Raw genomic sequence first — 115,600 nt, forward strand, 5'->3', positions numbered from 1 at the left:
AAACGACCATGTGTAGTAAGGCGTTTTTCGATGAAAAAAACCAATCATGCATAGTAAGGCATTTTTAGCCGAAAAAAAAGACCATGAATAGTAAGGCGTTTAAAAAAAAAAAAGACCATGTACAGTATAGTAAGGCGTTTATAGACGAAAAAAACGACCATGTGTAGTAAGGCGTTTTTCGACGAAAAAAAACAACCATGTATAGTAAGGCGTTTTTAGCGGAAAAAAACGACCATGAATAGTAAGGTGTTTTTAGCCCAAAAAACCCACCATGTATAGGAAGGTATTTTTAGCAAAAAAAACCTACCATGTATAGTATGGCGCTTTGAGCCGAAAAAAATGACCATGTGTCATAAGGCGTTTTTAGCCGAAAAAACGACCATGTGTCATAAGGCGTTTTTAGCCGAACAAAAACGACCATGTCGAGTAAGGCGTTTTAAACCAAAAAAAACGACCATGTATAGTAAGGCTTTTTCACCCGAAAAAAACGACAATGTAGAGTGAGTCGTTTTTAGCCGAAAAAAAACGACCATGGAGAGTAAGGTGTTTTAACCCCAAAAAATTATGTATAGGAAGACGTTTTTCGACGAAAATAACGACCATGTATAATAAGGCGTTTTTAGCCGAAAAAAACCACCGTGTGCAGTTAGGCGTTTTTAGCCGAAAAAAACGACCATGTATAGTAAGGCGTTTTTAGACGAAAAAACGACCATGTAGAGTAAGGTGTTTTTAGCCGAAAAAAACCCAACCATGTATAGTAAGGTGTTTTAACCCAAAAAAACGACCATGTATAGTAAGGCATTTTTCGCCGAAAATAACGACCATGTATAATAAGGCGTTTTTAGCCGAAAAAAAACAACCGTGTGCAGTAAGGCGTTTTTAGCCGAAAAAAGGACCATGTATAGTAAGGTGTTTTTAGCCGAAAAAAACGACCATGTATAGTAAGGCGTTTTTAGACGAAAAAAACGACCATTGTATAGTAAGGCGTTTTGAGCCGAAAAAAACGACCATGTATAGTAAGGCGTTTTTAGCCGAAAAAAACGACCATGTATAGTAAGGCGTTTTGAGCCGAAAAAAAACGACCATGTATAGTAAGGCGTTTTGAGCCGAAAAAAAACGACCATTTATTGTAAGGCGTTTTTAGCCGAAAAAAACGACCATGTATAGTAAGGCGTTTTGAGCCGAAAAAAACGACCATGTATAGTAAGGCGTTTTTAGACGAAAAAAACGACCATGTATAGTAAGGCGTTTTTAGACGAAAAAAGCGACCATGTATTGTAAGGCGTTTTTAGCCGAAAAAAACGACCATGTATAGTAAGGCGTTTTTAGCCGAAAAAAACGACCATGTATAGTAAGGCGTTTTTAGCCGAAAAAAACGACCATGTATTGTAAGGCGTTTTCAGCCGAAAAAAACGACCATGTATAGTAAGGCGTTTTTAGACGAAAAAAACGACCATGTGTCATAAGGCGTTTTTAGCCGAACAAAAACGACCATGTCGAGTAAGGCGTTTTAAACCAAAAAAAACGACCATGTATAGTAAGGCTTTTTCACCCGAAAAAAACGACAATGTAGAGTGAGGCGTTTTTAGCCGAAAAAAAACGACCATGGAGAGTAAGGTGTTTTAACCCCAAAAAATTATGTATAGGAAGACGTTTTTCGACGAAAATAACGACCATGTATAATAAGGCGTTTTTAGCCGAAAAAAACCACCGTGTGCAGTTAGGCGTTTTTAGCCGAAAAAAACGACCATGTATAGTAAGGCGTTTTTAGACGAAAAAACGACCATGTAGAGTAAGGTGTTTTTAGCCGAAAAAACCCCAACCATGTATAGTAAGGTGTTTTAACCCAAAAAAACGACCATGTATAGTAAGGCATTTTTCGCCGAAAATAACGACCATGTATAATAAGGCGTTTTTAGCCGAAAAAAAACAACCGTGTGCAGTAAGGCGTTTTTAGCCGAAAAAAGGACCATGTATAGTAAGGTGTTTTTAGCCGAAAAAAACGACCATGTATAGTAAGGCGTTTTTAGACGAAAAAAACGACCATTGTATAGTAAGGCGTTTTGAGCCGAAAAAAACGACCATGTATAGTAAGGCGTTTTTAGCCGAAAAAAACGACCATGTATAGTAAGGCGTTTTGAGCCGAAAAAAAACGACCATGTATAGTAAGGCGTTTTGAGCCGAAAAAAAACGACCATTTATTGTAAGGCGTTTTTAGCCGAAAAAAACGACCATGTATAGTAAGGCGTTTTTAGCCGAAAAAAACGACCATGTATAGTAAGGCGTTTTGAGCCGAAAAAAACGACCATGTATAGTAAGGCGTTTTTAGACGAAAAAAACGACCATGTATAGTAAGGCGTTTTTAGACGAAAAAAGCGACCATGTATTGTAAGGCGTTTTTAGCCGAAAAAAACGACCATGTATAGTAAGGCGTTTTTAGCCGAAAAAAACGACCATGTATAGTAAGGCGTTTTTAGCCGAAAAAAACGACCATGTATTGTAAGGCGTTTTCAGCCGAAAAAAACGACCATGTATAGTAAGGCGTTTTTAGACGAAAAAAACGACCATGTGTCATAAGGCGTTTTTAGACGAAAAAAACGCCTTACTATACATGGTCGTTTTTTTCGGCTCAAAACGCATTACTATACATGGTCGTTTTTTTCGTCTAAAAACGCATTACTATACATGGTCGTTTTTTTTGGCTCAAAACGCCTTACTATACATGGTCGTTTTTTTTTTCGGCTCAAAACGCATTACTATACATGGTGGTTTTTTTCGACTAAAAACGCCTTACTATACATGGTCTTTTTTTTCGGCTAAAAACGCCTTACTATACATGGTCGTTTTTTTCGGCTAAAACGCATAACTATACATGGTCGTTTTTTTCGGCTCAAAACGCCTTACTATACATGGTCGTTTTTTTCGGCTCAAAACGCATTACTATACATGGTCGTTTTTTTCGTCTAAAAACGCATTACTATACATGGTCGTTTTTTTTGGCTCAAAACGCCTTACTATACATGGTCGGTTTTTTTTCGGCTCAAAACGCATTACTATACATGGTGGTTTTTTTCGACTAAAAACGCCTTACTATACATGGTCGTTTTTTTTCCCGCTAAAAACGCATTACTATACATGGTCTTTTTTTTCGGCTAAAAACGCCTTACTATACATGGTCGTTTTTTTCGGCTAAAACGCCTTACTATACATGGTCGTTTTTTTCGGCTCAAAACGCATAACTATACATGGTCGTTTTTTTCGGCTAAAAACCTCTTACTATACATGGTCGTTTTTTTCGGCTGAAAACGCCTTACTATACATGGTCGTTTTTCTCGGCTGAAAACGCCTTACAATACATGGTCGTTTTTTTTCGTCCAAAAACGCCTTACTATACATGGTCATTTTTTTCGGCTAAAAACGCCTTACTATACATGGTCGTTTTTTTGGGGCTAAAAGCGCCTTACTCTACATGGTCGGGGGTTTTTCCCGCTAAAAACGCATTGTATACATGGTCGTTTTTTTCGGCTAAAAACGCCTTTCTGTACATGGTTGTTTTTTTCGGCTTAAAAACGCCTTACTATACATCACTGGTGTCAAACTCATTTCACATGGTGGGCCACATACGGCCTCGGTAGATGCCAAGTGGGCTGGACCATTAAAATGATCCCATACTTTGCTATAAACAACCAAAACAACATGTCTTTCCTTTGTTTTGGTATAAAGAAGCACAAGAACATTTGGAAAATTTTGAAATTTAATGAACGTATCTTTTACAAAACATTTCATGAAGAAAAAAAGATTATTGCGACTTTGAATGAATTACTGGCAACTTGTGCTATGGTTGTTCATTAAGTTGGAGCGAGTACCTCAGCGTGTCTCTAAAGTGCTTCAAAGTGGGGCTTTTTGTTTCCCCATCAAACGGTACGTTTTTGCGTGGCTAGTGAGCGTGCTAGAGTCGCGTGTCGAGTGCGTCGTCCTCGGCTTCCTCGGGCAGTGAGGCGATGTTGGCGCAGGGCGGCGCCGCCCTCTTGGTGGAATTGAGCCTGTGCAGCGTGGGGCCCAGGCGCAGGCGGTCCGACGGGCTCATGGCTTGCTTCAGCTGGCTCGTCTCGTTCAGCAGCTTGTGGAGGTTCTCGTACGTCTTGATCGAGCTGCCCGACATCATCTGACAACATGCAAAAAAATGTGGTTCTTTATAAATAAGACTTTATAGTTATCAAGTATATGATATGACTTTCGTAAAAAAGAAAGACTAAAAACGCCTTACTATACATGGTCGTTTTTTTTCGGCTCAAAACGCCTTACTATCCATGGTCATTTATTTCGGCTAAAAACGCCTTCCTATACATGGTCGTTTTTTTCGTCTAAAAATGCCTTCCTATACATGGTCGTTTTTTTCGACTCAAAACGCCTTACTATACATGGTCGTTTTTTTGGGGGGCTAAAGGCGCCTTACTATACATGGCTGTTTTTTGGGGTTAGAAACGCCTATACATGGTCGTTTTCCGGCTAAAAACGCCTTCCTATACATGGTCGTTTTTTCCGGCTAAAAACGCCTTACTATACATGGTCGTTTTTTTGGGGGGCTAAAGGCGCCTTACTATACATGGCCGTTTTTTGGGGTTAGAAACGCCTATACATGGTCGTTTTTCGGCTAAAAACGCCTTACTATACATGGTCGTTTTTTTGGGGGGCTAAAGGCGCCTTACTATACATGGCCGTTTTTTGAGGTTAGAAACGCCTATACATGGTCGTTTTTCGGCTAAAAACGCCTTACTATACAAGGTCGTTTTTTTCGGCTAAAAATGCCTTACTATACAAGGTCGTTTTTTTTGGGGCTAAAAGCGCCTTACTATATATACATGGTCGGGTTTGTTTTGGGCTAAAAACGGCTTACTATACATGGTCGTTTTTTTCGGCTAAAAACGCCTTACTATACAAAAAAAATCCAAAATAATACTCGTTCTCTCTCAAAATAATACTTTTAAAGACTTTTTCAATCAAAAACCTAATTTTGATTCTTGTAAATATTAAAGGTTTTGTTAAAACATACATTGACCCTTGAAGAATGCACTTGTTGTTCTCGAATATGTCAAAAATTGGTCAAAAATATACTTTTGGCAATGCCCCCCAAAAACACAAGTGCTGATTGAGGGGATCGTCTCTCACCAGGAAGGACTGACACTCGAGCAGAGGTTCGAGTCGGTGCTCGGAGAGAATGACGGTGCAGTCGGAGAACGACTGCTTCAGCGTCTTGCGAAGCACCTGCAGCGTTCTGAGAACACACCAAAACAAAACATGACAACTACTTTCTGTCAGGCGTCATGTTCCGACTAAAACCTGAGCTGCCGGTCGTGGGGGGTGGGCGACTTACATGGGGTCGAGGTACGACGAGGGTTCGTCCAGCAGCAGGATGCGCGCCTTGCTGAGGATGGAGCGAGCCAGACACATCAGCTGCTTGTGTCCGTTGCTCAGCACGTTGCCGCCGTCCTCCAGCTGGAAGTCCAACTTGTCGGGGAACTGCTCGATCACCGACTTCAGGCCCACCTGATAATCACCCGCCCCGACCACCAAGACGCTAAGCTGGTGCTAAGGTGGCCATGAGAGGGCGGGCACGCGTGTACGAGTACCTCATCGGCCACCCGCCATAGCTCGTCGTCACTGTAGCGGCCGTGAGGATCCAAGTTCATCCGAAAAGTTCCGGTTAGGATGAAAACTTTCTGGAGATGACAAACATCGGAAGGGCATAAACATCATCACAAATCTAGTATTGCTTTCTCGCCTTGCTATGTACTGCGACCTGCCGCCATCTGATGACTAGTCTTGCTAGCTAACCATTCTGACTACTCTTCCTGCCTCCACTTGCCATCTACAATTAGCTGCCTAGCTTTGATTAATATTCTCGCGATCCATTTTTGCCGCCTAACCATGACAACTCGCTTTGCTGCCTCATCTCACAATCGACGTAGAGCTGCTCACATTTGATGCCTAGTCTTGGCTAACTAGTTTTCCTGCCGACTACATTTGCTATCTACTATTGGCTGCCTTCCTTTACTAGTCTACTAAACTATTCAAGCTGCTGCCCTTGCTATGGGTGCTATTGGTAGGTGCTCTTGCCCTCCAAATCTAGCAGTTAACTAGTCCAGTAGTTAAATAACAGCAGTAACATAGTTAGATAACTAGTACTGTATTTTCCACCCTAAAAGGCGCACTGGATTATGAGGCCCGCCTTCAATGAATGGCCTATTTCGTAATTTTTTTCATAGATTAGGCGCAATCTGCAATGCATCCACTAGATGGAGCTATGCTCAAGGAAACGTCAACAGAACGATCAGATGTCAGTAAAACTTTAATGAAGCAGCGACACTGTTCACTTCACCAACAGCACGTTCTAACATTGACTCGTTCACGTTAAACTCTTGCTGCTGCTCTATTTCCGTGTTCAACTGCGAAACCGATCGCCGAAGTTGAAACTCTGCGTTATCAGCGTGTCTCGAGCAAGGAGCCATTTTAGGGTGGACATATTACCGTAATGACCGTACACAAGGCGCATCGGCTTTTAAGACGCGCTGTGAGCTTTTAAGAAAAACTTTTAGGTGCGCCTTCTAGTGCGGAAAATACGGAAGACTAGTCTTGCCATCGCTCCAATAAAGACGATTTGATACGCATCTCAATATAGTTCAAAGTGGAACGATTCGGTTCGGTTTGATTCGATGCATGCGCATCTTTTAAATTTAGAAAAACAAAAATTCCGTTTTTTTTGTTGTTTTTTTGCTCCTCTGCTGCCTACGCGCGCAATCTATTATCGCTGACTACCAACCACTTGTATTGCTGCCTACAATCAATGCCTGTGCTCGATGACCGGTCTTGCCGACAAGTCCCGCCGCCTCCCTTCTGCTTACTGCCTTCCCTTGACAACTCGCAATCCTGGCTCGGTCTTGCCCTCGTATTCTTTCTGCCTCATCCTCGCTGCCGACGCTTAGAATCCACGACCGCCGCGTACTCCGGGTACCTGCGGCACAACGCCAAAGGCCTTCCTCCAGGTGTGAAGTGACACGGAGTTCCAGGAGATGCCGTCAACGGAGATTTCGCCGTCTGTGGATGCCAGACGCAGAAGAGCCGACAGCAAGGTGCTTTTTCCTGAGCCGGTACGACCGAGCAGACCGACCTAGAGGAGAGCACCGACCCCGTTACGATGACTGAACATCGGACCGTTTGCGATTCGTAAGACACATAATACAGCTTCCCGGCAGCGGAGGTTTTTCTTTTTTTTTCATCGCGAGTCATGATCAAATCCAAACTGACGCTGTGTCCGCCGTCCACCGAGAAGCTGACGTCGCTGAGGATCGCCCGTCCGGCCTCCGTGTACTTGACGGTGAGGCCCTTCACGTCCATCTGTCCTCGGTTGGGCCAATAGTCCTGAGCGTGCGGGTTGTCAATGACCAGGTCGCTTCCCGTCTTGCCTCCCCTGCCCGCCGAAACTTCCTCCGACGGCAGGTCGATGAACTTGAACACTCGATCGACCGAGCGCATCTGAGGAGCAGGTGGAGTATGATTACGAGCAAATCAAAACGAAGCCACCGACGACTACCGACGACCGTTCCTGCTGCTGTGAGACAGCTGTGCTCCGCTTTTTATTTTGGCTTGCTCATTTTGCCGCCTCCTTTTGCAATTTTCACAAATATCTCCCGCTGACTCATTTTACCAACGACCGCGGCTACCCAAACTCTTGCTGCCTTCCCTTTTCGGACTATTTTTGCCGCCTGCTCTTGCCATCAACTCGTACTTCCTGACTCCTCTCGCAACCTACTTTGCATTGTTCGCCGGACAGTGATGATGTCGTCGCGCGTGTGTGTGTGTGTGTGTGTGTGTGTGTGAGGGCATACCAGGCTGTCCACGGTGATGCTGGTGATGACGGCCCACTGGAACGTTCCCAGGATGAGCATGGCCAGCGCCACGATGATGCCGATCTCACCCGGCTTGTCCTCTGTGGAAAAACACACACACACACACACACACACACGTCCTCACAAGAATAGTCATACAACCGCACACACACACACACACACACACACACGGTAAGAAAGGCGTGGCCCCGTTGGACACTATTAACGGGCCGTTAAACTGTTCTTTCGGGTACATTGACCAAATCCCCGTCTCCTGAAGCATGTGTGTCCAACACTCATGCTCTCAAGCACACACACACACACGCACGCACACACACACCAGAGCGCACACATTTCCTGTGCTCCGACATTGTATCCAATTGAACTGCGGCAGTGGACACACTGCAGAGTTCAGATAAGACTCAAATAAGAGTCATCACGCCCTGTGGAAAGATTCGGTTAGGACATTCAAAAAACATCATCGGTATTATCGATGTTCACAGACCCACACATTGTTCCCCCATTGTTCACAAATGATTCGGAGAGGCTTTATTCATCCCAGCAGAGAGGCTACGGAAGTTCACGGAATCTGATGAGCTCCAATACAAAAAAAAAAAAAAAAAAAAGTCCTTATGTAACAAGAAGTCTCTTATTTTGCTCGTGCCACCGTATGGCATCAGAGGCAGACAAAGCAGGGAATATACGGACTGTAGCGGGCCTACAAAGTCTGCTAAAGGCCCGACGATCATCTGGAAGTATGATCCTGGGTGATTTGGGAGTGAACATGCCGTGGTGTTGGGCGTGGCACAGTGGATTATCCTGCGGTGTGGGGGTGTGTTGCGAGTCACTGGGTTATTTGTACGGTGTTAAGAGTTATTCTCTTTACCATGTGGCGTGTTCAGAGTTATTGTCCTGCCATGTGCAATAAATGATAATCAAATGATCTGGGGGAAATGATCATAAAATTCAGAATGATTATCATGTAGGCTGATTATCCGGTGGTGTGGGGTGTGTCATAAGCCTGCGGTGTGGGTTCCCTCGAGGGTGATCATCCTGTGGTATGGAGTGTGTGAAGAGTGATTATCCGGTGGTGTGGGGTGTGTCAGGCGATTATCCCAGGTTGTGGGGTGTGTCAAAAGCCTGCGGTGTGGGTTCCCTCGAGGGTGATCATCCTGTGGTATGGAGTGTGTGAAGAGTGATTATCCAGTGGTGTGGGGGTGAGCGATGACATTGTGGCGTTAAGAGTGATTATTCTCTTGGTGTGGTTTGCATTGAGAGGGATTATCCTGTGGTGTGGGTTATATCGAGTGTGACCAACCTGTAGCGTGGGGTTGTGGTGAGTGATTATCCCGTGGTGTTCTCATTTTGCGCTTCCCCCCACTTTAGTAGTACCGTATGTACTCACGGTTGGTTCCCACGGCGATGAAGGCAGCGGCGGTGAAGAAGAGCACAAAGATGACATCGCAGCGGAATAGGAACCAGCGTAGCGTGGCCAGGTAGTGGAACCAGGTGGCCGTGTGGGTGTTGAGCGCCTTGTGGAAGAGCATCTCGAAGTACGTCTGACGCCCGAACGCCCGGATGGTCCACAGGCCCTTCAGCGAGATGATGACGTGCGAGAAGATTGTACTGCGAGCTGCCGTGGGAAGGAATCCAGGAAGTAAAAAATATATATATATATTTGTGACTACGATTTTGAAACTGCTAGCTAATCTTGCTAAAACCCTCAACAGCAGGGGGGTGAGAGCGCAATCCCAGCAAAGAATGAGTTAACTAACATGGAGGGAGTGGGAGGAGACATGAGTGATTGATGTTCTTCTGGGCGGGTACGCTGCTGCCGGTACCAGGATGGGGATGAAGGAAATCCCACTCCATCCCAACCCGGGCCAGCCCGGTGCCTCCTCATCAGACTGTCAGCTCTTCAAAACTCTTGTGGCAGATAAGTTGGAAGGCCAACAAGCACCAGGCAGGTATCTGTGTCAGCAGCACTGACCCATTTTCTCATCCTGCGCCACACTATAAGCAGTCAGCGCCACACTTCTCTGTTGATTACCCACCTCTGATTTGGACTGTCATCGACACAAAGTTATCGTACGCTGTGCCAGACTTCTTAAAAAAAAAATCAATGCTTTGATGTCACTCGTTTCTGTTTCGGTGGCACTCCTCACTCCAGCAGGACCAGCCTGTTTCTCAGGTCGGCTTCACTTTCGTCTTGCCTTCGGGGAGGAACCCACAAAATGTATCCCCCCCCCCCCCCCCAACAATGCAGTCTTGGAACTGGGTCAGTGCGAAGCCTCGTGTCACACGCTGATCCAAATCCAAACCCCGAAAACCCAATTTCCACCCTATCCCCTAAATCCGAAACATAAAGCCTCGATTCAAACCTCACATCCTGAATCCTGACCCCAACCCACAATTGGAACCCGAACCGACGACTCTTCTGGCCATCTGCAGATGCAGATTCATCACAAGACTTTGATGAAAGCATCCAAACACAAACCAGGACGATGAAAGCTTCACATTGAAACTTAAATTAGCGCAACAATTCCATTAAAACAAGCACCGGCAGGGACGAACGCTAAACTGCCAAAACGAGCGCCCATCACAAATGCGTCAGACCTGGATTGGACGTGAACTGGCGTCAGGGAGTATCGTGTCACCGCCCATCAATGTTATTGTGCCGTGACGGAGTGCCCTGGATGATTTCCTCTTCCATCGTTTCCCCCTCCGCTCATCTCTGCTCTTCCTCCGTCATGTTTTTCTCCTTCGGATCGACCAAACACGATCGCCCAGCAGACAAGCCAAAGCGCATTCCTTCCCGTTCGCTGCTTGACTGACCCAAATACAATCGCGTTCTTATACAGCAAACCCCCCCCCCCCCCCCCGCTTATCACGGCAATAGATTTACTGGGAATTGTTGCGTTTGTGTACATGCGTGTGCCTTTAAGAGGCGTGGCCAGGTGGGGTGGTTTGTGATGCGTGTGAGTGTCACAGGGCTTCGAGCTGTGGCCGACAGCGGCGCGATCGCGCTCATTGTTTTGATGAGTTTTTCCTGTTCTGCCAGAGTTCAATAAACAGCTCAAAAGTGCATTGGCACCCGTGGCTCTCCTTTCCCATATGCAAGGCATCACGGCCCTCTTAATCTGTTATGTTCGGTCAACAAGGAGCCGAAAAAGGTTTTGTTTGATGCTATCGTAGCTAAATATCCGTCTTCACCTTCAGCCTCCAGCAGCTTGAGTTGCTGCCCCGTCCTGAGGAAGTACTTCCTGAGGATGACAAAGATGACAGCCAGTGGGATGGCGGCGATGAAGATGTACGGACGTATGATGGACACGGTGAAGATGGCGCCCAAGACGATCACTGACAGCTAGGATGGGGGGGAGGGGGAGGAGTAAAAATATAAGTTAAGAATGAATTTTTGTGGCGCATTTATAAACACGATGCCTTTAAAACGGCATTTTTGTTGATGCCACACCGCATACGCTCCACTTTCTCATATGTTACCTGAATGAGGTCAAAGAGCACCAGAGGCAGCATATCGTCGATGGTGGCCATGTCCTTGGTGAATCTGTTCATGATGCGGCCTGGCGCGGAACAAAAGGGATGATCGGCATCCGGGCAGAGGATGCGGAGCTCGCCGTCACTAACCCGTCTTCATGGTGTTGAGCAGCGCCATGGGAGCGCGCAGCACGGAGCTGAGCATCTGATCGTGCAGCCTCTTGGAGACGGTAAGCAGCGTGTGCACCAGCGGCAGCCCTCGGAAGAAGCCCAGCGCCAGCACGCTCTCCGAAGTGGCCACGTAGATGTAGATGATGTAGTAGGCGCTGGTGGGCGTCACGATGACGGCCAGGTGGGTGGGTGGCGACGAGGTGTTGGGGTGCTGCTCGTCGATGTAGTTGGGAGAGGACGGGTTGGCGCCGTCCCTCCAGATTGTGCTGATGGCAGAGGAAAAGACAACTTGTGGGGTGTGCTCCATTTCTCAGTCAAAAAAACAAAACAAAACTTTTTTTCCCAGCGACGATCGCAGTTTGACAATCGCCGCCATTGTTGTTTTGATCTCGCGTTAAGTAATCTCGCGTGACGAGATTTCCGCTCTCGCGAGACGAGATCGGCGAGATCGGCCTTCACCTCGCGGAAAGCAGACGATTGCCAAGTCGTGTAACAGGTGTTAAAACAAATCTTGTATGCCTGAATTATTTTTGCAGCATTTGTTTATAAGAAATAATTCAATGTATATTGTTGTCGTTTATGTTATTCTCATATGCAAATGAAGAAGTAGACCATTTCCAAATTCGAAATTTGGGACTCTCTAAATGCATAATGGGACTCATACTTTTCTGATCAGCGAGTCCCTGGGACTCGTAAGGCTCAAACGGTAAAATTATCACCGCTATGGTACACACTGTTGCGGTGTTTTGAAGAAGGTGACACTTACTCAGTAATGAGATAGATGCCGATGACCGAACCCGCAACCTGAAGTCAGGAATCAGGGCGAGAAATGTTTGATTTTTATAAATGCTTCAAGAAGAATGTGTCGATTGGATCACGCGTGAGATTTACCTCAATGACAAAGACCAGGAAGATGAAAATGAGGACGTAGACTAAGCTCCTGTTGGTGGTGACGTAGCGCAGGTAGGTGCTCCACGACGTTGTCTCGAACGCGTTCTCGCGCTCGTCCGCAAAGCATTGCTGTGGGAACACCGCACCGGTAAGCCGGTCACACAGAAAGCGAGAGAGACAGATGCATCCGAATGGCAGTGTCGCGAGGTGCACTGGCTTTCTCCAACAAGTTGGATGCGAATGTGAGTATAAATGCTTCTTTGACCATCCGTGCCCTGTGACTGGACAATAACCAGTCCAGGATGTACCACGCCGCTTGCCCAAAGTCAGCCGTGATTCGCTTCGAGTCAGCCACGACTCTAACGATACAGTGGTAACTCTACTTACGAAATTAATTGGTTCTGGAAGAAATTTCTGAACTAAAAAAATGTTGTAAGTAGAGACGCGTTTTCCATGTAAAAGCCCTAATCCGTTCCAAGCCCCCCCCAAAATTCAGACATAAATGTTTCCGAAAGCAAATGCATCAGAATGTGAAACAAATACATGTTACAATTCGATTATTGCACAATCAATGAGAGTTGTGCATAACGTAAAAAACAAAGAATAGAGTAAAGAATAAAAATGATGGTCATTTAACTTTTAACTGCGTCCTCATCGTCTTTTGCCCTCTTTAGTTCATGTTCTCCCTCAGAAGAGGTTTCTGCCTGACGTTTTATAACAAGGGTGTCAAACTCATTTTGCTCGCGGGCCACTTTGGCGTTAACATCAACAATGAAACCGAATTAATGTTTCATCATCACATCGTATTATTTACTTGTACAGAAAAAAAAAAAGATGGATGACTAGTTTTGAAATTAGTCAACTATATTTGTTTGTTAAATGCTTGTTCAAGTGAATGTAAACAGGGGAACAAAATTATTGCAAAATCTCAAGAGTTGGTTACACATGACAATTTGACATTTTGCTACAGATTTTAGCAAGGATCATGGAAGTTGACACACATGATTTGCTTTCATAGGCGACATAAAATGGCGTGGCGGGCCGAATCTGGCCCCCGGGCCTTGAGTTTGACACCACTGTTTTCTAACGAACTGATCCAAGGACGTCAGCTTTGGTCGGCTTTTAACAATCCTTCGAAAATGTCCAAGGCAAACATCGTCATAGCGAGCGATCGCCCGACTGGTGAACACTTTTTGTGGGCGATTCGCATTCGAAACACCTCGTGGCCCGAGGGGTGAATGACGTGGACGCTGCATAAACACATCTCTATCTATTTATCGATCCATACACAGAGACAAATATGGTAGAGGTCCCTCTTAGCCAATGCGATGCCAGGATGATGCTCGGTAATAGCCAATGGCAGAGCAGCTAGGAAGATGTCGCGTTCAGCAAACTCGGAGCTGCGAGTCGCAGCCCATACTGTATTCTTGCCTTTCGTATCTTGAAATTTCTTTCGTAACAAGAGGCGATATTGTCGAGGCTTTTCGTAACTTGAAAATTTCGTATGACGTGACGTTCGTAATTAGAGGCACTATTGTACCCGCTACAGAAAATGAATGGATAAAAGAAACACCTAAGGTGTTACCTCCATGTCTTCTTCGTCCACCTCCTCGCTTATGTCGTAGACGCTGTCCTTGGACAGGCGTCGGGAGTAGATGTCCATGTCGGACGGCAAGTCGCAGTGGGACGGCGCGATGGAGAGCTTCTTCCGGAAGGACGTCTGCATCTGCTCGTGCCGCTCGTGGCCTTGCGTGGCGGTGATGAACGCCAGCACGGACTGCCGGCGCTGCCCGCTCAGGTGGGGCAGGCCATGGTGGTACAAGTTCCCCCGAGGGAGAACCTCCTCGACCTGGTCGTCTTCAGGCACCATGGAGAACTTCCTTTCGGAGAGCTCCCGCACGGCGTCTTCCATGGATGCGGGCGGCGCCCCGGTGGCGTTCTGCTGACCGATGAAGGAGAACTTGCGGGCGGCAGCCAGAGGGTTGAGGATGAGCGAATGCTTGCGCTTTTCCGGGTAGCCGTCGCAAACGCCTTGGGGCCCGGTGATGATCGGAGGGGGCGGCGGGTGGCGGAAAGAATGCCGCCTGGTCTCGGGGCCTCGGAAGCCGGCGCTCTCGTCCACGGAGACCCTGCGTAGGGTCTCGGTGAGGATGGAGCCGCGGCGCTCGGCGTTGACGTTGTCGTACGCCTCCATGCCCAGCAGCAGCGAGCTGAAGTCGGGCCGCTGCGCTTGGAGCTCCGAAAAGCTGCCGTAGAAGTAGCAGTCGCCGTTGTGCAGGAGCAAGATCTGGTCAGCGCGCTTCAAGTGCTCCAGCTTGCTGGTCACCACGATGCGAGTCTTGGAGGACATCAGATTGCAGACGCACCTGGACGACAGATGCTTACATGAGCACTTGATGTGACGTACTGTACAGTGCTGTCTTCATATGGAAGTTTAATTCGTTCCATGAAGATGCGCTGAGCGAAAAACACTTCAAATAATCTTCCCTAATTGAAATGAATGGAAATGCCATTAATCCGTTCCAGATACCGGACCAAAAAGCAAAAAAATCTGTAATTGTTTTTAAATAAGGAAAATAGAACTCTCTAATATTGTACTTTTTTGAAGAGCTTTTCACCAAACTGCTACTTGTTGTGAATTAAGCCAGTTTGAATTTTTCCAATATATAATATAATATAATCCAGTAATATTTTATTATTTTTGTTTTTACAAAGCCAACAATTCTTCTGAATAATCTGATAAACATTCGATATACATTTACCATGAAAAACAGGGATAAATTTGAGAAAGGAAAAAAAATCCCACAAAAAATAAAGCAAAATATTTTTTACATCTTGACAAAAAAAAAAAAATCTGCGAATATTAGTATCCATGAGTGCTGAACTGCAAGTATGCGGTGTTCAACTGTACTAAAGATGACATTTATCTTGACGAGAAAATGTAGAACAACGTCTTGTCCCCAGATGAGAAAACGTGTATCGCCAATTAACTCCTGTCTGTGCTTTATCAGTATTTTATCAAGAAGCCGTTATTTTCATCTTATCATTTAATGCACATCGTATCATTTTTCGGCTCATTTTATGAGTAGCAATTTTTCCCGAACTGATTTGTAATACTTTACTTCTCAAAAATCTCTTTCTCAGTCACAATATCCAAGTGTGTGAAAGGCGCGTCCAGCAGGTACAGGTCTGCATCTTTGTACACCGCCCTGCAGCCACACACACGCACACAGAGACACAACAAGGGGGTTATTTGTCATGCGAGAAAACGGTGAATAAAATGACAGGTGGGCTGTTTGCTGGAGTCAATGTATGAATATCATCGTCAGTGACGTGGCTTTAAACCGAGGCCAGGGAGGACCACTTTACGCAGCAAATAAAGGCCATAAATAATGTATGACAACGTGAGTGTCGTCATCCACACACGCACACACACACGAACAGACACCAGCACAGACGCATACACACACGTTAGCCGGCGTCCATAAAATCCTAATTAGACTTTTGAGAGCAGCAGAGTGGAGACCGTAAAACACTTTCGGCGAACACGTTTCCTGTAAGTGAAGCCCTTCGCCGCCAACGCGCCCATTTATCACGGCGGATATGTTCCAGACTCATCCACAATGGATACAAATCTGCCACATAGAGACACCACCTCTTGCGAATTTTGCCGTCATTGTTGGAGAACTTTTAGCAGCCAATGTCAGGGCACATACAGACAAATAAGTGAATTTAAGGAACCCGTATAACACCCGAGCTCATCGTTTGTATTCAACAACTGGAATAAATGAACGACTTTCTCTCATGTACTGAAATCCACCCTTGCGCGATGAACGACGAACGGGAAGTTAGTCCGAAATGGGAAGTACCTGGCCAAGCCCAGACGGGCCCTTTGACCGCCGCTGAGTGTCACGCCTCCTTCGCCGAGCAGCGTCTTGTCCTTGTCAGGCAACAAGGCAAAGTCCTACGGCGGGCACAGCACATCATTTGATAGTGAAAATCATCACATCGCAGTGCTCGGCAACACAGAACAGAGTGTTTGACTTTTTGTGTGATATTTTGTTCGGTGAATCAGCGCGTTGCGATAGCGCCGGAATGAAAACAACACTTGCGTGCGTGGGAGCATCAAACGCTATATATGAAGCAGTGTTTATGGAAAAAGAAAAGCACAACAATGTGGGATGACACCAAGTAAAATTCCCAAAGTGAATTTTTTGTAACATGTCTGGAGGGGCTTCTTTCAAAAAAAATTAAAATAAAATAAAAATAATACACAATGGGCAGTGTGCAAAACATGAATGCCAGCTGGGTACATGCAGGGCAGTCTCCCTGTTGGATTCCAGATTGTCCTGATTTTCGTGGGGTGTGAGTTGTGTCACATGTCTGTACCGGTTGTTTTGATTTTTTTTTTTTTTTAACATGCATACAAGCTTGAGTTCCAAGTCCCCCAAATATGAATTTTTCAAGTTACATGCTGTTGCTTGGCCAATGTTTTATTTTTTTGCTTTTGTGTTGCGAGCCAAAATTTGAGGTCTGAGCAAAATTCTCTCAAGCCCAAGTTAAAAAAAAGAAACGAAAAGGAGACTACTTTCTGCCTTTACTTGAGCCACATTATTCTAAAGCAGCAGCACTCCTACTTGAGTACAATCAGTGGCTACTTAATCCAACTCTGATCAGGCTTCTTTCTTGCTGTCGTATTTTACCCTCCTGTCAGATTGACACGTAACGAATGTTTAAAAACAAAAACAAAAAAGAAAGATATCGCTTTCTCTTTTGGCATGATTTTATGAATTGTACTTTTTATTAGGGGTTGACTGGTTAGCATGTCCGCATCACAGTGCAGAGGTGGATTTAGGCTCCGGCCTTCCGGTGTGGATTTTGCATATTCTCCCCGTGCCTGTGTCGCTTTTATCCGGGTATTTCAGTGTCCTCCCACATTCCAAAAACATGCACAGTTGGTTAATTGATCACTCCAAATGGTCTGCACTGATGACTGTGTGCCCTGCGATTGGCTGGCAACCGGTTCAGGTTGTCCCCCGCCTGCTGCCCGAAGACGGCTGGGACAGGCACCAGCACGCCTCGCGACCCTTGTGAGAATAAACGGATCCAAAAATGGATGGTTGGATGTTTTTAAAAAATGACGTTTTCAATTTTTACCAGCTAGTATTCATGATCACCAGCCCACAAAAGATCACCAGGAAGCACCGCTGGGATGGGGACAAGTGGTGTCGACATCGCCGATAACGTACGGATGATGACGTGAAAGTTGCGATCACGGCTGAAACTTCCTACCTCTTGCGATGCGGGACTTTCGCACTCCTGACGTCACCGCATGAGGAACCACAGGTAACGGCGAGTTGAACGGCTCGATATCACACTGGTCTCGTATAATAAACAAGCAACATAAAGCAGCTGTGCAGAGAGGATGGCTTTCGGAGACCACCCACGGGGGTCTGTCTGCTGCCTTTGGGGGCCGAATAATAGGCAGGTGGCTAACGTGAATAATGTGGAAAATAGTGAAAGCTCAAAAGTTGAGTTCTTTGAAAACATCATCGGGGTGACGTCGGCTGGCCGTCGCGTGCGTTGTGTCTTGTTTTCTTTTCGTTATCATGTGAGCGCCACGCCACAGGGAACAAGATGGCCGGCGGTGGTTGCCAAGCCATGTGGACAGTGCACACTGTGCTTGTTTGCTGTGGCAACAGCACATGTTTGGGAGCAAAACACCTGAAAGTGCACTCAGCGCCGACGCCGACGCGGGGTTGGCCGTGAAACGCTGATCTTCTCTGCACACGGCCAAAACAACTATCCAATGTGCGGATTTAATAGCCTCATACAAAAAAAAAAAAAAACTAAAACAATGAGATTAAAAAGGTTGTTCGCCAGGCATTTTACAAAGTATGTTCAGGCAGAAAAATGAATCATTCTGACAATTCGATTGCATCTATTCCTCTGGCTGTCCTTTTTTTTTTTTGACCGACAATTGTAGCATACATCTATATTTGAATGTGTTGTTTTTTTTTGGTGTGTATGTGTGTGTGTCTCCTATCATGACAAAACGACTACCACTCCAATAATTGCAAATTGATTTCCAGACTGTCACGCATTGATGAATAAGGCGTTTTTATGGACATCCTCATCGAAGTGACTCCAGCGGACACTGCTAGTTTGTGTCTCCCGGCGTTGTCCTGTCCATTATGGAAGAGCAACCAGCTCACATTACATCGCAGTGACAGAGCTGCACGTTTCCGTGGTAACAGAGTGGCCCTTATTCCACCGAGGGGTCTTCACTCAACAATCGGGCTTATGAGAGTGTGTGTGTGCGTGTGTGTGTGTGTGTGTGATTGTGCGCGTGATCATATGATGTGTGTAAATGCGGTCTGGGAGAGCAGAATATTTTTGAAGCCTTCCGGAGGCTCAGACCAAAACATGTAGAATGTCCCGCCTCTGTTATGGTTCTGTTAGTACCTCCGAAGCTGAATAATTGTTGGAGCAATGCCACTTTGGGGGGGGGGGGGGGGGGGGGGGGGGCAATAAGACCCTGTTTTACGCAGAGATCCTGCCAAATGGAATTTTACGCACCTTTACCTTTAAACACAGAAGCCAACATGTCAAAGCTCACACCCCTTACGCACAGTTTTGTGCTTTTCTTCCAGATCTGATCAACCCCTTCCTGTTCGTCTCAGGTGATCGAAACGTACGCACCTCCTCCAGCTGGCAGGCTTTGATGACGGAGGTGTATCGGTACTCGTCGTAGGTGAGGCCAAACAGGATGTTGTCGCGGATGGTGCCCGGCATGATCCACGAGGTCTGCGAGGAGAAGGACACGCGGCCGCTGTGCCGGATTTTACCCTCGGATGGCATGAGTTCTCCCAGGATCAACATGAGGAGTGAACTCTGTGGGAAGGAGCAGAGTGGTCCTCTGAAGCGCTCATTTTGCAAAATGGGTCGCGATCCCAATGAAGGTCGATTATGTTCGACATTGCAAGACAGAGGCTGAAATCGGATCAAATCCCCCCCCACCCGAAAAAACAAACAAACAAAAAAAAAATCGAAGCTCCACGTAGGAAAATGCAGGCCCCAAGGTGACAACGGTTAAGAAACGCAGCTCGGGCGTGAAGGCTGACCTTTCCGGAGCCTGTCGATCCGGCTACTGCCAACATCTTTCCCTTTTCCAGGTACAGGCTGATGTTCTTCAGAACCGGCGTCACATAGAGGTTGGTGAAGAAGAGGCCGCCGTTGGCATGGCCGCTCGCTTTGCTCTCCTGCTTGATCTTCTCGAAGAGCTCGACGATGCCCTACACAGCCACACAAAACACGACTTTGCTCTAGAGAAGAATTTGGCCGGGCGGCGTGGCGCGACAGTGGTTTGCGCATCCGCTTCACAGTTTTGAGGCTCTGGATTCGAATATGGGCTGCGGCCTTACTGTGTGAAGTCGGGCTGTTCTCCTCGTGGCTGTGGGGTTTTTGTGTGCTGCTGATTTGGTTAGCAATGGAGTTCAAATGGGTTCAGCATTTACATTTACAATCAGCAGCTTCTGTGAAAACGGATTACCAGCTTTTTTTCATGCTGGGGAAAAGTGCACACGCAGGTGTTAATTTTTTTTTTTTTTTTTAAGGGAGGCGTTTACATTTCTGTAATATTGGAGGAGGGTTTTTTTTGTATTATTTGAGGGATGTGTCTATTTTATTGGTTTTTTTTGTGGAGTGATTATGTTTGTATTATGTTTTGGAGGAAGGTGTTTATTATATTATTATTTGCAGGAAGTCTTGAATTTCTTTTTTTTTTTTTTTAAATCTAACCATTTCATTCACCCTGTAACCTGCTAACATGCTAAGCTGTCCACTGTAGTAACCACTTTCCCTGAAAGGGTTAAGGGAGGCATTTAAAATGACTTGAGGCATCAATGAGTCTATCAATTGTGGGGGGGGGGGGGGGTTCCAGAAAGATGTTTGTTTATTCTTTTCAGAATAGGATGACGGAGTCCGCTGTCTCACCTCGTCCCAGGAAGCAGAAACATTGATGAGCTCTAGCTCAGTGGTGGTCAGGTTGTACTCCAGAACGCGGTACTCCTCTTTCATCAAGAAATCCTAAATCAGCCCCCCCCCCAAAAAAAAAAAAAAAAAAAAAAAACCCACGCGCACAAATTAGTACACCATTTTTCATATTCTTTTTTCAACAAGGGATCACTTCCATCCGGACAAGCGCGAGGGCGGGCCCACCTCGATATTGTTGACCAGCGCCAGCGTGTCGTACCACATCTGGATGGAGCCGGGCAGCTGGCGAGTGAGCGTCATGCGCAGCACCATGCAGTAGGACGCCGTGGTGAAGATGCGGCGCAGGATGATGCCTTTGCCCAGCGCGTGCGGCACGATGGCGGACACGATCACCAGGATGGCGGAGAAGAAGTAGGCGGCACTGTAGAAGTAGCGCAGCGAGCCGATCTTCCTCGTCAGTGTCACCTCATCCCTGAAGAGGAAGATGACGAGTGAGGAATTAGCCAGTTCATTTTGTCCAGATGCTAAAAATGGATCATTATGAATAAAATAAGTCACATTTCACATGATGCTAATTATCGCTGCGGCATTGTTAGCATACTTCAGTTGACATCTTGCGGTGACGGTTTAGGACAGGGGTGCCAAACTCATTTTTGTCGCGGGCCACATTGTAGTTACGGTTGCCCTTGGAGGGCCGTTATGAATTTTGGGAAACCATCTAAATGTCTAATCACCTCCACATATTACATATACAGCGCACAACAAATTGATGGATAACCAGTTTTAAAATCAGAAGTCAAGAATTACGACCGTTATTGTGGATTACATATGACAATTAGAAATGGTGGTTCAGACTTTAGCAAGCATCATGGAACTTGACATGCTTGATTTGCTTTCGCGGGCCACATAAAATAATATGGCGGGCCAGATGTGGCCCCCGGGCCTTGACTTTGACACCTGTGGTTTAGGACAATCGATGCACGCAAGAGGAAATTCTTGGAGAAACTTTTGTGATCATGAATTTTGCTAGGCGAAAATGACAAATTGTTTTGTTTTTTTACAGTGTGCAATGGTCTTGTTGTTTTTGCCATTAAAAAATAGTTTTTGTATAATGTATAAATAATTATATGACACGAGGCAAATGATGGTGTCATAAACATAATCGTGTCGAGTTTTCATCTCGTGATGGTAAGTGTTTTTTGCGATGAGGCCATCGTGATCATTTAAGACGATTGATGCACACCGGATGCGATTTCACATTTTGATATAATCAGCTTTTAAAATGTATTACTTATATTTACATCGCAAGACAACCCCGCCTTCAGGAATTGCCAATCAAACGTGATCATTTTTTTACAGCGTCATGTACCCTGCGAAAGTTATTTTTTTCATGCTTTGTTTTTTTTTGTTTTACATTTATATGAAATAAAATAAAACAAAATGAAATACAAAACGATTTTTAGTATAGAAGGTATAGTATAATATAAAACTTGCCATAACCATATGATAGTATTATGACGGCACATGCAAAAAATAGAAAAGTAAACTCCACCTATTACAATAAAACCTCTCCTCTCACATGAACACTTTGAGATGGTAATTCATGCCTTTGTCACATCCCGGCTCGATTACTGCAATGCCCTTTACTTTGGAGTCAGCCAGTCCTCCATTAAGCGCCTTCAGCTGGTCCAGAATGCCGCCGCTCGCCTCTTGACTGGTACTCGTAAGAGGGAGCACATAACTCCTACTCTGGCATCCCTTCACTGGCTCCCCATTCATTTTAGAGTTATTTTCAAGATCCTCTTATTTGTTTTCAAATCTCTGAATAATCTCGCGCCACCTTACCTCTCTGAGCTCATCCGCCCCTACACACCTGCCCGGCGCCTCAGGTCTGTGGACCAGACTTTATTAGAAGTACCAAGAACTAAACTGAGGCTCAGAGGGGATCGAGCCTTTTCTGTTGCTGGTCCCTCTCTCTGGAATGACCTCCCACTAAACATTCGGCAAGCCTCCTCGCTGCCCATCTTCAAAACCCTCCTCAAAACTCACTTGTATTCTTTGGCATTCGACTCAGCATGACTTAGATTTGTTCTTGGTTTTACTGTTTGGTGCTTTCTACCGCCTTTATTACCGATTTGTCTTACTGTTTATTGTGCATGTTAAATTGCTCCATGTACAGCACTTTGTATGCAGCGATGGCTGTTTGAAAGTGCTCTATAAATACTGTTGACTTGACTTGACTTGACTTGACTATTAATGCTGTCTGGTGTGTGAGGAGTAACTTGGAACAAATGAAATCTTAATGCATCGGTGGTTTGCTTGCTTACTGTCGGATATTCTTGATAATGGTCTCCATCACCTCCTCCCAGCCGTACGCCTTCACTGAGTGAATGTTCTCCACGATCTCCGAAATGAGCGCCAGACGACGGTTGGTCATCCCCGCTCGCTTCACCCTTTCAAACAAATCGAGCGCACACACATAAACAGGAATCGTGACAGGCAGGATCGCAAAACGACAATACGGTCCAATAGTTCAAAGGAAGTGTTCATGATATTCATTGTGCATGTAGCATTTCTTTATATTGGAAAAAAAAGCGTCACACGAGCTGTCTGCTCAACCAAAACCGCCGCGGTGGAAGGCAGAGGGTTGCTGCGTGTGGAGCCGGACGTTGCATCGGCACCCACTCGATCATTCGATTCAAATCTCACAACAGGCCATGTTCGATTTTTGAGTGTCAGTCAGCGGGAGAAAATTTGAACCGTCCGCGGCAGGCCTCCTGGCGCATGGTAGGCTCGCCAAACTCGGACTAAACATGCCGTTAAAACAAGTGGAATGCATAACAACCGCTCAATAAAAAATAAATAAATAAATAAAGGTTTTCCATTTCAGAGCAAGCAAAAGAGAGATGGATGACGAGATAGGATGTCCTAAGTGGACATCCTATCTTCACCGGGGGGCCATAAAAACAGGAACCAAGACAAAGACGACTTGTGCTATGTGATCCTGCGGTGTTGTTTTGTCCTACCGGTGAGGTCCCATCTTCTGCGCGAGGCAGGCCTGGACGATGCCGAGCAGCGTGAGAGCTGCCAGAGCGCAGAAGCCGTTCACCTCGATCAGTTCCCAGATCAAACCCACGCACAGGATGCACTGAAGGGGCGTGATCCACACAAAGTGCGCCAGGCCAAGGCTCTACAAACACACACACACACACACACACACACACACACACACACACACACACATCAATGATGTCATTTCTGAAATGAATTCATTCTTTAAAAATAATCTCCTATTCAACGGCAAAAATGGTTGATGAACTCAAGTGATGCAAAACAGCTGACTGAATGCCATATCCACAATTCAGTACTATGTAATGCTCATCACGCGTTTTTCAGGAATTATCCTCAAATATCTATCATATATTGAGAAACAAATCGGCAATTTCACTTTGTAGAGTCTTGAACCTGAAATGCATTCATGATGATTTGATATTCTGTCAAGGTAGATATTTGATGAGAACCCAGATGATAAAAAATAATAATAATAAATAAAAAATCTATGCAGGGTCAAAACATATAAATCAATGACAAATGTTCTGAAAAAATGAATACTTTGGCATTTGTTGTTTTCGTTATTATTGATCAGTACCAGTTTCACTTTCAGCATCGGTACCGTCGACTGTGTAAGAGTCAAACAAGCAAACATACAAAGAAATTCATGAACCCGTACCTTCCTCGAAGTCCCAAGAGCAGGATTGGTGTGAAAAATTATAAATAACCCTGGTCTTTCCCATAGGAGCATGACCAGGTTTGTAACCCCCCCCCCCATCCCCCCCCCACACACAAAATCTCTCAAAAAGCCACATTGTAGGCAGGTGCTAATTGTATGTCAGCGAGTATCAGAGTGCTTCCACATTCAACGTGTGGCCGAGACATCTCTGCCTTCAACCCTGCAGCTATGTTGTCGCATCATCGGCAGATGTGGGCTTTGACATCTTTGACGCACAATAGCTGCGCCATTGCGCTTGTTTATTATCAAATGTTTGCAGAGCACTGACGGACCCATGCCAAGAGTCGCCCACATGAGCCCTCCTTAGTAACTTGTTGCTAAGCCGAACAAACTTGTCTACCTGAACTCCTTCAATACTGGGTTGGTCCACCACGCGCCCCAAAAAAAGACAACAACATAAAAACCGCCCACAACTTTTGGGATGTGTAGCATAAAATATTCCCAGTAAAAGTCATTAAGTGTGTTTTGATGCTTTGTGTCTTCACAGCGGTGTGCTCACCTCGTCCAACTTGTTGAGGTGGGCCGACATCAGACTCACCAACTGACTTGTGCTAATTTTATCCAAGACCCGACTGGACAGCTTCAGTGTCTGCACAAAATAAAACGCGAGAAAAAGATTCAAATTAGGAGACACCCTTGTCAAAGGGCCTCCGACCAAACGCGCCGGCCTCACCTTCTTGTAGATGAGGCTGAAGAGGGCGATGCGAATCTGCATGCCCAGGTGATGCAGGCCAAAGATGGCCGGCTGCAGAAGCAGGAAGCGTGCAGTGAAGAGCAGGCAGAGGCCAAGCGCCAGGAAGTAGCCCTGGCTGCGCTCCGGCGCGTGGAAGGGGTCGAAAGAGGCGATGATGCGGCCCAGGAGCTGAGGCTGAACAGTCTTCGAGGCCTCCTATGAGGGGGGCGGGAAAAAAAAAAACGACGTTGAGAGGAGAACAAATGGATTCAAGCGCCATTCATTACATTCGCCACATGCTTGACATTTTTCTTGTGTCGTGTTGGCCTTGACGTGTACGCACGTGCGCGGGCCAGGCTGACTGGACGTCATGTTGACGAATTCGTTGAAGGTGTCAAAGGTTTTATTTCAACATTGTTCTTCTACTGTTATTCAGAAACCCTAAAATGATCATTTATTGGGTGTTGATGCCAAATGAGAACGTTTTTACTTTATTTTGTTCAATTTGAGGCCATTGTTTCCCCAACCAAAAATTTCCTCTCCAAGCGCTTGCATGCTAATTGACAAAGTGCAATTCTACAGCTTGTTGATGAAGTGCTGCCTCTGTGAGATGAAATGCTATAGTGGTCAAGTTTATACGCTTTTATTGCCTTTACGGGCGCATGTTCTTTTTCCCCACACTGTGGCTTCTGCTACGCCAAGTGGAAGCCGTATGCGCCGTGTTATACCGCCCCGAGCTCCAAGCCCGGTTGTCACGGGAATGAAAACCTTACTTGTCATTGGCCCAGCAGTATCTCAAAATAGACGGACTTCCGTCAGGATAAAAAAAAAAAAGCAAAATAGGTTGAAAAGTTGGCGATAAATCTTGAGCACTGGTGTAGTTTGAGTGAAGAATGTCACAGCCACCTGTAAGTGGTTTCCAATTTTAGAGAGAGAAAAAAAGGATATTATACAATGTGTATCTCTATGGGACATGTGGTCCGATAACTGCTTTAAAGAAGGCAAATTGCGGGTCTACTTTTTTCCCCCCAACAATTTTTGAGAGTCCCCAGGTGTCTGTGACATTCTTTGGTCAAATACACAAAGGGCAAAGATTTAAACGTGTTTTGAGGGGCCACTCTGCTATCCCTGTCCCCCTCTACTGCAAGGCGAATGCTGAATACGGTTACCATGATGACTGGCGATGAGCTGAGGGGTTGCATCGAGGTGGGAGGCGACAACTAGCCCGGAGTGCGAAGTCAAGCCAACTCAATGTATAATTTTTATTGCTTTCACTCGTATGGGCAGCCCTTCGATTGGTAAATTAGTGGTTTGTCAATGAGTGTAGCAGATCAGTGCATGTGGCGCATGCAGTATACACTACAGGCAAACGCAAATACTGCCCAAAACCACACCGTGACACCTTCGCAGAACATTCAAGTATGTGCCACTATTTGGTAACACTGCAGCTCTGCTTAGCTTTTGACTTTGACACGATTACGTTACCGAGTCGTCTGAAATTGACGCAGCCAAGCTTCCAAGTCAGGCGCGGAGAAACTTGGAGTGGGGATTGTTATTGAAAAATGAAACCCTCTTTGCGGCGGCACGGTGGGCGACTGGTTAGCACGTCTGCCTCACAGTACAGAGGGGCGGGGTTTGATTCCAGCACGGGCCTTCCTATGTGGAATTTGCATGTTCTCCCCGGGCCCACGTGGGTTTTCTCCGGGCACTCCGGTTTCCTCCCACATTCCAAAAACATGAATGGCAGGGCTGATTGAACACTCAAAATTGTCCCGAGGTGTGCGTGTGAGCGCGGATGGTTGTTCCTCTCTGTGTGCCCTGCGATTAGCTGGCAACCGGTTCAGGGTGTCCCCCGCCTAATACCCGAAGACAGCTGGATCAGGCTCCAGCACGCCCCGCGACCCTCGTCAGTATAAGCGGATGAGAAAATGGATGGATGGAAACCTTCCAGACACATAACAATTTGTGAACAAGCACACTCCTTTAAGCATTGTATGTCAACGTATGCATGTACAGAGAAAAGAGAAGAAGGCTCACCCCGAGGTAGAGGAGAACCCCAAAAAAGGCAAAGGGGCAGAGGAAGCATCGTGCCAATGCTCGCATCAGACTGGGCTTTTTCTTGGCCGAGACCACCTCTCTGTCCCATTCTCTGCATGGGCCAAAACAACAACAACACATGTGATCACACATTATCACGACCCCAGTTGACAATTATTTACATGATTCAATCAGATGAGGAAGCTTGCCCAAATATTTTTGGATGTCAGAAAATGTCAGACGACAAAAGAACACACTTGGTTTCTGACCCTTGGAACTTTGCTCGAACGTGACATAAATCCCTGCCTTCGTTAGCGCTAGCTGTGTTATTCTTGTGACATCACACTTGTATTAGCTTCCCACAAGCAGACAGAGCCCGGAAAAAAAAAAAAGTCCAAGAAGCATCTTTGTTCTGCGGACCTCATTTTGCAGCAGACTGACATGCTGAGTGACAGCATGAAAAGACGACTGAAGGACGTCAGCGTGGACAACAAGAGCGATTAAAAGGAGGAGCACAAAAGGGTTCGGATGGATTTATACTGGCAGGAAGAAGGACGACTACAGTGGAGCGCTACAAAAGTGCAACAATGAGGAGTTGGAGCGAGATGTCCCAAACTGACCTCTTGAGTCAAAGTCTGGCGAGACTTCACCTCAGTGAGAAGCTCAAGGATAAACTCGGCATATAAACGTCTTCCAGCAATGCTAACGTTGCCACAAAATTGTACATTTCGCGAAAGAAGCATATGGTTTGCGCACACGGTTGACTACATAAATGCTAGACTTGCTAACCCGAGAATGCTATATATTGTCTCAAAATGATCTACTTGGCCAGAAAAGTGGTAGTGTCAAACATGTGCCATGAAAACACAATATTTGCGCTCTCTCTCTCAAAAAAAAAAAGAGGCTATATCAGGCTGGGGAAATGTGAGATTGTATGTACGCATTAAATATGTATACATATTTGTGCCACATTCACCATTAAAATTATTTTTGCCAACTTATCGAACACCAATGTTAACACATTTATCTGTTAAAGCACCTGCCTTGCAAACAAAAAGACTACGTTCGGCCAAAAAAAACAAGTACACACACACACACACATTTTTATATATTTAGTTATGTTTTCAGTCATTGCAGAAGAACAGGCAGGCATCGCTCCAAACCAACTCCACATTTTCTTGCCTTTTCATTTCCTGTCCGACTTACGATTTGTCCCTGCCTTGCAGCTCTTTCATCAAGTGTTTTTCTCGACCTGAGCAAGTGATGTGCAGCTTTTATTAGAAGATAAAGTTCACGTTCCCAGAAGTCTTTTTACTGCGTTCCTGGCTCAAAATAATGAAGCCAATCACTCAGCGGTTGCACTTTTTTATTTTATTTTAAAGGTCGACTCTTTAGCACTTGTTGGCACGAGGCCACTTGATGTGTCAGGGAGTCAAGGACACACTGTGGTCCTTTTATGCAAGCGCCCTTCTCCGCAATGTTAAAACTCATCCAAATGCTTTTGATGCAGTCGTGATTTGACCTTGAGGAGCTGACCTGCGAGTTTGGGTTTCAGTGGCAAGTCAGCAAATTTTGTCACAATTTGGTGTTATTCAAGTCAAGTATCAAGCACAACTTTTTGTCAAATTCATGTGTCCACTCTGCGGTCCCTCAGAAAACGTTTTCCTACCGCGTGAACTTTTTCATGTTTTGCATTTTCACATCGGGGATAGGTTGTGCATTTAGGCCCCCCCCCCCCCAAAAAAGGAACCAATGAGGACTTCAAACTAAAATGTTAGACTTCCTGTGTCTTTTCGAGTAGGGATTCTTGAGACTTTTTTCCATGGGTCTACTGATAATTGACCTTTCTAGTGGAATCTTATCATACTAATTGAAAGTGGCTGGTTGAATTTTCCAAATATCCTAATTGGTACTCTTGAGCCGACGACCAGTTTGTTTTTGAAGGATCCCTGAAAATGACGCCTAGCATAGCCACTTGAATTAGAGCATTAGAAAGCAAAGTATATTGCACTTAAAAAAGACCACAAAAAAAAAAAAAGTGTGTTTGTTTGGCACACACAGCTTCAGCTTATATCCGGGCACATTCAAATGCCAACCCGTATTTGAAGTGACCGCCGAGTGAAGCAGGCAAGACGTCCTGCCACTGGAAAAGACAGGGGGAAAGGACGCAACGTGGGAACAAAAATCAAAACTCAAAATGATACTTTGGCCTTTAAGTTCACAAGGGGGGGGGGGGTGAATCAAAAAAGGCTTTGTTTTTGAATTAAAATGAGGGGCACAATTGTGGCCGTAAATTGTCAAAAAGGCCGTTCGGGTGTCCTCATACCTTTCAAGCCGCTCTGAGAGGTTCCCAGCGAGATCGTATGAAGGGGCTTTATAAACATCAGTGAGGTCCAACTTCTTCTTGAAGCCCTTCCTGAGCAGCGGAGACGTCCACCTGAGTCAAAACAAAAAAAAAAAAAACATACCCCAAGGAAAGCCACATCAGGGAATGTCACGACATCAGAAAATGACAGCCACAACAATATTTAAGGCTGTTTGCTGTTGTTGCCCAAAAGTCAAAGGACCTGCGAGTGTGCCAGGGTGGCATTGAGGAGGCATCCTGATCAAATGCTTCAGCCACCTCATTTGACTCCTCTCAACCCAGAGGAGCAGCTGCTCGACTCTGATGAGCGAGTATGTCGCCCGATCTCTGAGGGAAAGGATCTCATCTTTGACCTGCAGTGGACACTCCAGTTTTCCAGTTGAGGACCGTGGTCTTAGTCCCATGGTCCCCGTCTCAGGCGGCCGCCGCCCACCTACCATTGCACTCGACCTCGATGGCCTCTTGACTTTGGCTTTAACATGCAATGGCTCAAATTGACCCATACAAATATACATTTTGCTTCTGTACAAAACTTATTGTGTTGGTCTTACTGCTTGCTATTTTATGAATGTCCCAACAGTATAATATGTGCTTGTTGGGCAAGCAGAGGGTCACATTGATCCATGAAACAAACGTAACAGGACAGTGAAGAGAAGAAGCTTTAGGATTAATATATTTATTGTAAATAATAAAATGGAAAAAGATTAGCTAAGCTAATAATTAAATAAAAATATATTTTAGATGGAGCATATTTTTTAAACTAATTTTACTCATACATTTTTATTGTGAATCTATTTTTTTAATAATTGGTAATTTATAACAAATATTTTTATGAATGCTACAATTAAAAATAAGGGATTTTTAAAAATTCTAATATGGCATTTAATTATTGTATTCATTTACTTGTAACTCATTCAAAATGGTGAATTTTGAGTAATTACATCAAAACGATTAATAAACTATTCTAATGAGAATGAATGTATCTATTCGACATAGACATTTTATTAATTTTTAACCTAATCTAAGAATGACCTGGCCCAGCAGTCCAATTGAAACATCGAATATGTTTAGAAACATCTCATGTCTGTTGACAGCAAATGTTACAAGATGTCCTCCAGCCTAAAAAATATATATATATATATATATATATATATATATATATTTTTTTTAAAAAGGATCCCTTAAAAAAAATATATATATATTTATTTATTTTTTCCAATCAAAAAATACAGAGGTGGGAAGTAAGCGGGTACAAATTCTTTATTAGTTTACTTAGATTTTTTTAGGTTTCCATACATTTGAAAAAAGATGGGTATTGTTTTTACTTTGTCAAAATACAGCTGTTTACTTTTGACATAAAAAGACAAATAGGTGAACTCAACCACGGTTGAGCTCTTGATTGATTGATGAAGTGAGCTCTTGGGATTTTATAAGGCATTAAAAAACATGGACAGATGATATGGAGGACCATGAAACAGAGAGCATAAATGATGACTAGGAGAAGCAAGATATTCCCCATTCACAACCATATTTAAGCCTGTTTGCTGCTGTTAGCTCCAAGAATGATACGTGGCAAAAAACGGCTTGCCCGAAAAACTACCAACTTGTGGCATTCAAGAAAATGTGTGTAACCAGAGAAAAACCACACATGCAGGTGTATTTTTTCAGTTGGTGGCATTCGCTTTTTTGTTGGTCAGTTTAGGTGTGCGGAAAAAAAAAGTTGGTTCAGAAGCATAAAAGTTAAACCACTCTTATCATTTATTTTTTTACATTCTTAGTACAACGAAACCAGCTAATGATGGAGGGAAACTATTTTGTGTGTCGGGAAAAGTTTCAGTTATCAAAATCAAAATGTTTGTATAGAACTGACAGTAAACATTTATTTCCCCTTTTGGGGGTTACTTACCCGTAACTACATTTCAAAGTCTGCCATTTTTAACTTTTTCCTTAATAAGTACAGGCGTTTAACCAGTAATTCTACTGTTAGCAGAACACAAGTATTTGTACTTTTACACAAGTACAGTATTTGAGTACGTGCACCAACTCTAATCCAGCAAGAACAACTTGACAGGAGCGAGTCAACGCGCACGCACGCGAATCGTGGAACATACCAGAAGAAGAACCTGGAGAGGAAATTGGCATCTTCCACGGGTGACTTCTGCATCCTCAGCTGCGTCGTGTGCACCTGAGAGCGAGGCGAGCGCGCCCCCGACTTTCATTTGTGAACCCCCACTTTTCGGCGTCCGCCACGCGCACGCGCACGCGCTGACCAAAGACCTGACCCCCTCACCCTCGCCCCCAACCCCGAAAACCAGTTTCCAGCGTCCAGGATCACCAAGAAAATATGTCGCGGCTCGGCGTGACGACCCACCGCAAAGAGTCCGATGAGAGTGCAGCCTCCGCGGGATGACCGATTGACTGTCTAGAGGCGTGTGAGCGCGCGTGGAAGCTCGGGTCATCTTTTATGCGCGCGCGCAAGGCGCACACGCTCACGTCATCTTCAAGAGCCAACCACGGACAACACACCACCACTACCACCACGCACACACACGCACACACACACACACGCACACACACACACGCACACACACGCACACACACACACTATTAGTGATAAAAAAAAACTGCATTCAAAATTAAATGTATTTGAACTTTTAGTGTAATTAATTTGTCTATTTGGAACTCCCAGTAAATACAAAAATAAAAATACACAAAACAAGGCTAAAACAATCAAAACGCTATATTTTACCGATGTAACTCAAATATGAAAGTAAATTAAGAAATTATGTGGGGAAAAAAGTAAATACTGTACATCCAATGACAAATTTTGGACTTTTTCGTTCAATTGATTTGAACTATTTGAAAGAGAGAAAACTGCATTAAAACTATACCAATATTAATTAACGCAGTGGTTGTGAAACCTAAAGGAGTGTTACAGTTTGACCCAGAAACTCATTATTAAAGCATAACTTTTTATTTTTAAATCGTGTGTATATATATATATATATATATATACAGTATATATATATAAAAAAACGTTGTTCATATATACTGTATATACAGTATATATATATACTGTATATACAGTATATATGAACAACGTTTTTTTTTTAATCCACTGCTTTCAGCCTCGAAAAAGGACTCCACATGTGCGGTCTATCCATTTCAACACACCCACTCATTCTATCATTCTCGAAACAGTTCCACGATGTGCAAGTAATCTTTGGGAACTTCTTTAAAAAAAAAAAAACTCAGTTTCATGTCACGCACAGTTTCAGGTGAGGGAGGATAAAAAGCATTCCACAGGGGAACACGGATAAAGTGGGGACGGTGCGGTGAAGTCGTCTTATCAGTGCTTTAGGTGTGTTCAGGTTGTTTTGGTTAAATTCTTTTGCAAAGCAGTGGGGAACTCACGCTGACATGCATCGCTGTCTATTTGTGACACGGAGTTGTGGCCGTTTAAAATCAAAACTAACATTGGCTACAAACAGCAAGTTGGAAGAAATTTGGTTTGAGTAGCATGCTGCCGGCGGGGCTTGTCCTTTGCTTTAAAGTTCGGAGGAAACAGTGACCTCTACTGGACATTTTGTGCTCAAACAGGATTGTACTGTACTAGAGTGAGTGTATTGTACAGTTCTCATTGTGTGTGAATGCCTCTCAAAAAGGGACAAGTAATGGAAATTGTACTTTTTAATGTTTGTATGGCTACTTTCTGTACATTTTTCCCATTGGGTCAATATTTACTTTTGTGCGAATAGTCAGTACATTTTTAGTTTTACCTAAGTAGGTTTGTACTACTTATCAGTCTTTTAGGGCGGGTCTGTATTTCTATTTGAAGAGTATGAGAACTTTTGATTCTCAGTAAGAAGCACTCAATAAAGTAAATACCACTGTCAAGAAATGTATATTAACGTTGTAAATAGTAATATACATGGAAAACGTAAATACATTTATATTATTTATATAAATACCTGTACGTTGTTGGCGCCACCTACCCTGTGAATTGCCACTCTAACTTGGTCAGCATTGCAGAGAGTCGACATGGACGACTTGAAAGATCTCTCCTTCGCAGCTGGATACGAGAGCGACACCAGCAGCGGCGAATGGTTCATGGATCGCCCCCCTGACAAAAAGTCTTTCAATATCCAGGTAAGTTCGATTTGCGAACAGGAGAAATGCAAGTCTGGCTGATCTTAGCAGCGTTAGCTCTCGCTACCGGAAGTAGCTAGTTTGCCGCCATTAGCAATACGAAGAAATTGTTGCTGCCTAGCTAGTGCAGCTCGACAGCTGGCGTTGCTCGTTCGGTGTTGCAGAAAATTAATTGAGTGAAATGCTTTCACGTTATTCAAAACAAAATAAAGGACTTCGTGGAGTGTCTAACAACTGAATGAATGAAACTATTCGAATATCATAAACTATTTTATAGCTGTCGTCTGAGGGGGACAGAGTATCCAATAATTGTACTCAAGTAAAAGTACTGTTGCCTCAGTTTAGAAAATGACTCGAGTCTCCAAATAATAACAAGTATTGTGTAAATGTATTTTTTGCCTAACTTTTTAAAGTTGTTTATTTTAATTAGAGCTTGAATTTCAGACAAAAATAGAAAACAGGAATGCACAAATTCACATGTAAGACATGGCTAACTAAAACAAATTATGGTTTGGATCATTTTACCTGATAGAAAGCTGATTTGTAAAAAAAAAAAAATCGATTTTAAACATGCGCATTCTGTAACGTTTTATACTCAGTACACCACCCAACCTCTGCTGGTAGACAGTTTGAGACAGTTGAAATTAGTTAAGCGCTTATTGACATTTTGCCGTTCACTGTCCCCGGGACTGTGGAGTGACACCAGGATGTGATTAAAGACAGGTAGGATGGGAGCTCAAAATGACCGGCTGACATTTAAATTTCTTGTGTGCTGTATATAACTGGTGAAACTGTTATTGTGACAGAAAGCCGATAACGCCGTGGCTAACACTGGCGGTAAAGTCTATTTGCTAAAAACAGCCATCAGAGAAGGCAACGTTGCTGCCATTGAACAGCTGCTGGACGATGGTAAGAACCTTTTCATTCCCAAAACACCAATTAAATATGTTTGTGTACAGTACAGTAAGTAGGAGGAGGAAATATATTGATGTTATGCACAGGGATGAATGTGGACAGCAGTCTGACCTTTGACCACACCCCACTGATGTGTGCTGTCAGTCTGGCGGACCACGATGTTGCCAAAGTGCTTCTGGACCGAGGAGCCAATGCAAACTTCAAAAAAGGTACCCCATGTGAACAATTACTTCTGGATCATGTAGAATCTTTTCGCTTCCACTAAGAAATAAAGCAAGCAGTGTGTCTTTACAGTCCATAATAATAAATAATCAAATGTTGCTTTCATTTATTTTCTGACCTCTACTTGAGCACAAGATGCGATGCCTTCTTTCAGTTTACGACAAGAACAACACAGCAGCGCAGTCAAGTCGCTCCATCAACATCGTTCATCTGACATTACTTAACAGCGATGACGCCAAAGAGGAAATGTTGCAGAAACACCACACCTCTGATCCTTGCGAGTTGTTTTTCGTTCAGGCACCACCTCATCATCCAATGCATGTGATGTGTCAAGGTCTGCCTGCTGGAAAAAAAAAAAAAAAGCACACCGGAACAATTCTTCCATGTCGGGAAGGCCTACATCTTTACTCAGTGCTCCTTCACGTCAAACATCACAAGCAGATTCAACACTCCGATCACACGAGATCTAAATCAAAGTCCTTTAGTCGTAAAAAGTTGGTCCATTCAAGTCAGAGGGAATGAGAGCAAAATCAGGGAGCAGCTCAGTGGTAGATTTCAAAATAAAAGCAATAGTGTTGTGAAAGCGTGTTGATACAGGGTGGAGTCAGACGGAAATGTTTCAAACTATGGAAGGCCCATTTTGCTGTATCATTTCCAAAACAAAGCAAAATGGATTGAGCTACACTTTTGTCTGCGGAGTCCTTTTATTCCTTCATTTTCCAAACCAAACTTTAAAAAATGAACTGGCACACCTTTTTTGTGTGTTGCTAGGTAAGCAATAAAACTGCGCTATGCTTCTGTTAGCCAAAATGCTAACCACGCTACTATCATGAGACCCAGTTACATTCTCGAGCTTGTACTGGAATTCCATCAAAAGTTCAATTGAGTCCAGGAGAATATCACGACGTTGGCGTTGGGGGGGAAGGTGAAGTAAACAATTAAATGGCCCAGTGGGCTTATTTATTTTTCCTTTCAAGGAAGTCCACGAATGAACGCATGAACGACATATCCCGGTCACCATACTGCTGCCATTCCCGCTCAGCAAAATCTCTGGATCAGCATTTATTTATGTACACAAAAGCTGGGCTCGTCTGGTGTGCGCCCACGCAAAGAATATATAAACAACAAAGACACAGTAACACACATGCAGATGGAGAAGCCCAAACACAAATACACACACACACACACACACACACCTACAACCACATTGCCAGGACAAAATTGGAATTGACCTCAGTGATGGGCTCTCGGCTCGCTCTTATCAACGTATGAACAACTCCAGGTGTCGTTTAGTGTAAAAAGATGCTCATCTAGTGAAATCCAATCTGACATAAGATCGGAGGTCTGCGATTTTGTTTTGAAGCGGCCATTTTATGGTCACTTTGGGCTCCTTTAAGGGGTTCTTCAAAAATGAGAACTCTCCCAACTTCCCAAGTGAGTTTATCCGATTGCTATTTGATAGCAATTGGAATTGACCTCAGTGCTGGGGCTCTCTATTGAAGCATGTATATTAGACGGATAGGCTAAAATGTGTCGACCTGCAAGGTGTCAGGTGTCAATGTTCATCGAGGTAGGAAGCCTCTAGTCGTCGTCGTTAATTTGGATGTGAGCAAATGTGATTTTTCTTTTTGTAGATGGCTGGACGGTGCTGATGGCCAGCTGCACGGCGTCGGCAAAGGAGGACAAAATCGCTCGCTGCGTGGAGCTTCTGCTATCCAGGAACGCCGATCCCAACCTGGCGGACAGGTGAGTCGGACATCTACAAGGAAGTTGAATTCCTCCTATTGGTTGTCTGCAGAGTGTTAACGTCTGTGTTTGTGTGGTGGTTTTATTCATGCGAGCTCAAGTCCAACAGCTGTGTAGTTATCCGTCGGAAGCAGATGGGGATCATCAGACGCCGTGTGCAGTCATCTAATGCCAATATGAAAAAAACAACAACTTGTTTTTCTGTTAAACGAGTTTGATATTTAAGATTACGCCGTGTGTAAATCAAACAGTGTCCGTGGAAATTGTGTCAAAGTGACCACGCATCTCCTGTTTAGCTTACAAGCTAACAACACTGTTGCTTTACCAGTGCCAGCGAAGTGATCAGTTCTGTCTGAAAGCAAATATTTGAGTGCCGACAAACCCCCCCCTCACGGTGCAAAGAAGAGCGTACGTTGATGTGGTCGGATGCCATCAAACGGCCTCCCGCCCTCCGCTTACGTCGGAGCGTCAAACCAAAAATGAGTACCAGCTGCCTTTGCCTCCCCTTCAGTGTAAACAAACGCACTCTCAACAAACACGATGTGGACTCCCAATTGTTCACATGCGCTCACATTTACTCAACCGTCGAGCGGACGTGGCTTTGAGCTGCTACGCACATGTGAACATGCAGGGCGGCCCCAATGGAGCCCCCCCCCCCCAGGGTCCAAGACTGCTATTTTGCTCTGATTGAGGATATTGCTGGTTTTAAAACACACACGCCTTTTCCTGGCAATGCCGAATACACAACCGAAAACAGCGGTCTCATTTCACAATGATGTAAAAAAAAAATATATATATATATATATATATATAATAATTTGTAAATGTTATTTATTCATTTATTTGGTGACGTCTACGCTGCGAATCGCGATTTAGACCGTAAATCTCATCTGACCTTTTTTTTCTTTTTTTTAATGGTTGGACAGCTGCGCAGATAAGAGTGATGTACGGTCCCGGTGATTGGAACGCTCACACAGAAGCGGTATGAGAAAGACCTTGCCAGGGCTGTCACGCCGACAGTAGAAATGAACGATGCCGCCCGTCCCGTTCCCACTACTCAAAGAGGAAGTGCACCGTGGTGAAGTGGCGTGGAATGCGCGTGGATTGACATAAAACATTAACTTTTGTCCACTTGGCGGTGATTAATACGACTGTTTGCCGTCACGCTGTTTGACCAGCGCCGATTCTTTCCCAGACCGCTCACTAAATCACCGCCGCAAGTCAACAGTAAGCTCGCCTCGGACGTGCGACAGGTTAAAAAAAAAAAAGTGATTGATGTACAGTGTTTCTCTCCACCCGCACCAAGGCCAATCACAGTTATTGAATCGGGAATTGTCTTGACTTGATCCTCATTGTCGCCCAGGGGCCTCTCGATGTGCCAAAAATAAAAGGTTTGTGATGACTGACATTGTCAGTCTGACTTGGCAGGATAACAAAAGTAAAGATTGTGAAACAAGTGAGTTTTCGTCATTGTGAACGGATCCAGATGACCCATTTTGATGACGTGCCAGAAAAGTAGCAACGTGACAACAGTTCCCAAAAATGACAGTCGGTCAAATTGTCTGACAGTCGTGAGTACAACGAAACAAGAATTTAGAAACTCTGATGATTGGGTTCTGGAGAAATTAGGTATTATGTGTCAGGGGGGAAAAAAAAAACATTGTGTGATGCCGCCAATAGAAAATCGGTCCAAAAATGCAGTCAAATAAGAGTAAAACAATATCATGTCATTATTTCTTCACCTATGTCCGAACCCTTTTGTTTCCTCCGCAACCTGAGAGGCCGAAATACCGAGGGGTTCTCCATGTTGATGCATCAAAGTTACAGAGATTTTTCCCGAGCGTCAATTATGCTACAAACTCCATTTAAATAGAATATTGTATAAATATTATTCATGAGAAAGCAGCAGAAGTGGTCATGTGCTTTGGTCATCGGCTGTTTTTTTTCTTCTAGAATTTGTTCTGGGGGATTTTAGCGGGCTTTGAAGTTTTCATTTCATGTTTTGAACAAAATTCCACAGATGGCGGCCACTTGCCACGTTGCCATCAAAACGTGTCTTATTTTTGAAGGGTGTGTTGGTGGGGGATAGGCCGTGCGCCGACTTTGTTTGGGATTGTGAAGGTGTTGCAAGTTAAAAAAAAAAATAGTCGTATGGGAGCATCAAACCTCAGTCTCAAATTTTTTTTATTTTTTTAAGGTCTCAAGTGACATGCCTGATGTTGGCCGCCAGAGACAATTACTGCACAGTGGTGAACCTGCTGGCGTCCCACGGAGCCGACCTCGATATGCAGGACGCCAACGGCTACACCGTATGTGACGTTGTCGCGGCGACACCTCTACGCGCGTGCGCGCATGAATAACCGAGGGGCATTATTTCAGGCCCTGTCGCTGGCCGTTCACCACGGCCGAGAGAAGGCCGTGCTGAAGCTCCTCCAGCTGGGAGCCGACAGCAGCATCGCCACCAAGGCGGGAAAGAGCCCCGCCCAGCTGGCTCTGCTTCTCCAGCACGCACAGGTACCTTCAACTTTGACTGTCCATAAAGCGGATATGACTAATACCCCCACTAGCTAGCTTCCCTCACTACCTTCTGTTCTGCATTCAATAAATGGCCGAAAAGAGCATCCGCTCTCCTTTCACACGCGCAAGGACTATAAAAACACATCGAAAATGGAGGGGGGAAAAAATTCTAAATTGCATATATGCAACAGAAAATTCAACATATATGCGCTTTCAAATATGTCAGCGCTGTTCTACATCTATATATGCATCTATTCAGTCAATACTTTGCATATCGCTGTAAAGTGGGTACATTTAAAAACCCAGCTGTCTGTACGTGCACATTGTGGGTTCTTCTTACCGTGCAGATTTCCAGAATCCTGTCCTCCACATTGAACAGCGATCCTGTGCTCGCTTTCAACTCCACGGAGGAAACTCTTCCCACGATCGTCAAGGCCAGCCCGCAGCCCGCATCTTTTGAAGAAAGGTAAAAGATGTGGAACACAACCTTGACATGAAAATATACAGACAGCTGGAAAAGGTGAAGAAATGTCTTGAACGTTACCCCTGAGGTAACTTGTAAAACTTTGCGTCTGCTGCCCTCTGCTGAATTCTTTGAACAACTGCAGGGATCAATGTTTTGGACTGTTCAAAATGAAATGAATCAGTGCATGTCACAGTGTCTCTTTTTTTCCTCCCTGGCACAAGTGTACCCAAGTTGGATGACCTGGAGCTCCTGCTTCGCGGCTTGGATCTGGACTACAACAGTGACGTCATGCATGTACGTCAAGGCGATGTTATTTGTCCATTTCCTTCCTAGCATTGGGGTAAAAAAAAAATTTTTTTTAAATCATCCCTTTGATGCACATTGGGTTTATAGTCAATCATTTACATCCTCCCAAAATGGTGTTTGAGCTATTGTGTCCATTCTTTTTTTTTTTATTATTTTAAGATCATAATAATTCTAACACGCATATGTTTAAAATCGTCCCAACACAGGCTTTATGTTCAAAATCAGTCAAACATGGAAAGTTTATTTTTAAAGGCGTTACTCTGTGAACTACTTCAAAATCATTACAAAAGGTACTTGGACATGCTTTGAAATTATTACACACGTGCAGTAAATTTTTTTAAAAATCATTCTCCGACATACGCTGTGTAACATCAGCTCCACGTTTGCACCGTGCTTGGTTTAAGATCTACTTGTACATTGTTGAACCCTTTGAGGGACAGCGGTGACGACAGCGGGCAGCTTATCATGTCACCAGGTTACAGGGTGCGTGAAAGGGTTCAAATCTTTACGACACACATCATGTTTAAAATCATTTTTACGTGTGTAGCGTGTTTGTTATCATTCCAACATGTATGATGGTGGCAAAAAAAAAAGTTTGTGAGCCCCCTCCCCATCCCAAAAAAAAGATGTTCACCTAGATTACCTGAACCAAATGCCTGTGTGAAAATATCCACGCCCGCGTGGCCTTCCCACATCTCCCTGATGTCACCCTATTGATTAATGATCGCACGCCGTCTCCTTTTTTTTTTTTTTTTTTTTTAGCTCCACGGGTGAAATGTTACAGTAGCAGACGTGAGGAGCTATGACATTTTCATGTAATGAGCTGTGCAGTTTACATATTTCTCCTAGCAAGGTTGATGGAATGAACACGGAGGTTCGGGGCTCAGTTTGACAGATGCTGGCGTCGGCCATGCGGGGGCATCTGCTCGGGCCGCTCAAGTCGTGCCCGTGTGCTTTTTGCAGGAGAAGGACATCACCTGGGGCGAGCTGCTGACTATGGAGGAGGAGGACCTGGCGAAGGTACGGGGTGACCGCAACCACTGTCGGTGCGCATGAGGATGAGGGCGGGTGATGCCGCGCATGCGCACGTATGACTTGTGATCCGCGCCAGGGAGCCTCACCTGATGTTTGAGCGCCTTTTGGGGAATTTAAAACGCTGCGTCGATGGAAAGTAGAACAAGCATCTGCAACACCGAAAGGGACAAAGCCGCACGTCAAACAAGCATGACCCATGATTTTTATTTTGACTACCGGTACCTTATTTAGCTACACCGAAAGTGTGTTGTCGTTGCGACCTGCTTTAATAAAACTTAACTCATTCACTCCCAAAGACGTTTTTAAACGTCTTTTCAGACTTGGTCTAGAATTGGCTGGTACTGAATGAGTTAAGAACGATTAAAAAAAAAAAACGTGTTTTAAAAGGAATTATTAGAGCCTGTGAAGGGCGGTATACGAGAGGCATCAAAGCTCACTAAAATCTTTGATACGTTTGTGAAAGTCTTGTGCATGTATGCCTAAAGCGATGCAAATAAGATAAAAGAAGGTTCATTTTATGATTATGATACTGTATTTATGCTGAAAGGTTGGAATCACCGAAGCAGCGGACCGGCAGAAGGTTCTGAGCGCTGTGCAGCAGATGCACTTGGACAGATTGGACTTGGACACAATCGAGCAACTCGGAGTGACTGACAGCGGGTTTGTATCATGCCTTCATCATCAAACACCTCAGATTGATTCACTACTTGCAAAATTCATTCATTTGCTCGTATTAAAAAAAACAACAACCAACAACTCAATTTTTCACTGAAAAACTCTTTTGGCGCTTGGTGAAGTGAAGGGGGCAGAATTCATTTTGAAAGGCCATCGTCCCGTCTGTCTCTATCTAAAATACTACTTTGCCACCATCTTAAGTTACCTATAGGCAATTGGAAACTTTTTTTTTGAGGGGTGTCAATTAGCCCCCCAAATGTCATTTTTGGCTGCAGTGCTCCATCCCTATCCCGGGCGGACACTGTATATATTTCGAGCATCGAGCCAGTCTTCTGCCCTTGAGACTGCGACGTTCCTCCCCCACTGGAAGTTATCCATCACACCTGTGAGCATCTCTCATTCTCATCTGCGCTCATCTCAACCTTCAGTAAATGGTTTAAGTGGAGCTGTAATGATTTGTAAGGCGAGAGGGGACAAGGGCTCGCGGCAGAGTCGTCTCGGCGCACCCCATCGCTCCGCGAAGGCTCAGCGGACAGACGTCAGGAGGCAGAAGGATGGCGCAAGGCTTGACCAGGACAAGGCCGCCCCGCCACTTAACAACCGAGCAAAACGCACTCGGATTCAGTGAGCCGAAAGCACGTTGACGGCTTTGGGAACACGGATAACGGCAAACGACGACGGCGCGTCTAATATGAAATGGGAATTTAGTAAGCGGGGAACTTTTCATCAATTGAAGGAGGCTTGTCAGGATCACCTTTGTTGCATGCCATCCAATTGCATTTTAAGAGCAGTCAATGCGGACGGAATACTCAGAAAAGCAAAGAAAGACAACGAGCAAACGAATGAAGACTGGCTCAACACAATTCACAAGGTGTTCATGGATCTGAAGTCTGAAATTGGAATTTCAAAGATGAAGTATCTATTTAAAGGTCTGAAAATGCACAATGCTGCTACGTATGTAACAAACAAAAAACAACAACTTTTTTTTCTAACAAATTGTAAAACTTGATTTGATTCATTCATTATCCTTAAAGGTGTTAAAAAAACAAAAGAGAATGTGTGAAAAGAAAAATATAACGTTTAAAATTAGGGGGGAAAAACTAAAGTTGATTAAACGTGGAATCGTTTTTAAAATACATCAATTGTGAGTAAAATTTAGGAAAATACTTACTTGAAAATACAACAAAAAGTTTTGAAAATATTTTAGAATATCTAAAAGACTTTTATGTCGTTTTTTTTTTATTTTTTTTTTTTTTTTTTTTTTAACAATTTTAGTTAGGATCGTGATCACTTGAATCCGTTGTGTTGGAGGAAACATGCAGGATAGTGGCCTTCGAGGACCGGACTTGGGCAGCCCTGATACAGACTAAAAAATATTTTTTCAAATGACATTTTAAGGAAGAGAAATCAAACTTGTAAAGCATCTAAAACGGGGACCGTCCGATTTCAATGCGATTTTTTTTTTTTTTTTTTTTTTAAAGACGAAGAAGAAAGATTGACAGTCAGGCTCACACATTTTTTTTTCCCCAGCGTAAAACAACAAAGCCGAAACATAACATCAGATATTTTTGTGCGGGCGCGCTGTCATCGCCGCGCTAGACAAACTAGGAGCAGCGAGAAGGGAGGCTCCGCCGCCTGACACTGTTTACACTGCTCACTCTGACAGAGTGCGCCTCCTCCGAGGCAGATGTGGCGCTGAAATAACAACGATCAATAATCCGCGCTGTCGAGTTATGCCGCTGGATGAATACGAATCACTTATCGTCTGAGGAGCGTGTTCGCTGGGCGGGAGAACGGCCCGCCACCTGCTTGCTGACGCGCTCGACATTTTTCGATCCCAAAACTCATTTGTATCCATCAAAGGAAAATTTAGTTGAACGATTATGCTTAATTTTTATTTTTTTTAATGTTCTTTAGGAGTGAGGAGCTGCTTACCTTCCTGCTCAAGGTGAAGCAGCAATGCTGCGGGTTGACGGAAACCATTCAAGACACCGTCCGCCGTCTCCCCCTGCAGGCCTCCAAGGTACACTGCATGCTGGGCCACTTCAATTGGCGCGCATGCGCCATTGAATCGGTTTCACAAGAACATGGCGATCCAGGACACAAAACAGTAATTCCCCCTTCGTTGCAGGGATTACGTTACAGCCGCCCCTCCTGTAATAAAAAAATAAAATAAAATCCGTGAGTGAGATACGCTCAATTTAAATGCAGCCTGAGAGCAAGAGCAACAGACCAGGCAAAAATATTTCAAAAACAGTTCAAAATAAATAAATAATAATAGACGTAACAACTCTGGTAACACTTACACACACAAAAAAAGATATCTTATAGCAAGATAGCAAAACATGAACCGTGATATTTCGAATTACTGTACCGAGAAAGACCGAACTGGCATTTGTCCGTTGGTGAAATGGGAAGCCAAGTACTGTAAAAAAAAAAAAAAAAAAAAAAATGTCTTGACAATAATTTGTCCCCCACTCGTCTTCTGAACATCACATGATAAACAGGTGAGCCACGATTGGTCTTAATTCAAGTGGCAAAATGGCCGCCCCGTGAGATGGATCAAAACTGCCGCCTTTTTCGAGTTAATTCACATTTTACAAATGCAGTATTAATCAGAGTGCCGTGTTTACCAATCGGGGCACATAGAACAAACATATTGTCGAGAACTTTTTTGGACTTGACTTCCCCTTAAAATGTAAATATTGAGTTTCCCCACATGGCGCAGAGTTCCAATTAGTTCATATCAGAAAGATTATTTACTGCGCTTTCAAATGTGTTTGTACAAATAAAGCTATGCAGAAAATGCCGTTCGTAACTTTGCTTAGTTTTAGGGCAATTTTGCTGCTTTTGTGTGCTAACGTGCATCCGGGTCTAGCTGGTCTTCTCACTGGACCACAAGAGGGAGGCCCAGGCCGTGTGCAGCCAATTGATGGTGCAGACCCAAGACCTGCAGACAGAAGTCAACTGCCTGCACAATCTGCTCTGCCAGGTCCGCAAAACTCTCCATACTGTATTTCAATGTTGACAAGCTCCAGCACGTGTGTGTGCACGTGTGTGTGTACGTGTGTGTGTGTGTGTGTGTGTGTGTGTGTTTGGAGCAGAGAGTCGAGCCTGACAGGAGCGAATGCTCACAGCCAATAAGTCAGCACCACTGTGACACAGCCCTGTCAGCACACAGACACCAGGGGGAGGGTAGATTTGGGGGGGGGGGGGGGGGGGTCCGAGGGGTGATGCAGGTTGTGGGGTGATGGAGTTTTGAGGGCTGATGGGTCCAGGTTGAGGGGTGAAAAGAGTTGAAGGAGCAGCACATAGACAAATCGCGGGGAGGGGGGACTGTGGTTGCTCAGCCTTGTCAAGCAAGAATCTGATGACCGGTGGATCCTTACCTGCTAAGTGGGGGGGGGGGGGGGGGCATAGCAGCATAGAGATGGGGGTCTTAGCCCAATGTTCCGGGGCATACACTTCAATATAAGCAGTCGTTTGGGGGTCAGTCCAGCTATCGATTTGACAGATCTTGTCCTGTCGAGCCCCAAGTGGACTAAAATCCAATGTGTTTCTCACACACAGATGAACGAGGCCCCAAACTGTTGTCGCCTTCCTGCGCCCGTCGCCAGCGGCGATAGGACACCGTCGCCCCGAGCGAGCGTCGCCACGAGGGTTCTGGGGGCTGCCCTCCTTCTCTTGTTCAGCTATCGCTATCTGCCCAAGTTAAGGGGCGGCCGCATGTCATTTTAAGCTGTCAGGCTCTTTCTTTTGTACGTTGGTACCAAGACGACTTGTGAAGTTGAACTCTTTTTGTAAGTTAAAAACTTTTAGTTTTTTGGAACATGTTGTGGCCTGGGGGACGAATTGTTTTGCAAGCAAATGTTCAGATTTGCACGTTTTAGTTTTTAGGAGCATGGAAAAAAGATGGTGAAAAAGAAATGTCGAATGAACAGAATATTTGTCTCCTGAAATCCATACAGCCAAAGAAACAACAATAAAAAGGCAAAAATGGTCAAATTTGCTGCTTATTTGACTTTTTTGCTTTTTTTTTTTTAAATTCTGGGGGGGGGGGCAGCAAACAGGTTGGACTCATTCGTGACTTTCGCTCCTGGCAAATGATGGGAAAAATCCAATTTCCTCGTTAGTCTCCCAGTGATCAAAGATGGAGGAAATGCCGCATGACACTTTGAAGTGCATGTGACACATAATCTCATAGATGCTGCTTTGGGAGAATCGCCCGCTCTGATAACTCACTCAGCAGCAAAACATAAATAATGTTTTAAATAATAATAATAATCATCATTTAAATAATCAGTCGGATTTTACAGCACAAAACCCCCCCAACATGTATCAATATTAATAATCAATTTACTGTAGAAGCGGTTGAGTGGCAACTATACATGAATCCGTACTATATAAACTAGACTTGGCCAACCAGATTTTTATTATTATTATTATTTTTTAACTCAATGCAAATTTGGATATATTTGTCAGGAAAAAAATATGATTTATTTATTTTTATTTTTTTTAATGTGTAAAGTGACTCTGGAAACATTCCAGAGTGGCGCCTTCCCTTTTCGCGCCACCCAAGCAGAAGGACGTGAGGACGCGCCGGTGTCTCCCGCCCCGCAGCAGCGCCGCCGCCTCTCATTTGCCACTCGCGCTCCCCGCGGGCGGACATGCTCCTTGCGCGCACGCAGCCGACATGAACGCCTTGGCGTGCGGACTATGTTGGTACGTGTGCGCGGCCGTGTGCGTGCTGAGTGTCGACGCGTCTTGGTGGTGAGTTGATCTCATAACGCCGCTTTTAAAATCGTGGCTGTGCTTTGCATGTCATTGTATTGACAGGATGCCTTTGCACTTATCGCTTGTCAATCATTTTTCCTGACTTTCCAGGTTCCGCTTCTTGCGTTTGTCCCCATTCGCTGTATTTTCCCCCCGCTCATATTTCTTCATAATTGCACTTGACAAAAGTTATCGTACGTTCTTGCTTGCTCGTTTTTCTTTTTCTATGAAAGCCCTTAAGACGTCTTTACAAGTCTCAACCGGTCTCTTGGTGCCTTTTCCCCTTCACGGCAAACGTTTCAACACCTCTCGCGATAATCATGCACGTTGACTGTAGCCTATCAATTATTTATTTCTGCATGGACGGGAGGCTAAGTACACAATTTAATCCCATTCTCACATGTTTGAGCTCATTCTATAATCTTCAAAATAGTTATATATACATATATATAAAATCATTATTATTACCGGTGTATTATTTTTATTATTGTACTAGTACAGTGGAACCTCCAAAGTATGACATAGTCCTTACTTGGATGACTTTCACGTTCTAATGTATTTGTGTTTCTTCCAATTCAAAATAATGGAAAAATAAATCAATCCGAAGTCCATCCAGCCATTATCCGAGCCGCTTTATCGTCTCGAGGGTGGCGGGTGAGCCCGAGCCTATCTCAGCCGTCTTTGGGCAGCAGGAGGGGGACAACACGCTGAACTGGTTGCCAGTCAATTGCAGGTCACACACAGACAAACAACCATTTACGCACACAATCGAAACCTTGGGACAATTTAGAGCGTTCAATCAGCCTGCCATGCATGTTTTTTTTGAAATGCGGGAGGTAACCGGATGACCCGGAGAAAATCCACGCAGGCAGGCGGAGAAAATGCAAACTCCACATAGGAACGCCGGGGCCGGATTCGAACTCTCGACCTCTGCGCTGTGAGGCGGACGTGCTGGATAGTCTAATAAATAAAAAAATATTTCGTGTATGATGAAGGATTTAACGAACACTTTCGGTCTTCATATTATTTGAACATAAAAGTTGAAAATAATGTTTAGAAAAATACTTGGACATTTTTGTTGTTGTTGTATTTTTAAAACTAACGATACGAAAAAAGGCAGAGGAACTCAATACCTTGGGTCTTCCTTGTTATTGAAATGTATTTATCTTTGAAATGTTTACCTTTTGTGACGAGCCGGTGCAGCGAGTGACTGTTTCCTTCCCACGCAGGTACATGAGCACTCTGGGCTCCCGCGTGATGTGCGACAACATCCCGGGCCTCGTCAGCGAGCAGCGCCAGCTGTGCCGCCAGCATCCCCGAGTGATGCAAGCCATCGGCGCCGGCGTGCAGGACTGGATCGCCGAGTGCCAGCACCAGTTTCGCGACCACCGCTGGAACTGCAACATCGTGTCGCGTGACCACAGCCTCTTTGGACGACTGCTGCTACGCGGTGAGGCCGGCACGGGACCTGATTGGGTCTTGAGTCCTTTTGCGTGCGAGTGTGTGTGTGTGAGGTGACGATGCCAAGTGGGTATTTCAAACCACAATCTGTTCTCAGTTACCTTCAGTGGATGAATAAAGCGGTGAAACGAATGACTTCAAGCGCAGGAGACGCTGACGGTGTGACGCTCGCTCCCCCTCCAGGCAGCCGCGAGGTGGCCTTCATCTACGCCATCTCGTCGGCGGGCGTGGTGCACACGCTGGCGCGGGCGTGCAGCCGCGGCGAGCTGGACTCGTGCTCCTGCGACCCGCGCAAGACGGGCACTTGGCGCGACCGGGTCGGCGCCTTCGACTGGGGAGGCTGCAGCGACCACGTGGAGCACGCCGCCCGCTTCGGACACGCCTTCGTGGACGCCAAGGAGAGGAAGGAGCCCGACGCGCGCGCCCTCATCAACCTCCACAACAACAGGGCCGGACGCAAGGTTCTCTTCTGTACTTGGGTGTCACCTTTTGTTTGGAAGATTGAAGCAAAAATGTTCACTCGTGGATGAGGAACAACACTGGTCGACACATTTGTACCAAATCAGAGATGCAAGAAAACTTTGAGAGGATTTTTTGAGGGGAGCCGATTCTTAATCTGCCTCTTGTCGGGTAGTCATAAAAAATAATGACATCGCATGGTTCAATCTGGATTTTCTCCGGGTAATCCATTTCAAAAACATGCATGGCAGGCTGATTGAACGCACTAAATTGTCCCGAGGTGTGAGCGTGAGCCCGGATGGTTGTTTGTCACTTTGTCCCCTGCGATTGGCTGGCAACCGGTTCAGGGTGTCCCCCGCCTAGTGCCCGAAGACAGCTGGGATAGGCTCCAGCACGCTCCGCGAGCCTTGAGGATGAAGCGGTTCAGAAAATGGATGGATAAATATATATACCGTATTTTCCGGACTATAAGTCGCAGTTTTTTTCCCCATAGTTTGGACGGGGGTGCGATTTATACTCTGGAGCGATTTATGTGTGAAATTATTAACACATGATTATGTCATTTCACATGTTATTTTCACATTAAACCACAAGGGGGCGCTCTCGGCCTGTGTTGATAAATCGACGATGAGTCTGACGTAAGCGACGTAGAAGAGGAAGCGGCGCATCGTCTACCTCCCGAGTTGGGGGAGTTGTTTAAAAGTGACACGGAGGATCAAGATTTCATAGGATTTCGTGATTTGGAGTGAAAATGATAGTTTGGTAAACTTGTAAGCATGTTCTTTATGTTAGAGTTGTCTGAATAAGTCTTAATTAATAATTACGTCGTCACTGACATGACCAGGGATGTCAGTCATGTAACATTAGTATACCGTACACTTATTCAGCCTGTTCTCCATTTTATTTTTATTTTCAATTGCCTTTCAAGATGACATGTATGTTTTTCGTGTTGGATTTTATCCAATAAATTTCCCCCAAAAATGCGATTTATACTCCAGTGCGACTTATGTTTTTTCCTTCTTAATTATGAAATTTTTGGCTGGTGCGACTTATAATCGGGAGCGACGTATAATCTGAAAAATACGGTATATATGACATGACAAGGCGGTGTGACATATAACTTGTCGATTTTGCACATCCGTTAGGCGGTGAAGCGTCTCCTAAGCTTGGAGTGCAAGTGCCACGGCGTGAGCGGCTCGTGCAGCGCACGCACCTGCTGGCTGGCAATGGCCGACTTCCGCCGCACCGGCGACGAACTCCGCCGCAAATATGAGCGCGCCGTCCACGTGGCCGTCAACCAGTACGGAGCGGCTCTGACGACGCTGAGCGCGGCGGGAAGACGCACGGCCCCGGGGAAGAACCAGCTAGTCTACTCGGACGAATCTCCCGACTTTTGCGTGCATGATCACGACACAGGTTCGACTTCAAACATCAACGCTGATACTAATTTGCCCGCCCACCCGTAAGGGGACGTTTCCGTGCCAACCGTGACACGCATCTCCCTCGCAGGCTCCGTGGGTACGGGTGGCCGGCGGTGCAACGTGACGTCTCGGGGAGCGGACGGCTGCTCGGTCATGTGCTGCGGGCGAGGCTACGACACAGCGCGGGTGAGCCGCAGTGCCAAATGTGAATGCAAATTCCACTGGTGCTGCGTCGTGCGCTGCAGAGACTGCCACCAGGTGGTGGACGTGCGCACTTGCAAGGACCACACGTGACCGTCACCCTCCGCGAAATGGTGAACTCGCTAAATATGGTTATAAAAAGTTGACACACCCCCTGTTCGATTGCGAGATTTTTGTAGAATGAAATATGAGCCCAAGGTAAAAAATTGCAGACCTCTTGCCACCTTTTTATGTGACTTGTCACCTGCACATCTTAGGGGGTCAGGAAAAGCCTACTAGACCAGCTGAACTTCGGCGTGAACCAGAAAGAATTTTAACGTTGTGCTGACCCCCATTAAAGGAGTTGGAATGTTATTGGTTGTTCTAAACAGTTGGGGCTACGGTTATAAGAGGGTGTGCACAGTTGTGCAACCCCAATGGTTTCTTTTTACCTCCCTTCAAAGAATGATTCACAAATAAACACTTAAAAGGTTATAGGTCACATTAATAGGAGAAAAAGATTTGTCTTTTTTTTTTTAAATCATAAAAACAGGGGTGTGTAGACTTTTAATATCCACTGTAGCTTGCTATTTAGTGGATTTGGAGTGATTGCTAATCGTGATATGTGAACCACTTATTCCTACAAACATGTTGTGATATTTGCTGATGCCCTCACCCAAATATGGTCACACGAGCCTTTACATTCTCAATGTCGTTTTTGTTCCCTTCATTTCGTTTCTTTTTTAAATTCCTAAACTTGGGGAATTCAAAAAGTATTTATTCATTTTTTATTTATTGTTTTATTCCTCCTTCCGTTTGAAATCATTGAGTTCAGTTTTGTTTTTTCTACACAAGTATCTGTACTTCTAATTAAAGAATGTGACTACTTTTTCCACTCGTCTTTCAGTCGCAATAAACTTGATGGGAGAACTTTACTTTGTACTGGTGCTGCGTCACCTAAGCAATGTCAAGCGTTTCGAGTTCCAAAGGTAGAAGAGCGCTACGGAAGTGACAGCCCAGTACCTGCTCTGCAACCAGTGGAGTCGCCCTCTGCTGGCCAGTTTAGGAAACGCTCACATTGTAAGCAGACTTGACCCGAGTGTTATGTCGCTGCCTAGTGGGCAACATGAAACAAAACACGATCAGCTTCTCGAAATGACAACATGACAAACGCCAGGTCTTTTGAGGTTTCAGTTTTATTTAATGTAATTTTCCAGACCTGCAGAGGACAGTTAAACTTCCTTTTAAGCGCCTCAACTTTTTTTTTATCCCCCTTCTTCCTCACAGCACTGCGTTAAAATCCAATTCATGACTGGCGGTTTCTCCCATTTTGATCATTGTGAGTCAATACTGTTAATCAGTGAACAGCGGAGGGGGTGGGGGGGGGGGGCAAGAGAACGAGAGCAAACGATGGTCACAAATTAAGACTTGAAAAAGAAGAAAGGCGGAGGATGGCAGGAGAAAAGGTCAAAAGACAACGGCAGAGAATAAAAGGCTGAAATTGACCGCTACAGTACTTCGTATTGTATTGCAGCACCTTTCTTTGTGACACACGCTCACTTACGCTTGTAAAAACCGTACACAATAATGTACAGAGCCCCAGACATGACAAATTGTGTGAGACGTCAAACCCACGGAAGCATTTTGGCAGCTGCCATTATGCCTGACCACAAATTAGATCACATTTTGTAAATATAGTTTTAAAAAAAAACACCAATATTTCACAGACAAATGATTTTGTGAGCACAAAATTCAGTCGAAATTTGAATTTTGCGGCCAGTAATTACTACGTTGCGGTCCAAAATGACTAATTTGTGGTCACAAATGTGCATCTCATGGAAACAATGAGTATTTTGCTGCCACAAAGGAGTATTTCAGGATTAAAATTACTAGTTTGCAGATTAATTACCATTTCGTTGGCACTACCAAATTTGCATCTCATGTCCATTATTAGTATTTCACCAGCACAAATGACTACTTCCCTGCCACAAATTACAAATGTGTGCATACATGATGTCCAATTTGCAGCCCCATATGAGTATTTTGTCACCACAAATTAGTATGTTGTGCGCACGTTATACCTAATTCATGGACAAAAATTGTATTTGGCAGACCAAAAACAAAAAAATTGTGTGCGTGTTGTAATTAATTCAGACAAAAAAAAATTGTATTTCAAGGTCAAAATGTGGCCACAAATGAGTATTTTGTGTGTATATCATATGCAAATTATGGACCAAAATTTTTATGTGGGTGAATTTTTTTTTTTTACTGAGCACTCTGTATTTAATTTGTGGACAAAAATCTGTATTTTGCAGACATTTGTGCAGGTTTCATCTCTCGTGCCGCACATTTTAAAAGCTGCTCCCCTCATCATGTCAAGGGCTGAGTATTATTGCAATCATTCACATGAGACCTCACCTCCTCCCTGCACTCGAGCCCCAATCTCCCTTCGCTCCACATTAAGGCCTCAATTAAAGCCCTCACGGGTCGACATGGCGGGGGCGTGGGGGGTCGCCCACCTTCCTCGCCTCCCCAATTAGTACTTCAAATCTCCTCCGTCTAGTGTTCCTTCCATTTACTTGGTGGCTGTCCATATTAGGGCTAAGCTACTGTAGGTACCACACGGTGGCACTGTGAGTAAGGAGTCTAACCCTCGTGCTCAGGATATGTGCCACCATTTCCCACGGGGTCCGGACCCCCTCGTGCCCTCTTCTAACCCGCCCCTCTCCTGCAATCGGGCACTGCTCTACCCTCTGATACAGAGGTTCAGCAAAAACGTCCCCAGTAGAGGGAATGTGGGCCACCAGGGCACTCGAGCCGGGGGCCTTTCGGTGTGCCCCCACCCCACATTACGTGGAGCCCCATGCATAACCTGTGCCCTGTAATCCTCCCGAAACCTTATTCTCCGGTGCCTCTCGGCAAGTGATAAAGCCAAGCAACAACTTTCATCCTTGTTTCACAGCTTTGCTTTGCGACTATTAGACTGCGCGACTGTCCAACAACGGTTTACACTTCATCGTTAGTTACGTTTAAAAAGAAGACCCTCACTTAAGCTTAATTGAATCGTTGTCAGTTTTGGGGTGCTCAGTGCTATGCTGCCACCCCCCCCCCCTCCCGCCCATCTAGTTCTAAGGAGTGGTGAGGGTCGCAGACGGAGATTATGGATTAATGTGTGCCACAAACAAAAACAGGGAAAAAAAGTGGACCAAAAGAAAGCATAGTTGTTACTTTGTTAATCATATTTCATACTCTGCAGAATGATGTGTTTCGCTTTTGAGAGATAAAGAAGGGGTGGGGATGGGGGTAGATGATGAGTGGGATAAATGGGTGGTTGTAGTCTTGTATTTAGTGGCGGTCCGCGGCGGCACTCTGTAGCAACTCTGTGGCGGGCTGTCCCGGGGGTCTGAAGGCGGTCTGGAAGCCTGGCGGGGGAGAGTGGAAGTGGCTGACGGGGTTGGCTGTGGCGGGGGGCATGTAGGGGGCCCAGCCGGCAGGGTTGGCTCTGTGGTGAAGGGGGAGGTGGCCGTCCAGGAGGGTGCTGTGGAGGGGCTGAGGGACGGGCGCCGCCACCGAGCTGGCCGGACCGTCCATCTCGGTGAGCGCCTGCAGGGACTTGAGCCAATGTGGGGGGTTGTCATCCTGGAGACAGTCTAAACTGGTGCCTGCCGAGGCCGGGATGCCTGCGCATTACAGCAATACAAGATATCAATTGGCGATGCAAAGAAGGAATGGACAAAACCGCCCCAAAGATGGCGGCATCTTCAAAAAAGACTTGAGGCTAGAATTACTGGCAAAGGTGCATTCACAAAGCATTGAGCAAATGCTGTGAATTACTTGTGGACGAGGGATGTCCTATTTTTTTCCCATTTTTAATACATTTAATCATTAACTCATTCAGTACCAGCCAATTCTGGACCAAGTCTGAAAAGACGTTTAAAAACGTCTTTGGGAGTGAATGAGTTCAAATAAAATAAAATTTGGGGCATCATGCCTTGAATGTGGAGTTGTGGAACAAGTGAATCACTGTGAAGACTTTCCAGATGTATCATACCTATGAGAAAAGTGCTTTTAAATCATGTAGCTTGGACCTTGTTCGCTGTGTCCAACGCACCTGTGATGATCGCAGGGTCCATCCAGCTGGCCGTGCTGTCCCAGCTCAGGCTGTGTGAAATGCCCGCCGGCCCACCGATGTGGTTAACACTGTTTGAGGACGAGGAGGACGAGGAGGACGAGGAATTGGGAAGGCCCCCGAAGTTGATGTTGATGTTGGGCAGGAGAGCTCTGAGGCCATCTTGCCACTCTTTCACCTTTAGGCCTTCTATAGAGCCGCTGTTTTCTGCAAGAGGAGCAAAACCACGTGCTGCGGGTTACTCAAAACTTATATTATGAATCGAACAATTCAATAATTAATGGGATTTTATTCCACCAAATTCTAGAATTGGGCAAAAAATAAATAAATAAATAACCTCAGGCCACGGTTCACTGTATTGACAAGGAAAGAACAAAATATGGCTGAGGAACACTGTACAAGGTTACTACATCAGGGATGTCCAAATATTTCCTTCCAAGGATTTAGAAAATGTTATTTTGAAATGCAAGGGCCAGTGACATTGTTGACCTTTAAATCATTTCCTGTAACATTCTAAAACCAACATATCAGTGTCGTGTCAGCAATTATGCATTGCATTTTATAGATGTCAGAAGTATGAAAAGAAACAAACCCAAAAAAGGAAACAAGCAAAGAGTCAAGAATATTTCAGTATTTTGGGGCAGGATACTATTGGCACATATTGGTTGCGGGGTTCCCACTCTTCCACTTGCTTTTTATTTGTGGACCTTTTAAGGACTTTTGAGGGCGACTTTAGCCATTTTTTAAGGACTCAAGGACGGGGCGAAGTGGTCGGAGAACATGCAGACAGTACCTGAGATGGGGATCCCTCCCAGACCTGTGCTGTGCTGAGGAGGCAGATTCAGGTCCAGGAAATTACTGTGTGAGGCAGCGCTGGCTGAGTGGTTCAAGTGTGTGAGGTTATTCCGCGAGGGGATGCCCATCCAGGGGTGTCTGGCTTGCTGCTGCTGCTGTTGACTGGCCTGGCCGCTGTGCGTGCCGGGGAAACTGCACGAGCTGTAGATGGCTCTGTGATGGAGCTGCGGGATGCGAGGCACGCCAGCGGGGAAGTGATGAGAGGTACCGGCGTTGCCGTTCGGGGGCGGAAGGCCGGGCCCATGATTGTTTCCCTGGGCGCGAGGCCCCGGGGAGGCGGGGCTCTGGTCTTGCACGGACAGCTCCTTCTCGATCAGGTCGGCCAGGGCTTTGCGGGTGACGTCGAACGGGTCGAAGCCCAGGTCGTCGTCCTGCTGTTTGCTGGATGAGCCAAAGCCGAAGGCCGCCTGCCAGTCCGTGGAAGACGACACCGGTATCGTGTCTGCCGCCAGAGCAAACGTGGACGTTACTGGAGGAGCGACTTCAGTAGCAAAACAAAGAAAAAAACTCCGGCCCCCGGGCCTTGGGTTTGACACCAGTGCCAGAGGAAAAGGTTGAGTTACCTGATGTGAAGAGGCTGTGTGGTTCCGGAGTCATAGGCCAGTCAGCGCTGCGGGGGTTGCTAGGAAATGGAGGCAGACCAGTGGGGAGGGGGTTGGGGTGTCTGAAATTGCTGTTGTCCGAGAAGAGCGATTGCGACTCCGCCGCCGCGCCCTCGAAAGGCGAGCGGGCCGTGAGGTCAGACACGCTGATGGGCACCACCAGGCTGGGCTTGGTTAAACCCGGGGGAGGGGACGGGGAGTCACTTGTGGGTATCTGGAGAAAGGAAAGAGACAATGTGCTTGTTTTCTTGTCCGACTTGTTCATGTGGAGGTAAAAAGCGGCCTCTGAAGTGGTTCTACCTGTTGTAAAGTATCACCGTTCACCATACCGATCGACTCGGAAGGCTTGTCGCTGGGGCTGCAGGCGCAATATTTCGTGTATTAATAATAGAAAACCAAACAGCTTTATGTGTAATAAGTATAGCCTGTCCTACCTGCTGCTGTCACAGTTGGAGGAGAAGGGGGACATGGCAGTGCACTGGCCGGGACCGAGGTCTGCATCTAGACCATCTGAGGCGAGACCCTCTTGGTCTAGATAGTCTAGCAGCGGAGGGGACTTGCGGTCCTCTGAAAGGCCATTGGCTAATTTGCTATGACCTGACAACGTGGGCCACCCATCTTTGCCATTGCTACTGTTTTGTCTGGAGCAAAAAGGGGAAAAAAATAGGAGGGAGGGGGCAAAAAAAAGTAAGGCGTGGCTACAAAAGCAGAAGATTTCGAGAATTCAAGAAAATGCAGACCTTTGTGTTAAGCCCGGTTTACTCTTTGATTTTTCCGTTCCGCACGCCGGAGGTTGTAGAAAGCTAGGGTTGATTTTGTACAGGTCTTGGAGGAGTTTTTGCTCATACTCTTGATGTTTCCCTGCCTGGAAAGGGGAAGTGAAAAGGAGTCAATAAAGTCAATGCAAAGAAATAACCAAAGCAGGGAGATCCCACGCGCTCAACAATGAATGACATTACCTGCATTTCGTCTTTCGTAAAGCTAGCCGCTTCATCTCCTAGCTCATGTAGATACATACAATCAGGTTTAGGACACTGCATACTTTTGAGGAAGTAACTGCAGTACTTTGTTGTGCCTAAAGAAGCCTGGTAGAGGAAAATGAGAACGAGAATAACAAACCGCAAACTAAATCGGCTTCGTTCCCATGGGCCAAATGGAGAATCGGCACAAAAAGTCACCTTGAGCGTTCTGCCATCAACCACCACGTTGTTCACACACTGTATAGCTCTTAGAGCGTCTTCGGGGCGGACGTAGGTGACGTACGCGCTGGCACTCGGTCCCTGGACCATCAGAAGTGAGAAGAGGAGACAAATCAGACAGACAGCTGCTGCAATAATTTAGTTTTTGCGGTAGTGTTGTGATTCAAAAGAGAAATGGAAGGTCATCGGCCCTCCCCTAAAAATATGTCCCTTTTTATTCAGTGTCCAAATCCAAGCAAAACCCAATTGAGTCACAACAAATCAAGTGATAATCATCTCTTCTGCTTTTAATGGTTGCAAGAAAATAGAGAGGAGAGGAAGATTGAAAGCGGTGGACTAATGAGGGGAAATAACGCTTATAGACAACAAGCGGAGCACAAGCAGAGCCCTCTTTGGATAAATTAAGTAAAGTGATACCTCAACTTGCAGTTTTTCCTGGGATAGAGTATCTTAAGGTGCAAGCAGAAATTTGAGTGACAAGTTGCAGATGCCATTACCAGAGTGAAGCTTAAATACAAAAACAGAATCGCAGGCTGCATTTTATCAAACCGCTTAACTTAAGCAAGTCCACTGTCTGGTTTTAATGCTAACACACAATTCAAAATGCGGTAGACGGATTAACGAAATTGGCATCAACGGTGTTGTAGTCAAAACGCCTTCAGCGACAGATTTGAACGCAAACACAGCAGCAACACGGGGAAAAAAAAAATTCTCACAGGCTTAAATTGTGCAGTCTTTGTGAAAAACAACTACTATTACTGCACCAACTACTATTACTACTTGATAGCAGCTTTATTATAATGTTTCAGGGTCAAGTGGAGGATGTTGATACCAACCATCGATACTTTAGGCAAAAAAACAAAAAAAGATATTGGCTAAGTCCTTCCCTGTAATAGTTGGCTGCAGCAGATTAACATCTGTGTCAGAAAGAACGGTCTCTGTTCACAATTCTTGGTCATTGTGGTAAATGAACGTTTCTGTATCAAAACTAAGAGTGGTATCGGTCCTCTGTATCGGTGAATAGTCAGAGTGAATACTCGTACTGGTATCGGTCATGAACATCCCTAAATACTGCACGTTACAGGGGAGAAATTCTTCTTCGTGTATGAAGTGTCTGTATATACGCCCTGGTGCGTATATCAGGAGGCGCACGATGTGAATGGACATTGCAGGATGAAATCATAATGAACAAAGTTGTTATAGTTTCCATTCTATTTCATGAAATAATATACACACAGTGTAGTTTTACTTATCTGAATGAAAACACATTGTATTTGTTTGAGAATGTTGGTTGGTATTTTTTTGGGGAACGGATTAATGGCATTTCAAGTCATTTCAAGAAGCAAAGATGATTTAAGATGCAAGAGTCATGAACATGGTCACGGAACATATACGTTTTAGAAGTCAAGGGCACCGGCTCTATGCACCAATCAAACCATCCATCCAAATGGACATTCTAGCTTTATAACAGACGATTTTTCAGGGAACATTTTCAACAAATGACCCCTCCCACATGCACTGTGAAATTTTAAAATGCTTGTATCTCCCAACACAACAGCTGCATGCATGGAAAACCCAAGACAAGTTGGCCTGCATTTACACACTAGTAGTCGTAAGCAAACATTTACAGTCAATCCTTTTTTTTTCTCCATTAGCTTGCTGGATCTGATTGACGTCAAGCAGCTCTCTCTCGCCACAACCAAACACGCCTCATTTTATTTGAAACCAAATCAAGATCATTGTCATTTTTGATCCACACCCAGAGTTTTATTACTACGTTCCCACATGACCATATTAACCACACCAAGGCAGAAAAGGAACTGCAGTTTGATTGAAAGTGAGCAGAAATGCGAACCCCTAACAAAACAACAACCACAAAAAAAAAAAAAAAAAAAAACCTGTACAAAATTGTACAATCATGCAAACCGGTGGAACAAAAGTCAGCGAAAGCAGCACTGACAGCGTTTTGGTCAGGCAACTTTTACGTAACTGTCACGCAGAAATCAACAAAAGTAAATTGGTACAACGTCTGTGAACTCACCTGTGACCCGGCATAAGATGTACTATTGTTGATGACCACTTTATGGATCTTCCCAAACCTCCCAAAATACTCGGGTCGTTTTAGGACCTGCGGGTGCAACAAAAACACTTCTGAGCTCTTTTCAAGCACAATTATTTAAAGAGAATACAATTTCATCAAACGCGGCTATGTCACATTCAGCGAAAGCTCGTCCCGACGGCTCACCTCCGGGTCGGCGAGTCGCTGCGAGAGTCCCACCACGAAAACCAGGTTTCTCTGGACCACTCGGACGCTGGCCAAGTGCTTGCGGTTCTCCGTCACCTTCTGCTTCTTCTCGTTCTGTTTCTGCTTCTTTTCGTTCTTTATCCTCTGGATCTCCTCCTGTGACAGAGGCTTGTACACAGCGGGGTCCTCTGGGTATGGCTGCGTAAAAAGACAGCAAACGTCATAAATGGAGTCCGGCGTCACGATACAGACGAGTTTTCGGTTGATGTTGAGAACTAAAGCCACTATTACAGAAAATATTTGCATCAAAGGCGTAGACCATAAACAACACAATTAAAGCAATCAAATAACCAACAGGAAGCATGCGAGTAGTAACGTTCATTCATTACATGCCGTTCGTAACCTCAAAAACGCGTGTGTCAGCACCGAGTCAACCGAAGTCCACTGTTATTTGTTTACATATTGACTAAGTCTTGAGCATGTTCGACATACAGTGGAACCTCAACAATTGTACAAGACGTGACATTTTCAGGGGGGGTGGGGGGGGGGGGGAGAGAAAAAAACTCAAGCATGTGACATGGGTGTTGGATGTAGTGAGCAATATTTAACAAGTGCCTAAAGAAATGCCATTTTTATAATCGAATGGAAGAAATACATGTTTTTTTTTCCATGTGGAAAAATAAGGAAGCTCAATGTATTCCTAATTCATTTTGAATGCCCTGAGATAGTGCTCACCGACTGGATTTAGGGTTGCATCGGACTTGTAGACTGCTGATAAAATCATACAATTCCATTTTGAAATGTATTGCACGTTTGAGATACGCGTATTACTGCAATAATGATTTTTCTTTTCAATATATTGTGCAGTCGTACTATATGAAACAACTTCTCACACTTCCTTCTGGGACTTCTTTTCCGAAAAGCATCAAGCAACAAATGAAGCTACTTTTAAAAATGTGTTTAGAAACTTTTTGCAATTGAAGTGACTCAACCGCATGAAACCAAATGAATACAACTAAGCTGCATAGGATAATAAATAAAACCATTTTTTTTTAAATTACGTTTGTTAATACAAATCAGATGCTAAAGAGAAGTATCTTTATTCACACATTTCAAATCATTATTTGAGGAACTGGCCGGTCAATTTGAGTAATGCCACCGTGTGTGTGTAATCTGTGTAATAGTGTACGTCATGGCAATGGCATCATCACTTTGCAACGTTCAGACACAGAAAGACCAGATGTAGCAACGTCTATTGAAAATTAGTTGGCATCACTGCGTCAGACCTTAGCAAACCTTGCGAGATCTCAGGTTAGTAAACATCGAAAGCGAGGACGAGGTCTCGAGCGCCTAAAAAAGGAAACGAATGGCATGACCTGTCAGCTCGACAATGAGGAGAGGTCGACCCAGTTGAGGCTGCACGGTGACAAAGTCATTAGTGTGCTATTCATTATTATTAGTATTAATTTAATAAAAAAAAATTCTTAAGTTAAAGTGTTCAAAACGGCTTGCTCTCTTTGATTATGCAACATTAATGGTTGAAGAAATATGCCGTCCTGAAAAGTGCTGAGGTTAGAGGTACCAGGATTCCGCCCGAGGCCGGCAACTTATTAAATAAAGAATGCAAATACGCAGGCTTCTTCAAAGTAGCTTGTAAGATGAGCCGGGCACATCGGTATAATTTATGCAAGTGAATTTCATCATCAATCGAATTTCCAGGTTTATGAATGGTGGGTGTGTCATTAAATCTGGACGGGAGAATTGCGGCACTTTGAAAGTGTGCAAGCCAGACGCAAAAAAGAAAAAGGAAAAAAAAAAAAGCATGGCATTTCAACAGATTCATTTCTAAGTACAACTTTTAAAGGTTTTTAACATTACATTAAACAATCAATTCCATAATTTCAGCACAAATAACATTCCCTTTCCTATTCAACTATTTCCATAACTACCCACATGGTCCAATTAGAGCTGTTCAATGAAAACAGCCTCTTGCCTCCCACCCGCCCTCAAAACGTCTTTCCTTCAATCGTCCCAGGCCTTGCCTCCGCACTTTTGCTCAACCTTTTCAGGCAATGCGCTTTTCATATTCAATTGTGCATGCATGAAATCTGGTCATTTAAATCAGGATCATGCAAAATATATGTAAATTCCCTTTTTAGGCTCAACCTTCAATTTATTAAATTCCTGAATTATTCGGACTAATTCCCATGGAATATTTCCAACTTCACAGTGACCCCGCTACGTCCTCCAGGTAAGTCTTCCTCACCTTTCTGCAGGCCGGGCAAAGGCCATTCTCGTCTGTGCGGATGCGGTGCCAACAGAAGCGGCAGATCTGGTAGCCGCAGGTGCAGGGGAAGAAGTTAACGTCGTCGATCTCCAGCGGCTCCATGCACAGGGGGCACTCCATGGGGTCGTCCTTCATTTCAGGGCTATGGGACATCCTACGGCGCGGCGAGGCTGAGCGTTGAAGCGGACACGGAGCACAGAGCTGGGAGAAATCAGAAATAAGTGCGACAAACATTGTAGGTCAAGCCATAACGTGAAGTGATGTCGAATACCAATCCTTGAAACTTTAACTAACGCGCCTCCTAAATGCCTGCTTGGTTACAAGATTAAATTCAATAGCTTTCTATTCCACTGCAGGTGTAGCCTGACTGTTTTGACATTCACGAGCTAGAGTTGCAAAGCTATCGGGCGCATCGTTGTGGTTGCGAATCGGTGGAATCCAGGATACTGGAAAGTGGTGAAATAAGGGTTCCGAGGCATAAATAGGCAGTCGTGGACAGCTGCCAGGGTCACCCAAGATCACACAACCAAAATATATACCGGTATATCAAAATTGCCAATCTTTGGGAAGTCATCATCACCCGCCCAGTCAACTTTTCCATTTTCTATCATGCATGTCCTCAGTGACTTTCAGGTGATCTGGGGCAGGGATATGAACTCCCATCCTCAAAACTGTGAGGCAAATGTGCACACTACTCGTTGACCATGCTGCCTCAAGTCACTTCCATCCACTGTGAGAAACGAGGTTGACCCTGATCTGGTCGCAAGACTTTTGAAGAACGCTTTTTGCAAACAACCTGCTTATTCATGCCTATGGACAATTTACAGTCTCCAGTGAACCTCATGTGCATGTTTTGGGAATCTGGGAGGAAGCAGGGAGAATTTGTCAATTCCTCACATGAACCCAGAGCAAAGTTTCGAACCTAGAATCTCAGAAATGTAAGAGTCCTGCAATTTAGAGAAGACTTCACACTAAATGAAGAACAAGCTGATCAACTTATCTATGTTTTGACTGAAACCCCAACATGTATTCCAAACGGTTAGCACAAAAAATAAGTAAAATAAGATCAGCATGAATGTGATACATTTGTACACTGATCCAGTGCTACTTCACGCCTCGTACTCATCGGCAGTGATTGTGTATAAATAACGTGTTGTTAGCAGTCATGCTCTACTTAGTATGTGACAACACGGGTTGCCAGAACTTGGGAGTCCGATCCAGATTTCTGGAGCCAACATGAAAGAAGCCTAAGCATAACGAATTGGAGGAAAATAAACAGCAGCATCTCAAATGCTGCGTGTGCTGTTGGCAATGCAGTTGACAGGTCATTGTCTACACGCCGTTCAGTACAATCAAAAATGTGTCCGATCTTCGGAGTCGTACCTTTTGACAGATGTTATTTGACCACCGCAAAGGAGAAGCTAACATTAGCCGCGATCGCATAAAGGGAATCTGTTTTTTATATAAGAAGGCAAGGAGAGAGGGGGAAAAGGCGTCCACAGGGTGGCTGGCGGATGTTCTTAACATTCAGACTTGTTCGTGTCCAAGCAGAGTTTCAACACGACACTGATATGAACTACTTTAAAAAACGGTTGACAGTGACACGACGTGACGTTTTCCCCCCCGTACATACTGACAGCTCGCTGGTAGATAAACGCCTAGCATCGGTTAGCCTCGAATGCTAACAGCGGAGGCTTACGGACGCGGCCTACGAATGCTAACGGGGAGCTGGGCGCAACTTGGTCACGATTAAAGTGTCTGACAGCGCTCTCACCGGCTCGGGGACACTGTAGCGGGGGTCGACCGGACTCGAGGACAGTCGACAGCCGCTCGGCGAGTCAACAAACGGGCGACTTCGGCGATTTGGAAGGATCGTGAATGCGAGTTAGCCCGTCTTAGCAAGTTGTCTTACGTTAGCGTTACTTACCCTGTCCGTATTTAGCTTAGGATTCCACTCCAAGAGTCACACCGAATTGGGCGGGGACTGCGAGCCAATGTGTGTGAAATGTCCAAATATCTCGAAGCGTTCCCTTGGGATAGCCGTGGATGTGTTGTTCGGTTTTAATTAAAAAGCTAGCAAGGTCTTTTTTTTCTTGCCCCTGTCTTTTCTTAGTATTGAGGAGACAATTTACGCTCAAACCACCATCTTAGCTAGCATTAAAATAGGGAGGAGGGAGTGGAGTAGTGCTCGACGCCACGGAGTCTGCGCACACGTAGCGATGCATTGTGGGAGATGTAGTTTTGGAACGTTTGAATCAGCCTTGCCCATGGGCAGTCCATTTCCGTGTGCTGCAAAGATTTTTAAATCTTGAACTCAGACTAAAATATTTCTTTGTAAATTTTAGTCATTTTTACATTTTTAAGCTTTGTTTATTCAGGTGAAGCAATTGCTAACGTATTCTCATTTGCAATGTCGACCTGGCTCCAAGAAGCTGATGATCAAAAGTGTGACTTACTGGCCTAAAACTGACAGGAGTGTTGTAGAAGTGAGTGTAAACACTGGCAGAAATTTATAGGAGTTGCATTTTCTCAACTCAATTTAACTTTATTTATTGAGTACTTTAAAAACAACCATCACTCCATACAAACTGCTGAACAAGGAGTAAAATTCAGACATACATAAACAAAGACAGTGTCTTCTCTCTAATGAACATTATTAATTTTAATTATTAATATTAACACACAATAATAGCAAGTACATATGAGCAAATTCGTTATTTCAGAAGGGTGTATCAAACTGGTAGCCTTCACATTAATCAGAACCAAAGAAGTACAGTAACCCTCAGTTCCAAAAAGGCTGGTGACATTTGGATTAAAGAAAGCAGGACATACTCTGCCCCCCCAAGTTGTTAAACCGTAAACATATTTAAATGCTTGGTATTATTACAATACATAATTAATTTTGCATGCCCAATATTGTTATGCATACAGTACATACAATATGTCACAAAATTGATTACACCTGTCAGAGTTTTATGAACATTTTATTATATCTTTTCATAGGACAACACGAAAGACATTAAACAATGTACAGCTTGTCAAACAGTGTAAACTGACAAATTGGACCAACTCCAAATGCAGTCAGTCTATCCACATGAAAGTCGGTTTGGGCCAGCGGTGATTTTCGACGTGGCCGGGCTCTACTGAGTGTGTCGTCAGGACGGGGGCGATAGGATGCGGTGATGCAAGGGACAGGCGTGCGGCCAGGAGACCCATCCGAACACATGTGTCCGTGTCTCGTCCCTGGACGATCCCGGCCATCAAGGCGCCTGCAAGACTGCCCGCAAGACAATGATCACTTGTCTTTTGTGTTAAGATTTGTTTTAATATCAGAAAACCAAGTGTTTTCTACCTATCCCCTGCTCCTGAGACGTTCATTGTCTCATGTGCCGCTACACTCAGGGCTGGGTAGTGGACAGCGCACAGCTTCCTCGTCTGCAAATACAGTACAGACAATCACAGTAAGATATTTATTATCTTTGATCCATCCATATGTTGGTGGGTTGTGTCCTGTGCCCGCGCGTTTTTTTTTTTGTTCCAAACGGTAGTTCCTAAGAAAATGAGCACTCAGAAAAAGTGACTGATGTTCACTGAATTAAAAATATGAGCGGCTGTGGCGAAAATGACAAAAGCATTTCACTTCAATAGTAGTTCACTTCATTTCAATGCGGAGAGGGAGGGAGAAATTGCGATACGACTGATTTGAGTTTGTATTTGTCACGGAAAGGCTCAAACTCGCAAGTCAACCACTGTCATTTTTTTCTGAGCTTCACATTTTGAATGCATCTCTTAGCTTCTCTAGTTTTGTGAATTGAATCAGTCAACTTCTTGCCTTCCTCTGTTTCCTTGGCTTCAAGTTGACGGAGCCCACGTGGTGTTCACCGCATACCAACACTCCATTCTTGCCCAGGGTCACCACCAGGCAGTGGAGATGCTCCAGAAGGGGGCGTGAGAGGGCCACGGCCAGACTCAGCACCTGCTCCAGGGAGTTTGGGAGCACTGACAGCCCCCCCCCACCAAATCACATGCTCACTTGGACATGAACGCAAACAAAACCTTCAGATTTTTACCTTCAGGTGTTTGGAGGCCAAGTGTTTTGTTCATGGTGCACAATTCCGCCAGGTTGGGTGACGCGTAGGACAGCGACTTCCAGGCGTCCGACAGGAAGGGCTTACAAGCTTTTTCTGAATCCGTCGGCTCGTACCAGACTGCACATTGAGGTTACACCTCATTCATTAAAAGCTGTGAGTTCCATTTTAGGGACTTTTTTTTAATATCAAATCTACCGTTGATGTCGTGATGTTTGGCGACGGAGCAAACATATCTGATGGTGGATGCCGGGATGTTGCCATCAAGACACACCAGAGAAGACGACAAAAGCTGCTTTTCAAACCGTGACACCTATAGGAAGATCATATAGATGACAATACATTCGTTTCAGAGTACAATCAGAAGAACTTACACATTGTTCTGTTATCTGCTGATGAATGTCCATGTCGCCCAGTCCAAGACTGAGTTCTCCATTTTCAGTGATAACGGCACAGTAAGTAGCTGTGCTTTGACCTTCCAACCTCATCACGTTGCTGGTGTCCTGAGGGCAAGAGCACACACGGCAACGTCATTTTCCGACCGCAAACTCGTAGTATAACTTGAACAAGCATCTAGTGACTAGGATTGAAAAGCGTGGGAAAGTTTCCAGTGAATTTCCATGAGAATTAAAAATTTGGGGGAATAATCTAAATTGGAAACTTTCCTTGGGAATGAGTCCAATTTAATGGCGATATGTCATATTGATGCATTTATGTAAAATATTTTTGTCACAATCAAAAATCCGTGCAAACTAGATGGCTCTCCTTGCCCAAAATTCACAGAATTCTGCACCCCCACGGATGATAGCTACCATATGTTTGCAGTAGTTGAAGACGGCATCGCTGTGAGAATCAGCTCCGGTGGCCGAGATGAACATCGGCTGATGGCCCAGACGGCTCAAACAATCTTAAAAGGCAAGCACACTGCAAAAATGAGCGCAATCAGATTTCGCAGGAAAAGATGATCAAAATAAAGATCACATCTACGCACCAGCGATGTTCCGTCCTACGCCCCCGTATGACTGACAAACACTTCCTGGGTTGGTCTGTCCAAACTCAAGAGTGACAAGAGTTTAAAAATAACCATTATTTTTGTTAATCCATCTATGCCAATGCCCTCTAGTGACAGGCAAATCAATTAATTTGCTCTTCCATTAGATTTCAGAGAGGACACAATTGATAAGCGTATCCACTTTTTGTTATCTTTTTGGTTTGGTTGTGTGCAGTGCGTTTTTTTTTTTTTTAATTCAAAATGTGTGCCTTGGCTCAATAAAGGTTGGGAAACTGCTGTCTGTGTGATACAGATGATAAACTTACTTGAAGTGCTTTTGTTTTTCCTTTTGCAATAAAATCCACATTTATTCCTCCGATGACAACCTGCAGCAAAACAGAATTGCATTGTTGCCGTGTACTGAGCTTTAGAGGGAAAATTCACTTTTGAATAGGCTTGTATACAAATAGTTGGGTCACAGAAACGCTTGCACAATCATCACATGTGAAATGAAACAAGTGCATTTCCTGAAAACGTGTCTGTGAGCAAGCCTCGCACGTACGTCATAACACTGATAACGGCTAATTAAAATAATAACCGCCCCCTCATTGAGTTTCTCTGCCCCATGACAAGATAGGCTGGGTGAAGATCCAGAGCTGCTTTCAAGCCAAGACACTGTCAGCATTACCATTTAGAAACAGCGAGGTGTGATACCCCAACTATCTTGTCAGAGCTAAAGGTAAGCAGAGCTGCAGGGACTCTCGTTGGATGCACATATTCGTGTTAGCAACGAGCGTTAGCTTCTGCAAAGCGGGACTTACATAGTCACTTGATTACAGCGTATGAAGTGATTTATATAAGTGAAAAATCTTTTAGTGTTTGCTTTTTTCTTTGGCAACAGTTTTAAATAGTGGAAGGGGAAAAAAAAACATCTGAATATGCTAACACTCACAATACCAGATTGAGATTGTTTAGCGGGATGATGTGATGCGCTACTTGACTTTCTTTTCTTCATCCGCTTTGACAGCGCGCAGGCGATCTGACTGCCAACTTTAGCGTTGTTATGAATGAGAGCAATATCTACAAGCAAAATGAAGGAGTGGTAACATACCACATTGGTGGCTGCATTTCTATTGGAAGGGTTCAATTAGACATGAATTGTTCGAAGGATACTGGCTAGAAGGGACTCTCCTTGCGTCAGCTCGTTGACCCTTTGGAGAATGTACGGCGTCACGTCTCTTCCAGCGATACCTTGAGAACTGAGTGACGAGAAAAATGGAGAGCAACTGTTGTGTAGAGATTGAGACTATGAAATCTGATAATGGTCAGAAGAGGTCAGCACTAGCCTTTTAAATAAATGTCATTTTCTATAATCGCATGGCACAAGTTCATTCTGTGACCATGCTTAACTTTCCCCATTGAAATGAATGGAAATGACATTCATCCATTCCAACCGCCCCAAAAATGACAACAGCAAAAACGTTTGTAGTGGTATTTTGCCGATTAAAAACAGAACTCTAGAACACTGAACTTTATAAAAACACCCAGTCATGACACAATTGAAAATGTGTTGACTGAAACAGGGCGGGAGGGTGACCGACTGGGTAGCACGTCCGCCTCACAGTGCAGAGGTGCAGGGTTTGATTCTGGCTCTTGCCTTCCTATGTGGAGTTTGCATTTTCTCCCCATGCCTGCGTGGGTTTTCTCTGGGTACTCTACTGAATGGAACACTTGAAATTGTCCCGAGATGTGCACGCTTTGGCTGCCTGGGGGCAGTATAGTACAAATACACACTCACAAAGCCCCAGTAACATTCTTTGCAGAGGATAAAGAATATATGCTTGTTAGTATTGTTATGCTATTTGTCTCAATCTGTTAGATTTTATGTGTGCAAGGAAAATGAAGAGTATGCAAGCCAGGTTGAACTTTTCATTCGTATATTTTAGTTATACATGCAATGTTCCATACCTGGTCTCTGCCAAGGCTGTCTGTATTGCGCGCTCTATCTGCTGGCCTGCCGCTGCATGCTCTTGCGGGATGGGCACAGCTATCAACACACCACTGTGGACACCTAGCGACAAAGTGCTCTCTAATGGGGGCAAATTTGTGACCGTTAAGGCATTTACAGAAAACGTTGCGTTTGACTCTTCAAAATGTTGATTTTACCGATAAGTTGCGCAGCGTTGTCAGGGTCACAGACTTGGTATGGGGAGGTGAATCCGCTTATCGGTGAGAAAAAGGCTGGGAAATCTTTTGACGTGCCATAGGTGGCGACGCAAACACCCTGGGTCTCCTGATTAGGCACAATAAAACGTGTTTGGATGACGGATGCTATCTCAATAAACTAGAAATTTGTATTTCAAATGACCACTCCAGCTGTACTTCTATTACAGAGCGAGCGCCTTCCCGAATAGGAACTACCGTACACAGTGACAATTCATTAGGAATCACAGGAATACACGTGCGACCGCGTTTCTTCTCAAAGCTCTTACTAGGAACTCCAGAGTGCGCCCGATGTCTAGAATAGATTTGACCCCCGCAGATACCACCGCGATGGGAGTCCTGCCCAGTTCTGTTAGATCAGCACTGATGTCCAGACCTGGACAAACATCGTACCCGGTAATGGGCAAACATGAGGGCAGTAACTCAATAGAGGGTGAAAATACAAAATATGCAATAGGGGCAAATGAGACAAAAGATGGTTCTGTGATGAAAAACAAAAACACACTTATTGTTATGGAGTATAAAGATCACATGCAAGCCGAATAATTCCATCCATCCATATTCTATCGGGTTTGTTCTTTCATCTCTCGCCTTCCTGTGTGGAGTTTTCATGTTGTCCCAGTGCTTGTGTTGGTTTGCTGCTCATTCCACATTCCAGAAGCATATCTGACAAGTGTATTCAAGACTCTAAGGCGCTATCCATAGGTGTGAATGTGAGTGTGAATGCTTGTTTGCTCTTTGGCGCCCTGTGATTAGTAGGCGACAATCCCCAAGTTAGTTGGGATAGACTCCGGTTTACCGAATGAAAATATGTCACTATTAAAAAAAAAAAAAAATGATGGAAGATGGATGGACTTTTTAAGGATATTCGGACAGCCCGGATTTCCTTCAGGTCACTTCTGCTTGCCTGGACAAAAGGCATCAACCTTTGCAAAGCGCTCCATCATAAAAGCTGTTCTCTTACTGTTCTCTCCATCTCTGTGCACTCCCCCGATGCCTCCAGTGACAAAGACGGGGATGCCAGTTCGCTGTGCCGCGATCATGGTGGCCGACACCGTGGTCCCCCCAGAGAGCCCCTGAGGACGCATCATCATCATCACATCAAGTCATTGGTGGGAGGTAGTGGAGTATAAAGATTTTCTTATTGTACTAAAGTAGTTTCTGATGACATTTTACTGATACTCGCTTCATTTGAAAACTGTTATTTTTACTCAATACACTGGCAAAATTGCCCTATTACTTTTTAACTCAATATAGTTGTTTATGTAACATGGGCTCATGATTGAGTATAGGCTCGAGACATGCTGTTGATGCTTTATGTGTGTGTTGTACTTGTGGCTTCTACATGCAAATACAACCCCCTTTTAAAATCCTTAGTTGAGCTGGATCAAATTATATTCCTTTGTTTTCCCCTTGAGAACATAAAAAAAAAAAAAAAGGTCCCTTTTTCAAAAACGCCCAATGCCTAAATTATTCTCCAAATCTGGGATCAGCTTCTTACCACCTCTGCATCGACTGAATACAAAACAAGGAGCTTTATATTTCACGTTTGAGTGCCGCATCCGCACCTGGCTAACCACATACGGCAGATCACGACGAGACACCTTGACGGAGCCGTCATAACGGGCCAGGAAGTCCAGCTCCTCCGCAGACAAACCGACACGAACTTTGCCTTCAATCACCCCGACAGTGGCGGGGGTGGCATCTTGGGCCCTCACGATGGCCTCCACCTCTCTGGCTGTGCTGCGTTGATCCACACACTCAGCATCACGCTCATTTGATATGATATGTTGTCACACGGTTTGCTATTCAAAGGACATACCTGAGATTGTGAGGATAGGGCATGCCTTGAGTGATGATAGTGCTCTCCAGCGCCACCACCGGGCGATTTTCTGCCAGCGCCTGCGATACTGATGGATGAACTTGAAAGGGGCTGTCTAAAAGAGTCATCATATATTACTGTACAGTAATCAGTCGTGGGACGTAACAATCGGATTTTTGACAAACTAAGGAGTAGAGAGTCCAGAACTCTTTTTGCAAAACAAAAAAAGGGACTCAATGTAAAAAGTCATGAGGAAAATACACTGAATATAGTTGAAAACAGCTTCCTGAAAAATCCACTCAAGTACAGTGCAAAATATTTGCAATTTATAAGGTAGCAAAAAAGAAAAAAGTGGGCCTAAAAGTTATAAAAATATAAATGATAAATAAAAAAAAAATCCCATTTAACAATATGAAAAATGAATTCTAATTTCTTATTTCAATGACTCAAGCGCTCCAATTGTTCCCCGTATTTAACAACGCTGCAATTACAGAGTACAATTTTTGATGCAATAATGGATACAAATCCCTAATTTGAGTAGAGGGGGAAGACAAAAGGCCATTCTTACCATTTGGAAATGTCCAAAGTCCTCTTCGAATCATCACTGCGGAGACTCGCTTGAGCATTTTGTCTGTTTAATATGGGGAGCACTTTGACAACATGTGGAGAACTTCATGACACTTTGCAACACGGTCCTCTTAACTCTTACCTTTCCTTTTGTGACAGTGCAGATTTGGAATACGCTAGTCGAGCAATATGCACTGCATCGGTCCAAAGCTATGATACAATGAATAAAAGCAGTTTGCGGAACAACTTGGTGCTTACCTTCTCCGCCGCAATTGGAATGCTGGAAACTTTGCCCGGTAGGTTGAACTTTAACCCCAGACAGTGTTTACACGGACCAGATTGCATCAATAACAGAAAACCGCTGGTTAGCCAGGAAAAATAATTGAGGAGCGAATGTATGCTAAAAGTAACTACCGTTTTTTTTTTCTTCTTCTGTATTTGTGTTCATTGTATTATCACTTCAGCGTCTGAAATCCAGTTGAATTCTCGCATGCATTAATGACAGTTGTCCACAAGTATGTTCTGAGGCCTTTTATTTTACATCACTACAAACAAGGGGTTCTCAAACTTTTTTGGGTAGCAAAGATGCTTCGGAATCAAATAGAGTACTTTTTTTTTTTCCAAGGACACCCTGAACATGAATGAAACAGAACTATCACACATACCCCTAAAATGCCAAAGGAAAAAAAAAAGGCCTATGCTTGAGAAAAAAAAAAGTTAGAATGTTACAGTAACATTTGTTTCAAGAAAAAAAAGGAGTCATGTTTAGAAGGGGGAAAAAAAAAAGACAAAGACATATTTTGTCAGGAAGAAAAGTTGTAATCTTATAAGGATGAAGTCGTTACGAACTCATTCACTGCCATGAACGTTTAGATTTGCCAAATGGAATCCAAACATTGACTACCACTGACGTAGATATTTTTGTCCAGTATGTTTTTTTTGAGTGGGTTGGTGTGCAAGAGTGTCTCGGGCAGCTTGTCAGTGAAATCCGAGTTTGTAAACCACAGTAAAGATCACTTTAGATGGTGGAAATGGCAAGGGAAAATAATTCGCAGCTCATGACGTGAATGATGAACGGCATGTGAAAAAAGGAAGAGAGGTCAAATTCGAAACATGCGGTGAGTCAGTGTCGCTGCCGACACCGTTTTATAGTTGCCGATCTGTAACGAATTATTTTACGGTCAAAATGTCTTCTCAGTCTACATTTATTTTGTCTTTTTTTTATTTTATTTTATTTTTTAGCTGTTGTTGTTTTATGGAGTCACCGTTCTGCTCGACACACTTGACTGTATATTACTAAAGAATGCAAAGAGCTCAAAATCATTTTCAATTTCTGGCCAAAGAAGGGAGTTGACTCTTGCTTTTGGTGGGTTCAGTTCACTTCCATTGTTACGGAACACAAGATTTTGTGGGATCTTGAAAAGCGCTAAATGGGGAACTCTGTTTCGAAATCAGCTGCCAGTTAATGAGTTAATTGGCCAAAAGCTAATATCGAGAAAGGAGTAAAGTATCGTATGTTGTTGTTTAATTGTCTGTCAAGCATGCATAGGTAGAAAAGATCATCCTACATGATGGGACTTACTCCTCAACTTCCAATTCTTCCACTAGTTCCTCATCAAACCACTGCGGGTGCTTCAGCTGGTACTCCCGGAAAGCCCCTAAGGCCTCCTGCAAGGCTCGACCTGAGGGGCAGCGGTGATACTCACCCTCTGCAAGTCCTTCAATGTGACAAACTCTACCCGGCCCGTGCTTTTCGGCGTCCAGGATTCTGAAGAAGAGCTCTTCGAACTGCTTCATGAGGTTGTATCGAACCGTGACGTGGAACGGCGAGGGGACGTCTTCCGGGGAACAAACGTCTTCAAAGTAAGCCACCATGTACTTCTCGAAGGTAGCGCGGCGCACCAGATGAGGGACGATGAGGCCGAGAGCCGGAGTGAGCATGTCGCCCACGGGAGAGTGCAGGTCTTCCCTCAGGAGAACCCGCTTCTCGCCGCACATGGCTCTCCATTTGGCTTGCACTCCTTGCGAGCACAGGAGGAGGATCTTATTTGAAGAGCCTTCGATTTGTTCTCTCTGCCAGTCCAGCCACTGGATGCGACCCAGTATTCCCAGTCGGGTGGAATCCAGTAGATCCAGGATCACCTCGGTGCCGCATTTGGCCGTCAGGAAGGCGGAGAGCTTGAGGACGATGTTTTTGTATAAAGGATGGTCAAGGGAGTAAAGGATGAAGACTTTTTTTCTTTCTCGCACCTGCAAACATTGCGGTTGTTGGTCGGCAGCTGATGACGCCATACCGACGAGATCTGAGGAGAAGAAAATTGAGACCGCTGCAAAATTAGCAGGCCCTCCGATGTTGCTATTTAAAGGTTTTTAGTCGATAACCGGGATGTTTTTATCAGCGCCAGTGGGGGGCCAACTTGGAACACACAATTGCTAATCAGATCTATGACAAAATTGCCATTTTAAATATGGGCAAAATACATGGAGACGTGCAAAATATGCGCCTTGAATATATTTCATGTTTCATAACAGCTCAAAGGGCTGTTTTGCACAACATTCACCATTCAAGGACAGCACCAAATTGCTGAACGGCAAACCAACTGCTAAGTGCAGGAACTCATTTAGTGCATTTTTAAAGAAATCAAATCGCTAAAAAGGTTTATATTATTGAGGGTTTTTTTTTTTTTTAAATTAGTCAAGTGGCGACTCAAGAGTACGGTCACATGTGGCCCACGGGCCACCAGTTTCTCACCCTGGTCTATCACCTTGCAACAAGGTTGGCATAGACTATAATCAAATCCTATTACCTTTGTAGGATGCAGCCCACAGAAGATAGGCAAAACAAACACCAACAAAGACCACCCCCACTGCACCCTTAATCACTGCAATCCGTGGTGGGATATCTAACAAAACAAAAGGGTTGTTATTTCTTATATACAAGGACAAAAAACACGCCATTAACACCTATTAAGTCCCATCGCCAGGTATTGCATCTGAACTGGTTGTAAAATTGATTTAAACACTGCCATAATGCTCATTGAACGTGCAAAAAATAAATAAATAAAAAATAAATAAAATAAGACATTTGTCAATATTTTCATTTTATATATTTCATTGTACTTTGAGTCACTTCAGTAAAAGTCAACAAGTTTCAGGATGCAAAGGTGTTTCTTTTGCTATCAAATGTCAACCCAAAGTGCGTCACGTGATGCACGATATAGGGACTGCTCGTTCATGCTCAAGAAATTGCAGTACTTACACAAACAGTAATTGATATTCATTTGCTCGAGACGACAGCCGTTATTCACGCATCGTTTGAAAAATGGCTTAATCTTGGGGGGTAAAAAAAAAAAAAGAAAGAAAAAGAAAATAACATTAAGCTTTGATACACGAAAATGATAATTTTTTTTCTCTTACAGGAAGTCTGAAAACAAAACTTACCGTTATCAGCAGTTCACATTTTAGTAGCTTTGACAGATCAAGGCCAAAGGTGACGTTTAAAGATGTTCTGTTCTCCTGTTTGTGAGATTGAATAATTAAGACAAAATCAATTCTGTGTCATAATAATATGGCAGGCTACAATCAATGGGTCCTTCTCTGCACTTCTTTATCCAAAGCCATTCTATAGCTATGCTGCGCAGAGTATGCTTGACAAAAGTCAGTTTCATTATTATATTGTGGTTACCTTGGAAACACTCTTTGAGAAATGGACGCCATCACTCTGGATGGAGACTTGGTATAGGTCAGAATGCTTGTCAGCCTCAAAGCCCACAAAAACCGACAGCATTTGATGCTTCCCCAATGAGAAAGCAGTTGCGACTTGAGCGTCCCAAAGGCTACCTTGAAGAATAATACATTTTCAAAATTGCAATTCCCGGCCACCCCCGTCTCTTACCGTATTTTAAATACAATAAACAATTCACCATTTTCCAAACACATCTGGGAGTTTCGAATTATTTCGTCGTCACATCCTGGCCATGACAGCAAATATTACAACATGAAATATTTCAGAGTCAAATATATGTCACACTCTCGTGGCGATACCTCACCTGGTATCGTCACTTGCTTTGTGATGGCGTTATCGCCAATGTCAGGTTGCGGCAAATTAGACGCCGTCAGTGTGTACGTGTGGCCGGCCTCCACCGACACCCGAGATAACGAAAATGCCCACTAAGTAGGAAAACACGGTCACTTATTTGGCACGGCTCAAGTTGAACACGAAGCTCCTTACCTTGCTAAAATTGGGATTGAGCTGCTGGTCGACACTGAAAGTGAAGTGCACACACACACTTTGATTTGTATGTTGATCAACAATACGCAACCGTGACCCCTGGAGTGTCAGAACACTTGCTGGGAAAGAGAGGATGAATCTGAATGTTTTTTTATTTTTATTTTTTTAAAGGACACGGTACTGCGTGTATACGAGAGGTGTCAAATGTTACTCACCATCTGGTTTTAGCCTCCACGTCACATTCATAATGGGAACAGACAGATGGTGGTCCTTACCAATTCCCACGTAGTCTGGACCCCACTCAGGTGCGGTGGGAGCACTGCGACAGGGCACCACCTTGAATGTGTCCGTGCAGTTATCTGACATTTTAAAAAAAAAAAAAGAAAAGAAAGATGTGTGCCATGTTCACATGGGTGACAGGAATCGGTATTTATATTTTGGACTGACTTAAACACTCACACTTAATTGTGCAGTTATCGAGACCCTATAAAACAGGACAAGAAAACATCATGAGATTACCACGTGACAAAAGAACTCACAATCTATTTCAGTAGAAATACTTGGGTTAAAAAAATACACCGGTAAAAGTAGATATTCTGATGCAACTCCTGACTCCAAGTCAAAAAAAAAAAAAAAAAAAAGCAGACTCCAAAATGTTAAGTACAAAAGTAAAACAGATTTTCAGATTTGAGCATTGAATGATATTACACTTGTATGAGCCAAAGTGCGTTGGAATGTCAAAGCTATTTAAAAAAAAAAAGAAGAAATAATTGAATCCTTACCGGCTGGTTACAGTCCGCTATCCAAAGGTAAGATGAGGCTGCAAAGCCAGTGGCCAAACACGAGCAGAAGAATGCCACATGGATCATTGTGGGGTTGCGGGCGCGAGAATAAATAAATGAAGTTGCCTATGAGGGAAGATTTGGTGACACGACTTTCCATTTGTGTGATTTGCATTCAGGAAGAATGCTGTTATCGGGTGCCATCATCAAATGCAAACCCCAAGTTGACAGGAAATGTTGCTCAATGCTATTTATTTTGCAGTTTCGATTTTTCACATTCGCCTATTTTTAAAATGATGGGGGGGTGGGAACCGCATCACCGGATAATAAAAATATCTATTTATCCATCGATTTGTGAGCTTATCGGCTATAATGCCATTTCACTTCACATTCGCAGTGCATCCGGCTCCTAAATATTAAACAGGTTTGACATTCGTCCTCCTCTGAGTGGGGGGAAAAAAAATCACTTACACAAGTCACGTAACAGCATAATTGCTGAGGATAATCTTTAGAGAGAATAAAACTCGGCCTTTGTAGAATTTGATCATAAATTGAGGAAAAGGCTGCGATTCAAAGACAGTATTTATCGCTACGTGTACACTCCCTTCAAAAACTAGAATGGCACACAGAGTGTCGGTTGACTTCATTCAAAAGGCCCAAACTTGTTTCAAACGATTTATTCTCCATAGAAAACGCCATGTGAATTACTTTGTTGCAGGCTAAAAATGTCCCCAAAATAACTTTTATTCACTGTGCAGACAACGGTTAACGTAACATTTCAATTTACTTTGGAGGTTCCACTGTTAGTCTTAAGCAGTTTAACAAGGCAGAAAAATAACATTTTCGTTATTCCAGACATTTAAAGGCAGACCAACTTCCTCAGAATCATTTTAACAGGTGAACTCAGTATGACCTTCTATAAACTTCTGAACGTGCGTGTCCATTTTTTTTCAGCGTTCCAGTACTTTTTGCACAACTCATCGTTCTCCAACTATCCCATCCATGGATTTAGTAATTGAATAAAACACCAACATGTCTATGTTCAGGACTACTGATGGCTGGCTTGGTGAGTGACATGGGTGCCAGAGATGGGAGCGTAAATAGGAGGATGTTGGGAGGTCCAGTTGTTGATTAAGTGGCTCACCCTACGGCAGCCTGTGTGTTGAGTGCAAGTCGGTCGTCGTCGTAGCAGCTCGCGTGTGTGAATGCGCTTCATACTTGTTTATTGTGTGAGTTTGTGAAGGCAACTGAAAGCGCAGCGGTAGCGGCGTTTATTTTTGACCACATGTGGGGGCATTACAATATAGTCTGCCTAATAGCGGTGGTAACTTTAGACCTTCTCCCGCAGCCATCTCGCCAATATATTTCGACACAGAATGTTACATGAGTCTGCAGTAACATTTATACATGTGGAAAAATAGTAAGTGCAAAACCTTGCGGCAGAGATTTTGCTTTGAATTATTCAATTGATCATTTCAGCACTGAAACATTCATTCGAAAGTTGCGAGAAGGTCAAATTCAGTTCAGCTGTTAAGGTTATTTGAAGTTCATCCTGAAATGTGTGAGCAGGTGATGCTCAGATGATGACAGAATTCACATCAACGCCAGTTTGAGAACTTGAATCAAACGTACTTCTCAGGCTGTGACATCATCGATGTTGTTCTCACTTTCGATTGGTCTTCATCAAGCCGGTGAGACTCTTCCAGGTATGTTTTCTCTCCGGTGTGTATCCTCATGTGTAACGCCAAGTAGCTCGCGCTTGACACTTTCTTTCCACAAAGGGTGCAAGAAAGGGCCTGTTCTGTGCTGTGCGTTTTCCTGTGTGCCACCAAACCGCGTTTCCCGGCGAATCCGGCGCCGCACACAGAGCAGGAGTAAACGTTCCCTTGGATGTGAACGCGAGAGTGTTCCACTAGACTGGACCGGTGTCTGAATCGTTTCCCGCACACCGAGCACCAGTGAGGCTTCTCCCCCGTGTGTCGCCTCATGTGCAACACCAGACTGCTCTTTTTGGCAAACTTCCAACAGCAGAGCGTGCAGGCGAAAGGCTTCAATCCGGTGTGGCTGCGTAAGTGCATGACTAAATCCGAACGTTGCGTGAAATTCTTACCGCATATTGAGCACCTGTGAGGTCTCTCCCCAGTGTGGCTCATCGTGTGCCTTTTCAAGCTCGCCCTGGACATGTAAGTCTTGCCACAGTCGCCACACTGAAACTTCTTCCTGTTACCCAGGGAGTCTGTGTTGCTGTGAAGACTCTCATCCAACGAGTCGGACGTCATGCGGTCAGCTGGTAAGTCCGAGGGGATGTGCGGTTTTGATGCTTCACTGTGGTCTTCAGCGGTTTCTGCTGTCAAGCTGCTAGTTAGGAGCGCCGGCTCTTTAGTGTCATGGCTTTGTCTGTAATGAAGGTGCGAGGACCTGACTTCATCCCCTGTCCTATTCCCATTTTCACCCTCCAGGTTGGACCAGTGTTCTTCCACTTTTATGTGGCAGGGCTCCAGTGTTTTCTGCTCTTCCGCATTGCCCTGCCACTCATGCTGCTCCGAGGCGAACTCTTCTTTCATGCCCGTAGGCTGCTGGACATCTACAGGAGAGAATACACAGAGAGAAAAATATATTCCGTGAAGTCAGATATTGTGTAACTGGGGTTGCAAAAATGGGGATGTTAAATTGTTTGCAGATTTTATACGCACTGGAGGGGAGAGATAAAGTTTTGGTCTTGAATTCCCTGAACACACACTGTAAATTGTAAACAACAGTATAATTGGCTTTCGGTTGATCACCGTATGGACATTATTTAAGAAAAAAAAAATCCAGACATGAAGAAAAAGTAATATTTCCTATTTATCAAAAAAAGTTGTCCTAATTACTGTTTGTCCTGGGTTTAAACTGATTCATCATAATAACAAAAAAGGAATCATTACAAAAACAATTAAAGGACATGAAATTTAATTGGGATTTATGAATTCTATGATACATCTACTTTAACTGATAAAAAGTATTGGTACAGGCAATACTGGCCCTGTATTTATTAGGTGGATGAACTCTGGACCTTGTAATTCCATAGATTTTTTTTTGGTCTCTTGTGATGAATTTTGTGTGATTGGTGATGTCTCGTGTTGCTGGGCCTCTCGGTCTGCAAATGTAGTTTTTGAAAATAAAATAACTTAAGTACAGGAATTTAATTGATTAATTTAAGTATCGGATCAATGCCAAAAATATGCAGTATCTCACACCACTAATGGGTGGATGTTAATCATCCACTGTTTTTACTTCATGTTTTTGACATGCTTTCTGCATCGAGAAACTTTTGAAAAAAACACGTTGTGAGGGGAATAAATTGTACAATACGTACAAACCTTCCAATTGTAGTTGCACACTTGGCCTGAGAAACGCGGCCAGCAGCTGTCGCTGTCGTTCGTTCTCCTCTTTGGAGCGACACAGTTCCTCCTCGTACTCCGTTATGGTTCTCTCAAAGAGCCCGAATATCTCGTCAGCGGCCTCGGTTAGTCGCCTCACCACCAAAGCCCTCAGCATTCGGACTTTACACATCTTAACGAGTGCACTGCTGTCGTAATTAACTGATCCAGGCTGCTTCCGCAGTCGTCTTGACAGAAGCTAGCAAGCTAAAGCTAATTTGAGAAGCTTTGACAAGTCGACGAAGGTTAAATTATCGTGACAGAAAGACTTTATGGTATTTCACTGCTAAGCGCCATAAACTGTGTTCATATGAAACTGAGAATAAAGGGTGCGATGACTTTAGAATCATGCCACTTCCTCCGCTTGGCAGTTTTATCAACTTCCGCCTTTTCTTCTTCGGTGGTCTCGAACGTAGCTGGGAAAACCATGACGTCACCATACTGACACCATCAGGAGTGACTTGGTTCCAACAACCAGAGAATCTCTCCAAAAGTAGGAGAATAACGTAGGATTTTTTTTTCTGGAATCCTTAATCTGTGAATTTTAATTGGAGTAAATGTTGCCAATTTTTCCTTTGTCACTTATGGGCTCTTTCGCATTCAGCTACGTGTTAGAAATTAGCACAGTATGTGTGTACCCTCCTATAAATATTGTTTTGGATCTCCCATGTCCTCACTGGCAAGGCGACGCAATAAAGTGTTTGAGCCCGGACGGATAAACACCACATGCCAATGGACAGCAGGAGATTTTGGAACAGCAGTCTTTAAAGCCACAGGAGAGATTAAATGCTTCAACATAAAAATTCCTGTCACGTTTTCGCCTGAGCTCAGCTGTATCAGTTGACACATCTCAGCCACATGCTGATTGGCATGATGTCTGACGCCAAAATACAGTGGATGGAAGAAGTCCACACATTTCTGTGTGATAGCCACCATTAACCAGGTCACATTTGTGAAATTATTTATCTTCATTTCATTTTTTCCTACAGGGTGTGTAGACTTTTTATATCCCTTGTACATCTGTGTGATCCATGTGTGCCAATCGGATTATAAAAAAAATGCTCTGCTGTGTTCCAAAGTCATGTGGCATGTGATGCCAAATTCTATTTTGCCATAGCCAGGGACGCCAAACGTGCTCGGAGCACCTGATCTCTGCACCAAGGATGACTGAGCTGCCACTTGGCTGAGGCACACATACTATACAAGGTGTGTCCTTGTGCTGCACAATAACATGCAATAATGTGTCCTGACTCTGGACCGAATCCAGAACGGTTCCATTGTGATGCACCAATAGTCAAGCGGGAGTGGAGGGGATATAATTGCGTGCAGAGATGCGAGTGTGTCAGTGCATCAATCGTTTGAGTGCTAGTTTGATTCCTATACTTGCCATTTGTGATCGACTTCACCTTCAAGGTAAGTTGGGATGATAACGCGCTGATTTTAAAATAAATGTGATTTTATTGGACCTCGGAAGCCCTTCGGGTGTCTATTTTATTTGCGTTAAATCCAATTTGGATTTAATGAGGGGAGGCGTAAATGCCTCTCGACAGCTGGTATTCATACGCCGAGCTTCTTGACGATCTCGCCATGCTTCTTTAAGTGAGCAAATGTAACCCGAGACTTGACCTCTCGATGCAACGATGGATGGCAACGGCGTGCTTAACCTGCAACCCGTGAACCGCAAAGCTTGCTCGTACAAACTTTCATGACCACTTCAGCCAACCTTTTATCATTTTAACTGGTTGTGATTATGTGACGTCAGAGGCACTTATACATCTCTTTTCCAAAATGTGTCTCCAATTAATAAAGGGAGGAAGCTAAAAAGATTATTAAACTGGAGCGTACGCTTAGTAAGTCTAAATTTGTGGAGGCTGGTTGAACACTGCTTTTAGAAATTCGGCCTTGCGTGAAAGCATTCAGGGCCATGGCAGCTGTTTGCACCCAGAACTTCATGTTGTTAGATTTAGCAACGCAGTAGCCTTCTCTGTAAAAATAGGAAGGATTATCTTGCTGTGGAAGGATACTGACATGCATCTGAAAGGAAAAATAATTACAAAACAAACAAACAAAAAAATCATACAAAGTAATAATAACATAAGCTTTGTTTTTGCCCCAAAGCAACAATAAACAGCAGTTATGTCTGAAGGGTGAGTGCTATTTTTTCTACATCACTCCTTACATCATATTTTGCTTTTAATATAACTTTTATTGCTTGTTTGTTTGCTTGCTTGTCACGTGTTCCATGAAAGACCGGTGAGTATGACTAACATACAATTCTCATCAGACATTTTCTTGTGAATGTTGAGAGACATCACTGATTCACAACACACAAGTACGTGGCCTGTTGTGGCCCCCCCATTAGCACTGAATCGTGGCCCCCTCCAGCATTTAAGTTGCCCATCGCTGTTCTAGGATGTTCCATTTGTACAATGACACCACACCACATCGCAGCTTCCGATATTTCAGCACGGCTCAGCAATTGGGTCGACAAAAGTATTAGCGTAGCATCCCGTTAGCATTTCAATCCACGCTCATCTCCCAGCATTCACCCAAGAAGCTATTCCAACAAGATGACAAAAGCGTAGTCATTTACCTCACAGAGAGAACCAAAATATTCAGCCACACGCCGACTGCACTTGAAGGTGAGTCCTGCAGATATGAGAACATGTGAGGATCATTTTCCCCAAAACGTCACGTGACTGCAGAGTCGTCACCAGGATGCCTTCTTACTTTATAGTCCATCTTGCTGAGAAGGGCCACCTCGATGCTTTTGGCTGAGAGCAAAGAGAAAAGAGCGGAGAAGGAAAGATTCCTCGCTGAATGTTTCCCTCAGCCAAAGACCTCAGACCTGTCAGTCCAACAACTCCAGGTACCAAGACGACAACGTCCACATCTTGACTCAACCCGCTGCTAACATCTTTCTTTGCAGGAACTGTGTAAAGAGCTACACAGAAAGATTGATGTCACAGATGAAGCTCGATATGATATTGAGTTGAAGGTGGACAAAAATGAAAGCGAGGTAAAATACATTCTACATTTTCCAAAATAAAAGATTTACACAACTTACAATTTGAAAAGGGGTAATCATTTTATGAAATAGCATGTGAGGATATATTTGGAAACCCAGGTTCGTAATAAAAATCGATTGCGCCACACAAACGGGCGGTTTCCCACACAGCTAATTTAAAAGCAGCAGGTGGGTCCTCATGTACAAATACACACTACTGTGTGACCCACTTAGTGAGACGCTATCATCTCTGGCTAAGCTTAGAAAGGCATGTTGCAAATGAGTTAACATTTTACAGAATGCATTTTCCGGCCTTCATCAAATCGCATCCCACATATTTAGTACCGTGCACACGAGTGCTATCAGTACGACTGCAGCCGCAACCACCCAGTACAAATGTAAATGCATGACTGTTGAGCTGTTGTGCGGGTCCGCATAACTAAAGGTAAAGTCAACCTGGAATCCCAGATGTGTTCTAACTGCGAGGTAGGTGAATAGATAAAAAAAATCTGTAATATAGAGACCATGAAAAACAAAGTTGCATCCAGTTTTACTCCTCCCTGTCGCTTTAAATACATTTAAACTATTTAAATCCATTTATTAAACGTATTGTGAACATAGCACAACCATTGCGAGCAAAAAATGTATAGCAAATACTGTACATACTGTGTTGTAGTGGCTGTACATGCATGTGTCTTTAAGAGGCGGGGCTTGTTGTGGAGGCTGCATGTCAGTGTCTGGGCGTGAGCTGTGGCCTCGAGCAGGTGGGTTTTTTAATGTGGTTTACTTTTCTTCCAAGTTAAGTAAATGACTGAAGAGTGCATCGGTAACGGTGGCTCTCCTTTCCCACATGCGATGGCATGCAAACAGAGTACGGTAGAGCATTCTAGAGTAACTAAATACAATGTTCCTCTGAAGGTAATTTCCAGCGCCAAACATATTTAGAATTGTTAACAGATGGCACAAGACGGCAACAAAACCACACATTTTTGTCTAAATCAAGCTCCTAAACTCACTTCAAAATAGCTCCTTGGCACCAAGATGACACAAGATTGCAGCAAAGCACAATTGTTGTCTAAATGAAGCTCCTCAACTCACTTCAACATAGTTCCTGGGCACCAAGATTTCTTTTTATGGCCATCTTGTGGTGAGTCCAAAAATAACATAGAGGTGAATACAGAGGATAGGTTACACCAGGCGTGGGCAAACTACGGCCCGCGGGCCGAATCCGGCCCGTTGGTCTTTTTAATCCGGCCTGCCGAAGATTGGTGTACAATTGAGGTTTGATTGCATTCATTTCGTTTGGACTTGTAATGACAGGTATTTCAACACCAGGTGGCGCAGTTACTTCAAGTTGCAGAGCACAGGGAGGGAGGGGAAGAGGAAGAAAGAGGGAGAGAGTAATGACCATGGAAGGGAAAGTGATATGTATCTGATTAAACGAAGCGGGTAACAAAGTACGAAACATTCAGGAGACGCCTGGAGTCGGAAAGACTCAAATCTACGAGACTTTGAAAAACAAGGAAGCGATTCTTACTCGGTCCGATTCTGGCAATTTCCATGCTCAGAGTGAATTGCTTGTGGCTCGAGTAAATGAACATTTCCTAGAATGGTTTGATTGTTATCATGTTAAAAACTTTCCGCAAACTGGACCGCTAATAAGAGTCGGAGAGCAGTCAAATGTGTAGAGCGTGAACAACAGGGGGCTCAGTACACATCCTTGAGGAGAACCGGTGCTGAGTGTGATGGTGGAGGAGAATGTTACATTATTACTGGCATACAAAGACATTGTGCTATCTTCTTTATTTTCTATTTCTATTTCTAACTTTTGGCCCGGCCCTCCACAATATTTTCCGCTTCTCATTTGGCCCACCCCTGGGTTACACCCAGGTGGTCCATCCATCTATACATCCATAGCTTGGATTTCCATATCACACCGATAGATATGGTTGCTAAAAAAACAAAAACAAAAAACAAAAAAACTTGGTGTGTGAACGATGAACCGCAGCATAGCGAGGGCAAAACGATGAACAATGAAGTCATGAAATGTGTTGTTGGCTGCAGATTGAGTCACTGAGACAGAAGATTGCCTCATTGAAGGGGGTCCGGCGTCCCAGCTTAAAGAGGGTGAAGAAAAATACAGAAAACTTGCTTGGCGCATACTCCGACCCCTCCAAACTCATGAAGGCTGATTTCAAGGCTAACCTTAAGACAGTGAAGAAAGAAGATGAAAAAGTAAGGTTCAAAGTTAATTACGTGTATCGAGGAACTACATGAAAGCATCTAAGTGTTAAATGTTTATGGTCTACAGCGGGAAGAAGTGATTGACTGGCGTAAGAATGTGGAGGCCATGTCCGGCATGGAGGGCAGGAAGAAGCTGTTTAACTCTGGACAATAGCTACACTCGTCACCGTAATTGGTGAGTAGGTGTGAATGAACAAGAACGCCCAACATAAAAATAAAAGCACTTTGAGCCACTTAAAGTAGTTGTGAAACTCTTCTTTGTTTGTATGTATTGAGTGAGTTATACTAAGTCATGCACAATGGCATTCCTACTTTTTTTTTTTTTTTTTTTTTTTTTTACAGGTTTGGGGCATTATTTTGAATGGTGAATGTGCTTTTTACCAGTTCGGACAACTGTGATTAAAACATTACAACCATTTTCCAGCTTGATTTGTTTTGTCTTTGTTGCCTAGTACAGCTTTGTCCAAATTCTAAAATGATTTAAACAGCATCATTACCTATGACAAAATTAATAGGTTAATTCATTGCTATACAAAAAGCAGTGGATAAAACTGAACTATGATAATAATCGCTGGACAGCATCCTGATTTGCATGCTGTTCTGCCTTGAGAGTTCTATTTTAGCTGGCCACTCACGGAGCACACAAGGAGTCCTTGAATGTGACCCGCGGGTCCTCCTGTCACTTTGAGACGGACGCTGCTCACCACAACAGCTTCCTTTGCACATATAAGAAAGGTATGATGAGTTTTTCTTTATTGTATACATACATATTGTAAGAGTAGAGTTACCGTGGCTCGTCAGTTTTTAATTGATGAATGGATGCAAGAAAGAAGAATTGATCCGTGTGTGAATGTTTTGAAATGCACTTCTTATGTGCTACAATTTTGAAGTTTATCTCTATTCCAATGCAAGTAGAAAGTGTTTCATTTTGTTAGCCTGGCGGCATAGTCACCTATGTCGAAGGTGAACATTTTTGGAAACAAGAAAAAAAGAAACATAACAAATTCAACATACACAAAGAGTCCAGGTTGCAGTTCAAGCATTTCAGATTATCACGACTTGGGTCGGCTGAGAAGCTACACAGATAAAAATATTTTTTTTCTCCCGCAAGTAATTTCAAATGACTTCGGCCAAAGTTAAATAAAACTGAACTGTAATTATGATTCTCCAACATGACACACTTTAAGAATCACTGACCCTGACAGTTATGCTGTTACGCTAACAATTTGTTCGAATGAGGACACCAAACGTCATTCTGTCATGGGTTTTGATTCTGGAGATCAACAAAGTTGTCTAATGTACATGTGTTTTTCAATGCTACAATTGTGATTTATGCAGACTAAAGGCTTCCAACATGTCAGAGGAGTAAGATACAACTCATTTTGTTACATTATTATTTCTGTTTCGAGTAACTGTTCACAGTCTAATTTACTATTATTATTTTTTCTTTGCGTTTACCCTTCAATGTCCACCAAAGACCGGTAAGTCTTTTTTTCTTCAACGATCTGTTAACGGTTTGGCATTGATGCAGCCTTTTATGGGACCTGTTGAATTTTTTTGCAGAGGAAATCCAAGATTTCTGCATCACGCAGACTGACCTTGAAGGTATGTTACATTCTTACAGTGTAATTGTTCAATATTGAGTCTCACGAGGACTACCCCCCTCCATTTCAGACCAAGCTGCTAAAGGTAGCAACTGTGATGTTAGAGAAGGAGAAGGAAACAAAGCGGCAGGAGAGAGAAACTACTTTGAGCGAGAGACTGCCTCCGCTGCAGCTGTCCGGGCTGTCGGTGCAGGACCTTCAGGTACGCGTGTGCGGTGTCTTGCCTGTCCATCATGTTCCGCTCGAATAACGTGCTGTTCTGAATGTTCCACGCGCCGCTGCCAAGTACACACCATGTTCACAGTCGGGGGATGCCTGTTACTGCTGCTGCTGTCGTCATCTATGTGTGCTGCGCGGATTGAATTGCATATTTGATACTGACACCTTTCAACATTGTCCTTGAGTCTTTTTTTTGGAAAATTTTCCGACTCGTTTTTGGAACAGCGGTATCTCCTATTATAAAGTATTACACTTGACATGTTGCTATACTGTATTCTATTGCGATTTAATTCTTCAATTCTATTTTAATACATTATTGGCATCACTTAATACAATGAAGGGTTTATAAAATGGATAGAGATTCATTTAACACTTCTGTTTGATTAAAAAAAAAAGTTTTGCTGCTATCGTGTGGCATCCGGAGGCAAATATAAACTCTTTTTTTTTTTTACTGGCAATTCTCAGATTTTTTTGCGACCTCTCAAGGTTCTCTCCTCTCTCATAGGCTCTGTGCAAAGAACTGCACCATAAAATAGACGTGGTCGATGAGGAGCGCTATGACATCAACTCCAAGGTTAACAAGAATCATTTAGAGGTTTGGGATTCCATTTATATTCGGTGGCCATAATTTAAGCATTTGGTTGATCACGTGGATTTAGACTTTTTTTTTTTTTCCGATGGTTTTCTTCAGCTTGAAAATCTCTCTGCCAAGATCATTGAGCTAAAGGGTAAAATGAAGCGACCCGCTCTTAAACGGGTGAAGATTTCGGCCGACGCCATGTTGGGAGCGCTGCTGGGTGCCAAGGTCAAGGAGTCTGTGGACTTTAAGGCCAACCTGAAGACCGTCAAGAAGGAAGAAGAGAAGGTAAAATCCATTTATTTAGACCCCAACGCTGCAAAAAAGTAAAATGAGACCGCCAGTGATTCGGTGATTTGATTTTTCCTTCTCACGAACAGAAAGAGGAAGTGACGGACTGGCGTAAGAATGTGGAAGCCATGTCTGGTATGGAGGGCCGAATGAAGCTCTTTAATGCCGGCCAGTAGATTCAAAACAAACAAGTGGGAAAACTAGTAAGCCCACATTGACATCACTGTGTGTAGCCACCATCGCTGAACAGTAACGCAGCTTAAATGGTGTCGCATATTCCTTATTGGAGTTCATGCCGAGGCGTCCAGAATTTCCTGACAGGATCGAAATGCCTGGAAACAATGTCTTGACAATGACCCTTAATTAAAAATGTTTTGATTAAGTCATTAAAACCGATTTTTGTTGTGCAAAATAGGGCATGTAATAATTATTTGACAGCAATCATGTAGTAAAATGTAGATTTTTAGAGATAAAGCTCATCAATGCCAACAATATGTCCTTGCCCTTTTTTGGGATTTAGCAGAATTTGATCCAAAAAATAAAGTCACTTCAATCAGTATACAACACGGGGCTCCGTGGTCTATTTGATCTGTGATGAATACCACGAATACTAGTTTTACTTTATGATAAAACCACTTGACAACCACATTTTGCACTTGTCTGACGTTTAAAATGTTATCACTCACAGCATTTGCACCTTCAAACTATAATTGAGTTGTATTTAACTTTTTTTAATTTCATGTAGTACTCAAAGTAGCCACGAGACTACTCGTAGTATTTTTACCGCAATTTGAGAATCATTGGCAACTGGCTGTGATTTTGGCTGCTTCATACCAAAATGGCCAACTATCAACGGCAAATATCTGAGCGTCTTTGTGTATAATATGTAGATGGTATCAATCAATCTATCAAGCAATTTATCCATGCTTGTAGTACCAATTTTATCTATCAATGGAATCAATGATACCTATTTGAGGCATCAAAAGTATCCAAGGCAGGGTATTGATGGCATCTTCGATGGTAACAATTAGCATTTGTCAATGGGATCAACAATGATCTGTCAGTCGTGTGATGGGTGAGTTATCTGGCATATTCAAACCCCTAAAAGGCGAGTCATTCGTTAAAAGACGATTAAGAAATAGGCATTCCAAGAGGGATTTAGCGCCACCTGGTGCTTGGGCCTGAACGAACACAAGGCTTTGATATAGCCAGCAATACCTAGAAAACGCCACTAAGTGGTAGCATCGCTCCGCAAATGCCATCCCGTTTCCTCAACCGTTCAGGTGTCTTCAAACGGTGAGTAGTTTCTATTTATTCTAGTTTTATCATACAGCGATTTATTTGCATTTGAGCCTGGGATGAATAAATTCATTTGATATTATTTGTTTTGACAACAGAGCAATCTGGGAATGAATTATTCATTTCAAATCCACCATGGGGCGCTCTCTGAGCAACCAGCCCATGAGGAGGCCATAAAAAAGGCTCACAGGTGGAGATTTTCACACCTCATACACGACGCCGGGCAAGAATGGCGAGGACAGAGTGTCTATTTTGGAGAGCCACTCACAAGGGTGCTGGAATCTATATATCCAGCCTCTTTGTGCCCTTCTCATCTTGGAAAAAGCAGCCGGCCTGTCGTTTTGTTGCATATTGTGGAAGGTAAGAAAAAAAAAAACTGCAATTTTTATGACATTCGTAGAATGTATGCGAGGACACCAGTCTTGGTCTAATCTTGACCATGTTTTCATCTTACTTTATCAATTGCTCTTTGATTGGATTTTCTAGTTTTTGTCTCACATAAGTGATCAAGTATCAACACAAGGATTCACGTCATTTGTCTCTTACCATCAAATATTTTAAGTGACACGTTTGACCTCAGGACAAAAGTCATGCCTTGTCTAACAAATGTTCTTGGAATGTTTTTCCATTTTTTTCTCAACAGACGGAGACACAAGAAGAGCTGAACTATGTCTGATGCGTGAGTATCACTCAGCTTGATTGTAATATTATGCTTGAGGAAATGTGATTTAACAAGGAACAAACTTTGCCTGTACTCTCCCCCATGAATCAATGTCACCTTCTGCTTACGTGCTCAGGACTTCGGTAAGTCCAAAAGTACCGGTAATTCATACCGTCAAAAGTAATTCATATGCATCAACCCATACTCAAAATTATTTCACTTAAAAAGTGATCATGAGTCTTCATTTTTCCATTATTTTCATTCCAGAGACCAAAAATATCTGCATCGCGCAGACTGTTTTTGAAGGTATGATGACTAAGTGACTCAAGTTATGCTCATTTGCTGGCTGGCGTGTGATTTATATCCAAAATGCTGTGCAATCAGACCAAAATGATCAAGAAGGCCATGGTGATGCTGGAGAATGACAAGCAAGTGAGACAAGACGAACGGGAAAGAATTCTGACCGAGAGAGTTCCAGAACTCCAGATGTCAAGCTTGTCTACACAGGAGCTGCAAGTATGTTTGTCGTCCACATGAAAAACAATGATCTAACCATAGGGCGGCCCGGTGGTCCAGCGGTTAGCGCATTACTGCAAATGCCGTGGGTTCAATCCCGGCTGCGGCATCCCTATGTGGAGTTTGCATGTTCTCCCCGGGCCTGCGTGCGTTTTCTCTGGGTACTATGTTTTTTTTCCCACGTTCCAAAAAGATGCAAGGCAGGCTAATTGAACACTCCAAATTGTGAGTATGAGCACGGATGGTAGTTCGTCTCTGTGTGCCCTGCGATTGGCTACTGCCCGAAGACAGCTGGGATAGGCTCCAGCACACCCCGCGACCCTTGTGAGGATAAAGCAGATCAAAAAATGGATGGACGGATCTAACCGCGCTGTATGCACATTACTTTAACCCTTTCATGCACTAATAATGATAACCTGTCACCTGATAAGCTGTCCGATGCAGTAACATTGATGTCTACAGACTCTTTGCAAAGAGCTTCACCAGAAGATTGACGCTGTCGATGAGGATCGTTATGACATTGCTTTAAAGGTGGCCAAAAATGATATTGAGGTATGGGTTGTAGTTTTCTTGTGGATGGTATATCGATGGTATGAATCAATCTCCCTATCTGTGGTATCACTGCTATTTGTCGATGGTATACTAAACAGTGGACTATTATTTTCGCTGATTTTACCCCCTAACATTTTTGCAATGAAGTATTTTGTACTTTTTTGGAGGAAGGGGATCAAACCCCATTTTGCAAGAATTTTTGCGTTGAACTATTTTTTTTTCCACCAAAGTATTTATAATGGATGTCAGCACTCTTAACAGTTGCAATTTTCAAAGGACTGTTGTAATTATTTTTTTTCTTGGAGATTATAGCATTCTTTGGTCCAATTTACATGACTTGGCGGGACAAAAGACCACACAATCACGTTCTTGAATCGATAACGTGTGTGTATCAGATTATTTTTGACAAATGATTATGAATAGTAAGCCAGTGTGTTTTCTTTTGGGGGGGGGGGGGGGGGTATGGATGAAAAAAAAAGTTGCGGGACCTGTCTCAGAAGATCTACGAGTTGAAGGGCAAGATGAAGAGGCCGAACCTGAAGAGGGTGAGGGTGTCTGCAGACGCTATGTTGGGAGCGCTGCTGGGCTCCAAAGTCAAAGAATCTGTGGACTTCAAGGCCAACCTCAAGACTGTGAAGAAAGAGGAGGAGAAGGTGAGTTTGTCTGCAAATGTCTCTGCCATTTTGCTTTTACAGACATACTGATTTTTGACATCAAAACCAAAATATGAGAAATCTTAACACATGAGGAGGGGGGAAAAAAATGAATGATTTGCGAGACATGTTATAAACGCTCAATCAAGTGTGGGCAGAGTAGCCAAAAATTGTACTCAATTAAAACTAAAAAGAAGTCCTCCAATAATTATTTGAGCAAGAGTATGTAGCGAGTGAATAAACTACTCAAGTACAAACTAGTGAGTAAATCAGAGAACAAACATCAAAGACATATTTTTAAAAAAACCAACATTAAAATGCAGATATTAACCAACAATATCATTTTAAACTCAAACAATACTTTTAAACTTTAAAAAGCACAATCGGTTCACTGGGCCAAGATTACATTGAAAACTACGATGTGTTTTCTCTCGAAGTGGAGTTCTTGTAGGCTGAAATGCCGACATTTTTAAGCACAGTGCATGACGTAGCTGTTTACGCTGTGGCTCACTGTAATGTCGTAAAAGTACCATCTCCTCAAAAATATCCAAGTAAAAGTAAAAAGTATTTTGTGTTAAAATTATTCTGACTTGTATGAATCACCCCACCAAATTTTGTACGTCAGCAAATGTAACAGTAAACGTAAGGCGTTAGTACCCATCTCTGCGCTCAATGCAACCAGTTGCTCTTCTATTTATGCCAGACAACAGCGCTCCTTTCAGGTGGCTTCCTAAATGGCTATCGTTATGCAACACATCACTATCACAGAAGCGACCGAACTCTATGTTGACCACTTACACAAAGATTTAGGATCTGAAATATTGAACAGGTATAACAATAATGATTGTTGACCCCGACCGTTTTCCGATCGGGAGATTTTGAGACATTCGAAACCACGGTGATCATCGCTCAGAATATTTCTTCCGAGGACTCCAACAGTCAGACATTTGCTGACTTTTATCGAAAGAAGGGGAAAATGCTCAAACTCATTACAGCACACAATTCTGAATGTTTGATTTTTAAAAAAATGTTTACCTAACAGAAAGAGGAAGTGACAGACTGGCGCAAGAACGTGGATGCCATGTCAGGAATGGAGGGCAGAATGAAGCTGTTCAATGCTGGCCAGTAGACGACAGGCTTGTCGTCTTTGCGAAGACATTTGCCACTTGAATGACTGTTGCTCACTTTTCGAAGAACATTTTTAGTAATGTTGCTTATCTGTGGAGGGAAATCGTAAAAACGGCATCTGTGTGATCATTCTCAGGAGGAAGAATAGCATAGCCATGTAAGGGTAACATCTGAATCTTAAGTTTTCCTTTCAACAGTAAGCAATAGCAGTGAGTACAGAACATCATGCTATGTATAAACATGTGCTTTATGCAAAATCTGAGTCGAGTCCGGATAATGCATTCATAAAAAGGTGAATATTTGTGTCTTGCTTGTGTTTTGTGTTTAAGATGCGTTTTCAAGTGGTACGTGTGGTTAAATCAAGTTGATGTTTTAAATAGCTGTACAGAGAAGATTTTTTTTTAAAACTGCCCAACAGCCCAAGCCATCTTCAAAGGAACAGATTGTGAAAGGTATTTTCTCACCGGTATTAAAAAATATTGGGTTGGGCCGTCTCTGGGTAATTTTGCAAAACAGCAGAGTAAACCTGCTCGCAAACAACATTACGCCATACACGTGACCGTCAAGAGTATGTCTGTTTTGTTCACGCTAGCAACAGAAAAATGAATCATTAAACTAATCGATGAATGATCATTTTAAATATGTGTGAATGTCTACGACTTCACTTTTTTAAAACCAACTTACCTGCTGAAATATAAATTACTGCCAGTCTTGTTTCAATCTTTTTTTTTTTCGATTGGCCCTTCACACATTCAAATTGCGGCAGTGGAGAAGGCTCAAATCATCCTTTAAATATTTATCCTGTTTAATTTCCAATTGCTCTGCCATAGTCAAATGACTTTGGAAAGGTTTGATTACGATGAGAATGTGTGATGAATAAAGCATAGATAGCTGAAACGGACCCCCCCCCCCCACCTATTTGTTCATTGTTATTTGCCGCCATTGTGTTTTAATTTGATAATGTCAACGTTTCAAACTATTGTAACAATTAACAACAAAAACATAAACTTCGAAAACCAAGAAGTTACCCAGACGAACCCTCCTTACACGAGCTTAACTAGCCGTTTGGAAACCAAATCTTTTGGTTGTTGGCGCCATGACACAACACCTCCTCTTTCCTCGTCGACTCCCTCTGTGGCGAATTAACATGGGCGTCGTCTTCCTCCAAATTTGGGCATGACGCTCCGATGCTCTGTGTTGCGCTATTCGGATTGGACCCGTGATCTGTCAATCATCATCATCATTCAGACGTTTTCATGGCCGGGCTAAATACTGACAACATCGACGCATCTACATTCCCACCGCTTTTAAAAGCCACATAGGGTAAGTCGTCTTGCTCTCAATACTGTTTTATGCATGTTGTTTGTTTTAAAGCTCCCGGCTGCCTGTTTGTTACGCTGCTAACGTGCGTGGGGTGCTTTTTGCATCGGGGTGCAAGCAGCCATGTTTGTTGTCGTAAATAAAGCCTTAGGAAACAAAACCTCAAAGATAGTGGAGATAACGCCAAATAACTTCTTCGATGCATGTACTAACGTGACGACAGGGGAAGCTTGCTTCATTTCCTCATATAGAAATGCTAATAATAATACAGTAGGGGTTCACTTCCAGCCTCCCGAGATCAACTTTAACCTTTACGCATACATCAAAATTGAATTTGAGTTGCAAAATATCGGGAATTTTTCAAAAGCTTCCCATCAGCTCTAAGAGGACTTTATAATTGCATTGGAATGACTAGGAACTATTGGGAATGCTGAATTCAGAAATTAGCAACCTTGCTGGTTGGTCTGTGTCAGGAGGCCTTGCTTATAAATGAACCAATATGAAAATGAATTTGTTTGCATGACAGTACTTTTCACCCAATTTCTAGATCTTCATACGTTCATTCCGTTTTAAAATGCAATGCAATCTGTAGTTCGGTGCCTTCATGTACAATAGGCACACGTTGGAGACCCATTTTTTTTCTTAAAAAGTTGAGGTTGTTTTGTCAAACCATTGAATATAAAATGTTCCTAATGTACTTGTTTTGCTTTGCATTTAAGGGGAAATACATTGATTGCTACTTATATCAATTACGGTATGATTTTTACAAGTTCAGCTCTGAACTACAATGGGTTTGACACCCATCATTTGCTGTACTACTCTAATTTCAAGTCTATCATAATTAACCTCCTCATTTGAACTTTATGTGTATGTTCAGGTTTGTGGTGTATGAGATGTCCATGTACAAACTCTTTCTGCTGAGACATGGGGAGGGGGCGTGGAACCGGGAGAACCGTTTTTGCAGCTGGGTGGACCAGAAGCTGAGTGAGGACGGTGTGAAGGAGGCCCAGGATTGTGGCCGGCTCCTGAAAGAGTTGGGCTACAACTTTGACCTGGTGTTCACTTCCATCCTCAGCCGCTCCATCCAGACGGCCTGGCTGGTCCTGGAGGCAATGGGGCAGGAGTGGGTCCCCGTGGTGAAGTCGTGGCGGCTCAACGAACGCCACTACGGAGCCCTGATCGGTTTGAACCGGGCGGAAATGGCCGCCCGGCACGGGGAGGAGAAGGTGAAGCTGTGGCGGAGGAGCTACGACATCACACCGCCTCCAATAGACGAATCTCACCCGTACTTCAGTGAAATATACACCGATCGCAGATACAGCACGTGTGACGTGAAGAAGGAGAAGCTCCCCCGGGCTGAGAGCCTGAAGGAGGTCTTGGACAGGCTGCTGCCATATTGGGAAAGCACTGTGGTACCGGAGATATGCCAAGGCAGGACGGTGCTCATTGCGGCTCATGGAAACAGCTGCAGGGCCCTGCTCAAACACCTGGAAGGTATGCTGCACTGTTGACACACTCAGAGCTTGATTTACAAAAGATTTGCATGCGCAAATAAAAATGTGCGAATACACAAAGATTAAAAGAAGAGTTTCACAAGTGACTTGGTAAGCTGTAGTAATAATTGGTATTCAATACCTGTGAATATTGCTATATTGTCTGTCTGCATGTGTTGCTCCAACGTTTGTGTTCAAATAAGTGTTGCATAAAGAGTCACAACACTGCAACACCAATGCAATTAGTTGGCCCGCCCTGCCTCACCGTTGTGTGGTGTTCCACAGAGTTCGATTTTGGGGCCCATGCTCTTTTCATTGTTTTAATAATAAGAATAATGCATCAGATTTGTATGCCGTTTCCTGGACAACCGGACACTGAAAGCGCTCACAATGGATATTTGCTGCCCACGGGTTCCATCTGAAGCAAACTTTCCTTCCATTGCTATGAGATTCTCAATTAGATCTCTGTCCTGCTGAGCAAAAAGGACGCTAAAAGGAGGCCAAAATTGGAGTTACGTGCTCCCTCGTACGAGCACCAGTTAAGAGGTGAGCAGTAGCACCAACTGGAGGACTGGCTGACTCCAAAATCAAGTGTGTTACAGCAATCCAGCTGAGTGACACTTCCAATTCCATCACTTCAAACTTCATTTTGCGCTGATGGTGCTCTTCCAGAATGTTTCATGGTGAAAACCATCAGCGCTGCCAAAAGCGCAAAACCTTCTTTTAAATATAATGGCTTTCACCACTTTTAGGCCAAGGCCCACAGTGTGCAAGGTCTGTTGGAAGGAGTGAATAGGTGATTTTTAGTTCATTCAGCCGCTCCCACATGATTGCGCTTGTCAAGTGTCGCGCTGTGCCAGAAATGGGATGCTTGACCCTGCTCAAAAAGGCCACTTAGTTTCGGTTACGTTGAGCATCCACGTTGACCTTTGAGAATACTGTACTCGTAGTCCACTCACTCACTTTATATTTGTTGTGGGGTTCTCAGTTTACAAAATGCAGTGTGACCTTGACTTTACGTGTATATCGAATCATTTTCCCCCCCATTGAAATGCTATTAATCTCTCCCAACCCCCCCCCCCCCCCCATTTTCCTCAAAATAGCATCATAAAAATAGAATGAGAGTGTGAAGAAATAAATAGTGTTTTTTAATACTTGCAGTTATTACTGTACCTACTGCAGTATTCCTGTGTTGGATGTGTGCCTTTAAGGGGCGTGGCCTGGTGAGTACCATCAGAAGCCGAAGTCAAGTTTGCAGATTAGTCTTGCATTTGAGCGTTTGGGCCTGGGTTGTGGCCGATAGCACCTCCTGGCGAGTCTTCTCATTTTGTATTTGACTTTTTAATAAACAGCTGAATGTGTGTCAGCGACTGTCACACGCGGCTGCATTACAGTACCTCCATTTTTTATTTTCTCACGTCACTCGAGCGGAAACGACTGTCCGAGGTCATGCGGCACCCCGCCCTTTTAAAGACACCTCATACACAGCCACTACAATATGTACAATGTTTTCTCTATATTTCATGCTTGCCATTGTTTTGGGTGTTCAGATACATTTAGTGTAAAACTACATAATGTTTTGTTTTAATATGGTCTCTCGATATTGCACATTTTCACCTAGAATGGTTGAATCAGGAATGTATACACCATTGTAAAAAAATAAAATAAAATTTTAAAAACCCAAATAGCTGCGATACTCCCACTTGCTAATCAAAACAGAGTTTTGCGTATATCACTGAATATTAGACGTGAAACATTCCGAAAGTCTAATTTGGCTCGCTCAACTGTAACACTCCCGCTCCTATGCGCTTCCGACAGGGATTTCAGATGAGGACATCGCCAGCGTGACTTTGCCCACCGGGATTCCAGTGTTGCTGGAGCTGGATGCGCAGCTAAAGCCTGTGAAAGGCCGCCAGCTCCTGGGAGACCAGCAAAAAATCCAGGCGGCCATTAAGAAGGTGGAGGATCAGGGAAAAGCCAAAGCCTCAACTTGAACCGGGTGTAAGATGTTGTGCGGGTCACGTTGGCCTTAGCTGGTACGGGATAGCGCTTTCTTCATGTGAGAATTAAGAAAAAGTAAATGACAGTGACTGGAGACAAATTGAAAGCGAGGAGAAAGTCTTAATGTGAAAGGGACACGTGTGTCGGACCTGCCACGGTGGACAAGACGCTTTCGGTTGCTCGTCTCCAAACTGACGACACTGATGCGCCTTGGTAACATTTATTCATTTAAGCTAAAATGTGATGCAGAATTTATTTAACTTCTTTTGTTCCATGGGTTACATTTATTTGACTACTTGTGAGTTAGCCTCAGTGTTATTAACCTTGTGCCAATTTAGCATGGACCGATGCCTCATTGTTGGTCCCTTCAAGGGAAAAAAAACTAACAAATAAACAAAAATGCAACAGGTGATGCCACAACTGTTTAAATAAATGCTCCAGGTGAGGTTACACCCTTCTTTGCATTACAAAAATAATGTGCGACTCATCCCGGCCTCGACTGTGACTCCTTTGCAGAGGACAGTCCGGACATTTTCTCTCAACACTGTGAAGGAACAATCCTGTAGATTTCAAAAACATTTCAAGAGATATCCTTCAAGCATTTCAGGGATGAGGGCTCCTTTTTTGAAGCTACATTGTCGCAGATGTGTGAGGTGGTCAGTGGGGGGCGTTGTTCTTGTTTTCTTTGAGTTTGATTCAATTTATTTTGTATCACAAAAATGCTGGAAGGCACCTCAGAGTCCACAAATCGTACTGTATGTCTTCCAACAGCACCGTCTGATCTTTGAATGTAAAGGAATCTGCTGCAATTACGCCCGACTGCTTACTATTTCTTTTGTTTGGTATGCACTGGAAGAGGGATAGATACTGTAAATTATTGGGATTTAGTTGGAAATTATTCAACAAAAAAGATTTTCCACTGCAAAAAAAAAAAGAAAAAAAATTCTACTGTAGCATGTTAAATTCTCATGGAAAAGGGCTCAAAAGGTAGGAACCACTGTTGTGTTTGTCAAGAAGTAAATTGTTTTTTTTTTGGGGGGGGGGGGGTGAAGCAAATAAAGATGTTACAAAAAAATCCTTGTTTCAGTCCTACTTTGACTACATTTAGGAACGTTATCAACCTCCAGGACAAGATTTAAACTACTTTTTTTTTTAACTTCCATGCTATCATAATACCAATAAATCTTGGGGAAAACTGAATTCATTTCGATAGCTCAAAGCGAAAATCGCAATTTATCCTGATTTGATTGTTTCACAAATCTTCCTGATTTTCACTTTTTGAACTGAACAACTGACATAAAAGTGACTCTGGTCATGGGAGTCGTGACACACGACATCAAAGCCAAACGGTAAGCAGAGCTGCATTGAGTTTTGAAAGAGTCACGGCCCAGTTACACTTCAGTTGTATTTCACTTTTTAGTACATTTGCATTCAATCCGTATTAAATGCTTGATTTTATTTTGGTAGGTATTTTTTATGCAACGTCTGAAATTCTTTTTAATGTAAAAAGTATTTAGGCGGCACGGTGGTCGACTGCTTAGCACGTCCGCCTCACAGTGCAGAGGTGCCGTGTTCGAATCTGGCTGCGGCCTTCCTGTGTGGAGTTAGGTGTGAGCGTATGTTTTTAATGACTATTTAAGTCCTTTTGAATTAAGATGAGTGTTCATGCTAAAATTGGGTGTTGTTACAGTGGGTAACAATAATGCAATGAATGCATGAAATTATGATGTGCTATATAGGTCCCTCATCGAAAATAAATAAAAATAAACCTTCCAAACATTTAGGTCACACTTTCTGTGGCGGGGATGGAATCCTGGAAAAAAAAAAGGGCCATATGCAGAAATCCAATGTGAAGCATGCAGGCGGGGCTCAAGCTTTCACGTTGGACTAAAAAAAACCTCTGCTTGCTCTCCTGCTCCTGTTTTCAAGTTGGAAACTGCTCACTGTGGTTTGCTGTTTGGGTAAGTCTCCTCCTTGGTCCGTTGCGATGCTTTTTGACTGCTTTCTAAAAATTCTTGACTCACACTTGTGCCATCTCATTGGCCTTGTACTTCCAATTTCCAGCTCCTTTCGGTTGTCATATGCATATTTAATTGCCACTCAAGTTACCCGTTATTGACCGTTTAAGTCAGGACAAAGACAAATAGAGTCAGGAGTGTTGAATTTAAAAACAGCCGAAATGACAACAAAAAAAAAAGATGACCACCCTGAAGGCAATGATGTTCAGAATGAATGTTTCACTTAGTTTGTATTATGTGTCCTATTATAGAGGTAACCTGACAAGAGAGTAGAAATGCAATGGTACAGATTTTACAAATACTTGCATACATTGAGTACGGTACTTCAGATCGCAGGATGCAAAATGGTCCACACACAGTGGACCAACGTCTTTGGGGACATGCGTATTCCTTAGATGGTATTAAAGGTAAAAGAGGCCGCTTGGGACTGAAAGTGTGTGTGTGTGTGTGTGTGTGTGCGTGCGTGTGTGTTGCTCCCTCAAGATGGAGTGGACGTGTGTTTGGGCTTCCAAAGCGTCCTCTTCCTTCTTTAAAAGTAAATCCACCATCACTTGTTTAGACTCGCATGTTCTTCCACCTCCCGTTTTGAATTTGAAAAGCTATGAACGTTTTAGTCATTTTTTTTCTTAACGTTTCGATTCCATTGCCTTGTGCACGAGATGTGCTTCGTTCATAAAAACATTGATTGATTTGTGAATTACATGCTACATTTACTGCATGACTGTTAATCAGAAGGACTGCCCGGATTGGAGGCTTAAAAGGAAAGAAGACAGGGCTATCCTAGTTAGTTTTTTTTTTTTTTTTTTAATGGAGTCATTCATCAAGTCTGACATTGATTTTACTATTTAAGGGACTTTAAAGTCCCAAAGCGTGACGATTTAGGAAAGAATTTGTATGCTTTAGTATCATCTCATGGTGCCCTCAGCCCCAGATCCAGCTGATGAGAAAGTTGGGGGAAAAGCAAATTTTTCTTGCAAAGTCATAAATAAATGCTAAAAATAAATAGGCAATAAATAAATAAATCAATCATTAATAAAATGACCCCCGTATTGCCCTTCTACGTCCATCAGAGGGTACTGTCCTGGAACCCCCCCCCCCCCCACCCCCTCTTTGTTTTTTTAAATTACAAAGCATTTTATGAAATTCATGTCAAGAAACCATCCTTACAATACGATTTTGGGAGTAGATGTCACACAGAATTTGTGTTGCTGCCACCTTTTCTTGCCTAGCAACAAGACCAAAAGTCTTGCAGGCAACTAAAATGGCATTTTATGATGAAGGAAGACTTTTTGTTTGTTTGTGTCGATTTGTCCCGTATGGACGCCGCCGCTATTTTAATGACAACGATCCTTTTTGTCGCCTCATAATTGGTAAATCCGCCATTCATTGACAGTACAGATGGCCCATTAGCCTCCCTTTCATACTTTTAGTCTCACGAGGAAGCACGTGGAATGTTGATTCATGACAATCTAAATGGAAAGAGGTTATTTTGGGACGGTCACTTTGTGTTGCGGCGGCAGATATTTGCAAGCGTAAACGGTGCTCTCCATCCATGGCCTTGCAGCTTGGCCGAAGCTGGGACCGGAGAACGACAAGGGCGGCTGCATGCGTACTTCCTTAAAAGGAGGCCGACCGCACCACTGGGCCAGATGATGTGTTGTGCTGTCCTGTCAGGCCCCGAGCAAGAAAATAAATTGCAAGTCCACCTTTTCTCATGCTGTCGGCCAGTGGTTCTCAAATATTTTACCACCCCCAAAAATTCTTTGTGCCCTAAGTAAATACAACATAACCAAGAGTAAAATAAATTAGCATAAAACAAGAGAGTTTTATTTAATATCGTCGTAAACCACTGTAATGTTTGAACGCTAAACATTTTGCTTGTGGCCGTTTTTTTTTTGCTTCTTTCTTAAAGTTTTCAACTAACATCAGTTCTTGTGGTCAGCATAAAATCTTTATGCCGGGTGTAAAATTAAACACATTTTACCGAAATGATACAATAAATAATCTATTTTAAAATGCAGTTTTCATATTGTAAAAGCGCAAAAGTGAAAAATGTCAAAATCAGACAAAAATCCGTCAAATTACATTTCATTAACTCAGCTAACACAGCTAGATTAAAAACACCCCCCCCCCCCCTCCCGAAGTGAGGCGGACACAAATGACGCAAAAAAAGTACCTAACTAATGATTCAAAGTTCAATAACACTTTTACATTAATGTTTATTCACACCAAACTCAAACGTTAAGAATTTCAAAGTTCAAAACAACTGAACTGTACGTAGTGATTCTTTTGCCTACCACTAGAGGGCGCCCGCAAATTATTAGTGGGACCACTCTTTGCAAATCACTGCTGCAGACAAAAATCACTTAATTTGCCAATAAATTGGATGCCCCGAGGATTTTATTTCACATAAAGCTGAAGTGCGAGTCCTCCAGAACCCTCCAATCTCAGGCCTAATACCAAAACAGCCTTCTTTCCAACTCGAGCGTATGCAAACATTTTAATAGGAGTCGACGACAGTATGTCACGCCATGTAAACAATTTGGAATTTGTTTCCTGGTTAGGGAATTGTTATCCCCCCCCCAGGTGACCATGTTTGGTCATGTCGAGGAAGCCGCTGTGACTTGTGGATGGATTGTAAATGCTTCTCGTCAGCTATAAGTGTGCTGCCTCCCCCCTCGTAAAAGTTTCTCAGTGTATTAAGATATGATGCCTTTACAGGTTAGACTAACGGACTGATTAAGATGTGCTTGTACAGATGGAAGACTCTCAAGTGACTGGATTGCTCAGGCGGTTGCGTTCTGGCGTGATACAGAGTTGCAGCGTAACAGTGAAAGCGTGTTCTGAAACGTGGCCCAGACAGAACTAATTGATTGCCAATCAGGAGAACTGTGTTTGTGCTGGATTCTGGCCAAACACGAGCAATCTGGAATTACGGTGCTGACAAGGCTGAGAGGTCGGTCACTTCCTGTCTGCTTCGGTCTTTTTATTGTCTTTCATCAGTACTTGAGAATTTTTGCATTTATTGCCATGATAAAGAACCCCGATGGTTAAGTAGTACTGTATTCACTAAAATTGTATAGCAAGCACTTACTCATCTATTACTCACAGAAAATGTTGCCTATTTGCTGTTTTGGCAGCATCTCATGGAATGTTGTTGTTAGCTTCATTTCAATAATGGTGTTTTTTTTTTTTGCGTCAGTTTTGTTGTTGTTGGGTTTTGTTTTTTGTTTGTTTGTTGTTCTTTCCCAAATGACAATGTTCCCTCCCAAAAAAGGTGAATTGAATAACTTAACCTTTGTTGAAAGTGCTAGTGCTAACATGTTTGTTTGCCCTCGCATGATCTCACATGAATTTGTGCTAGCATGCTATTTAGGCTAGTAAATTAGCTAACACCATTAATGAGCATAATTTGACGGTTTGTGTGGACAACCTTAACTAGTGAAGTCATCAATGTAACATGGGTTTATGGGCAATCGCGTTTGTGCTAGATGCATGGTGTTGATGATTTTCTGATTGTTCTTTGTCTTTCAAAATGGAATCCCAGTCTCCGTATCAAATTGCAAGATTATTGGGGGAGTGGGTATTATAACAATAAATGTGGAAAATTTAAGTAAGAGGGAAAAGTTAATCATAGTCAGTGGCACTAAGTACATTTTGACATCATTGTCTGAGGTTTTCACATTGGTGTCAGATTATTTTCGTTGACCCCAGAAGTTAAGTGTTGAATTTTTACATGTGACAAAATGTGTTACAATTCTTCCCTGATGATGTATTCACTTAAAGTGTATTATTTGTGACTGTATATGGCATCATGCACTGCATAGAAATCATATATCACTGTTAATGGCACCCTTATCTTGTTAATGATCATAAACGATCTTCTGTATGAGTAAAGTCGTGGAAACGATAACAAACACAACATAATGGAGGATGTCAATCAAGCTCAATAGCTTCACTGTAAACCATGGCAACGCAACGCCCGCCGGGGGTTGTTTTTCTCAGGATCATTAAGATCAGCGTTCGTTTGGGTTTCATATTCCTCCATTCCTGGAAGTCACATTATTTTAATCTATGCTCATAGTATGAAAAGTGTTTGATGGACAGTCCGAACAGCAGAAGTGACAAAAGCTCGACAGACTCTGAAATCTACTTCATTTGTTGGTTGGACTTTCCCCCTTGTCGCCGCAGTGAGCCACTCACACGATTTGTTTGCGACAGTTTTGTCCTTCATTACACAATACACCATTAGCTATTTTATTTATTTATTTATTTTTAAACCTGGTTTTGGGATTGGCAGTGGCCGGGAATCAAACCCACATCCTGTGCAAGAAACCAACATTATGTACCACTAAACTACAAAAGTAGCTTTTTTTTTGTTTGTTTTAAATGCGGTTACATACATTTCCACTTTTAATAATGTGGCACAACACCCAGGGAATGGGTAAACATGTAAACAAGGTGATGTGGAGCAAGAGGCACGACTCTGATGTGTAAAGAGTTGTGAAAAGTGAGACTGAGGGAAGGAGGAGGAGGAGGAAGAGGAGCCAGAAGGAGCGGCTTTTCCTTTTGTGGTAGTTGAAGTCGCTGGAAGAAAAAGGATCAGGAATTCTTTGTGCTACACAAGGAGCGAGATACAATCCAGACTCGGGTTGATATGTGGCGACAAGACGATCGGGCGTCCCTCGACCAAAGCTGAGCTACTGTTACGGTACTCAATTGCACTTTGATTTACTCTTTTTTGGGGGTGGGGGGGCCTTTGACTTTCTCGGGACTGATGTCTGTATTGTATGTACGATTATGCTCTTCGTTGGTTGATCTGAATAGTGTTTTCTAATTTTGCAGGAGGCATCGAGAATCTGCATTTTAAAATCAGTTGATTTAACTTGATTGTCAAAAGGGCTTTTTCTTTGAATGTGAATTTAGTTTGCTTGAATACAAAAAAAAAAGATGTGAACGCATTGTGATTAGCAATCATAGCACCGGTTACTTTACGGTGGTGCCTTGAGATACGAGTGAGTCACCTTTTGAATTTTTTGAGATAGGCCCCTTCGAGGTGTTTATTGACAATTTACCCTATTCTAAGTTTACTTTCAAAGCAAACATAAAACCAAAAGCATCACACTTTCCGTTATTTAAATGAACAAAAAATGATAGCTGAATGCTAACAAAACTGAAATCCCATAGACAGGCTAATGAATAGCATTTATGATTGCCAAACACATTTTTGCTTTCCTTTTGCACGCCCTCGGCGCAACTTGCCATTTGGAAACTGAAAACAGACTAACTAGACTTTGGACGAGCTCAGAGCAGCATATTATTTATCCTCCGCAAAGAACAACAAATATGACTGATTTACGAATATTTGGCTTCTCCATGTTGTGTTTTGTCTCCAATAGAGAAAGCGAATCTTTGGGCTATCATGGATGACGACTTTGACCGCCGCATGGAGCTGAGGAGACAAAGGAGGGAACAGATGCGCCTGGAAGCCGAGAAGTGAGTAAAGTTCCACGGAATCAAGTCCATCACACCAATGTTTTCACGTGTTAATTTCATCACAGCTTTCACTCACTCAGTGCTCGGACATGTTGAGGGGGATTTTTCCTTAATCCTGTTCACACTACCTGGCTGCCAAAATAGTGCACGTGTCAACAAACATCCACCATGGTTCTTGTCCCCTGAGAGTAATTCTTCTACAGTTGTTAAGACTCTCTGGCTGAATTCCACTTGGAGCAGATTTAGCTAATGATGGATCTTGCACTCCACAAATTTGCCAAATATTCTATCAATCCATCCATTTTACGATCTGCTTTATCCTCATAAGGGTCGCGGGAGGTGTTGGAGCCTATCCCAGCTGTCTTCGGGAAGTAGGCGGGGGACACCCTGAACAAGTTGCCAGCCAATCGCAGGGCACACATACACGAACAACCATCCGCGCTCACACTCACACCGAGGGACAATTTGGAGTGTTCAATCAGCCTGCCATGCATGTTTTTGGAATGTGAGAGGAAACCGGAGGACCCGGAGAAAACCCATGCAAACTCCACACAAACCCACAACCTCTGCACTGTGAGGTTGACGCGCTAACCACTGGACCACTGGACCTCCCTTGCCAAATATTATAAAAAAAACAAAAACAACACTAACAAAAAAAGCCTATACTATACAATACTAAAACTATTACAAATGTAATGAAAAAAGAAAAGCAAACCATTTTTAGAACCCCCCCGTCCCCAAAAAGAGCTAATCTGATCTCACCACCCTGGAGGATACTGTACCGTGAGGTACAGAAGAAGACACACAAGACTTGTAGAACACAACACATCAAATATGCGCACGTTGGCTTTGACAGAATGGGCTACACCAACGACGACGACGAGGAGGCGGCTCGGGAGGAAAGGAGACGCGCGAGGGAGGAGAAGAAGATGAGAGAGTCGGAAGACTTCGGAAGCGGCGACGTGATCGGCGCCAACGAGTAAGAAACGCAAGGCATCGCGCGGGCGGCGAACACAACCCAACGATTTTTTTTACAACTTCTCCTCACCTAACCCTAACTTTCTGTTGGTTAAGTGAATTGTGTTGCTGCTCATGCTGCTCATTCTCTTGTCATTTCCTTGAGCATAGCTCCATCTAGTGGATGCATTGTAGATTGCATCTTATAATGCGGTGCGCCCAATGTATGAAAACAATTACACAATAGGCCAGAAAAAAAATGGATCTTTGACGTCTACAGCCGTCAATGGTAGTCAATGAGATTAAAACTTGATGTCAAGGCGTCAAACTGTGCTTCCAGTGTGACGCCGGGCGAGGCCTCCGCTTCCTCGGCCATGAGTTTGGCGGCGGCGGACGACGACCAGGCTCTGGAGGAGCGTCTGGCCAAGAGGGAGGAGCGAAGGCAGAAGAGGATGCAGGAGGCCATCGAGAGGCAGAAGGAGTTGGACCCGAGTTTCGCTGCGGCCAACGGGCTGGACGAATCACCAGAAACTCGGGCGGACGATGACGATGACGGAGGGAGGCCGAGAGATGCGAAAGAGGAGGAGAAGATGGATGAGGGGAAGGAGGAGGAACGAGTCCAAGAGGACGTGCTTGACGCAACCTCTTGGAAGAAGGAGGAAGACGATTCAAAGAAAGAGGAAGAGGTAATAAGATGGTTCCAGACACCAATTATGTATTTATGTCTCTTTGCAAATTATGGCGCTGAACTCATGTCTTTGATGTGTTCCGGGTAGACGCCGAGCACAAAGCAATTAAAAAGTACACCAAGATCTTGGAGCTGTTGTTCATTAAATTCCGCTCGACACTGAGCAGACGTGTTCACATTTGTGTGTATCTCAAATCTTTTGATAGGAGCCGGTAGAGGTGTCGATCACACTCGCCTCCAGAACGGAGGTTTGTTCTTTCATCCAAACTCTTCGGTTAACTCCTCCTTGCTAACTCCGGAAAAGTGAAACAACCCCCCCCCCCCCCCCGCTTCTTTCGCAGGATGCGGCTGAAGCTGAGGAAGAGGAGGCGGCTGCTCCCGATGTTGATGAGGAAGCAGAAAGCGAGCAAAGGAGAAGGGAGGGAGAAGAGGAGGAGCGGCGGCGGAAAGAAATGGAGGAAAAGCGGAGGATAGAGGAAGACAGGCAGAAAAAAGAGGAGGAGGAGGAGAGGAAGAGAAAAGAAGAGGAGGAGAGACAAGAAAGGGAAATGGAGGAGAGGAGGAAGAAGGAAGAGGAGGAAGCGCGAAAGCGGGAGCTGGAGGAGAAACGCCGGAAAGACGAGGAAGAAGCGGAAAAGCGAAGACGACGGGAGCTGGAGGAGGAGAAGAAACGGAAGGAGGAGCAGGAAAAACGGGAGATGGAGGAGAAGGAGAGGAAAGCGGAGGAGGAAAAGCGGCAGAAAGAAGCCGAGGAGGAGAGGAAGAAAAAGGCGGAGGAGCAGAAGAGGAGAGAGACGGAAGAGAGGAAGAAGAAAGAAGAGGAGGAAAAACGGAAAAAGGAAGCCGAGGAGAGGAACAAAAAAGACGAGGAGGAGAAACGCAAAAAGAGGGAGATGGAGGAGAAGAGGAAGAAAGAGGAGGTTTGACGCTTTGATTTTTTACGATGTACATTTGGCCGAATATCATGGAAGTCATCAATTTGCAGTACAATGTGGATACACTACTGATTATATCACTATTATATTTAAAGGATGACAAGCTAAAGAGAGTGGGGATCAAAGATAAGGTAAAGAAGTTTATATTATATATATATATATATATATATATATATATATATATATACAAACACATTTGACATAAAAAATGAAAATCTTTTTTTTTTTTATAATGTCTTTTTTAAAAAATTATTTATTGTGTTTTTGGACCTACAATTTGTCCTGTTTTTTTGCCCCCAAGAATGCAGCGACCAAACCGAATGGAGCGCTCATTGAGAATAAACTGAAAAAACCTGACAAGCTATCCAGGTAAAACGACTCAGAGAATTCACCGAATATGATAATTGTAAAATTGTATTTATTTTTTTTTTTTTTGGGGGGGGGGGTACCACTCGGGCCAAGTCACTTGATTTAGGACTATAAATCAATACTGTCATCTGAAAGCATGTCAAAATGAAAGTCACAAAATAATCCACACTTGATACATTTTTTTTTCCTTTTCGAAGTTGTTGAATCAGAATCAGAATCATCTTTATTGGCCAAGTATGTAGAACACACAAGGAATTTGTCACCGGTATGCGCCACATTAGCGATGTGACGATTGTAAAAGTCTGACTATTTTCTTGTAAAATTCACCAATTTATTCTTGTAAAAGTCTGACTTTATCCCTGTACGACTGTGACGTTTTACTTTCGACATGGTGATCATACTCTTACGACTGTGATTTGTTCCTTGCCGAATCACAAATTGGATTGTGAGCGTTCTCGCAAAATCTGGACTACGCTCTCGTCAAAACTCAAGACTTTCTTTTTGTAAAATGACACTTTTCTAACCGGTAGGGACAACGTACCCTCGACGGGGTCGGACGTCTCCGAGCGGCAGGAGGCCGAGCACAAGCTGCAGGAGCTCCAGAGGCGGCGGAACGACACGCAGAGCGAGGAGATGGAGAAGATGAAACAGAAGCAGCACCACGCCGAGGCCGAGCTGGAGGAGCTGAAGAGGAAGAGGGAGGAGAGGAAGAAGGTCCTCGGGGAGGAGGAGAAGCAGAGGAAGCAAGAGCTGGAGGACAAAAAAAGCAAAGAGCAGGTGAGAGGGAACTTCTTGTGACTTTTGGGGTTCTTCGGCCGCAAGTGTGCCAGCGTGGACGTCTGCGCCGCAGGAGGAGAGGAAGAGGATGAGGGAGGAGATTGAGAAGAGGAGAGCGGAGGCTGCGGAGAAGAAGAAACAGCTGGAGCAAGAACCCGTGAAGCCCTCGTTCACCATCACCCCCAAAGGTTCATCCAAGGTAAGCCATGTGTCCCCGGCAATCGCGCGGCGGGAAACCGTGGACAAAACGGGGGGGGGGGGGGGGTGGAATGGTCAAACGTGACGAGCAGTGAGATTTGTAAATATGTATCAAAATATTTTGTCTGCACTGTAGCGCGGCATCTCATACTTGCGGGCCGATAACGCGACTAAATTTAAGTCATGCGGTTTATTTTTCGACAATTACCTCATGTGGAATTTAGTCTCGTGAATGACCTTTTTTTTTTCTTGGAATATTCCAACGATTGGCATAAATTTGATTTTTGTATGATTTTGAAAAAATAAAACAGATTCTTTGCTCATTATACTATGACTTTATTTTTAATAATATAATTTCCAAATTATAATTCATCTTTTTTCTTGTAAGATTACAAATTGATGGCTTTTTGGGATAAACATGAATTTTCATCTCAGACCATATATATGTGAATCTTGATTTCTTTTTGAAAACATCCCTTTTTCCCCCATGTATTACATAATTACTTGTATTATACTGTATATTTATATATAATTATTTCATTCCTGTAGTTACAATTTTCCTCAGATGATAACATTTTAAATTTTGTATGTTTGCAATTATTTTCTGAGGGGGGAAAAAATCCTCATAGTTTTGTTTTAGTTTTTTTTTAGTGTGTAAAATAACATTGTACAATGCAATAGTCCGACTTTCTCATACAAGCGCAGCTTTTTTTGGGGTGGGGGGGGTAAAAAAAATCTTCTGTATAATATTGAGGCTTCATAAAATGTCGACTATTTTCCTCATAAAAAAAAAAATGCTTAATTTATTCTTGTAAAGTGACGACTTGATTCTCATTGAAATTTCTCATGAAAAATGTTTCTTTTGTGAAAAAGTATTTTTGGCCAACATGTAGCAGCTCCATTTTTGATTTTATTTTATTTTTTCATTGATTCATTCATAGAATTCATTCAACCCCAATTTCTAATTCATTGTTGTCGCATCCTAACTTCATCCTCGTCAAATTCAGACTTTTCCTCTGAACATTCGAGCTTCCGAGTGACTGGGCTCACTTACTCAAAGTAAATGTCATGGAGTCAACAGTTGTCCATCTCACTGGGACTTGTTGTACAACATCGAGAGACACACTTGCAAATGTTTGCGCTCAACTTTGCGTCGACCGCTTTCAACTGGCGTCCAGATGTTCTTGCAAGCACTCGAGCAAGCAACAAACATTTCAAGCGGCGCTTCAAAATGATTCACACAAGCTGGCCACCATCTCAGTTCAGGAGAACGCAACGTTCCCCTGAATCAAAAGCGACCGCCTGGCAGCAGACAAAGTCAGACTGTTCGACAATCCGCGGGGCGACGCGAACCTGCTGGCAGCTGACTCCGATTCGTGTCGTAACGGCGCGTTATTGTTTTTCGCAACAGATCGGGGAGAAGGCGGAATTCTTGAGCAAGTCGGCGCAGAAAAGGTGAGAATTTTGGGGGATCGTTTGGACGCGGGGCAGGTGTGCCTAATGAAGCGTCCCCATGAGTCTGACTTTTGCTGCCCGGGTCCAGCGTGAGAGCATCGCACGCCCCCATCGTCTCCAAGATCGGAAGCAGACTCGAACAGTACGCCTCGGCCGTGCAGGTGATGCTCCACCTTATGTTGTTTTTTTTTTTCGAGACCATCTTTATCCTCATGCGACTACAACTGTTATCCCGTATTACGACATTATTTTTGATTGCTCAATCAGATGATTTTCCTCCATTTCAATGCTTTCATTTTTTTCTTGTATTTACTTTTTAAGTGCATTTGCATTTCATCTTTAAGACTTTCTTCACAATATTACAAATGTATTCTCATAATTCCAAAAACCGTAAGCCATCTTCTTTTCTTTCCGCAGGGGAACAAAGATGTGAAATCTCCCAAACCTCTCATGGCTGACATCCCCTCAGGGGGCACGCGTAGCATCAAGAGCATGTGGGAGAGTGGCAACGTGTCCGAGACTCCAGCAAATAAGGTGCTAACCCTGGAAAAGCTTCACCACATCCCTGATTATGAAATACAGCGTTGCCTGAGGTTACGAGTTGACATTTTACAAGGGTTTGAAATTAACATCACGTCTGTTTCAGTGCGGCATTCGCCGCCATAATTGTCACTGGTTGCTAAGCGGCCTAACAGGAAGTAGCTTGGTGCCTCTGACTTCCCGAGTGTTTTTTTTCTAACCATGATGTGTAGGTTACCCGGAATCAAATATTGTGTAGTTATTTATGAAATTCAGCTAGCTTAATGCTAAAACATCAAGCAAAAAAACCTTTGATGGGCTAATAAAACTAGCATCAAGATTGCAGTTGTTATAAACCTCCAAACAACTGATTTTGACTTGAAAATAGTGAATATTAATTGATCTTAAGTATGAGGGTTATTAGAAAACGTGGTTGGTGTTTTTCGGGGGTTGGAACAGATCATTGGCCTTTGCATTCATTTCAATGGGGAAAGTTGATTTGGGATATGACAGCTTTAAATTGCGGGTATTGCCATGAAATGAATTAAGCTTGTAATTCAAGGTACCAATCTCCCCCCCCCCCCCCCCACCCCAGGATACGGTGTCTATCAAAGGAAACGTCGCCAGCCGGATGGCGAAAGCAGCACAGGCCGAGAAGACGGCGCCTCCCGCGTCAGAACCGCCACCAGAGGCAGCGGTGGCGACAAAGCCTGCAGCGAGGCCCGATAAATCCCAGCCTTCTGCACAACCACGCACAAATGTAAAATATCCGCCGCAACACTCTCATGGTTGTGATATGATGTACACGGTCAACATCAGGTTTCAACATTACACGATGCAAAATGGAATTCTTGTGAGGTGGATGTATGCCAAAGTCTCTCACTATCAACAAGGTTACTGTAGTTAATGAAAGCCAACGGAAAAAAACCCAAACAAAATTGGAAAAAACTTTTTTGCTAACGCACTACTCCAGAAATAAAAATGCTTTAAAAAAATTGAATCACCATCCTCGGTCTTTGCGCACACAGTTTGTTTCCCAGCTGTCACATTGACACGGTCAGCCGACTTAGTCGTGAACATGACGTAATGCCACCCCACCCCCCACCTCTACGATGGGTATATGCAAAAGGGTGTTGCGTCAGGGTTCTCGAAGCCGAACGCGGCTGCATATGGTCAACTCTTGCGTCCACATCCTCCCCACCCACAATGTCTTTTTGAGCTCGACTTTATGAGCTCAAATATCTTTAGCCTCCCAGCCAGTAAGCTTGTGCTTCTCTCGTGAGGCAACACTTCCCCCTGTTGGAAATCTGCACTCATCGACTCCTTCATGGACCTTTTTTTCTTCTTCTTGGAAACCCCAATGACAGCACAGAACGTCCCTGGAGTGGACAAGATTGTGTTTGCTGTAATGTCGGATTTTGAAGATCCGATCAATGACGTTATTAACCGACCAGCAAATGTTTTGTTGGTGTGGCTGTAGATTATGCTGCCAAAATGTGGCCACTCTCTTGTTATTCTCAACAATAATAAAAATGCACTTCATCACATCATTTGTTCGTGCTAGGAATCACTTTAGAGGAAAAAAAATGGCGGCTCAATATGCAATCTTTGTTTTGACTCGTCACAGGATGTGAATAAGCAAAGTGACGTTGGGAACAAGCGCAACATGTGGGAGACCAAGAAGAGTTCCACGCCAGCCAAAGTAACACTCACACGCACAATTGCACACGCACGCACACACACACACACACACACACACACACACACACACACACACACACACACACACACACACACACAGCAGCTACTTCTATTAGTTGCCAACACGTTGTTTTGGTTTGTTTTTTAATGTTATTAAAATTCTTCACCTGATGAATGAATTGCGCTGTACTGTTGCAGGTGGTGGTTGGAGTCAAAAGCAAATTTGCCTAAAAGTAAGTTTCTTAATCATCTTGGTATCATGTGATTAGAACAGCTGCCGCATCGAATGTAAATACTTATGCGCATCAGAGTCCTTCAAAAGACCCGTGGCTGATTTACGGATCTTCCCCTCAGAGTCACGTCGACCCACCCAAGTCTTTTGTGTCTTTTGAGTGGTTGTCCACTGGAAATGAAACCACTCTAAATTTAAAACAAGCCGTGACCTTGTTTCCTAGTACTGTACACACACACACACACAAGAACCCCCCTGATCTGCGTGACTGTCGTGTTGTCACCCGCCGCCACTGCCGCCGTCGGTTACACATGCCGTAGTGCAGCTGCTTGATTGTCACATTACATCTGACAGCTCACTGGCTTAGCAGGAAGCGGGCGACAACTCAGCGAAAGTACTTTGAGCTTATTCACTTAACGCTGGGGGGAGGGAGGGGGGGGGGGGGAACAAAAACATTTCTGCTACTGACCCGAGCAGATTTTTTCACTCCAAACTAGCCAGCAGACATCAGTTGTGGCTAAAAAGTCTTCTCGACTCGACCCTTGGTCGGCATTTGTTCCTTATCGGAAATAGAACGCGGAGGACTGAAGTAAAGGGCAGATGACAAGGCTACACCTTTCGGTCACACTGAATGGGACCGTCATTGATTGTTGGCATTATTTAGTGCACACGCAACAGAGTCATCTAGCTTGGTGATTCCCAATCACGTGGGAAATTATCCAGTTTCACACTTATAACATATGTAATGTACATATACACTTTTGTGTGATTTTTTATTTGGGGGTTTTTTTTTTTTTTTGGGCCTTAACCCTTTCAAGGGACAGCGGTTACTGCAGTGCACAGCTTATCGGGTTGTCAGGTTAGAGGTTATCATTATTTGTGCATGAAAGGGTTACCATTTGTTTCTGTAACACAGCAGTGCAACGATTAATCGACAGCTAATCGAGTGTCAAATGAATCGGTCATTATTTTTGATAATCCATTCATTTTCTCCACTGAATTGTCATAGTCTTAGAATTTTCCGCCTTTCAACAAGAAATATGATATATATAGTCCTGCAAAGGAAAATACTGCACACTGATGAACATATATTTGGTTGCCAGGAAAGTTTCAAGTTTTAGGGTATTTTCATGTAAACCAAGGCATATGATTTATAGTTGAAAATCTCATGGCAAACAACAAAAATGTCATAAAAAGCTACTAGTATACTACATTTGTGGTCGTCGCCAGCAGATGAACAAAAATTAAGTGAAATTTTACAATTTCCCACAGAATACATCACCGGTCTAACACTGAAATCTGACTTGTGTCTCTCATTTCATTCACCCTCCAGCATCAAATATTCACTGCCTGCCTTCAAGCTTGATGTCAAGAAAGAGGATCACATGACCCGGATGAACCACTGTTTGTGTGGCCTTGACAGCTTTAAACAACAACAACGGTCTGACACGCTGAAGGAGAGCAAACACTGTAATCACCATCCAGCCGAGAGCTGAAGTCTTTGTCAACAGGTCGAAATGTTTCTTCCGCCTTATGAGCTTTTGCAGTTCGCCGTTCCATTTTGTGACTCATTGCCGTATGCGCTCTCACTGCTTTCTGCGAGCTAATCGAGGCCAGGCAGACTACAGGCCGCTAAGCTGCGTAAATTTTGTTATGAAATGTTTTTTTTCTACTGATAGGTAATCAAAGACAAAAAAATAATAATAATAATAATTAAAATTGTGAACCGTTGAACGCGCTAATTGCACTTGTAGTATTGAGGAAAGAGTAAATCGCAACCACTGAGTTGATTATTATTCAATTGAATATTTGAACTATTATTATATGAAATTTGCGCAACCCAAAAATGTTTTTTAGACTCGTCACGGATCACTGTGACAAAAAAGTGACATTCCGACTAAACAGAATTGGTGTCGATGCTAATGTCAATGCGAATATAGTCAAAACGTCACCGTGTTGTCATGCGGCTAGCGTTTCATCTTTTAATTCTCTCAAAAAAAAACCTCACTTCATTTATAAAATACATCAATTGTTTAAAAAAAAAGAATGAAATAATGTGCTAATTACAAAATATATGTTTATGCAGATTAACTAGCATTCACGCTAATGCTATTGTGGATCAAATGAGAAGCTTTCAAAAAATGTTTCTTAATATACCGTATGTACTGTATATATCACACTAAATTGCACTGAACTCACTAACTTCTTGTTATGTTGTGGGTCAAATTTACCTATTTTAATGTCATAAATTAGGGAAGCCAATGCCAAATATTTTTTTGAATATGAAGAATATGTTCTATGCAGCCCCACGAGTCTGAAACATGGCCTTCTGATTGACCTTGTATTGGTGGAATATGAGTTGGGTAGCAAAATCCACCCGTTTTTGTTCATCTCAGGGGGGCGGCCATTTTGGCACTTGCTGCTGACTGAAAAAGACATCGTCGTGCCTCAAGGGCTCAGGTAACGACCAATCACGGCTCAGCTAGAGAAAGCCGGTGAGCCATGAGTGGTTCTTACCTGAGCAACTGCGATAGAAAGTGGCAAAATGGCCGAGATGGCTAAAAACGTCTGGATTTTGCTGCCTCACTCATATTCCACAAACTCAATAGGAATCCGAAAAGCGTTTTGGACCAAGTGAAAGCGCATCGAACATTGTTGACTTCCCCTTTAAAAGTTTTTTCGTTATGAGACTTTTTGCTGATTGGCTTTGAGCTATTCCACTGAATTTTTCTATCTATACTGTGTTTACAATGACTCTGCATTTTTTATTTTGCTTGTGGCACGCGTCTTCAAAGTGTGTTTCTCTCAGGCTGCGTCCACATGAACACAAGTGTTGGTACACAAGACAAATTGTCTTTCTTGGCCTAAAACAATCATTTCATTACCGGTACATGGATGGCAATAACGTTAGCTAGCGCCACAAAGCAAGCTAGTTGCTTAGACGTACGTACTGTATATCTTTAAGTTGAAGTTCAATGTGCAAAGCACTACTTATGTCTAAATGAAACTCCTCAACTCACTTCAATTGGTGAGATTTTCAGTGAAAAAAAAAAAAAGGATTCGGACACCCCACCACCCAATGCTTCCTTGAGACCAATTCCGACTTTTGGCGCCATCTTGTGGCAACTTATGCCTTTTACTGAAAGCATACCAAAAAAATAATAAAAACGTTTTTTTGTTGCATTTGTGTAAAAACGGCGGCGTACATGTGGACACAGCCTCAACCTGCAGAGCACGAGTAAGTCCAAACGATGTGTTGGATGAAGCTTTGTTTTATTTTTCGCAATAAAAAAAATTAAATAAAGAAGGAAAAAAAAAGGGTCTTGTCTCCCTTTGTTTCTACCGTGGTGCGTTTCGATTTGCATGACTTGGGCAAAGGGCTCGCAGCTGTCCTACAGCGGCCATGCTCCCCCATAGGGCGCTCGTGTCACATGAGCACAAAGGACAGGCAGGACGAGTGCATGGCGTGTACTTGGATTGCAGGGGGGGGGGGGTAGGGGGGCGCACTTTGTCAAGATCAGGGAGGTGAAGTCGGCCACACGCTCAGCTAGCAGGTAAGGACTATTTGAATTGAAGCTGGATTTAATGATACAGCAATTAAATATTCCGCATAACCTTAATG

The 115,600-nt window shown here is 43.6% G+C and overlaps 12 protein-coding genes and 1 long non-coding RNA gene across 24 annotated transcripts; 7 read left to right on the forward strand and 6 right to left on the reverse strand.

The window, feature by feature from the left end:
- Nucleotides 1–3,736: 3,736 nt before the first annotated feature.
- On the reverse strand, nt 3,737–31,852 carry cftr (CF transmembrane conductance regulator). Of its 2 annotated transcripts, none has more exons than XM_086108268.1 (27): nt 31,415–31,852; nt 29,265–29,375; nt 26,939–27,050; nt 24,902–25,117; nt 24,728–24,817; nt 23,465–23,628; nt 22,766–22,891; nt 20,664–20,910; nt 20,439–20,531; nt 19,568–19,738; nt 19,146–19,337; nt 16,313–16,407; nt 15,566–15,652; nt 14,029–14,809; nt 12,444–12,572; nt 12,319–12,356; nt 11,532–11,818; nt 11,388–11,467; nt 11,100–11,250; nt 9,292–9,519; nt 7,887–8,026; nt 7,306–7,533; nt 7,013–7,168; nt 5,631–5,720; nt 5,375–5,547; nt 5,170–5,275; nt 3,737–4,165 (listed from the first exon to the last, which is right to left on the reverse strand). In XM_086108268.1, exons 1-27 carry the CDS (start codon nt 31,465–31,467, stop codon nt 3,950–3,952), a joined length of 4,560 nt encoding a protein of 1,519 aa, XP_085964394.1. In that variant the 5' UTR covers nt 31,468–31,852; the 3' UTR covers nt 3,737–3,949. The 2 variants fall into 2 exon arrangements, with proteins under 2 accessions (XP_085964394.1, XP_085964395.1); XM_086108269.1 differs by having other exon boundaries at nt 7,887–7,987; nt 31,415–31,850.
- A 1,452-nt stretch (nt 31,853–33,304) lies between these two features.
- On the forward strand, nt 33,305–45,286 carry asz1 (ankyrin repeat, SAM and basic leucine zipper domain containing 1). Its single transcript, XM_086108271.1, has 13 exons — nt 33,305–33,452; nt 34,259–34,361; nt 34,454–34,576; nt 36,224–36,335; nt 38,533–38,644; nt 38,715–38,849; nt 39,200–39,318; nt 39,540–39,612; nt 40,588–40,644; nt 41,207–41,319; nt 43,252–43,357; nt 44,213–44,326; nt 44,905–45,286. The coding sequence occupies exons 1-13, from the start codon at nt 33,345–33,347 to the stop codon at nt 45,070–45,072; spliced, it is 1,443 nt and encodes a 480-aa protein (XP_085964397.1). The 5' UTR covers nt 33,305–33,344; the 3' UTR covers nt 45,073–45,286.
- Nucleotides 34,557–43,339, reverse strand: LOC147206671 (uncharacterized). The gene is made up of 4 exons (XR_015100606.1): nt 43,270–43,339; nt 40,746–40,808; nt 39,193–39,305; nt 34,557–34,932 (listed from the first exon to the last, which is right to left on the reverse strand). It is a non-coding gene; the product is annotated as an uncharacterized LOC147206671 (long non-coding RNA).
- Nucleotides 45,287–46,027: 741 nt separating the features above from the next.
- Nucleotides 46,028–50,421, forward strand: wnt2 (wingless-type MMTV integration site family member 2). Its single transcript, XM_086108272.1, has 5 exons — nt 46,028–46,104; nt 47,337–47,557; nt 47,752–48,029; nt 49,173–49,443; nt 49,537–50,421. The coding sequence occupies exons 1-5, from the start codon at nt 46,028–46,030 to the stop codon at nt 49,740–49,742; spliced, it is 1,053 nt and encodes a 350-aa protein (XP_085964398.1). The 3' UTR covers nt 49,743–50,421.
- A 384-nt stretch (nt 50,422–50,805) lies between these two features.
- Nucleotides 50,806–63,095, reverse strand: cnot4a (CCR4-NOT transcription complex, subunit 4a). 3 transcript variants are annotated; one of them, XM_086109673.1, is made up of 13 exons: nt 62,873–63,095; nt 60,925–61,146; nt 58,659–58,856; nt 58,455–58,541; nt 56,393–56,494; nt 56,174–56,299; nt 55,955–56,079; nt 55,649–55,855; nt 55,515–55,572; nt 55,176–55,428; nt 54,551–55,054; nt 53,740–53,964; nt 50,806–53,308 (listed from the first exon to the last, which is right to left on the reverse strand). In XM_086109673.1, the coding sequence occupies exons 2-13, from the start codon at nt 61,096–61,098 to the stop codon at nt 52,974–52,976; spliced, it is 2,394 nt and encodes a 797-aa protein (XP_085965799.1). In that variant the 5' UTR covers nt 61,099–61,146; nt 62,873–63,095; the 3' UTR covers nt 50,806–52,973. The 3 variants fall into 3 exon arrangements, with proteins under 3 accessions (XP_085965799.1, XP_085965797.1, XP_085965798.1); XM_086109671.1 differs by having other exon boundaries at nt 56,393–56,498; nt 58,453–58,541; XM_086109672.1 differs by lacking the exon at nt 62,873–63,095 and adding an exon at nt 62,720–62,851 and having other exon boundaries at nt 56,393–56,498; nt 58,453–58,541.
- An 815-nt stretch (nt 63,096–63,910) lies between these two features.
- Nucleotides 63,911–70,928, reverse strand: LOC147206674 (uncharacterized). Of its 6 annotated transcripts, none has more exons than XM_086110148.1 (19): nt 70,779–70,928; nt 70,638–70,700; nt 70,070–70,184; nt 69,852–69,990; nt 69,212–69,323; nt 68,517–68,623; nt 68,191–68,317; nt 67,993–68,113; nt 67,198–67,283; nt 66,977–67,104; nt 66,351–66,410; nt 66,025–66,088; nt 65,846–65,940; nt 65,408–65,536; nt 65,232–65,346; nt 65,016–65,153; nt 64,778–64,944; nt 64,298–64,380; nt 63,911–64,222 (listed from the first exon to the last, which is right to left on the reverse strand). In XM_086110148.1, the coding sequence occupies exons 2-19, from the start codon at nt 70,693–70,695 to the stop codon at nt 64,027–64,029; spliced, it is 2,040 nt and encodes a 679-aa protein (XP_085966274.1). In that variant the 5' UTR covers nt 70,696–70,700; nt 70,779–70,928; the 3' UTR covers nt 63,911–64,026. The 6 variants fall into 6 exon arrangements, with proteins under 6 accessions (XP_085966274.1, XP_085966272.1, XP_085966275.1 ...); XM_086110146.1 differs by having other exon boundaries at nt 69,816–69,990; XM_086110149.1 differs by having other exon boundaries at nt 69,816–69,985; nt 70,779–70,923.
- A 198-nt stretch (nt 70,929–71,126) lies between these two features.
- LOC147206675 (interleukin-17 receptor A) lies at nt 71,127–76,213 on the reverse strand. The gene is made up of 11 exons (XM_086108649.1): nt 75,650–76,213; nt 75,327–75,351; nt 75,083–75,226; nt 74,868–74,986; nt 74,686–74,806; nt 74,560–74,607; nt 74,322–74,476; nt 74,078–74,152; nt 73,896–73,968; nt 73,444–73,539; nt 71,127–72,939 (listed from the first exon to the last, which is right to left on the reverse strand). Exons 1-11 carry the CDS (start codon nt 75,734–75,736, stop codon nt 72,215–72,217), a joined length of 1,668 nt encoding a protein of 555 aa, XP_085964775.1. The 5' UTR covers nt 75,737–76,213; the 3' UTR covers nt 71,127–72,214.
- A 97-nt stretch (nt 76,214–76,310) lies between these two features.
- LOC147206676 (uncharacterized) lies at nt 76,311–79,486 on the reverse strand. The gene is made up of 2 exons (XM_086108642.1): nt 79,009–79,486; nt 76,311–78,233 (listed from the first exon to the last, which is right to left on the reverse strand). The coding sequence occupies exons 1-2, from the start codon at nt 79,199–79,201 to the stop codon at nt 77,272–77,274; spliced, it is 1,155 nt and encodes a 384-aa protein (XP_085964768.1). The 5' UTR covers nt 79,202–79,486; the 3' UTR covers nt 76,311–77,271.
- A 1,774-nt stretch (nt 79,487–81,260) lies between these two features.
- LOC147206677 (troponin I, slow skeletal muscle-like) lies at nt 81,261–84,788 on the forward strand. Its single transcript, XM_086108648.1, has 5 exons — nt 81,261–81,710; nt 81,806–81,937; nt 81,998–82,087; nt 84,140–84,310; nt 84,387–84,788. The coding sequence occupies exons 2-5, from the start codon at nt 81,833–81,835 to the stop codon at nt 84,471–84,473; spliced, it is 453 nt and encodes a 150-aa protein (XP_085964774.1). The 5' UTR covers nt 81,261–81,710; nt 81,806–81,832; the 3' UTR covers nt 84,474–84,788.
- An 890-nt stretch (nt 84,789–85,678) lies between these two features.
- On the forward strand, nt 85,679–87,422 carry LOC147206678 (troponin I, slow skeletal muscle-like). 2 transcript variants are annotated; one of them, XM_086108644.1, is made up of 6 exons: nt 85,679–85,800; nt 85,883–85,924; nt 85,994–86,125; nt 86,648–86,737; nt 86,834–87,007; nt 87,100–87,422. In XM_086108644.1, exons 3-6 carry the CDS (start codon nt 86,021–86,023, stop codon nt 87,184–87,186), a joined length of 456 nt encoding a protein of 151 aa, XP_085964770.1. In that variant the 5' UTR covers nt 85,679–85,800; nt 85,883–85,924; nt 85,994–86,020; the 3' UTR covers nt 87,187–87,422. The 2 variants fall into 2 exon arrangements, with proteins under 2 accessions (XP_085964770.1, XP_085964769.1); XM_086108643.1 differs by lacking the exon at nt 85,679–85,800 and having other exon boundaries at nt 85,865–85,924.
- Nucleotides 87,423–89,242: 1,820 nt separating this feature from the next.
- LOC147206679 (troponin I, slow skeletal muscle-like) lies at nt 89,243–92,299 on the forward strand. 2 transcript variants are annotated; one of them, XM_086108647.1, is made up of 5 exons: nt 89,243–89,276; nt 89,355–89,486; nt 89,949–90,038; nt 90,518–90,691; nt 91,734–92,299. In XM_086108647.1, the coding sequence occupies exons 2-5, from the start codon at nt 89,361–89,363 to the stop codon at nt 91,818–91,820; spliced, it is 477 nt and encodes a 158-aa protein (XP_085964773.1). In that variant the 5' UTR covers nt 89,243–89,276; nt 89,355–89,360; the 3' UTR covers nt 91,821–92,299. The 2 variants fall into 2 exon arrangements, with proteins under 2 accessions (XP_085964773.1, XP_085964771.1); XM_086108645.1 differs by lacking the exon at nt 89,243–89,276 and having other exon boundaries at nt 89,340–89,486.
- Nucleotides 92,300–93,042: 743 nt separating this feature from the next.
- Nucleotides 93,043–97,668, forward strand: bpgm (2,3-bisphosphoglycerate mutase). The gene is made up of 3 exons (XM_086110088.1): nt 93,043–93,142; nt 94,017–94,633; nt 96,451–97,668. Exons 2-3 carry the CDS (start codon nt 94,033–94,035, stop codon nt 96,624–96,626), a joined length of 777 nt encoding a protein of 258 aa, XP_085966214.1. The 5' UTR covers nt 93,043–93,142; nt 94,017–94,032; the 3' UTR covers nt 96,627–97,668.
- An 892-nt stretch (nt 97,669–98,560) lies between these two features.
- On the forward strand, nt 98,561–115,291 carry cald1b (caldesmon 1b). 2 transcript variants are annotated; one of them, XM_086108455.1, is made up of 17 exons: nt 98,561–98,594; nt 104,051–104,147; nt 105,004–105,126; nt 105,445–105,790; nt 105,999–106,040; nt 106,134–106,712; nt 106,823–106,858; nt 107,029–107,096; nt 107,627–107,873; nt 107,947–108,072; nt 109,483–109,526; nt 109,615–109,687; nt 109,944–110,060; nt 110,641–110,805; nt 111,673–111,747; nt 111,945–111,979; nt 113,312–115,291. In XM_086108455.1, the coding sequence occupies exons 2-16, from the start codon at nt 104,074–104,076 to the stop codon at nt 111,975–111,977; spliced, it is 2,148 nt and encodes a 715-aa protein (XP_085964581.1). In that variant the 5' UTR covers nt 98,561–98,594; nt 104,051–104,073; the 3' UTR covers nt 111,978–111,979; nt 113,312–115,291. The 2 variants fall into 2 exon arrangements, with proteins under 2 accessions (XP_085964581.1, XP_085964580.1); XM_086108454.1 differs by lacking the exon at nt 98,561–98,594 and adding an exon at nt 103,150–103,362.
- Nucleotides 115,292–115,600: the final 309 nt, after the last annotated feature.

Source organism: Hippocampus guttulatus, chromosome 4, assembly GCF_054856545.1.
Source record: "Hippocampus guttulatus isolate MCC_2025c chromosome 4, RoL_Hgut_1.0, whole genome shotgun sequence".
Lineage (NCBI taxonomy): Eukaryota > Metazoa > Chordata > Actinopteri > Syngnathiformes > Syngnathidae > Hippocampus > Hippocampus guttulatus.

What these genes read in the sequence shown, in the direction of transcription:
- bpgm (XM_086110088.1), top strand. Translation starts at nt 94,033, where the DNA reads ATGTCCATGTACAAACTCTTTCTGCTGAGACATGGGGAGGGGGCGTGG. An exon ending in CCTGCTCAAACACCTGGAAG is followed by an intron (nt 94,634 to 96,450) that starts GTATGCTGCACT and finishes CGCTTCCGACAG; the next exon opens with GGATTTCAGATGAGGACATC.
- cftr (XM_086108268.1), bottom strand. Translation starts at nt 31,467, where the DNA reads ATGCAGAAGTCACCCGTGGAAGATGCCAATTTCCTCTCCAGGTTCTTC. An exon ending in CGCTGGTCAACAATATCGAG is followed by an intron (nt 20,532 to 20,663) that starts GTGGGCCCGCCC and finishes GGGCTGATTTAG; the next exon opens with GATTTCTTGATGAAAGAGGA. An exon ending in TATGGCGGGTGGCCGATGAG is followed by an intron (nt 5,548 to 5,630) that starts GTACTCGTACAC and finishes GGTGATTATCAG; the next exon opens with GTGGGCCTGAAGTCGGTGAT.
- asz1 (XM_086108271.1), top strand. Translation starts at nt 33,345, where the DNA reads ATGGACGACTTGAAAGATCTCTCCTTCGCAGCTGGATACGAGAGCGAC. An exon ending in CCCGCATCTTTTGAAGAAAG is followed by an intron (nt 39,319 to 39,539) that starts GTAAAAGATGTG and finishes CCCTGGCACAAG; the next exon opens with TGTACCCAAGTTGGATGACC. An exon ending in ACAACAGTGACGTCATGCAT is followed by an intron (nt 39,613 to 40,587) that starts GTACGTCAAGGC and finishes TGCTTTTTGCAG; the next exon opens with GAGAAGGACATCACCTGGGG.
- wnt2 (XM_086108272.1), top strand. Translation starts at nt 46,028, where the DNA reads ATGAACGCCTTGGCGTGCGGACTATGTTGGTACGTGTGCGCGGCCGTG. An exon ending in TGGACGACTGCTGCTACGCG is followed by an intron (nt 47,558 to 47,751) that starts GTGAGGCCGGCA and finishes CTCCCCCTCCAG; the next exon opens with GCAGCCGCGAGGTGGCCTTC. An exon ending in ACAACAGGGCCGGACGCAAG is followed by an intron (nt 48,030 to 49,172) that starts GTTCTCTTCTGT and finishes CACATCCGTTAG; the next exon opens with GCGGTGAAGCGTCTCCTAAG.
- LOC147206676 (XM_086108642.1), bottom strand. Translation starts at nt 79,201, where the DNA reads ATGTGTAAAGTCCGAATGCTGAGGGCTTTGGTGGTGAGGCGACTAACC. An exon ending in TGTGCAACTACAATTGGAAG is followed by an intron (nt 78,234 to 79,008) that starts GTTTGTACGTAT and finishes TCTCTCCTGTAG; the next exon opens with ATGTCCAGCAGCCTACGGGC.
- LOC147206677 (XM_086108648.1), top strand. Translation starts at nt 81,833, where the DNA reads ATGCTTTTGGCTGAGAGCAAAGAGAAAAGAGCGGAGAAGGAAAGATTC. An exon ending in TGTCAGTCCAACAACTCCAG is followed by an intron (nt 81,938 to 81,997) that starts GTACCAAGACGA and finishes CTTTCTTTGCAG; the next exon opens with GAACTGTGTAAAGAGCTACA. An exon ending in TGAAGAAAGAAGATGAAAAA is followed by an intron (nt 84,311 to 84,386) that starts GTAAGGTTCAAA and finishes TATGGTCTACAG; the next exon opens with CGGGAAGAAGTGATTGACTG.
- LOC147206675 (XM_086108649.1), bottom strand. Translation starts at nt 75,736, where the DNA reads ATGATCCATGTGGCATTCTTCTGCTCGTGTTTGGCCACTGGCTTTGCA. An exon ending in CCAGATGTGTTTGGAAAATG is followed by an intron (nt 74,477 to 74,559) that starts GTGAATTGTTTA and finishes TTATTCTTCAAG; the next exon opens with GTAGCCTTTGGGACGCTCAA. An exon ending in AATGTGAACTGCTGATAACG is followed by an intron (nt 73,969 to 74,077) that starts GTAAGTTTTGTT and finishes TTACCCCCCAAG; the next exon opens with ATTAAGCCATTTTTCAAACG.
- LOC147206674 (XM_086110146.1), bottom strand. Translation starts at nt 70,695, where the DNA reads ATGCTCAAGCGAGTCTCCGCAGTGATGATTCGAAGAGGACTTTGGACA. An exon ending in TGCCGTATGTGGTTAGCCAG is followed by an intron (nt 69,324 to 69,815) that starts GTGCGGATGCGG and finishes ATGCGTCCTCAG; the next exon opens with GGGCTCTCTGGGGGGACCAC. An exon ending in AACAATCTCAATCTGGTATT is followed by an intron (nt 66,411 to 66,976) that starts GTGAGTGTTAGC and finishes GTTTTGCTGCAG; the next exon opens with GTTGTCATCGGAGGAATAAA.
- cnot4a (XM_086109671.1), bottom strand. Translation starts at nt 61,098, where the DNA reads ATGTCCCATAGCCCTGAAATGAAGGACGACCCCATGGAGTGCCCCCTG. An exon ending in TTTGCCCGGCCTGCAGAAAG is followed by an intron (nt 58,857 to 60,924) that starts GTGAGGAAGACT and finishes CTTTTTACGCAG; the next exon opens with CCATACCCAGAGGACCCCGC. An exon ending in ACACAGCCTCTTCACATCAG is followed by an intron (nt 55,055 to 55,175) that starts GTAACTCAACCT and finishes CTCTGGCGGCAG; the next exon opens with ACACGATACCGGTGTCGTCT.
- LOC147206679 (XM_086108645.1), top strand. Translation starts at nt 89,340, where the DNA reads ATGCTGTGCAATCAGACCAAAATGATCAAGAAGGCCATGGTGATGCTG. An exon ending in TGTCTACACAGGAGCTGCAA is followed by an intron (nt 89,487 to 89,948) that starts GTATGTTTGTCG and finishes TGATGTCTACAG; the next exon opens with ACTCTTTGCAAAGAGCTTCA. An exon ending in TGGCCAAAAATGATATTGAG is followed by an intron (nt 90,039 to 90,517) that starts GTATGGGTTGTA and finishes TGAAAAAAAAAG; the next exon opens with TTGCGGGACCTGTCTCAGAA.
- LOC147206678 (XM_086108644.1), top strand. Translation starts at nt 86,021, where the DNA reads ATGTTAGAGAAGGAGAAGGAAACAAAGCGGCAGGAGAGAGAAACTACT. An exon ending in TTAACAAGAATCATTTAGAG is followed by an intron (nt 86,738 to 86,833) that starts GTTTGGGATTCC and finishes GGTTTTCTTCAG; the next exon opens with CTTGAAAATCTCTCTGCCAA. An exon ending in TCAAGAAGGAAGAAGAGAAG is followed by an intron (nt 87,008 to 87,099) that starts GTAAAATCCATT and finishes TCTCACGAACAG; the next exon opens with AAAGAGGAAGTGACGGACTG.
- cald1b (XM_086108455.1), top strand. Translation starts at nt 104,074, where the DNA reads ATGGATGACGACTTTGACCGCCGCATGGAGCTGAGGAGACAAAGGAGG. An exon ending in GACGTGATCGGCGCCAACGA is followed by an intron (nt 105,127 to 105,444) that starts GTAAGAAACGCA and finishes CTGTGCTTCCAG; the next exon opens with TGTGACGCCGGGCGAGGCCT. An exon ending in GAGTGGGGATCAAAGATAAG is followed by an intron (nt 106,859 to 107,028) that starts GTAAAGAAGTTT and finishes TTTGCCCCCAAG; the next exon opens with AATGCAGCGACCAAACCGAA.